The sequence below is a fragment of the Hyperolius riggenbachi genome, chromosome 12 (assembly GCF_040937935.1).
Source record: "Hyperolius riggenbachi isolate aHypRig1 chromosome 12, aHypRig1.pri, whole genome shotgun sequence".
In the NCBI taxonomy this organism is placed as follows: domain Eukaryota; kingdom Metazoa; phylum Chordata; class Amphibia; order Anura; family Hyperoliidae; genus Hyperolius; species Hyperolius riggenbachi.
In genome coordinates, this window is record NC_090657.1 from 76,929,007 (window position 1) to 77,032,435 (window position 103,429).

General features: G+C 45.8%; 1 protein-coding gene across 1 annotated transcript; it reads right to left on the bottom strand.

The window, feature by feature from the left end:
- Positions 1 to 16,404: 16,404 nt before the first annotated feature.
- Positions 16,405 to 93,979, bottom strand: TOP1 (DNA topoisomerase I). The gene is made up of 21 exons (XM_068263595.1): positions 93,764 to 93,979; positions 93,248 to 93,272; positions 62,150 to 62,237; positions 58,951 to 59,380; positions 50,853 to 50,899; positions 47,553 to 47,639; positions 41,033 to 41,099; positions 38,981 to 39,075; positions 38,772 to 38,887; positions 37,691 to 37,812; positions 37,485 to 37,607; positions 35,452 to 35,639; positions 34,538 to 34,682; positions 32,558 to 32,701; positions 30,337 to 30,522; positions 30,175 to 30,243; positions 28,099 to 28,213; positions 26,315 to 26,442; positions 22,400 to 22,494; positions 20,126 to 20,275; positions 16,405 to 16,970 (listed from the first exon to the last, which is right to left on the bottom strand). The coding sequence occupies exons 1-21, from the start codon at positions 93,794 to 93,796 to the stop codon at positions 16,868 to 16,870; spliced, it is 2,556 nt and encodes an 851-aa protein (XP_068119696.1). The 5' UTR covers positions 93,797 to 93,979; the 3' UTR covers positions 16,405 to 16,867.
- Between the last annotated feature and the right edge of the window lie 9,450 nt (positions 93,980 to 103,429).

A 103,429-nucleotide genomic window follows, 5' to 3' on the forward strand; every position in this document is an offset into this window, starting at 1 on the left:
AAGCGAAACATGTTGATTTAATGGGTGTTTGTTAGTCAGTGGGGGGTTAGTCCTATTTGTCATGATTTGGGTTATCAAGCAGTGCAGCAGTAATTAGGCTGTATTGCCTGCTTTCACTACTTGGTTTGCACTGACTTGGGGTCTTTTCCTACCCTGTATATGACAAGTTTCAGCTAGTGACATCTTCCTTCTATGACCTTGTGACTTTTCCACTACCACTGTGTATTTCTTGTATATGGGTGTGGCTAATAACGTACTGTCAGCTGTATTTGGGCTGAGCCTTTACCCTATCTTCTTCATGAGATAAATTGGTCATAGTATCGATTTATTACATATATATATTTATATGTGGAGTTCCCCCTAAATGTTATGTGTTATATGGTAATGGTTTAATGGCCCATTTTTAACATATGACTTATTAAAGGTTATGTTTTAGGTACTACAGTACCCATTATAAATGTAAGGGCTAATAGGGATTGTTTGATCTCAGTGTTTGATTGACCCCCTACAGGTAGCCAGAGTGTGTCCCCCATTATGGGTAGACAGAAAGTGCCCCCTTCCCCAGCAGAGATTGTCAGAGAAGCCCCCAAAATATAGGCAGGCAGAGAGTGCCACACCTTTTAAGAGGGGAGGCTAGTGTTACAGCGCCCCCATTTATAGGTAGCCAGGCAGCGTACCCAGAGGGAGGAAGTACATTATCAGCCGGTGGGGGTATGGTTTTGAGTAGCTTTATAGCCACTCTGCTGGGAGCAGTAGTGCACCAGAATCTGGCTCCACTGCAGCTAAAGTCCAGGCTTTATCTAGGTGGCGGTGGTGTGTGTGTGTATGGGGGGGGGGGGGTCGCGGGGGGTAGACACATATAGGGGAGGTTGATGTTAAAAGTAAAGCAGGGGGAGGTTAGTGTAAGCTGCATATAGGGGAGAGTTGGTGTGGGAATTGGGTTACAGTGGGTGAAAGTAGAATATCTGTATAATAACCGATATTCTCCTATCAGGAATCAGGGCTAGTAGGGATACCAGTAAAATTACCCATTCTACTATCTGTATTACCCGGCACTCATTGTTCCAGTCTCCCCTATTATATGTAGAAGTGGGTGCTTCAGAGGTTCCTCAGCTGTAAATCTTGGCCTTTGATGTGGACACATCTCAGGTACAAGTTATTTTCTGCCAGTCAGTTCAGCTCTGGCTTGGAGTTGTACCACACAACGCACTAGTCATGTAAACCAGTGAGAACATCTTAGTAGCTACTGCTAGAATTCCCATTGGTTTGTATGATGTCAGGGAGGTGGGAGAAATGGCATTATTCCAACTTAAGGCCCATACACACGTCGGATTTGCGCGAACGACGGGTCGTTTGAATGTTCCGTCGTTCGCACGTTTCCCCATGAAATCCGGCGTGTGTACAGACTATCGTTCGGGAGATAAGACTGGTTACCAGCGATCCGCCCGGCGGATCGTTGGTAACCAGTCTTATCTCCCGGACGATAGTCTGTACACACGCCGGATTTCATGCGGAAACGTGCGAACGACGGAACGTTCAAACGACCCGTCGTTCGCGCAAATCCGACGTGTGTATGGGCCTTACGACCTGAACTTGATGCCATACTTCAGGAAGAAACTATGTCTGGGAAGGACCCCTGTGTACATGTTGTATCTGCAGCTTTGATTTCAGCCCTGAACCTGGAACATCACCACACCCCCACTCATCACACAAACCAATAAGAGCATGTAAAGATCCCATTGGCTGCACTCTTACTGATTAGTGTGATACCGGGGAGGGTGAGGGTCATGGTGAGGATCCAACTAAGAGCTTAAATTGTTGCTACATTTACAACATGCACCTGGGCTTGTAGGGTTGGGTACCCACAGGGTCCATTACAGTACACCTGGGGTTTTGATCAAAGCTTTGCATCTGCTGTATTTGTGACTTTCACTTCAGCTCTGAGCACAGAGCTCTGCCAGGCCTCCCACCTGTCACACACACCCATGAGAGCACATCAGCAGCAATTGTCAGAGCTCTCATTGGTCTGTGTGACATGGGAGGGTATGGGTGGGCATGGGTGGCATGGCACAGCCCCACCTCAGAGACGAACCTGTTGTCACACTTACAGTATATGTGTAGGCTTGTTGGTAAAGCTGCCTCATAGATTCCCTAAGTGGGAACCCCGGGCTTTGATCAAAGCCTCATGTATGTTGGACCTGTGGCTCTGACTTCATCTGTGAGCTTAGATTTATATCATGCGCCCCACACATCACAGAAACCTGCAAGGACACACAGCAGCCAATTAGCTGCAGTCTTGCTGGTCTGTGTGATTCAGGGGGTGGGAGTCATGGTGTGGAGTCAACACAGAACTGACGTTTTTGCCACATTTACAACACACCCCGGCCTGCAGAAGTAGGTGCATCATAAGTTCCCCGATTGTTAAAAGGACCCTGAGCAGTGGGGGAAATTCACTTCAGCCAAAGTCCCCTCTGCTCAGGTCCCTTTAATGTTGGCCTTTGATGTGGACACATCTCAGGTACAAGTTAATATTCTGGCCTTCAGATCAGCTCTGGCTTGGAGTTGTACCACACAACCCACTTGCCAAAAAAAACAGTGAGATTATCTTAGTAGCTCCTCCTAGAATTCCCATTGGTTTGTATGATGTCAGGGGAGTGGGAGACATGGCAATACTCTAATTTAGACCTGAGGGTAATGTCACATTTAGGGAAGGCATTAGGTTAATAGAAGGAGGGTCAAGGGAAGGATAGGCCAGGGATCCCTGGGAGTTTAGTCATCCTTGTGTGCATGCTGTATCTGTAGCTTTGGTTTTACCTCTAAACCTGGAACATTACCACACCCCCACCCATCACACAAACCAATCAGAGGACACAGGCATCCCATTGCCTGCACTCTTACTGATTTGTGTGATACCGGGGAGGGTGGGGGTCTTGGTGTGGCTCCAACACAGAGCTGAAACTGCTGCTACACTTACAACATACACCTGGGCTTGTGGTTCAGGGGTGGGAGGCATGATGTGGCATCAACTCAGAACTGAAGTTTTGGCCACATTACAGCATGCGCCCAAACAAACACACTTGGGTGCAAAGTAGGTTCCCTTTTGATATGGACACATTCCAGGTGCATGAATGCCAGGCCTCTATACATCACAGGCCACACATCTCTCGCCACCTATCACAGGCCTCTATACATCACAGAGGCCTCCAGGACACATATCTCTCTCCAGCTATCACTTTATATCAAGCTAACCATTGCCTCAGTTATGTGTGTTTGCCTCCTTGTCTGAGACTTCCATCTATGTGCCTGAGATACCATTTATTTATATTAATGCATTACGCTGGCTACCTACTTGTGGTAGGACCTGGGTATCGGCAAGTAAGTGACTGCCTGTTGGGGTGAAGTATGGTGGGGACTTTGTGGGCCCCGAGCCGCTACGGTAGCCATGAAGGCCCGACAGGAACCACAATGGGTAAAGTCAAGTAATGCATTATGAATGATATTTCATGGCTATGGGAGGCATCTAGGTTCTACTTCTCTGCAGTTTTTGTCATCACGTTTGAGAATAATACTAACACCACGATTGTAATACTATTGTGATAGGTAACTTTTTCTGTATATGTTCGTATTGTCCAGCTTATTGATAAATATGTGATGTGTGAAATTGTTTTATGGCAATTCCAATTTCTATTGTTTGTATATATTAAATGTATAATAAACTTTCTTGAATTTATTTCTGCTTCCTTAGTCATGTATTTGTACTGGTATATTTTTTGTTAATTGCCTCACAATGGTTCAGATGTCTGGTGCACACTAGCAGTGGGGTCCCATTTTCAGTTATCTATGGGTTCCGGTATTGTTAATTGGGGCCTTTGAACAGAATAATGTGCCTGTAGCTGAGATAATCACTTATTATTTGAAATGAGGTCTCTGCCCAGTCCCCGCCCATCACACAATCCAGTGAGAGCACGCCAGCAGCCATTACTGGAGCTCTTATTGGTTTGTGTGACATGGGAGGGTAAGGTAAGTATGGGGGGCATGGCACAGCCCTATCATGGAGCTGAACCTGTTGTCACATTCCCTTATTGTGATCCCAGGACCCCAGTCAATGTAATGAGCATGATATATCTTTGGTTCTTTATTTATATTTTCTACCAAGCACTTCATCCATCATATAAACCAGTGAGGGCACATCAACAGCCACTTGGCAGCGCTCTTGCTTGATTGTGTGACATCAGGGGAGGGAGGGACTGCAGTAATCACAGGTTCTGCATACCTCCCAACTTTCTGAGATGAGAAAGAGGGACACTTTAAGACACGCCCCTGCCACACCTCTAACCACCACCCCCACCGCAAACCAATAGCCACGCATACCCGTAAAAATACGTAAGCAAAAGATGTAATATTACAATTCAAACCACACTGGCCTTTTCTATTATCACTAGCTTTTCTTCCTATTAACATTTGAAATTAAGAAATACAGTGGTTTGCAAAAGTATTCGGCCCTGTAACGATCGGTATCAACACAGAGAGAGAATCTGATGATTGGTGATCTGCAGTATCACCAAGAATACAGATATATACCTGATTATTGATGATCTGCAGAATCACCAATAATACAAGTATAACTAACCTCTGGACACCTGATGAAGTGTAAGTGTTTGGTGCAACAGTATATGAGCCTGGATCACCTGAGGAGCAGGTGATCCTAGACCGTAACGAGTATCTCCTAGTTAGGGTTGGAGATAACCAGAGAGCCAGTGATTCCCTGAACTGCTGGGAGTCAGACTCTACTGCAGTCAAAGGACTCCTATAGGATAGAGTCCCTAACTGGATTGCAGAGAGGTCCCTCTGAGGGACAGGGAGTCCCTGAAACTACTGGACACCCCACCGGGGGGGGGGGGGGGGGTGTCACAGGTAGCAGGGTCGGTCAGGCCGGGTCGGCAACACACGAGCAGATAAGGTACAGATACAGAAGGCTGATTCGGTAACCAGGGACAGGCAGGGTTGGCGACAGGTAATCAGATATGCGAAGGTACCGAATCAGAGAGCAAGAGAAGGGTCAAGAGAGCAATAGGTCATAACAGATATCAAGCAGAGGCCTAGTCCAGCGTGTGAGGTCCGTGGTCTTAAAACTCAGGAACTGATCTAAAGAATTGCACAGCAATGACACAGTATCCCTAATCTTGGGTGTGAGGTCCGTGGTCTCTACACCCTGGAACTGGTCTAAAGAATAACACAGCAATGACACAATATCCCTAATCTTGGGTGTGAGGTCCGTGGTCTCTACACCCTGGAACTTGTCTAAAGAATAACACAGCAATGACACAGTATCCCTAATCTTGGGTGTGAGGTCCGTGGTCTCTACACCCTGGAACTGGTCTAAAGTATAACACAGTAATTTGGCTAAGTGTGAATTCCCAGGTCCACCTGGTTCTAACACACTGAGGGATCTGCCTATGGTCTGAGTGCTAACACATAAGCATTCGCAACGGCAGACAACCAGCAACTGACGAGCAAGAAGTATATATAGCAGAGCGCTCCTCAGCGCCGCCCAGTCCCATTCAGCCAATCACCTACTGCGCTGGGATCAGCTGATCCTTCTCCTATTGGCATAAAGGGCATGTCTGTTAGCGCGCGCGCGCGCAGCTCTCCATCTGTGTGCGTTACTAGGCTCAGACAAACCAGACGCATGCTGCTGCGGAGAAACCGCCGGTCTGAACGCGGAACCAGCCGCCTCGCTGTCAGTCCGTGCGGCGGTGTCTCCGCACTCCATTACAGGCCCCCTTGAAGTTTTCCACATTTTGTCATATTACTGCCACAAACATGAATCAATTTTATTGGAATTCCATGTGAAAGACCAATACAAAGTGGTGTACACGTGAGAAGTGGAACAAAAATCATACAGGATTCCAAACATTTAAAAAAAAAACTGCATTCGGCCCCAATACTTTGTAGAACCACCTTTTGCTGCAATTACAGCTGCCAGTCTTTTAGGGTATGTCTCTACCAGCTTTGCACATCAAGAGAATGAAATCCTTGCCCATTCTTCTTTACAAACCAGCTCCAGCTCAGTCAGATTAGATGGACAGCATTTGTGAACAGCAGTTTTCAGATCTTGCCACAGATACTCGATTGGATTTAGATCTGGGCTTTGACTGGGAAATTCTAACACATGGATGTTTTGTTTTTAATCCATCCCATTGTTGCCCTGGCTTTATGTTTAGGGTCATTGTCCTGCTGGAAGGTGAACCTCCACCCCAGTCTCAAGTCTTTTGCAGACTCCAAGAGGTTTTCTTCCAAGATTGCCTTGTATTTAGCTCCATCCACCTTCCCATCAACTCTGACCAGCTTCCCTGTCCCTGCTGAAGAGAAGCACCCCCAGAACATGATGCTGCCACCTCCATATTTGACAAAAGTCCCCTGTGTTAATAAGACAAGACAAGACAAGACAAATAACATTTATATTGCGCTTTTCTCCTTGCGGACTCAAAGCGCCAGAGCAGAGCAGCAGCCACTAGGGCGCGCTCTATTGGCAGTAGCAGTGTAAGGGAGACTTGCCAAAGGTCTCCTACTGAATTAGTGCTGGCTTACTGAACAGGCGGAGCCGAGATTCGAACCCTGGTCTCCTGTGTCAGAGGCAGAGCCCTTAACCATTACACCATCAGCCTATAGAGCATGTCCGCTGAGAATAAACACAGTTTTTGTACAAAACAGTGTTTATTCTTAAATAGAGCTGCCGCGCTGCCTCCAGCCGACAAAATCCGCCACCTGATCGTTAGATTTATGTATGGGAACTTTGTTCCCATTCATTAATCTTCCTGCAGCCCACCCGTGATGCAGGCTTCCATTGAAACCTGCGTCACTTCCCTAGTAACAATGCAGGAACACATTGTTTCCTATGTATCGTAGTTGTACGCTACATAGTATTTTACTCAGTGGGGACATCTTGTGGCCAAATAGTTAAATTACATTTACAGACATTAGGGAATAAAAAAATGATGTATGTCAAGAGGGCAATATTATTATAAATTTATGGGCTAAAAATTAGCGATGGATGTAAAACTGAAAAAATTTACCTTTATTTCCAGATAAAATACTGTCACCATACATTATACTAGGGATATAATTTTAACGTTGCAATAACCAGGACAAATGGGCAAATAAAATGTGTGGATTTTAATTACGGTAGTATGTATTATTTAAAAACTATAATGGCTGAAAAACTGAGAAATAATGATTTTTTCCATTTTTTTTTTTGTATTATTCCCGGCAAAATGCATTTAGAATAAAAGAATTCTAACATAATGTACCACCCAAAGATAGCCTGGTGGCAGAAAAAACAAGGTATAGATCATTTCTTTGTGATAAGTAGTGATAAAGTTATTGGGGAATGAAAGGGAGGAGCGTTGAAAGGGGAAAATTCCTCTCGTCCATAAGGTGAAAAATATCTGTGGACTGAAATTGTTAATGGTACTTTCTCACCTATTTTTTGGTACTTTTTTTCAGTTGCAAAGTGCAGAAAAGTTATTCTAAATAAAGGATGAAACATCATCTCCCGGGAGAAAACTTAAATTGCATACGGGCCCTGAGCTTTCTCCTAAGTGATATTTTCAAACGTGGCAGTAAAATGCCTTTCTAAATCAACAGTAAGCAAAAAATAAATAATTGAATAAAATATCAAAATAGTTTTGAAAGTACTTTGCCACCTACTTTCTGGTACCTTTTTAATTGCACATTATTTACAAGTTATTCTAAATAGAAGATAAAAAAATATCACCTAGGAGAAAACACTGGAGAAAAAAACTATTGCATATGAATCCTTTTGTGTTTAAAGTATGGGAGGAATTTCTCACCCAATATCACAGCAGCTCACATGAAGTTGTTGCTAATAGCATCAATACTGACCAATCAGCAGCTTGCACTTGTGAGTAGAAAGACAACAATGAGAACGGGACAACTGCTGGGCAATCCAAGGACATCCACCTCAACGAATCGTCGGGGAAACTTTGTAAAGTCCTCACCATTGGCTCCAAGAAGATTGAACGTCAAAAGACTAGAGAGAAAAATGCTCTCAATGTGATCAGCTTAATCCGATTTTAATAAAACAAAAACAACAAACAAGACAAATAACATCACAATTTTCTCCTGGTGGACTCAAAGCGCAAGAGCTGCAGACACTAGGATGTGCTCTATAAGCAGTAGCAGTGTTGCGGAGTCTTGCCCAAGGTCTCCTACTGAATAGGTGCTGGCTTACTGAACAGGAAGAGCCAAGATTCGAACCAAGGACTCCTGTGTCAGAGGCAGAGCCCTTAAAGGACAACTGTAACTAAACGGATATGGAGGCTGATGTATTTATTTCCTTTTAAACAATACCAGTTGCCTGGCAGCCCTGCTGATCTATTTGGCTGCAGTAGTGTCTGAATAACACCAGAGACAAGCATGCAGATAATCTTGTCAGATCTATCTTCCTCAGAGGCAGTTAGATAGTAAATACAAAACTCCAACAGGTCAACTATAACATTGATTCATTCATTCGATTGGTCTATGGGACATCGATGGGCAGAACGGCTGTAGTCCTGCCTTAGGTTGAGTGATCGAACAGCTGTAAAACTAGTGTTTAAACAATATAGGTGGAAGGGGAGTGGCTTGTGTAATTTGGGTGGTGCTATGGACCCGTGCTTGGCAGGAACGCTCTAATATTGTAAGTGATGACATGGGCAGATGTCTGAGAAACCCACGATTGGTAACTAAATTATTACTTAAAAAACCTGGACGGTAGAAGTCTAATATTACTTGACTGCTGGAGGGATTATTATTAATAAATTATTTGGTAAAGTAAATGTATACTGTGTAATATCAACGAAGACATAACCAACCGCACAACAAGTTGATTACCTGATCAGTATTACACACATTGTTCTTTGCGCCTGCTGGAAGCCACTCGCCAGCGTCCCTCCGCCTCAGTATAGCAATAGAAGCATTGTTAGCCAAAGTCTGATGAAGCATGTGTACAGTGCCATTAGTGCCCTGACAGCCGGCAAGGATCACTGCAACCAAATACTCACCTTTAGAGGTCTTCTGGATCTGTCGCCGGAGTGCACCGACTGTGTACAGCACGGTGGCGTAGTGGTTAGCTCTCTCGCCTTGCAGCGCTGGGTCCCTGGTTCGAATCCCAGCCAGGGCAGTATCTGCAAAGAGTTTGTATGTTCTCTCCGTGTCTGCGTAGGTTTCCTCCCACATTCCAAAAAACATACGGATAAGTTAATTGGCTCCCGCCAAAAAATAAATTGGCCCTAGACTACAGTACTTACAATCTAATCCCTACCATTGCCATATGTCTATATTATGTATTGTGAGCTCCTTTGAGGGACAGTTAGTGACAAGATATATATATATATATATATATATATATACACTGTACAGCGCTGCGTAATATGTCGGCGCTATATAAATACTAAATAATAATAATAGTCATCAGCCTCTGCACACAATGCATCTATTGCTCTGCAGGGGTGGCAGAGGGACGATGAGCTTGTGCAACAGAGCAGATTCTGGTAGGCGGTGAGAACATTGGCATTGTGTGCCACGGCTGAGTTCAGTCCAGCGTCAGGCAGGCCTCTGAACCAGCCCCCCGTTGTCTCGTTTAAATGCTTTTTCGCAAGCGTGCAGAAAAGCATTTGGTGGCTTCCAGCAGGGCTTCCCGGCGATCGTCAGTTTTGTTACCCCATACAGCACAGAAGTATGGTGCGAAACAACCCCTTTTCTGCCATGGTTGCCTCAGACAATGGGAGAAATAGGGATCAAAATGCTGCGTTTGCGTAAATGATGTTCTAGCGTCTGTTTGTGATTACATTTAGAAATGTGAATTCAATTTCTTTTACATGTTTTTGTGGTTGTAACTTCTACTTAAAATGTATTCTAGACACCTGCGAGTCACATTTTGGTAAGTTGCAGCCAAAAATCGAATGAAAAATTAATTGAACTGCTTTATGCACAGAAATCCTGCAAAAACTGAACACCAGGGAGATTAAAAAGAACCTGAAGAGAGCGGAATACAGAGGCAGTCATCTGCATTCCCTTATTAACACTGCCAGTTGCCTGGCTGTCACACTTTAGTAGTTTAGAATCCCATACCTGCAACAAGCATACAGCCAGTGGAGTCAGGCCAGAGTCAATGCATATGATCTGCAGGCTCATTCTAGGCCAGCAAGTTTAAAGAGACTCTGAAGCGTTATCTACCCATTTTATTTCAGAATCCTCTAGCAGTATGAGCTAAGACGATTCGCTGCATCCCTGCGCCAGTACAAGGTCTTTATCCCCAGCCAAATCCCGGGGCAAAACTCTACGACTTTCAAAGTCTCAGAGCCTGTGCTGTAGCTCTGCCTCCAGTCCATTCAGTCACTGCTGATTGCCGCTTCTCAGTCTTCTTTCAAAGAGAGGGGAGGGGGGAGGCTATTGAATGGACTGGAGGCAGAGCTACAGCACAAAGCTTTGCCTCCTCCAGGAAGTATCAGAGGATTCTTTCCGGGTGGTCAATAAACTGGTACGGCTGCAGTGAATCATCTTAGCTCATACTACTGAAGAGGACACTGAAATAAAGGAGGTATTTAACACTTCAGACTCTTTAACCACTTTGGTACCAGCAGCCTCTGCCCCCTTTAAGGCCAGAGGCTGCCGGGACACAAAAACGCCGCATACCGACGAATCGCCGCAATAATCCGTTGCTCCCGCTGGTCTGTGCCCACCGCAGGCTGCTCTCTCTGCCGTCTCTATGACGGCAGAGCGCTGTGCACCGCTCAGGAGCCACTTTCATTGGCTCCTGACCCTGTCACTCAATGTAAGCCAATGGGATTGGGGGGGGGCGGCGCGGCGAATCGGTATATGCACGCAGCTAGCATGGCGACGGGGGAAGCCGAGCAGGAAATCCCGTTTTTCCTGCTTGCAAAGATCGCCCGCGGCGATCGAACTATGTAGGAGGATGCCCAAGGGCGTAGGGCCCGTGGTCGCAGCGGTCGCCTTGGCGACCGGGCCCGGCTCCTGCGGGGGAGGGGCCCGGGGGGCCCATCTCCGTTTGGAGGGCCATGCGCTGGTAGGAGGGAGCCGCGGGGAGGGCAGCCCGACTTCTTCCTCCCTTCCTCTCCCCGGGGCCCCCCCTCAGATGCAGAGTAAGCGGCTAACGGAAGCGCTATAGGCAGAACTCACCTCCCTGCGTTCCACTCGCCGCTGATCTCCTCTCTGGCTGGCTCTGCATAGATGATGTTACACACGCAGCTTCCGGCTAAACAGGAAGCTGCGTGTGTAAGCATCTATGCAGAGCCAGCCAGATAGGAGATCAGCGGCGATTGGAACCAGGGACGGAGGTGAGTTCTGCCTATAGCGCTTCCGTTAGCCGCTTACTCTGCATCTGAGGGGGGGCCCCGGGGAGAGGAAGGTTGGGCTGCCCTCCCCGTGGCTGCGGCCCCCCCCTCCATTATGGGGACGGGCAGCTACCTACCTGTCCTATCCTGGGGGGCAGCTACCTAATCTATCCTGGGGCGCACCTACCTAATCTAACCTATACTGGGGGGCAGCTACCTAATCTAACCTATCCTGGGGGGCAGCTACCTAATCTAACCTATACTGGGGGGCAGCTACCTAATCTAACCTATCCTGGGGGGCAGCTACCTAATCTATCCTGGGGGGCAGCTACCTAATCTATCCTGGGGGGCACCTACCTAATCTAACCTATACTGGGGGGCAGCTACCTAATCTAACCTATCCTGGGGGGCACCTACCTAATCTAACCTATCCTGGGGGGCACCTACCTAATCTATCCTGGGGGGCAGCTACCTAATCTATCCTGGGGGGCAGCTACCTAATCTAACCTAATCCTGGGGGGCAGCTACCTAATCTAACCTATACTGGGGGGCACCTACCTATTCTAACCTAATCCTGGGGGGCAGCTATCTAATCTATCCTGGGGGGCAGCTACCTCATCTAACCTATACTGGGGGGCACCTACCTAATCTATCCTGGGGGCAGCTACCTAATCTATCCTGGGGGGCAGCTACCTAATCTAACCTATACTGGGGGGCAGCTACCTAATCTAACCTATACTAGGGGGCACCGACCTAATCTAATTTATACTGGGGGCACCTACCTATCTAACCTATACTGGGGGCACTTACTTATCTAACCTGTATTGGGGGCACCTAGCTAGCCTATACAGGTGGCAACTAAACTGGCTACCTATATTGGAGGCACCTACCTAACTAACCTATACTGGGGGCACCTACCTATCTAACCTACGCTGGGGGCAACTATTCTGGCTACCTATATTAGAGGCACCCACCTAGCTAACCTGTACTGGGGGCACCTATCTATCTAACTTATACCGGCGGCGCCTGCCTATCTCACCTATACCGGGGGCAACTATACTGGCTTACCTATGCCTGACTACCTATACTGGGGGTACCTATAGCTGGCTATAGGGATTTTGATATGTGTGTGCATCCGTCGGGTGTTGTCGGGGGAGGGGGGGCTGTTGCCGGGGGGGGCACATCCAGATTCCGCATCGGGGCCCAGAGGTTTGTAGCTACGCCACTGAGGATGCCGCTTGTCAGCGGCTATCATCATGTAGCTAGCTACATGAATTTAAATTTATTTTTTTTTAAAAGTGCTGCGCCGCCCCCTTGCCGACAGAATTGGAACGGCAAGGGGGTTAAAGGGAACACGAGGTGAGAGGGATATGGAGGCTGCTATATTTCCTTTTAAAGAGTAACTGTTAGGCATAAAATCAATTCTCTATTAGTAGCTGTTATACAAGTAAAATGGGATGCTAACCAGGCAGTTTAAAAGTTAATTTAAATCAATCTCACTTTTTTTCCTAATTGATTTCCATTCCTGATGCCTCCTGGCTCATCTTGTACACAGCCACAAAAGGGAAGTTGTGTTACATGCTAATTCAGCCTTGATTGGCTGAAGTCTCTGTCCCACTCGTGTTTCCCCTCCCACACCTCTGTGATTGGCCACTTTTTCTCCTTTACAACGGTGGCCACTGCCAGCTGCTAGGGTGCAGAAAGGGGGGCCAGAAGCTGTCCCGTCACTGTCCTTGCCGCCCCCCCCCCCCCCCCCACTGTAGTGTGCCATGTCCGCACTCCTGCCGCATCCGTCTCCCACAACATGCCCCATTGGCATCCTCTCTCCTCCCCGCACTATTACAGAACACAGCGGGGAGGGATAAAAGCAGCAGACACAGACTCACCTACTAATGGTTCCAGGCGCTGGCGTTCCCATCTATACTCTGCACTACCAGTGGTGATTTGTAATGTTTTTACAAATGTAATGATTTGTGGGATTTAAAAAATAAATAAATGATTCACATCCCTCAAGTGAGATCACACACAGCATTACATGAGCAAGATCTTTTCAAATCACAAGTGCTTAGTAAATTACTGCTAGTGGATTCCATGCCTAATACCTTCACAGACCCTGAACAAGCATGCAGATCAGATGTTTGACTAAAGGCCCATACACACGTCGGATTTCCGTGGACGGGGCGTTTGCACGCCCCGTCGTTCCATCGTTCGCCAGCTAAATCGGGCGTGTGTACAGGCTGTCGTTCGCTTGATAAGGGTGAGTTTGAGCGATCCGCCCGGCGGATCACTCAAACTCACCCTTATCAAGCGAACGACAGCCTGTACACACGCCCGATTTAGCGGGCGAACGACGGGGCGTGCAAACGTCCCGTCGTTCGCGGAAATCCGACGTGTGTATGGGCCTTAAGTCTAACTGGATTTGCCACATGCTTTATTCAGACACTACTGAAGCACGTTTAGTAACAAACTGCTGGTGCACTCTCCACAAATACACTGGCTGTTTATAAATGTCCAGTTGTCATTAAAGCGGTATCATCACTATAAAAATCAAATTTCAACAGCAACTGGTCTGAGTGTATTAAGTGATAAAGATGCTAATCCTGCATTCAAAACTTTTTCTGCTGTTATGATTTGGAGTTATCACATACTTAAGGAACACTGGCCCTTTAGTAGTCGTTTCTTTAATGTCACAGCGCCAGGGACTCGGTTGATGGTCAACACTCTAATCCACCTCCAGGGATAGCTCCCACGTCTGCTCTCCTCCTATGTGAATCAGGAGGGTCCCATGCCAATATAGGACCCCCTCTGGCTGCTTCGCTTCCCACCCTTGTGGTACTAAGAGATGTTAGGAATACGGTCAGCAGTGTCCAGCCCACTCTCGTCCCGACTAGTTTCGGCCTTCCGCCGTCATCAGGCGGCTTTAGTAGTCGTGCCAAAGAATTGCATGCTGGGGGTTCTTGTTATCTATAATCTATTCCTCCTCTTCCCTTCATTTCCCTGCCAGCTGCTTATCTGAAACCTAATCCCCTACTTACTTATGTTTACAAGCAAGGCTGAGGTGACTCAGCGATTGGAGGAGACAAGAAAAAAGTAAAGGGCAGAAATGACATCACGAGTTAGCCTTAACTGTGGGCAAGACATGGCCCCCACCAGGAACAGAATTCTCGTAATTTACTATATAACATTCACTGAAATCAAAACGTGGACAGTATAATACATGTGTTATGTAAGTAGATCACGTATTTATCTACTTATATATGTGTTTTTTTCCCTGGCATAGTATGGCTGATCCTACTGCTTCAAGTGGTGAAACCAGTGAAGTGTACTCTGTGTATTTACTTTTCCATTTACATACAAAATGGGACCAATATACTGTATATAACGGCATGAAAAAAAGAAACAAACACAAATGCAAGTTGTAGGGCTTTATTTTTTTAAATAACCTACACTCAAGTTAATGGCAAATTATGATAAAAATAGATAATGTGAGGGGAGAGAGACAGACGGATCCAAAAAGAAAAGCCCATTGATGCTTTACAGACTTCTCCATTAAGACGCTAACAACATTTTCCTCGTGTCCAATTAAAATCGCCTTTACTAAAATATTAGCCAGTCCAATGTGGAGCAGGATTCAAGTATAATGTTTAAAATGCAATTCCTCCCTGGAGCCTCCCCAATGGCTTGAAAGAAACATCCAGGTCTTCAGTCTTCACTCCCCACTTTAAGTAGCCACAAGCTGAAGTTCTGCAACTTGAGCCACCCAAGGAACAATGCGGTGGCCCAATGTCCCACAGGGCGCCGGTGCAGTGCGTCGTGACAAGTAATGCTTTCATACAAAAAAAGTTTCAACAAGTTTGGTCTCCATTGCACTTCTACAAAAAGTACTCTTCACATTAAATACAATTCTGTGTTAAAAGCATTTCCTCAAATGAAGGTCAAATGTTCCTACAATGGTACAACTGTCTTGATACTTTTTTTGCTACTAAGATACAGGATTAAATACTTAAAATAGTGGACAATAGATATTGGGCAGAAAAAAAATTCACATTTCTATAAAAAAAAAAAAAAATCCCCTTTAGGAAATCTGACGAAAGGAAAAAAAAAAAAGTCACATTTTGTATTTAAGACGGAATTTGAATAATGAAATACATATACATGAATTATTGTTCCTACCAGAGAGTTAGTCATTTCCCTGGCATCATGCTTTTTAACTCGCACACCTCTGTCACACTACATGGCCAGACAGATTGTGTCATTTCCTGTTTCTAGCTTCCTGTGTCACCTGCCTGTAGAGGCAGCAAATCAGCATCACACTGCTCACTCACCATCCAATGAGCAGGCACGTGACACAATCAGGCTATAAACCAGAACACCATAGTGACTATTCTTATTTTCCCGGTACATAAAAGCAATCATGTATATTTACTTCAACAATTCATTTTAGCCATATTCCTAAAGTTCTAACAAATCTTCAAGCCATTCATAATTGGTTTGAACAGAGGACTCGAGCATATAAAAACTGGAGAAGAGACAACCCCCCCCCCCCCCCCATCTACAACAATCAAATATTTTTTTGCACTTTACAGAGGAAAACAATAGTTGGAATCTGATTGAAGAACACCGTTGTCTTTAATTACCACATTCTACTCAGTCTAATGCAAACCACATATATGGCATTATGTCATGAGCTGCACAAGAAGGGTACCATCAGCAGTAGTCTAAAGCAACCAATCAAAACAGCCGTTACTAAAACTCGGATCAGATTCAGCCTCTGGTTGCTACACTGTGCATTTTGTTTCAAAAATAAGCTCTGTGATTGGTTGGCCACTGGCAATGGACTGATGCAGTTTTATTCTCCAGTTTTAGGATGCACGGTCCAATTTCACTTTTAATGGGAAAACAGAGTCAATAAGACCCCACAGCTGCCAGACAAGACGCCCCCCTCTTTTCAGCAGAACAGTGTAACCAGGGTAAGGGGATATGTCCAGATGAAAGGGAAGGGTACAATTTATAGTTTTCTATTAAAATAGACGTCATTGCAAAAAAATCTTAACTGTAAAAACACACAGGATAGTTTATTTTTTTTTTAGTTCTATTATACAGACTTTTTTGAAAAGTGGATTTTTTTTAACGCCTGGTGAAAACCTCCCATCTTAAAACACACGTAAAAACAGCATTGTCACAATCTCAGCTCATCCGTTTTGTACATCATAGGTATATATACTTCTTGTCCATGGGACAATACTGAAGGCAGCACATGGGGAAGTCATGTAAGTACCCAAAGTTTTCGACCAGTGGGGGGTACTTTGCTTACAATTCATGTCTCTATATTTTTCTCCCCTTAATCTGCTGCATATCCCCTTCCCATCTTAAAATAAAATTAAGTTAATAAAAGGTAAGGCTCACAGCTCTCTAAAAGAAAAAATAAAATCCTTTCCGAGGTGACATCCAGGCTTAAAATAATTAAAACAAATTTAAAAACAAATAAAACATTGTCCCTCGCACACTCGTTAAAATTCATAGTCATCCTCAGTCATGTCAATAGCCCAGGCAAACTTTTCTCGCTGAGTTTTGTTGTAGATCTTCTCAATAGGAATACCAAATTTTTTACACCTAGGAGCAGAAAGAGAATGGTTAATATAATGCATTCTTTACAACTAGGAAATCAAAACAAACCAGACAAAGATCCTCATCTTAATATTTAAGAGAGATTAAAACAAAAAATTCTGCTAGGCGTAGTTAAAGTGGATCCGAGAAACTTTTAGGCTACTTGCGCACCAAGACGTTGCGTTAGGTGCTACGTTAAGGTCGCATAACGTGCACCTAACGCAAGGCCTGGTGCTCTTCGATGTGGACGTCAGAGTGAGCCGCGTTGTGCAGCTCACTCTGGCATCCGTGATGCGTACTCTTGGACGCATGCGGCATCACGTGGTCCCGCTGGCCAATCGCCGCACAGAGCGGCCGCACCAGGAAGTAAACACTGCACGTCACAACGTGCAGTGAATATTAATTAGCCATGTGCCTGGCCGCTCTCCACTCCTCCCCAACATGACTGAGCATGTGCAAACAGTCTAACGTGGCTTAAGCCGCTGTAACGCCGTAGCATGCTGCACTTTCGGGAGAACGTGCAGTGTTACTTGTAACGCAACGTGGGCAGTGTGAACAGCCCACTTGTGTTACATTGCTGTACGTTGGGGGAGCGTTACAGGCTGCACTAACGTGCGCCTGTAACGTCCGTGTGTGTTAGCAGCTTTTGGGCTGGTGCACACCAGAGCGGTTCTGGAGTGTTTTTTTTTTTTTTAAATGCTTGCAGGGGAAAACCTCTTGGCTAATGAAAGTGAATGGGATGGTGCACACCAGAGCAGGTCGTTTTTTCCACAAACACACTCGGGGGCTGCAGCATTTTTTAGATTTCTGAGGCGTTTCTGCCTCAATGTTAAAAGTATAGGAAAGTGGAAAACCGCTCTGAAAAACATCAGAGCAGTTTTCCAGGCGTTTGTTACAGAAGCTGCTCAGTAACAACTTTACTGTAACAATATTTGAAACCTGCTACACAAAAACGCTCCAAAAAACATGCCTAGAATCGCTCTGAAATCTGCTTCAAAAACCTCAAGCGTTTTGAGGATCTGCTAGAGGTTTTTGGTGTGCACCGGCCCTCACTCTTTGCCAAATTGTGTACCTTTCATATAGTTTATTGGGCTTGAGGAATGCCCTATACTTTAGTTTTAATACTCTTAATTCCCTATAAACTAAACAAGCCGCGCCCACAGCTTCTCCAGTGCCTTGGCACTCACACCCATGTAACAAGGGCTTATGGGAGCTCAGTCTAGGCAGGAAGAGGAGGAGGTGTTACTAGCCAGAGATTTCAGAGGCAGAGGGGAGGAGGAGAGGGGAGTGAAGTTTTCACAGGCTGAGGGCTGGAGATGCAGATCAGCTTGCCTGTGCGTAATGTGACAAACAGAACATGGCTGCTCTCATTGTATCACAGGAAGAAATAATCATACTATTGAAGCTGTTTGCAGATAGATTTTCTGTGTAAACTACCTAAACTTTAGAGAAGATATATAGAAAAGTTACTTGTTATAGTTAGTTTTTCATCTCGGATCCGCTTTTAACTGAAGGCCAGGCAGGCAACAGACTTGCAGTAACGGTCGGCATTTTGGAACTAGCGTTTTCCAAATCGCTAAAGTACCGCTTTTTCCTGCCATTGCGATTTTGCCCTTATTGGCTTGAATGCAATTGCTCTAGCTCAATTGCAAGCATTTTTGTGATTGCAACGCTGCTATGGCCTCACTCCCATAGCCTTTCAGTAGCGAAGCATTTTTACAAGTCACCAGATACCTAGAAAGCATAAATTACAACTGAAAGTGCTCAAGATGGCACTAGGCCTAAAGCTGGCCACTAACGGTCCAATTTCTAGCGAAAAATCATTCGAGCGATCAGAAATTCTGATCGGATTGGTTGTAAATAATCTCCATTGGTGGACACAATTGATTATGAACGAGTGAAAAAAATGTCGCCCGAATGAATTTTCGTCGAACGAAAATTTGGATTTTCTTGGTGGTCGTGATAGATAGGAAGATAAGATTGGTTAGTTGATGGTGTAATGAACGATTTTTCGTCCGATTAGAATTTCTGATCGCTCGAACGATTTTTCGCTAGAAATTGGACAGTTAGTGGCCACCTTTAGGCTAGCTACACACCAAGGCATTGCACATCCTGGAAATAACAAAAAAAGGACTGAAATGTGACAGAGGGGAAAAGTCCCATCATGCGCTATGGGTGCAGTGCATACAGTGAAGCACAGTATATCATGCGCTATGGGTGCAGTGCATACAGTGAAGCACAGTATATCATGCGCTATGGGTGCAGTGCATACAGTGAAGCACAGTATAGTACATGAAAACTATACTTCTCTGGTGAATGAGATGCAAATAGTGCAAAGCTGATGCATGAATATGCACATTTATGCAACTTGAAAATGGGCCAAATCGACTTCCAACTTAGTATGGCTCAATTGATAAATTTTTGAGCTGCATAAATTTGCATAATTATTCATCAACTTGCATCTCACTAACCATCCCTAGTAACTGCACCAGGGAAGCTAAACTGACCCTTCTTACCCGTGTTAGCTTTTCAACAGTTCTATGCTGACAATTGGCAAGAATACTTGCTGCATATCTTTTTTTTTTTTTGTATAGAGCACACGTGAGGGCTCAATGTAAAAACTCACACTGAAGCCAATAGCTATGTAGCTAGTCTACTGGCCACTTGCTTGTAGTGCTGCACCAACATTAGAGTACACTTGCACTTCCATCCTTCTAGTGGGCCAATCACTGAGGATGTGGACATCATTAGTGACTGGACAGTAGGATTATGAAAATCAAGGCCAAGGCTTGGAAAGGAGAAGGGTTGTGGGTACAGCATAAGATACATCATTGTGACGTGATGCTGTGCAGTGTGTTATGACTAGAAAAGGTTTGGAACCACAGCCAAGTGTTTATAGCAGGCCAAGTAATTCTAGCATATACGCTTTTGATTGGAGTTCATAAAGGCTACCAGTAAGTGTTTCTGCTTGCAAACTGATGTGCAACTGAGTAAACAGGGGACCTATCAGGATCCAGCCTTCACTGAATGTGGATTCAGGGGAGACCAGAGGGTATTGGATTTCAGTGCTGTGGGAAAAAGGTCTCTAGTTACCTTCATAACCAGGTGAACAAAGAAAATGATTAGAATAAAAACAGTGTGGGCAAATAAAGCTTACTCACCAGGCTACAGAGATTCTCGGGTCCAAGTAGTTTAGCTTGGAGGTTCCAAGTGCAATTTGCTTGTTTTCTTCTCTGTCTGTGGCTTGGACCTCCAGCTTCATTAGCTGCTCCTCTATCCTCTGTACAGCTTTCTTCTTGCTTTCCACCAACCTACAGGGTAATGCACAATACTGTTACAGCCCATTACAGCATTCAAGCAGCCCCACTAAAGGCAAATAACCCATTATGAATTCTAAGCGTTTTTGTAGATCCAGCATTTACCGTATTTTTTTGACTATTAGACACACTTTTTCTCCCCCTAAAATTGGGTGGGGGATTAAGTCAGTGCATCTTATAGTTTGAATGCTACATATTTGGACCTGCGGCCTGTGACTATCCCCATGTCTGCATTTCCCTGTGTTGCAGTGTCTGCATGTACTCTGTGCATTTGCGTGTCCCCGCATATTCAACAGGCTGTCCCTGGTTTCCCAAATGCATACCTGTCTTGCAGCTTTGATCATGGTGCTGTCCCCAGGTACCGCCGTAGCGTGTATCAATCAGGAAGTCCCGGACACCTTTGCAGAGAAATGCACCAATCCGGCGGGAGCGCTGGCCTCAATCGCCAATGCTCGAGCACTGCTCGAGCGATGGTGTCAAGGGCGGGACCACCTCTCCGTCATTGGGGCCATTCACAGCGCCCCCCCATCTAAATGGTACATCGCTCGAGCAGTGTGCAGCGTGATTGGCGGTCGAGGCCAGCACTCCCGCCGGATTGGTGCATTTTTCTGCCAAGACATCCAGGACTTCCTGATTGATCCAAGCTACGGCGGTACTGGGGGGACAGCGCGATGATCAAAGCTGCAAGACAGGTATGCATTTGGGAAACTGGGGACAGCCTGCTGATGAAGTAGTGCAGGTGTTTAAGACACCAGACACCGGGAAAATAGAGTACATGCACTCAGATACTGGGACACAGGGACACTGGGACATAATGGTAGAATACATTTCAGTTTCTTCTGCTTTTGTACATTAAAGGGAATCTGAAGTGAAAATAAGCCTATGATATGATCTGTATGTGTAGTACAGCTAATAAAACAGTAGCACAGATAGGAGTCGCATTTCGTTTCCAGTACAGTTCACGTTAAAGCGGACCTCAACTCGGACCTTCCTCTCTGCTTTAAAAAGATAATCAGCATAATAACCTTTAAAGAAACATTTCTTTGATACAGATCCTGAAATAAATCTGCACTGTTTCTACTTCCTGCTTTCATGGAAGCATGGAAGCAGACATATTCTTAACATCCTGTGCTTTCAAATGAGCTTATCTGCTGCGGCAGTCAGGGGATACAGGGGAGAGATCAAATTACAAGTTATGATTAATTACAGATGAGCGGGGGTTTAGACAGGCTTAACCTCTATAAATACATACAGGGTGCATTGCTCTACGTTTTGCTTCTGTCCTGTGCAAGAGTTCAGGTCCACTTTAAAGTGAACCTCCAGACAAAACATCTACTCAGCAGCACTGAAAAGGCTTGGTGTTTAACAGTTCCACAGCATCAGAACTTTGTTTTTCTTACCCAAGCCTCATTTTTACCGGCTATAATCATTCCGGGCAAAGCTAGACTGAATGCTCAGTCAGGGATTCTTATCAGAGCTGATAACAGGCAGACTAACCATTGAAGAATGAAATAAATAGCAGAGTAGGAGTTTGCTGTCATGTTCCCATTGATATACATAGTAAAATACATGAGGGTGCTTCGTCTCTGGTCCTCTTTAAATTTTTGTCTCTCTCTCTTGCTTCAGGTTCCTTTCCAAATTTTGAGATTTTTTTTCAATTTCAGTTACTTTATATATGCGTGGATAAGCCCTCTCTCATGCATGTGCCGACTCTATGAGCCACCCATCACAGATCGCCGATTTATAGCATCCACACAGGTGTACAGAGCGTGTATCGCTACCTGTCCTCTCTGCTGCTTACTTCCTCTAGTGAAAGCTGTACACTTAAGGAAGCAAGCAAGTCGGAGCGAGGACATGCTGATGCACGCTCACAGCGCACTCTGTGGGTCTCCCGTCCGTGTACTCCATGGTATATTCTTTGTGAATGGGCTAAACCACCAAAGTGGTGCTTTGTAGAAAATAGAAAGTGGTTATGTGTAAAGCCAACCAGGAATCAGATCAGTCAGGCAGCTGAGGCAAATGAAGTAATTCTCTCGACAGCAGTACAACTACTGTAAAGGAATAGGGTGCTCCATCAAATTTTGTAGAAGCATGAATAGCCAAGAACATCCAACATACTTCTTTGTTCTCTCATCCCGCCGAATTTTGGCGTCTGCTTTGGCGCTCTTCAGTTCTCGCCGTGCATCTGCCAACTGATCTTTCTTGGCATCGATCTAAAAACAAACAAAACATTGGAAAGTGTTATATTTCTGACATAGGCTTAAAGAAACACTGAAGTCTCAGAAAATACAGCTTTTTATTGCAAAAAGCTGTTCAACATTATTGCCCTAACTAAAACGCTGCATACAAGCAGCTGAAATCCAATTAAATCCCCCCAAACTCCCCTTGCAAAATCCCGACTTTCTTGGTCGTGGATTTTGCTGCCCCGTACAATTTGGCCTGGTGCACACCAGAGGAGTTTTTTTGAGCGTTTTGAGTTTTTAAATCTGCTGCTAATGTTATCCTATGTGTCTGCGCACACTAGAGCAATGAGGTTTTGTAAAAAAAACCCATAGCATTACATTGGGAAGAGCTTTTGAAACCTCTAAAAGCTCTTCCCAATGTAATGCTATGGGGTTTTTTACAAAACCTCATTGCTCCAGTGTGCACAGACACATAGGATAACATTAGCAACAGATTTAAAAACTCAAAACGCTTAGAAAAACTCCTCTGGTGTGCACCAGGCCTTTCAGCTGCAGCTCTGCCTCCATGCGCATCTATCAGCGCGTATCTCCGCCTCTCCCCCGCCCCTCCCAGTGAAGGAAGACAGAGGGGCGGGCGGAGATACACGCTGATAGACGCTGCAATATTTTCTGAGACTTCAGAGTCTCTTTAACAACTAGTGCTGCTTACCTGTAACAGAACTCATGGAAAAGTGGTACGTTTGATCAGGTGACACATTTGTAAAGTTCTTTTAGGCCTGAAACCCACTAGCAGGCTGTTACTAAGTAGTTGTGATTTGAAAAAGTCTTGCTAATGTAATGCTATGGGTGTGAACCCACTTGAGGGATGTGATTTTATAAATATCCCCCGTAGCATTACATCAGCAAGAGCTTTTTCAAATCACTAGCGATTTGAAAAGGCTGCTAGTGGATTTGAGCTGTTACAAAGATGGCAAAACAACACGGTAACCAAACGCCTTTTAGATACTCTATAATGCAACCAAATTGGAGAATTTGTAATCACATACAGTGAGATGCGAAAGTTTGGGCAACCTTGTTAATCGTTATGATTTTCCTGTATAAATTGTTGGATGTTACGATAAAAAATGTCAGTTAATCATATAGGAGACACACACAGTGATATTTGAGAAGTGAAATGAAGTTTATTGGATTAACAGAAAGTGTGCAATAATTGTTTAAAGTGTAGAGAAACCGAGAGCCCAATATAGTGTAGTATGTTAGCCTGAGGCGCTACACCTGCTAATGCCGAAATTCTGTTTTGTCCCCACGTTTATTGCCTGATGAAGCGGGCTGGGCCTGCGAAACGCGTTGCACTTTTTTGGGGTACTATTTAATAAATGTGATTGCTACTATTCAGACAGTCTTTCGTGTCGCAAATTTTAAAGTTTTTATCCGCTTTTATCCTGCTGGCGCCTCTGTTCTCCTACTGCAATAATTGTTTAAACACAATTAGGCAGGTGCATAAATTTTGGGCACCACAAAAGAAATGAAATCAATATTTAGGAGATCCTCCTTTTGCAGACATTACAGCCTCTAAACACTTCCTGTAGGTTCCAATGAGAGTCTGGATTCCGGTTGAAGGTATTTTGGACCATTCCTCTTTACAAAACAGCTCTAGTTCATTCAGGTTTGATGGCTTCAAAGCATGGACAGCTCTCTTTAACGCACACCAGATTTTCAATTATATTCAGGTCTGGGGACTGAGATGGCCATTCCAGAACGTTGTACTTGTTCCTCTGCATAAATGCCTTAGTGCGTGGGTCACCAACCTGTGGGCCGTGGCCCACTGGTGGTCTGTGGGCAGTTTTCTTTTGGGCCGCGGCGGGTCTGTCACCTCGCCCCCCTCCCGCCGCTCGTTACCTTAAGATGGCTTCTTCTCTTATATTCTCCCAGGCGCCGCACTCCTGTCTGCAGCATCTCGTATTACAGCAGCGCTTCTTGCGCGGCTACTGTAAGGAAGGGAAGGAGGCAGGGCAGCGGTTCCCATGGTAACAGCGATGCATATCACCGCTACAGGAAGCCGCTGCCCTGCTTCCTTCCCTTCCTTACAGCAGCCGCGCAGGGGGGGGGGGGGGACACACGACACTACGTACCCATACTAGGGCGCAATACTGGCCACTATACTAGCTATATACTGGGCACTAAGCTATATACTGAGCACTATATTGGCACTTTGAGTCCGCCAGGAGAAAAGCGTGATATAAATGTCATTTGTCTTGTCTATACTAGCTATACACTGGGCACTAGCCATACTCGGGTAACTAAACTCCCTATACTGGGGCAACTATGCTAGCTATGCCGCCGCCCCCCCCCCCCCCCTCCGTAACCCGCTGCGCACGACACTGTCCACTAGGTCACGACGACCCCCCCCCCCCCCCCCCCCCCGAGAAAAATTTGGCCAGAAAGTGGTTCCCGGCCCGGAAAAGGTCGAGGACCCCTGCCTTAGTGGATTTTGAGCAGTGTTTAGGGTCGTTGTCTTGTTGAAAGATCCAGCTGCGCCGCAGCTTCAGCTTTGTCACTGATCCCTGGACATTGGTCTCCAGAATCTGCTGAGACTGAGTGGAATTCATGCGTACCTCAACGTTGACAAGATTCCCAGTTTCTGCACTGGACACACAGCCCCACAGCATGATGGAAACACCACCATATTTTACTGTAGGTAGCAGGTGTTTTTCTTGGAGTGCTGTGTTCTTTTTTCCTCCATGCATAACTCCCCTCAATTTTAGTTTCATCAGTCCACAGCACCTTATTCTAAAATGAAGCTTGCTTGTCCAAATGTGCTTTAGCATATCTCAAGCCGCTCTGTTTGTGCTGTGGGTGGAGAAAAGGCTTCCTCCGCATTGCTCTAGCATACAGCACCTCTTTGTGTAAAGTGCGCCGAATGGTTGAACGATGCACAGTGACTCCATCTGCAGCAAGATCATGTTGTAGGTCTTTGGTGCTGGTCTGTGGGTTGACTGACTGTTCTGACCATTCGTTGCTTCTGTTTATCCGAGATTTTTCTTGGCCTACCACGTAAAACAGCTGAAATCTCAGACAGCTTTTGGTATCCTTCCCCTAAACCATGATGGTGAACAATCTTTGTCTTCAGGTCATTTGAGAGTTGTTTTGAGACCCCCATGTTGCTACTCTTCAGAGAAAATGAAAAAAAAAAAAAAGGGGGAAACTTACAATTGACCCCCTTGAATACGCTCTCATAATTGGATTCACCTGTGTATGTAGGTCAGGGGTCACTAAGCTTAGCAAACCAATTTGATTTCTAATAATTAGTTCTAAGGGTGTTGGAATCAAAATGACAACAGTGCCCAAATGTATGCACCTGCTTAATTTTATTGAAACAATTATTGCACACTTTTTGTAAATCCAATAAACTTTATTTTACTTCTTAAATAACACTGTCTCCTATATATTCAACTGACATTTTATAACAACCAACAATTTATGCAGAAAAATCATGGAGATCAACAAGGTTGCCCAAACTTTCACATCCCACTGTATTTCTTTGCAGCCCGTGGCAACAGCAGTTACTACCTGGTAGAACTCTCATCACATGCCACGCATAATGAGCAGTTACCACCCGCTCAGATATCAAATGCGTAGGGCGCTAAATGTACGGCTGTCAACTGTCTGAGTGAAAGAGCCCTCAATTTGCTGGTCAGGATCAGACAGTTAAGGTAGAAAGGGAACCTGGCAAAATCAGAACCTTCTGAATCCATCACCTGACCACATACTTCTCCATGAAAGCCGATAAAGATAAACACTACTGAGTAAGTCCGCTTAAGACTACTACTGGAGTCCAGAGTGACCTCACCTTGGTTTGCAGAGTCAACATCGATTTCTCAAAGGTTTTGGGAGGGGCACGCTGATGGTTACACAATATAGCTACGGCTCTATTGGCACGATTGTAAGACAAGATTTTGGCTGCCACATTGTCGTCCTCTGTGAGGAAACAAAAATACAACATTTAGTTTATATAGTCCAAGTCTCTTAAGTTTATCAGGAAAGGGGAGTGAAAGTTTGCCTTCTCTAAGGGCCCTTTCCCACTAGCTAACACATGCATGAACCTGATTTAATGTACACGTTACAATGCATGGCATGACCGAAGGAAGTTGCTTTTCAGCGAGAATCAGCAGCGCAGTACTAATTACCTCAATGGGAAAACACTTGTGTCATGCGAGTCAATGTTCCCAGTGACGTTACAGCGCAACAACGCATTTCTAGATGTGAAAGCTAAAATGAAAGTCTATGGATACACATACCCGACCTATAGCTTAATCAGAAGAAAATGTATGCGTGCTCAACATCCAGCTTAACCCTTTCAAGTCTGGCTGTGCAAATCTGGCTAAAATGGCTTACCATGAAACATGCTCACTCAGAAATGCATCTGCTTTCGCATGCCAAACTTTGCAGGGTCAAAAACCAATACCGCGAAGCGGCTGCCCTGCGGGAATTAGTTCATGCTTTATAGCACTATCCAGGAGCGCCACGGGGAGGCTTCCCAATGCCCCCATACAACCGGGGGGGCTGCGGGGCCCCAAGCTCTCTCACTGCCCAGGGACCACAGCGACACCCCGGAGGTGGAGGCTGGGCGAAGCAGACGACCCCCCCTGCTAAGCCAGATTTGTCAGGTTCACTTGGTTGATGCACACATTTTCGGGCGGCTCTTCCCGGCTCTGGCCACGCTGGGGAGATCGCCTGCACCCCACAGCCTCCACCTCCGGGGTGCCGCTGTGTGGGTTTCAGGCGGTGAGAGAGCCTGGGACCCCCGCGGCCCCCCGGTTGTATGGGGGCAATGGGAAGCCTCCTCGTGGCGCCCCTGGATAGTGCTATGTAGCATGAACTAATTCCCGCAGGGCGATTGTTTTGCGGTTTTTGACCCTGCATATTTAGGCATGCGAAAGCAAATGCATATTTGCATGAGCAATGTCTCGTGATTAGCCAATAGGCCAAATTTGCAAAGCCAGATTTGTCAGGTTCACTTGGTTGATGCACACATTTTCTCTCTGTTGTAATTAGCATTGCATTTTCTTTTTTTGGAGGCAAGTGGTGAATGGCTTGTTTTAGGAGGTGAGAGCCCTGGAGCAGGCTATTTGCGCCTGTCCTCCCCTTATGTGTCGCGCCCAGGTCATGTGCATATAGCAGAACGCAATGGACGTTAAGGTAAGTGCCTGTCTTTAATCTTGGGAGGTGTGTGCGGGCGGCTCTTCCCGGCGCTGGCCACGCTGGGTAGATCGCCTGCACCCCCCAGCCTCCACCTCCGGGGTGCCGCTGTGTGGGTTCCAGGCGGTGAGAGCCTGGGACCCCCGCGGCCCCCCGGTTGTATGGGGGCAATAGTAGGCCTCCTCGTGGCGCCCCTGGATAGTGCTATGTAGCATGAACTAATTCCCGCAGGGCGGCGGTTTTTGGTTTTTGACCCTGCATATTTAGGCATGCGAAAGCAAATGCATATTTGCATGAGCAATGTCTCGTGATTAGCCAATAGGCCAAATTTGCAAAGCCAGATTTGTCAGGTTCACTTGGTTGATGCACACATTTTCTCTCTGTTGTAATTAACATACCCGACCTATCCCCAACATAAGAATACCACAGACGTACCACAGGTGAGCTCCTTTAGTTGCTGTTGTAGAGTAATGGAGGCGTTGTATGTTCTGAAAACTTTGGCTGTCAACCCTTCCATCAGATCTTGAAGATGTTTGTTTAAAATGGTTGTCTGGTGAAGGAAAATAAATAAATAAAATAGCCCAAACTTCTCCTTTTATCAAGCAAATCTGAAAGCAAGAACTTTTTTTGGAAGGGGGCATTAGCTGTAGGGAGTGCATGAGTGTATACTGCAAACCAGGAGCTCACGAGGAGATGGACATCAGCTCAACTTATTTCAACTTGAGCCCCTTTCACACTGCACGAAACAGGCCTTCAGGGAATATTGCTCTACTAGGCGGTATTCCCCATCTATCCGGCCAAGCAAAAAGCGATGCTCACTTCCTGTTTGCCAATCGACGTCATGCACAGAAGTGTATTTCTAAAATACGCTTCAGCACATGTACAATACAGATAATTGCGGCCGGTTTTTAAAAGAGTGTGCTCATTACCATAGACTTACATGACTTCCGGCCCGACGCAGATTGCCGCAGGAGCCACGCTGTAATGTAGGTATGGAAGCACATTAGGATAGGGCACTTCCGGGGCAGCATACTGCAACATGGGGAGTATGAACACCCCCACAGATTTTCATTAGGCTGCGGTAGCAGTGTGGCGATTCGCCGCACCACCACCGTGTGAGAGGGCCCTTAAAGAGTAACTGTCAGGCTGCAGAAGCTAATTTAAACCTCTATTCTCCTGTGTTAAACAGTTTAGAAGGAAGCCCAAAAGCAATTAGTGAAGATAAAAATCTCAGTTACCTTTGATGTGTGCTTATCAGAAAGGCTGTTATAGAACCATAAGGACGCAAGCCGCATATCATACTGCAAAGCATTCTGGGGCTCTCCCCTCGGCTGCTAATGAGACTTTACAGCAGCTTGTAATCTCGTAGCACTGATAAATCTCTGGCAGAGTACACTGCAGGAGTCAGCTATTGTTCCTAGCCACATGGCTCATTAATATTCACTGCACACTGTGTTATTTAGTACAAGCTTATCTGTGATCAGGAAGCAGGCAGGACATGACGACACATTTGACAGAAAAACATGGAGCCTGCCATGAGCTGTCAGGAGCATCTATCTCTGCATATACTATATACAAATTCTGTGAAATCCAAACGTGGACAGTGAAATGCATATGTAATGTAAGTACAGCCAATCTTTAGCTACTGATATATGTGTTTATTTTCTCTGAGACCTTATACCTAACAGCTCCTCTTTAAAGAGAAACCGTGACCAAGAATAGAACTTCATCCCAATCAGTAGCTGATACCCCCTCTCCCATGAGAAATCTTTTCCTTTTCACAAACTGATCATCAGGGGGCTCTGTATGGCGGATATTGTGATGAAACCCCTCCCACAGTGTGATGTCAGAACCATGGTTCTGACATCACACTGTGGGAGCCTTGTTGTGAGAAATAAAAGCTGTTTCCAACTGCCAAAAAAGCTTCAATGAGCAAACACTGACTAAATCATTTATACATAACTATTGTAAAAATGAAGCTTTTTATTTATTACATTTTCACTGAGTTCTTTAAGGTCAGAATTTAGACTGATGGCGGCTCGTTTAGCATGAGCTACACGCTTTCCTACTACTGCGCAGAAAAGGAGGTTAACATCAGTATCTGTTGCGTTTTGAGCCTCTAGGGCAGCCTTTATCAACCTCTATACCCTGGAGGAACCCTACAAATAACTTTTGGATCCCAAGGAACCCCTGCAAACAAACTTTTTTATCTCGGGGAACCCATGCATTTATTTTGCAGGAGGCATGGTCTTTAAAAGTAGGTGAAGCTGTTTATTTCACTTATTCCCCCATATTACAGTGCCTCTCATTTAGTACTTCTTTTTACAGTATCCCCTAATATTGAAAGTACACACTACATTATAATGTGCTCTATTATACTTCCCCCACGATGGGGGAAAATGCCAAGGAACCCCTGCAGAGTCCTCAAGGAACCCTGGGGTTCCAGGGAACCCTGCTTGAGAAAGCCTGCTCTAGGGAGACCCAGAGCTGTGATAAGGGAATTTCACTTACATTGAGCCTATCAAAGAGGTCATCTTCTTTTTGTTTGTTTTCCATGAAGAGCTGTAAGTTCTTGAAAACCTAACAGGAGAAAATAAAAATATAGACCATTTATGTAAAATAATAATGTCAACAGATAGAAGAAAGCCAAGGATTCGGCCTGCCGGGACTCACCCTTTTCTCTACAGGCACCTTATTGTAGTATCGGATGGAATCTTTACCGGGGAAGTCAAACTCCACCACGTACTCCTGACCGTCCATCTCCGGGTAGAGTTTGATGTGCTCCACTCTCAGAGAGCAGCAGCCTACAGTGTCTGCTGTCTCCCCTTCCTCTTTCTCGTTACCCGCTCTCAAGGCAAGCTGGAAGGACAAAGTGCAAGGTGATGTAGGACATTAAGGGGATACAATGCAATACAATACGTCATGAACGTTTGCTTCAGAACTTCAGAATGTTCAAGCAATATTGAAGGAGAAAAAACAAACAAACAAAAAAAAACCCACACCTATGGAGAGGGAAAGCTCTGGGTCCTAGAAAGCCTTCCCGTTCCCATCACAGTCCCCTCGTTCCAGCGATGTAACGAGGGTACTGTAAGAGGAACGAGAAGGCTCTAGAGGACACGGAGTGTTCCCTCTCCATAGGTATCTTTTAATTACTGTATTTTTTGGACTATAAGACTCACTTTTCTCCCCCAAAAGTGGGGAAGAAAAAAAGTCACTGCATCTTATAGCCCAAATGCAGGGAGGTCCCGAGTTGTAACCACCTGCCAATACAAACCGCCAACCTGCCGCAATGTTGGGGACTCCCTGTACTGTGTCCAGGAACCTTTGTGGCTGAGAGAGCCAAGAACGCCACATATTTTAAAATGTAATTCTGTGAGAGCCATACAATATGTTTCAAACTAAATACAAGTAAATGTGTACATTTTATGTAAGACCAACACTTCTTGTTTCTTCCTATTGGTCTTTGTCTTTTTCTACCTACGGTGACTTTTCATTTTACTTCCGTCCTTTCTCTTATCTTTCCTCATTTCCACTTTCACCTTGTATTTGATTGAAGCTTTCTTGCTGTGGCTGCAGTAGTAGCGTGCATACTTAAAATTTTTCTCACACTAAGCTGCGCTGCTTGAGCAGTGAATCCAGCACTAATGATTTGTTGGGAGCCAAATGCAGCCATCAAAAGAGCCACATATGGCTCCTGAGCCATAGGTTTCCTACCCCTGGCATAAAAGATCCAGGAAGACACGAGGTACAAGGGGGCATAATCCACAAGATGCCCCTTCACCATGGATGCACCCGGTTTAGTATATACAGTGATGTGAAAAACACAAAGATGGCTGCCCTCATAAAATCACAAACATTTGCCTGTTCTTTGAAAACAGGGTGGGTAAGAGATTATATTACCCATCTATTTTAATTAACATAACCAATGTAACTTAATGACAGTATGTTTGTTTAGGCTGAAGTTCCTCTTTAAAAACAGACTGCTAGATTTGATGATGGAGTCGATAGTAGCAAATGGTTTATACATAGTCTCCACAGGTTTAATTCTCCACAGGTGTAATGCCACCCACTGCAAACAATATATTATTTAAAGGAACAGTATCAAACCAAGTGTACTAAAATGACTGTACAAATAATGTCTAAGTAGCTGTGTAAACATTTTCCTACTTTTCATGTTAAATATCAGAGGCAAAAGCTTGAATTCATTGTGTGTATGATTTAACTACATTGGGACAACATCATTCTCAAAAGGGGTGTATGCGTCAATGCACGGAGTATTTTTCTCTAAAAGGAAAAAAAAAAAATAAGGTATGAAAAGCTGTAGTGTCACAGACCATTACAAATGTTTATAACAAGTTACATTTCCTCTGCTCTCTTCAGACACTTCAGTCAGAGACACAGGACATAGGACTTTCTCACACACAAGATTAACAGATGCACTGTGAGGGAATTCCCCCTCCCCTCATGGCTCACTCCGCCATCAGAAGATTAGAGCAGACTGTTGTCAGTTTAGAGTGAAAGGAATTTGATACAGTCAACAGAGATAAGCAAGTGAATTGTATTCATCATTTGCCAGCACTCAAGGAACTCTCTCAAGCCCAGGTTACGAAAAAAAAAAAAAAAAATCATGTTAATAGATAGCGTTTCTTTAATAACTTGCATGAGTCTTCAAAAAGCTGTGTGATGTGCCACAACTTCTAATCTGCAAGAGACTTGGGTGGTGGGATGGTGGAGCACACTGCAGCTTTGACAGAGGAGGAAGAAATTCAAAAGTCAAAACCACCAAGCTCCAGACTCTGAAAAGGTGTGCAATAGGTCTTGTATGTTTAGCGGGTACCCTATAGAGGCGTCTGGGAAGAAAGTTTGTTTTTCGTGACTAGGAGAAAATTCTCACCTTGTCAATGAAGTACATGGCAACGGATCTCTGCCTGGTCTTCATTTCCTTGGATTTCCAGTCTTCCTTGTAATTGTTTCGGATCTTGTCAACACATTTCTTTAGCCGGCGGGCAGTCTCGTACTTTTGCCAATCTTTCTCACCCTAATAAAAAAACAAAACAAAAACAAATACATGTCAGTAAAAAGGAGACATCACACAAGCACCACGTGCTATACGTGCCTGCAGCACAAAGAAAATTAATGCGGAAGCACAGTAGATAGGAATGTTAATGCACGGGTAGATATAACATTTGGCGGTACAATGACAGAGGCAGCATCACGAGGCTGATTCACAAAAGATTTCATGCAGGAATCGGTTTGTGGTGTTTAGGAACAGATCTCTCTGATCAGATTCGATCAAAGACATCTATCTCTTTGTCAATCTGCCCAGCATCGCTAGATGTATACGTCAGAATTATTTGATCTTTATTATCAAGTTGCCATTTGTTATGTAATCTCAAATAGTTGAAAGATTAGAAATATATATGCATCTACTATGGTATATAACTTAATTGTTTGCATTATTATATAAATATTGTATCTGGTGTGCTGTGAATAATCATATGACTTTCTCAGTTAAACTGGTGTGTACCTTTGACGTCCTTAAAAATGAACTATGAGTGAACTGCGGAGTGAACTTAAAACTGAACTTTGAGGAATACAACTCAGTTACATGCAATGTGTATATTCCAAGTTGGCTCAGATTCAAGGTCAGGCTCATCACGTGGCGAGACAGGTCTTTCTAGTGACGACCCGAAACTCACAAGAGTATAAATATGGCCTTGAAAAGCTCAGTCGGACACAGATAGAGGCACCCTATATCGTATGGCTTAGAGAAATGGGGCTCAATCTCAGGATCGTGGATTCAGGCACCCAGGAATGAGAGTTTGGTAAAGTATCTTTTTAATTCATGTACTTCAGATAACCAAAGCTGTTAGATATTTATTATGTTACTTTAATATTTCTTATACCATTGTTCTATGTAATTTTGTATATTATTTGTATATGTTACGGCCAGAACCCGAAGTTTGGCCACTTCTAGTTCTGGCCGGCCACTTCGGGTTCTGGCCGGCCAATGTGCGAAGTTGCCGCTGCGCTGCGGCCAATGTGAGAAATGGATTGATTCCTGTGACATTAAGGTATCTTCTGGCCGCAGCGCAGCGGCCAAACTTATAACAACTTAGTTAATTTAATGCAATTAAGTCGTCGGCAATGTAACAATTCAAGCCGCCGGCTTTTGGTCTGCCTCACTCTCCTACCCCCCCCCCCCGCGTCTCTCTCTCCTCCTTCTCTTATGGGCAGCCGTTCGTCGCACCAGGAAAGCAGAGCGGGGAGGCTGCAGACATTGCTTCTGTCAGCACCCGCTCTGCAAGAACGGCAGGGAAGCCTGCCACGACGAACGACTCTGGAGGGGGCACGCGTGTCCCCGCCGGCTGCCCATAGGAGAGCGAGAGAGGCGGGGGGAGGAGAGAGGCAGAGAAAAAGCCGGCGACTTGAATTGTTACATTGCCGCCGGCTTAATTGCATTAAATTAACTAAGTTGTTATACGTTTGGCCGCTGCGCTGCGGCCAGAAGATACCTTAATGTCACAGGAATCAATCCATTTCTCACATTGGCCGCAGCGCAGCGGCCACTTGGCACATTAGCCGGCCAGAACCCGAAGTGGCCGGCCAGAACTAGAAGTGGCTTCGGGTTCTGGCCGTAACATATATAACTACAATAGTACATTAGACTTATTTCAATGGAGATATCTGTGATACTACAAATACATATTGGTGGTATGACAGTGGATATACAGCCTCCTCAAGAAGAACAGACACTTGAGTTTAGTACTCTCCATAGTATAGGCACCTTAGAAATGTACGCTCTCTTAACACCAGGCCAGAGATGTGGGCAAAGCTATGTAGGTTATATTGCAGATTAAGGTTTTTCTCTTACCTTAATACGGGAACTGGGGTTCAACATGATGTACTTGATGGACCCCTGGATGTTTTCTGTCCAGGATACAAGCCAGGTAACCTTATTGTCATACCTCACTTCTTTCCATTTGTGTCCAGCCGGAGCAGCAGGGATCTTTGAGTCTCTGAGTGAGAACACAAGTCTTCAATCAACGTAATATTTAGACAGGGAACATAAAACTTACGACAAGCCAGGGCAACATTCTGCAAGGATTGGGGGTGTTTACCAGTTGGTGGAACATTTGGCTAATAGCATTGTTCTCCCCACAGAACATGCCACTGGAAACTTGGTGGATTCCTAACACCCCCCCCCCCCCCCCATGACGTTGCTAGCTTGTACGCTAGTGATGCGCCTGTATAACCTCAGCCATGCACTGTAGTCCAAAAGATCAGTTGTGATGTCATGCCTCATACATGTGTATGAGGCTTTAGTGTCCTTCTCTATCTTTACAAATAGAGAAAAATTTTGGTCGGTGGCTTTATTCCATTGACTAGGAGTGTAAATCAATAGGCTTCAAAAGTTACTAGTTTTAAAGCAGACCTGAACTCAGAACGTCCCCTCTGCTGTAAAAGATAAGCAACAGCATAATAGCCTTTAAAGAAAAACATTCCTTTGTTAAAGAAAAAAATCTGCAGTGTATCTACTTCCTGCTTTCATGAGGGTTAACATCGTGTTTACAAATTAGCTGCTTTGCCAAGGCTGCCAGCTGACTAGCTAAGAGATCAATTTAAAGTTGTCAGTCACAGATGAGGGGGGAGGGGGGGAAGGGAATTAGCTAGGCTAAACACTAAATAAATATAGGCTGCATTTCTCTGTGTTTTCCTTCCGTCCGGAGTTCAGGTCCCGTTTAAAAACACTGGCCATTCCAGCACATACTTCAGGCTATGACCTACTTGCTGCAGTTGATGATGATGTCCTCAGGCATAATCCTCCTTTTAAGTTTGCCCATTTTGGGATGATCTCCTCGGCCTCTAAACAACCCTGGAGGTTCTATCCTGAAGTTGGCAATTCTTTCTTTGTGGTTGTCCATCATGCAGTAGCCATATTCCTCCACTAGCCTCTCATTCTCCGCTTTGATTTTCTGCAGAAAAAGAAAAATAGTTATGATCTGAGCCTTCGCTCATGAAACCAGAATGAGAATCACTGATAGAGATGCTAATAAGTAGTTGGGCACCAGATGACGTGGATGTGCAGGCACGAGTGCCCGTCTAGGTGCAGCAGAGCCGACCCTGCCGGTGGGTCGCCATTATTGCGGTCAGCCAGCAGGAACACCGAAGAGGACCAGGGTTGCGGCACGAGACAGACGGCTGCGAGGGCAGGTGTGTACAAAATAGATTATATATATTGCATCGGAAGTCCTTTAAAGTAAACCTGAGATGAACAAAGAATTGTACATACCCGGTGCTTCCTGAAGCCCCTTTCAGGCTGATTGGTCCATCGTCGTTTATTTTCTCCAGTAGATGCTTCGTCATCTTCGCCAGTCGGGGCGACTGCCCCACACCCGGGAACTTCCTGCGCCTGAGCAGTATGTTCCAAGCCGTGAAAGCACGAGTGGCCAGACTGCACCAACTGGGGAAGATCACAGGACATCTATGGAGGATCTAGGCGGCGCGAGGATGGCGAGGGACAGATTAACCTGAAGGGGCTGGAGGAAGCCTCATGTATATATCCTGTTTTTCTATTTCTTCATCTCAGGTACACTAATGTGTGTTGGGGCAGTAGATGACCATTAACCTTGGAAACTGGCTCTACGTGGCAAAGAAAGAAGTTAGCAATGGCAGGAAAACCCAATTAATTATGCCCACATCGTCTGTAGCGCTGTACATAGTACAAAAACCTACAATAGCGGGGAGGATAGATGAACAGTAAAATGAGAAGAACCAGCGGCAAGTACAAATACATCCAATTAATGTGCAGTATGAAATAATCACAGATACTGGTACATTTATGTTTATATGAAAAAAAAGCAAACAAAAACAAAATAAACCAGAAACATAAGGGGGAGGGTCCCTGCGAGTTTACAATCTAGAGCAGGGGTGTCAAACTCAAATACAAAGTCGAAAATTTAACACCAGGACCAAGTCACGGGCAAACCTGGTGGCCACCTCCCTCGACCCCCATACAGTCCCTGGTGTCTACTGATCCTCCTTCCCCTATACAGTTTTCTGGTGACTAGTGCTTTTCATCTTTTCTTCCCCTTATGGTTTCCCTAGTGATCTAAGGCTTTACCTCCAATATAGATTCCCTGGTGGTCTAGAGTGGGCCAAACAAAATGTAAAGTGGGGAAACCACTTGTGGGCCAAGTTTGATGGCTCTGCGGGCCATAGTTTGACAGGTATAATCTAAAGGGTAGTTGGGTGAAGACACTAGAGAAGTAGCCAGTGAGCCTCAAATTGTAGCCACCACAAATTATAATATTGTCTGAAAAGGTGTGTCTCAAAGGTACGTTTGAAAATATTCCAGGCTTGGATCATAAAAGACAGGCTGTGGGAGAGGATTCTAAAGGAGAAGTGACACTTGAAAAAAGTCCTGGATGCAAGTGAGAGGAGGTGACCAAGCTGGACAACAAGAAGGTCTGGTGGGAGGAGAGAAGGCATCTACAGATTGTGCATCATGCAGGGGAACAGTCAAGAAAAGCCAGACTGTACTGAAAGTTCCAGTCTCTTCTGCATAGAGAGACAGAGGAGCAATCCTGTTAGGGTGGGCCAGGCACAATTAAGATGCAAGCACAAATGGGAAACCGTTCTAGCCAAGGACAGCCAGCTCTACAGCATTGACAATTGGATGTGGCAAAGCCTAAATGAAAAATCTATTTGGCCAAGAATGTATACGTTTAGTATCAGAACATTGCTACGCCACCCCCCCCCCCCCCCCCGACTCACTATGGTGCCATACATGTGGTAACCACAATATAAAATAGTATTACCAGTTTCTCTTCCTTGGTCATCTGCTTCCTGGCCTCGGACTGAGCTTTGAAGTACTGGGCCATCTGAGTGAAGTCACACTTGTTTAGGTTGGTGAGGAGGTTTCGCTCATCTGCAGTCATTTCCTACAGCAGGACAGAACACTGGTGAGACAACAAGCCTACATGATACACACTCACCAGGTGGAACACAAGATCACCCAATTTACCTTCTTCCAGTCTTTAAAGAAGTTCTTCCTGAAGATTTCTTTTGTAGTGTATTCGTGTTCTAACATCTTTGCAAAGAAAGTGGCTACTTCTTCAGCTTTGGGACTGAGCTTGATGTGTTTACCTGTTGGAAACACAGAAGTCACAAAATTAACACACTTAGCCACTGTGCTGCACTGTACAGATGTATTTGTTTTGTGTAGAGTGGCAAAACACACCAAAGCTCTGGAATGAGGTCTGTAAAGTGAATGGAAAGCTCTTTAAACTGCTTCAACATACTAACTCCAGCTTATCAGATGTATTGTCAAAGGGAACAGGTGGTGAAATTCCATAAATCTGGTACATCAACTACTTTTGGGCACCAAACACCATGGAAATGTCATTAAACACAAAAAATACCATGAGGGAGGTCTCTAATTGAGCGTGCCTACAGGATGCTGCTCCTCTGGTCCCAAGCCTGTATGGGATGTGCCACCTTCTCCACTCCGGCCGCAGCAACCACAGTTTCTAACTTCCCTGTAGTGTTGTGCGCTTATGCCGGGAGATGTAGTCCATGGATGCAAGTACATCTTGTACTTGCCTTCACAGACATCTAGCATGCATTGTGACGTTCTCAATACTGCAGGGAAGGCAAGAAACCGCGGTTGATGTGGCTGGTTGGGACCAGTACTCTGCCAAACCCCCTTCCCCTCCGCCACAGGGATTTGGGCTTGATCAATCAGGCAACAGTTCAGAAAAGAGTGCTGTGCAAGATGCATTTCTAGGCTACAGACTGGTGACGCATTTTGTGGCTGGCAGAGGGATGGCAGAACAGAGCACAATGGAGTAAGTAGACAAGGTGGAGTAAGTAGACAAGCTTGGCTGAGATGATCCTGCACTCTTTCAAGCATGCATCAGGGCTGTTTGTACACACCCACTAGATTCTCAGCAGCCGAGAACATTCTAGCGTGTTTACTGGCCTGGTGTCATAAATGGTGCCAGACTTTCTCACTTACCAAGCTGCTCCCACCGGCACTACTAGAACAGTGCCACATTCAAATAGGTGAAATGTGCGGAATCAATCATACATGAAGCCAGACTTACCATCATAGAAAAATTTCACATTGTCAGGGAGAGGCTCATAAGGGGGAGCAAATACAGGCCCTTTGTGTTCCAGGAATTTCCACTTGATACCATCTTGATGTCGCTCCTCCTCCCACCTGTAAGCAATGACCAGCAAGCAATTGGTAAAGACAGCAGCTATAGTGTATAACTTTTCCCCTGATAAAAAAAAACCCCAAACCTAACCTTACCATTTCCACTTCTCCTCCTCCTTTTTCACCTTTTTCTTCTTAACCTCACCCTCCTGGCCTTTGACTGTGCCTTTTGTTTTTTTAGGCTTTACATCCTGAAAAACACCAGGTTACAACAACCCAAAACCATATTATTTTTAAAATGTACCTAAGGCAAGGGGGAAGGAGGGGGGAGGGGAAGAATGTATACATACTTGGGGCTTCCCCCAGGCTTACCACGGTCTTGCTGTCCTTCGTCTCTTGGGTCTTCTGAAACTGGCCCCCAGAAAAGTTCTCCAGTCGGCGCAATGCTGCTCTGCGCGGCCGCAGAAAGCTCCCAGGTGCAGGAGCGCAATGGAGCAGCGCATGTGCAGTACACTGCAGACTTTCCATGGGCAATTTCAGATGAACCAGGAGGCGAAGGACAATGGCGAGGTAGCGGTAAGCATGGAGGAAACCCCAGGTATGTATAAAATGTTCCCCACTTCACGTATCAGGTTTAAAGAGTTCCTGTAAAGACAATGGGGCTGATTCACTAAAGAACGCCAATCTTAACATGTAAAGAAAGCACACATTAAGATTACCACCCTTTACGGGACTCAAGCAACATAAGTGGTGCATGTCCATAGCAAGTTATGCAATTTGCATGAGCAACATAATTGTTTTAAGCCCATTACACAATTGGAAGTCGCTATGTAAATTGCATAAACTAAATGTGCACTATCTGTACATGTAAAGATTTGCGTTCAATAAATCAGCCCACCATATATTTTTGCTACTGAAATCCAAATCAACACGAATGCCAAATTCTAATACGGATACTAATAAGTGACATGCAGCAGGTAGAGTATAAAATGTTTGATTTGTCAGAGTGCGCACCTTATACCAAGAGTTGTCATTGAAATGACAATTATATCAAGTGGGTGCAAGTTTGCAAATAGACCAAATTTTTTTAAAACGGCATACATTTGTAGAACCTTAGCATCAACTTAAAGTTATTTGCATTGCACTGGCCATCCCTGTGTAAAAGCAGCTGCTGCTTCTGCTTTCCTCCAATGAAAAAAGTCAGAGTGCTACCATTTTTATCTTCAGTTCAGAAGGGACCCTGAGCAGTGGACAAAAAGCAAACAGTAGGAACAGAGGAAGAAAAATATGTACTAACAATTTATGTGGGGATCTACCACAGCATCAGACTGTTTGAGCTGCATAATATCAGGAATACATGATGGGTTAAAGCACCATTGCTAATGCACACATTCACTACAGGGCTGTTCTCTATTACTACTACATTAAAGAGAACCCGAGGTAGGTTTTACAAATCCTATTAGCACACAGAGGTTGGTTCTGCATATAATGCCCAGCCTCTGTTGCTATATTATCTCCTGCCAGGCCCCCTGCGCTCTGCTGTGCCCCCCAAAGTAAAGCGCCGTTCTAGTGACACGCAGCGTCACCAGCAGGCTGTTTACATGTACACTGTCACTCTCCGCCGCTCCCCCGCCTCCTCTATGTTGCTGCTCCCCGGCCACGTCCCTCCCCTCCCCGCTGATTGGAGGGAAGGGACGGGGGCGGGGAGCGGCAGAACCAACTTCTGTGTGCTAATAGGATTTGTAAAACCCACCTCGAGTTCTCTTTAAGGCTGGATCCACACTATAAGCGCTTTTGTGAGCACTTGTTAAAAAAACCCCCCAAAACCGCTCCCACTCCCTTTCATTAAAATCACGGTACAAATTGTGTACGTTTTTCGAATACGCGATCGTGGCAATTTTTCCCGCAATCTTAATGAAAGTGAATGGTTTTTTAACAAGCGCTCAGCAAGCGCTAATCAAACGCAAACGCTCACAAAAGCGCTTATAGTGTGGATCCGGCCTAAGGGTCAATCTGAACACTACAGAAGTTACATCCAATCTACTGGTTATAGATGTTAAAACTGTGCAAGTAACAACCTAGCTCTAAGAAAAAAAAAATGAAAAGACTGTACCAAGCAGATGTTTATTTCCTAGTGCCTAGATTCAATCAGTTGGCTCCATTTTGCCCTCCTTTTAATAAAATAAATATGCAACCAAGCAGTCTTACCTCTTGTTTTCGCTTTTTAGCCTTTTTGACATCTTCTGTTTTGATTTTTTTGGGCTTGTAGTCAGCACTTAAGAAAAAAGAGAAAATGTTGGAAGGATTAGTCTGCAGCTTAAATGCAGGATGAAACTATTTTCTGCTACAAGAAACACCTCAAAGGAATAATAAGAGACCATAAGACGGCCATGCTGTCTACACACTCCAACCCCTTTTAGAGCAAGGATGACCAATAAATAAGCATGAGCCATATTTAAAAAAAAAAACAAAAAAAAAAAACCCAGAACTCACTTGCGAAGGGAAATCTAGATTTATAAAAGGAGTTGCGAAGTGAAAATCATTCATTCAGATATACTTACCTGGAGGCTTCTTGCATCCCCTAAAAGTGTGCATGTCCCTCGATGCAGGTCTGCGCTTCTCCACGTTCTGGGCCTCGTAATGGGTCATGGCTTCTGCGCATGCGGCTGCCCCCTCGTGAATGCTCCCCCGCTGCTGGGAGTGTTCTCGCCAGAGACTCACACACCTTCGCAGAAGCTGAACCTCTACAGGGCCGAGAGCGTGGAGCAGAGCGAACGCGCGATGAACGACACACACACACACACACTTCTAGGGGCTGGAAGAAGCCCCAGGTAAGTAAATCTGAACGCATTATTCTCACGCTGCAACTCCTTTAAAAACACACCACCTTTATATGAATTTCATAGAACATTTTCAATACACACCATTGGCAAATTTTTTTTTGAATGTGCAAAAGCACTAAACAAAAAAAAAATAAAAAAAAATACTACTACGCTTGGGATCTTTGGAGACAGACAGCAGTCTGCTGCCACAGGCATAAGGAAGGGGGGTGGGAATGCACGGTCAGCTGACAGGCCTCCCTGCTGACCAACAGCCTATCAACGAAGGGTAGGAGTAAGCGGGCAATGGTCCCATGTCACAGAGGAACAAGCACGTAGCTAATGGATCAGCATACATGCTCTGAATCAGTCGTGTAAAACATGCTAGAGCCCATTCCAGAGTAGCCAGGTAAGGGCCCGTTTCCACAGGCGTTTATGATGCAAGGCGATCATCGCATCCCCAGCAGGTACTTCCGGTTGTCATCCGTATAACACGATACGGCAATTGGATGTGCGCTGCGGAAAACTGCAGCATGTTATACACGCATTTCCCCCGTGTCGCACCAAATCGCGCAGGTCAATTCGCGTCAATGGAAACTACTCAATTGACGTGAATTGGTTGCATTTTCCTTGCGGTGCAGGGATCGCCCCGCACTGTGTAGTGGAAACGGGCCCTAAATCATGAAGAAATTTCTTTTCCAAACACAATTTACCGTATTTTCCGCCGTATAAGACGCACTTTTTCTCCCCAAAAAATGGGGAGAAAAAGTCCCTGCGTCTTATACGGCAAAGGCAGGGAATCCCCAACTTGCGAACGCCCGCCGCTATAAACCGCCGCCCCGCCGCCATTGGGGATTCCCTGCCTGTGTGGGCAATCACTGTGCCTGGCTCCCCCGCGTGCCTTAGCGTTTCCCCTCTATTTACCTCCTGCCCCCCTCCATGTGCGCATCTCCCCGTTCCCCCCCGTGTCTCCGATGTAAATATTTCCCCCCTCCGGGTCTGCAGCTGCAGCGGCTTACCTAATACATGCCGCCGCGAAGTCTGCAGACAGCCGGCTACTCCATATGTTTCCTCTACTGCGCGGCCTGTACTGATTGCGTCATCAGTAGCCGCGCAGTAGAGGAAACATATGGAGTAGCCGGCTGTCTGCAGACTTCGCGGCGGCATGTATTAGGTAAGCCGCTGCAGCTGCAGACCCGGAGGGGGGAAATATTTACATCGGAGACACGGGGGGGGGAACGGGGAGATGCGCACATGGAGGGGGGCAGGAGGTAAATAGAGGGGAAACGCTAAGGCACGCGGGGGAGCCAGGCACAGTGATTGCCCACACAGGGGGGAAGGATTTACAGCGGGCATATCTGAGACGCGGGGGGTGGGTTGAGATGCGCACATGGAGGGAGGAAAATAGAGGGGAAAAGCTGAGGCATGCGGGGAGGCAGTCAAAGAATGACACGTGGGGGAGCCAGGACACAGGAGGACACATGGAGCCAGCCAGGACACATGGAGCCAGCCAGGACACATGGAGACAGGACACAGGAGGACACATGGAGCCAGGACACAGGAGGACACATGGAGCCAGCCAGGACACAGGAGGACACATGGAGCCAGCCAGGACACAGGAGGACACATGGAGCCAGCCAGGACACAGGAGGACACATGGAGCCAGGACACAGGAGGACACATGTGGAAGACAGGACACATGGGGAGAAGGGGCACACAGGACACATGGGGGAGAGGACACAGGAGGACACATGTGGGAGATGGCACACAGAAGGACAGATGGGGCACACAGGTGGAGAGATAAGGTACACGGGAGGACACAACATTTACAAAGACGCTCCTGGAATATAGACGCACCAGATTTAATATATATATTTTTTCCCAGGTTTTTGCCCTCTAAACTTGGGTGCGTCTTATATTCCGGAGCGTCTTATACGGCGCGAAATACGGTATATCCTAAAACAGAAAATATTGACTAATATTAAAGGGGCACTACAGCGAAAAACTAACATTTAATATATGTGCAAACATATACAAATAAGAAGTACATTTTTTCCAGAGTAAAATGAGCCATAAATTACGTTTCTACTATAATGCTGTCACTTACAGTAGGCAGTAGAAATCTGACAGAAGTGACAGGTTTTGGACTAGTCCATCTCTTCATAGGGGATTCTCAGCAAGGCTTTTATTCTTTATAAAGATATTCCCAAAAAAGGATTTAAAGAGGAACTCCAGTGAACATTTTAGTGTTGGCAGGTGATGTAGCTGCTGCATGGTTTTTGGCAGTTGGAAACTGCTGTAACAGCTATTTTCCACAATGCAACAATGTTCACAGACAGGAAACTGTAAAAAAAATTATGTACTTTTCTTGTGGGAGGGGTTTCACCACAATATCAGTCATACAGCGCCCCCGATGGTCTGTTTGTGAAAAGGAATAGATTTATCATGTAAAAGGGGGTATCAGCTACTGATTGGGATAAAGTTCAATTTTTGGTCGGAGTTTCTCTTTAAACAATGATGCTGGCCAGCATCCCTACAGTTGGCAGTTGGACAGAGCAACTGCCATTCACTAAGTGCTTTTGAAAATATATCCCTGAGAATCCCCTATAAAGAGATGGACTAGTCCAAAACCTGTCACTTGTCAGATTTCTACTACCTACTGTAAGTGACAGCAACATAGGAGAAAAGTAATTTCTGGCTCATTTTACAAATGTACTTATTCGTATATGTTTGCACATATTTTAAATTTTACAGTTTTTTGCTGTAGTGCCCCTTTAAGTTTCACATGAGTGAGCAGTACCCAAGTATCCCCCACAATGCATAGCTTCAGATCAGTAGCTGACTACACAAGTCATTACTTTAGGACTGTAAAAAGCCACAGTGCAAGGTTAACATATTTTGCTTGCGCAGTTTAAGTTGCACCCGGAGCAAGCAGTCAAAACACCCGATTACCATACTGGCCTTGGGTCAGTAATTTAGGAAGTAGTTGAGAAAATATATGAGTGGGAGTGTACTTGCTTTTAAATGATCTGAGTCTATGTGGGATGCTTATAAAAGATGAGTCCTTAACCTGAATATAAATGAAAGGATCACCCCACTAGTCTAGTCTTAGATGGCACTTCCTGACGCCTGCAAAGCAAGATCAACTTTCCAGCCAGCAGAGGGAGCAGCGAGCACAGAAACATCATCTCTGTTATAGGGAATGGGACATATACTCCTTCCACCCATTACTGGTATACAAAGTAGATAAACAATAGAAGCACTAGAAAAAAAAGTAAACATCCTTTACGTTTGAATTAGTTTAAATAAAATATTAGTTTAAAGACACTCACGCCAGGCTTCCCTTATAGGACACATCCGAGGAGAAAAAACAAGATCTACTTACCCGGCAGCCTATTTGCCCCTCGCCGCAGCTCAGTTGTCCCTTCCGCTGCAGATGCCAACCTCGCCATCTTCTGCTCCTGCATGAGGTTGCACTCCTGTGGCCAGGAGCGTTCTTTGCAGGCACAGTATTTCTTCACCTGTGCAGAATGCTCTAGGCCACGGGAGTGTAATCACAAGTGGCGTGGCCGCATGCTTGCGCAGAAGATGCCCACCTGGCAAGGTCAGCATCTAGAACGAAGGGGACACCGTAGCTGCAGCGAGGGACAGACAGGCTGCCAGGAGTTGGAGGAAGACCCAGGCAAGTCGTTTTTTTTTTCTCCTTGCAACTGTCCTTTACAGGACAACTGAAGTGAGAAGACTATAGAGGCTGTCATTTATTTCCTTTTAAACCATACCAGTTGCCTGGCTATCCTGCTTGTCTATTTGGCTGCAGTAGTGTCTGAATAACACCAGCAACAAGCATGCAGCTAATCTTGTCAGATCTGACAATAATGTCAGAAACACCTGATCTGCTGCATGCTTGTTCAGGGTCTATGGCTAAAAGTATTAAGACTCATCTACATGGTACAATTTTCCATCAGATTGGATCTATTAGATGATTTCCAACCGGTCCAATCGGATTGAGTTAGATTTTGTAATAGATTTTGGGCACTTAATAAAACAAAGTCTATCGCAAAATTGATCGTCTACTTACGATGCAATTTCTTATTAGATCTAATAGATCCGTCTATCTGATGGAAAAATGGTACAGTGTAGATGAGGCTTTAAGCCTAGTACACACAATGAGATTTTCTGGCTTACAATCTAATCCCTACTATAGTCCTATGTCTATGTATGTATTGTGTAGTGTATGTATCATAGTCTAGGGCCAATTTAGGGGGAAGCCAATTAACTTATCTGTATGTTTTTGGGATGTGGGAGGAAACCGGAGTGCCCAGAGGAAACCCACACAGACACAGGGAGAACATACAAACTCCTTGCAGATGTTGACCTGGCTGGGATTCGAACCGGGGACTCAGCGCTGCAAGGCGAGAGCGCTAACCACTACGCCACCATGCTGCCAATATAATATTTCCCGATTTCCGATCACTTCTATGAAAAACCGATTGCAAAATCAATCAGAAATAAGATTTGACATGTTGGAAATAATCTGGCAGTAAATCTGCCAGAAAATATAATTGTGTGTACCAGGCATTAGAGGCAGAGGATAAGCAGGACAGCTAAGCAACTGGTTATTATTGGCCTCCATATCCCTCTCAGTTGCCCTTTAAAGCCCAGAGTTATTAGCAAGTCTTTTGACGATCTCCAATATTATGGGCAACAAACCACATCAATGCTATCAATTGCTTCGGATTCAGATTCCCCCCTCCCCACATACACACACATTTCATCACAGGAACCATCCAATGCTGCCTGCGTAAACCCCAGAAGGAGCTGCTCACAGGAAAGGCATGCGATCCACAGTAAGCAAAGCGAGAGCAGAGGCCTTCCAATTGCTGCATTTTCTTTAAAGCGGGATTGTCACCATAAAAATCAAAATTTCAACAGCAACTGGTCTGAGTATATTAAAGTGGATCCGAGATGAACTTTTCCTCATTGCATAATTGTGTTCCTTTCCTATTGTTTATAGGGCATTCCTCAAGACAAATACTTTTTTGTTTTAATACTCTAATTCCCTATAAACTAAAGAAGCCACGCCCACAGGTTTTCAGAGAACCAAGGCACTTACAGACAGTAGCAACGGCTCATGGGAGCTCAGTCCGGGCAGGAGGAGGGGGAGGTATTACTAGCCAGAGATTTCAGAGGCAGAGGGGAGGAGGGGGGGGGGGGGGGATTAGTTTTTTTTGCTCAAGATGCAGATAAGCCTGCCTCTGAAATGTTTACAAACAACATGGCTGCTGTCATTGCATCACAGGAATATTCATATTCTATTGAAGCTGTTTAGATAGTTTACACAGCAAATCTAGCTACAAACTTTAGATAAGATATATAGACAAGTTACTTGTTATAGTTAGTTTTTCATCTCGGATCCGCTTTAAAAGTGATTAAGATGCTAATCCTGCATTCAAAACTTTTTCTGCTGTTATGGTTTGCAGTTATCACATACCAGGAGCACTGGCCCTTTAATTACCATCAGCCGGCAAAACAGTTGCATGCTGGGCGGTCTTTTTATATAGAAGATATTCATCCTCTTCCCTTTATTCCCCCCTCCTAATGAAATAAGACAGTGCACTTCCTAGTATAGACCTCAGTGGGAGTGTCTGAAGACTCTGGGAGGAGGGCGGGTAATACATAATAAGCAAGAGGAGGGTGGCAAGGGGGAAGGAGGGAGGAAATGCTTCAGAAATTCTGACAACGCATCCAAATCCATTTAGCCATGCATGGAACGGCTACAGGGATTCGGATGCGTAATAGGGCTGCACAAGTGCTGCTGTCTGTCTTGGAGATGCTCTGGTGTAAAGCTGACCTTAACCCAATGACAGCAGTTCTAGATAATAAGCATCCCCACAATGCCCGCCACATACTCATCATCATCTCTAGGCCTCTTCATTGCCTTTTTGGGAGAGAGCGTGAAGCCTTCGTCTTCTGGTTCATCTTTAATATGAGGAGGACTAAAAGAAGCAGGAAAAGAAAAAAAAATTATGGTTATACTCTTAACCACTTAAGGACTGCAGCCTTAAAAGGAACACTGTAAGGGGGTCGGGGGAAAATTAGTTGCACTTACCCGGGGCTTCTAATGGTCACCCGGAGACATCCTGTTCCCGCGCAGCCACTCACCAATGCTCTGGCCCCGCCTCCGATTCACTTCTGGAATTTCAGGCTTTAAAGTCTGAAAACCACTGCGCCTACATGGCCATGTCCTCGCTCCCGCTGACGTCAACAGGAGCATACTGAGCAGGCACAGACCATACTGGGCCTGCGCAGTACGCTCCTGGTGACGTCAGCGGGATTGAGAACACGGCAATGCAAGCGCAGTGGTTTTCAGACTTTAACCACTTGCCGACCAGGGGATTTTTCACTGATCGGTGCTGCGTGGGCTCTACAGCCCGCAGCACCGATCAGGAGTGCAGCAGGGCGATCAGACTACCCCCCTTTTTTCCCCACTAAGGGGATGTCCTGCTGGGGGGGTCTGATCGCCGCCGGCTGCAGTTGCTTAGCGGGGGGGGGGGGGGCTCTTCAAAGCCCCCCTCCGCAGCGTTCTCCGCCGTCTCTCCCGCTCCCTCTCCCTGTGAGCTGCGCAGGACGGATCTCCGTCCTGCGCATTGAAGGATAGGCTTCAGCCTATCATATGCCGGTGATCCCCGGCCAATCAGAGGCCGGGGATCGCCGATCTGCCTTACGGCGAAACAGCGGGGATTTCTTCCCCGCCTGTTTACATTTTAACGGCAAGCCGCGATCGGCGGCTCTCCGGCTGTTCACGGAGACACCCTCCGTGAACTGACATGGAAAGGCCGCTCGATCGAGCGGCCGTTTCCATGGTAACCCGCAGACGACCAGTTTATGCCAATCGGCGTTAGCTGGCCGTCAAGAGGTTAAAGCCTGAAATTCAAGAACTGAACTGGAGGCGGAGCCGGAGCATCAGCAAATGGCTACACGGGCACATGGTGTCTGCTTGTGGGGTCCATTAGAAGCCCCGGGTAAGTTCAACTCATTTTCCCCCCGACCCCCCTACAGTACTCCATTAAAACCCCTTAAGGACCAGACACTTTTTCCATTCAGACCACTGCAGCTTTAACGGTTTATTGCTCGGTCATACAACCTACTATCTAAATTAATTTTACCTCCTTTTGTCACTAATACAGCTTTCTTTTGGTGCCATTTGATTGCTGCTGTGATTTATTTTTTTGTCACAAGTTAGCAGAAAATGACACTTTGTGACACACAAAAAAAAAAATGAAATCTGCCACGGACTCACCATGCCCCTCTGAATACTTTGGGGTGTCTACTTTCCAAAATGGGGTCATTTGTGGGGTGTGTCTACTGTCCTGGCATTTTGGGGGTGCTAAATTGTAAGCACCCCTGTAAAGCCTAAAGGTGCTCATAGGACGTTGGGCCCCTTAGTGGAGAAATGTCGCTGTAAATGAGATTTTTTTTTTTTAAACTACACACAATTGTCCATTTACAGAGATATTTCTCCCACCCAGCATGGGTATGTGTAAAAATACACCCCAAAACACATACTACTCCTCCTGACTACGGCGCATGTAACTTTTTGCGGCCTAGGTGCGCTAAGAGGCACAACGTCCTATGAGTGCTTTTAGGATTTCACAGTTCATTTTGAGGAATTTGGTTTCTAGACTACTTACGGTTTAGGGCCCCTAAAATGCCAGGGCAGTATTGGAAACCCACAAGCGACCCCATTTTAGAAAGAAGACACCCCAAGGTATTCAGTTACGAGTATGGCGAGTTCATAGAAGATTTTATTTATATATGAAAATCAATTTCCGCTACCTTGTGACAAAAAAATAAAATCTTCTATGAACTCATCATACACCTAACGGAATACCTTGGGGTGTCTTCTTTCTAAAATGGGGTCACTTGTGGGGTTTCTATACTGCCCTGGCATTTTAGGGGCCCAAAACCGTAAGGAGTGGTCTGAAAAACAAATGCCTCAAAATGACTGTTCAGGAGTATAAGCATATGCAAATTTTGACGGCAGGTGGTCTATGAGGGGCCGAATTTTGTGGAACCGGTCATAAGCAGGGTGGCCTCTTAGATGACAGGTTGTATTGGCACTGAAGTGCAGGAACCGCAGGATGTTCTCAAATCGTGACCTGGACATGGCAGCAGAGAACATGGGCATGTGATGTATTGGGTGCGTAGACCAATAAGACCGCAATACATTCTTTTGGACTAGACCCATGTTAAGGAGAAGGCCCAAAAAAATGAGGGTGTGGGTGGGTGATCAGAAGGCATATTAGGGCCTGATTTGATGGGTAGGAGTGCTAGGGTGTGACAGGAGGTGATTGGTGGGTGATTACAGGGGAGAACTGTAAATAATGCACTTGGGAGGTGATCTGAGGGAAGGTCTGCGGGCGATCTGAGGGTGTGGGCGGCTGATCAGGTGCCCGCAAGGGGCAGGTTAGGGTCTGATCTGATGGGTTGCAGTGACAGGTGGTGATTGATGGGTGATTGACAGGTGATCAGTGGGTGATTACAGGGGAGAATAGATGTATACAGGGGGGGGTGATCAGGAACCCCCAGGTGGCAGTTCAGGACCTAATCTAAAATATAGCGTTGACAGATAGTGACAGGGGGTGATTGTTGGGTGATTAGGGGGGGGGGTGATTGGGTGCAAACAGTGGTCTGAGGGGTGCTGTGGGCGATCAGGGGGCAGGATATGTGTGTGTGTGTGTGTGTGTGTGTGTGTGTGTGTGTGTGTGTGTGTGTGTGTGTGTGTGTGTGTGTGTGTGTGTGTGTGTAATTACTACAAGGGCTGCCTCCTCCCCTGGTGGTCGCTCGATCACTGGGACCACCAGGGGAGGAGGCAGCATGTATAATACACTTTGTATACATAAAGTGTATTACACATTACTAACGGCGAGATCAGAGGGTTAACAACCCGCCGGCGCTGCCAATTGGCCGGCGGGTTGACGTCACCGGTGGATGGAGCCTAATGCCAGCGGATGCGCGCCCCGGCTAATCAGTCCCCCAGGTGCCGCCGATTGGCGTTACGCGGCCCTGGGGGAGCCACCTTGCCACCGCCCATAGGTAGTGGGCGGTCGGCAAGTGGTTAAGAAAAAAACAAACAAAACAAAAAACAAAAACACCCTACTAAATAAATCTCAATACATTTGTAAAGATTTATTTACGATCAGCCTTACCTAGAAAAACCATTTTCTTTTTTCACTTTAATGTCAGAGGATTTTAGCTGCAAGAGGAAAAAAAAAAGTTTTACTTCAACATGCAAACATAAGAGAGACAAACTTGTAAGACACTGGCAAGGAATAAGGCTACAATATGTACATTACGTTGAGGAAAGACTGAGGTACACTCATTTGAATCGCATGTATTTGTGAAAACTTGTAAAAAAACAAAAAAACAAAACCCCCGCAAAAAATGATGGGTAATGATGATGTCTATGGACTGCAAAAAATGCAGCGCTTTTTTTTTTTTTTTACAAACCAAATTAGGTAAAAAAGTAATTTGAATTTTTGCTTTTGTAAATTATGAATATTGATTAAAAAACTGCAAATGCGTGAAAAATGCACAGGAAAAACAGCTAACGCAGAAAAAAATGCACATGGCAGAGAACATGAACAGGTGTGTAGCTAGGGTTGCTGGTAACGCGTCCCACGAGGATTCCGCTGTGCCCCTCCGAATGTCGGCGATGTAAATATTTACCTTCCCAGCTCCAGCGCAGTAGCGGCGCTCTAAAGTAGGCGGAATTACCCGATCTCAGTCGGGTCTGTTCTACTGCGCAGGCGCAAGTCTCCGGCCCCTGCGCAGTAGAACGGACCCGACTGAGATCGGGTATTTCCGTATACTTCAGAGCAGAAACAGCGCCCCCGCTGAAGCCTGGAAAGGTAAATATTGAACAGGTTGTCTGATTTGTCGGGCCAGCTTTGAAGGGCTGCAGCGAGACCCCCGTAGGACAGAGGACGATGGGGGGAACCTCATTAGGATCCTGAGGCTTCACCCTCCCGAGGTGAGTACCCCCCAGGGGAAGTTTTCCTAGTTACAGTGCCTCTTTAAACCCAGAAGAAGGAAGCATGGGATGAGCGCATTGGCTGTAGGAGGTGACATAGGTAAGTTAACTCCACCTCTTGCAGGCAGGAAGTGCTACTTGTAATTTCAATTCAACCCTAGCCCAGGGATGTCAAACTCAAATACTAAGTGGGCCGAAATTGTACACCAACCCCAAGTCACGGGGAAACCTCAATGTCCAGTGGCCCCCTCCTCCCTTATAAAGTTCCCAGGTGTCTAATGGCCCCCATATTCCCCTAAACCAGCGTTTTTCAACCAGTGTTCCGCAGCACACTAGTGTGCTGCGGAACGTTGCCTGGTGTGCCGTCCTCTTATCCCCCCTCCCGCACGTCCCCGCGGCCGCCGCTGCTATTACCTTAGCAGCGGCCGCTCTCCCCTCTCCAGCGCATGTTTGTATTCTAGCAGCGCATCTCCCGGCTGCTCTGTGTGTGATGCGCAGGAGGCAGGGCTCGGTTTCCATAGTAACGGCGATACACATCGCCGTTACAGGAAGCGGCTGCCCTGCCTCCTTCCGCATCACACAGAGCAGCCGGAGATACGCTGCTTGAAATATACACGCGCAGGAGAGGGGAGGGGCGGCAGCTGCTAAGGTAATAACAGCGGCGGGGGGAACTATCCTGGGGCACTATACTAGCTATACTGGGGCACTATACTAGCTATACTGGGGCACTATACTAGGGCACTATACTGGCTATACTGGGGCACTATACTAGCTATACTGGGGGGCTATACTGGGGCACTATTCTGGCTATACTGGGGCACTATACTAGCTATACTGGGGGGTTATACTGGGGCACTATACTAGCTATACTGGGGGGTTATACTGGGGCACTATTCTGGCTATACTGGGGCACTATTCTGGCTATACTGGGGCACTATTCTGGCTATACTGGGGCACTATACTAGGGCACTATACTAGCTATACTGGGGGGCTATACTGGGGCACTATACTAGCTATACTGGGTGGCTATACTGGGGCACTATACTGTCTATACTGGGGCACTATACTGGCTATACTGGGGCACTATACTAGCTACACTGAGGCAACTAAACTCCCTACACTGGGGCAACTATGCTAGCTATGCAGCCCCCCCCCCATAGCCTGCTGCGCACGGCACTGTCCACTAGGTCGCGCAAACAACCGGGGGCCGCATCCCCCCCCCCCCCCACCCCGTTCCCCGGAGAAAAATTTGGTCAGACAGTGTTCCCCGGGCCGGAAAAGGTTGGGAACCACTGCCCTAAACAGTTCTCTGGTGTTTAGTGCTTTCCCCCTCCCTCCCCCATAGGGCTTCCCTGGTGTTCTAGGGCTTCACCCCCAATATAGCTTCCCTGGTGGTCTACAGACGGCCAAACATAATGTAAAGTGGAGAAACCACTTGAGGGACAAATTGAATGGCTCTGAGGGCCTGTTTCCACTACACGCAGATTGGATGCAGAAAAACTGACTCCAATGAATGTCTATGAACTTGTTTCCACTAAACACGATTTTTCTGATGCAGATTTTCCCATAGGCATTCATTGGAGTCCGTTTTTCTGCATCCAATCTGCGTGTAGTGGAAACAGGCCCTAAGGGTCAGATTTAGCCCACAGGTCAGAGTTTGACATGTATGCCCTGAGAGATTTTAAAAGTGTCAGTGATTTCAAAAGCACTTGTTAATGCAATGGTATGGGGGTTTAAAAAGGGGTGTGGGAATTAAAGAGAAAACAAACAAACAAAACCACATATGCTCTAGTGATATCACATACATAGCATTACATTGCGGGCAGGGCTGTGGAGTCGGTCCAAAAATCCACCGACTCCGACTCCTCGACTCCGACTCCTCTAATTTGCATATTACAATTTTGTTGATTAAAAGTATGTAACATGAAATTCGTCTCTTAACTGCCAACGCTTAGGAATTTTACAAGACAACTGAAGTGAGAAGGATATGTAGACTACTATATTTATTCCCTTTAGACTAAAACTAGTCCTTGGTAAGAGTACTTGTAAAAGGTACAAAGCGGAACAGAGAACATCTATCAGGCCCTAGGCAATGTAAGTGTGGGTACATGTAAGAATGATGTGCAGGTACTCTGCAGGGGAATGAGGAGATTGTAAACAGACAACACCTCTGTGTTCAATGTGCACAGCATTCTCAGTGGATTCCCTGCAGCTCTGTGGGGAGTGCATATGTAGAGTATAGTACTACTGTGTAACAAAGTAAACCTGAGACAGATGAAATTAAAGTTTTATACATACCTGGGGCTTCCTCCAGCCGCCTTCAGGATAATCAGTCCCTCGTTGTCCTCCTCCACCACCTGGATCTTCTGCTATGAGTCCAGGTACTTGAGTCAGTCAAGCGTAGTGCGCATGCACACACTCCGCCGCCAGGAGCATACTACACCTGTGCAGCACTATTGCGCAGGTGCAGAATGTTCCTGGCTGTGGGAGCGGCATGCGGCCGGACAGCGCTGACTGGCTGAATTACCAGGACTCATAGCAGAAGATCCAGGTGGTGGAGGACAGCGAGGGACTGATTAGCCTGAAGGGGGCTGGAGTAAGCCCCAGGTATGTATAAAACTTTACTTTTCAGCCGTCTCAGGTACCCTTTAATTTGTAGTCACCAAACCAAATTTTAACAACATATCAAATTATTGGATTTCATCAGCAAAGGGAGTACATACATTTGCATAAATCAGCATCAATGCAGAATTATTTCCATCTCGTTGACCATCTCTATTAGTGACACAGCTACACATCAGGCTTTATACTTACAGCATAGATGTTATTTAGTATATATAAGAGATTCCTGTGTACACATCATATATACAGTCACAATCAGATGTGTATATCTGACCTTAAAAATATGGGGACTGCTTTATTGAAGCAGCACAAGTAACTAATTTTGATTGGTTTATTTCATTTTTGTGGACTAAGCACAGCTATTACTGTATATATACACATTATCTTAATGACTATTATCTGAGAAATAGAACATTTTATCATATTTTCTATTTTAATTACAGTTACAAATTCATTAGGAGTCGGAATCGGTGCATTTTTTCCCGACTCCGACTCCAGGCACCCAAAATTGCCCGACTCCACGACTCCGACTCCACAGCCCTGACCCACTAGCAGCCTAAGCGCTAGTGAATTGAAAAAGCTCTTGCTAATGTAATGCTATGGGGGATTTTTATAAAATGGTATCCCTCTAGTGCAGGGGTAGGGAACCTATGGCTCGAGAGGCAGATGTGGCTCTTTAGATGGCTACATCTGGCTCACATACAAATCAGTAGGAGTTGAATCACTACGCTACACTGCTCAAGCAGCACAACTTAGTGTGGCAGCACAAGTAAAATTTTCAAAGTACTGCACGCTACTGCTGTAGCATGCGCTACTAACTTACTCACACTACCCCAAAATGAACAGCTGCTCTAGTTGTCCCACTCTGGACCCTGTCAGGTCCAGTGACTGTAGAGCGAGATCCCCGCACTTTGATTGGCTCAATGGGCTGCCTGTCACTTGACAGGCAGCCTATTGGGCCAAAGTGCAGAGATCTCGTCCTACATAGTGAATCAACCCACAAGTCAGCTAGCTAATTATACAAGCTGTTAGTCAGTATTTCTCCTGTCTGGCTATCGGGGAAATTGCTGATGTAGCTGAAACCCAAGAGAAGCTGAAGACGTGTCTGACACTTCCACTGCCCGGTGGATCAACTGTATACTCATCACCATGGCAACAGGGACGTGAGTCCTACTGTCCCAGTTTGGAACATAGTGTATGGCTCTCACAGAATTACATTTTAAAGGGGAACTGAAGAGAGAGGTATATGGAGGCTATCACGTTTATTTCCTTTTAGACAATACCAGTTGCCTGGCAGCCCTGCTGATCCTCTGCCTCTAATACTATTAGCCATAGCCCCTGAACAAGCATGCAGCAGATCAGGTGTTACAGTGGTTCAGACTTAGAAGTCTGATCTGACAAGACTAGCTGCATGCTTGTTTCTGGTTTTAATCAGATACTACTGCAGAGAAATAGACCAGCAGGGCCACCAGGTAACTGGTATTGATTAAAAGGAAATAAACATGACAGCCTCCATATACCTCTCTTCAGTTCCCCTTTAAAATATGTGGCGTTTATGGCTCTCTCAGCCAAAAAGGTTCCTGACCCCTGCTCTAGTGGGATCACACCCATAGCCTTACATTAGCGAGAGTTTTCAAATTCCAAAAGCGCTCAGAAAAGCACCCCTGGTGGATTCCAGGCCCAACAAGAGCCTTTGATATCACTGGTACTTAGTAAAGTGCTTGTAGCTTAATACCAGCCCTAACTGTATGAGACAGCTAAATTTGGAACAGTGATTTGGGCACCTCCATAGGTCGTAATGTGAATTACTGCTATATTGCCACTCAGCTGGTTATGCAGTACATGCCATGGTGATACGTCAGTATTAGAGATGGTCAATGAGATTCCCTCTTGCATAAAAAATAAAATAAAAAAGTCATGCAAACAGTACGCTAGTGAGCTTCTACCGTTATACTGTACAGGTGTTGTCAGATCCAACCACAACTGGCTACAGGTGATCAAATTCACACACAACTGGCTACAGGTGATCAAATTCACACCAAGAACAAATAGTGAGAAACTCTCTCCTCCATCACGTCACCAGAGCTGAACCAAAAGCAGTTTGCTGTGAGCCATACACAAGTGAACCTAAAGCCAAGTACCCACTGCAAGACTGAATCCCTGGAAACTGCTGCTGAACGAAGATTCCATGATCCACACACTAAAGATGTTTAGCGATGGGATGTGTGGAATAGCAATAGACCGCAAGAAGATTACTGATTGGATAGTCATACGGAGAAGATTGCAGGGAGAAGATTGCAGGGGGAAGTTCCATAGAATTTAGTGGAAAGATCATTTAAGATATCTGTACAAACTGGGGATACTGAACAAACTGACTTGATTTGTTCCGTCACGACGGTCTTTCAGAATGCCTGAACATTGTCATACATCGGCCGTCAGTAACTCATTTAAAAATCTTTCAAAGCGGACCTGAACCCAGAACTTCCTCTCTGCTCTAAAAGATAAACAGCAGCATAATAACCTTTAAAGAGAATCTGTATTGTTAAAAAAAAAAAAAAAAATCGCACAAAAGTAAACATACCAGTGCGTTAGGGGACATCTCCTTTTACCCTCTGACACAATTTCGCTGCTCCCCACCGCATTAAAAGTGGTTAAAAACAGTTTTAAAAAGTTTGTTTATAAACAAACAAAATGGCCACCAAAACCGGAAGTAGGTTGATGTACAGTATATCCACACATAGAAAATACATCCATACACAAGCAGGCTGTATACACCCTTCCTTTTTAATCTCAAGAGATCATTTGTGTGTTTCTTTCCCCCTGCAGCTATCTTCCACTGAAGTGTCAGGCTGTTTTGTTCCTGCAGAGTGCAGACAGCTCTGCCTGTATGTAATTCCTCAGTATGTGAAAGCCCAGCCAGCTCAGAGGAGGATTTATTCAGCTTGTAAAAGATAATAGAGCAGAGAGAAGCTGCACTAATCTAAATAACACACAGGCAGTGTGCAGAGAGGGGCCTGGAGGGGGGAGATGCATCACAGAACCACAACACTGAAGAACTTGGCAGCCTTCCAGACACAGGCTGACAAGTCTGACAAGAGAGAGATAAGTTGATTTATTACAGAGATGGTGATAGTAGAACGTGCTGCAGTAAGCCAGAGCACATTAGAATAGATTTTGGAACTTGTAGGATGGAAGAAAACCGGATGAAATTTTTGTTACGGAGTCTCTTTAAGGAAAACCATTTGTTACAGCCCCCAGAACTCCTGCAATAAAATTCCTGCGTTCATGGAAGCAGACAAAGAGTTAAAGTGGATCAGAGACAAATTTTTACTCATTGCATAATTGTGTTCCTTTCATATAGTTTATAGGGCATTCCTCAAGCCCAATATTTTGTATAATACTCCAATTCCCTATAAATTAAACAAGCCTTGTCCACAGCTTCTCCAGTGCCTTGGCACTCAGACTCATGTAGCAAGGGCTTATGGGAGATCAGTCTGGGCAGGAGGAGGAGGGGTTACTAGCTAGAGATTTCAGAGGCAGAGGGGAGTGAAGTTTTCACAGGCTGAGGGCTGGAGATGCAGATCAGCTTGCCTGTGTTTTATCACTTGCAGAATATGGCTGCTCTCATTGCATCACAGGAAGAACTAATCATATACTGTTGAAGCTGTTTGCAGCTAGATTTGCTGTGTAAACTATCTAAACTTTAGAGAAGATAGACAAGACAAGTTACTTGTTAGTTTTTCATCTCTGATCCGCTTTAACATCCTCTGTTTACAAACTAGTTAAGGCTGCCAAGATTCCTGTGCCGACACAGCTGAGATTGAATTACAGTTGTGATTACTTGCAGCTGAGGGGGAATTAGACAGGCTCTTCACTCTAAACACAAAACGTGGTGCATCAATCCGTGTTTTCCTTGTGTCCCGTGCAGGAGTTTAGGTCCACTTTAACCCGCTTGGAGATACGCAGTTTCTGAGGCTGTGTCCACGGGAGGGATTTTTTGAATTACATTTTCTATAGCCTTTGTAGCTAGCACTAGGCTAGCTTCCATTGTCCCCCAAGTCCCCTGCACCCTTCTGATCCCCCCGATCGCCACCGCTTTACGGTACCTAGCTGAGATCCTGCAAGAGCCGCAGCCTCCCTAATGAGCTTCAGTCGTCACTATGGCGACGACTGGACATGACGTCTGACGTCATGCGCAATCCTGATCCTCCCCATAGCGAAGCCTGGAGCTGATTGTAGAGGCTGCGACATCGCGGGATCCGGGGTGGGGCGGGATACGTATAACGGCGGCAATCGGGGGCAAGCAAAAGAGGAGCGGAGGGGACTTGGGGGACAATGGTAGCTAGCGAAGTGCTAGCTACAAAGGCTAAAGCAAATTTAACTCAAAATGTCCCTCCCGGGGCAGAGAAATCGTCTGCGGCGGCTACCCCGAGTGTAGGTCGAGTTAACGCCAGGAGGGTTAAGAAAAAGCGGTAGTTACACAATGTTGGTTTTGCAGTTGAGGTGGCATGAAGGTGACTGCATCAGACAGACTCGGGTTTACTACCCTTTTCATGAGACAGAGAGCTTACAGAAGACATGACAACAGCAGACTAGCAGAAAAGCAAGCGCAGGCTCATATTCTGTAAGCTAGCAGCGTTCTGATCACATACCTTTTCTTTTTCTTCTTTTCTTTTTTCCTTATCTTTATCCCTGTGTTTTTCTTTGTCTTTACGTTTCTCCTCCTTAACGCGATGTTTTTCTCCATCTTTATGCTTCTCAGTGTCTTTGTCCCTGTGTTTCTCCCCATCCTTTTCCCGATGTTTCTCGCCATCCTTGAGCTTCTCCCCATCCTTGTCCCGATGTTTCTCTCCATCTTTGTGCTTCTCACCGTCTTTCTCTCGATGTTTCTCTCCATCCTTTTCCCGATGTTTCTCTCCATCCTTGTGCTTCTCCCCATCCTTGTCCCGATGTTTCTCTCCATCCTTGTGCTTCTCCCCATCCTTGTCCCGATGTTTCTCTCCCTCCTTGTCTCTGTGTTTCTCGCCATCTTTGTGTTTGTCCTTCTCTTTGTGTTTCTTTTCAGAGGGGTCTTTGTGTTCACTGCATAAAACAAAAATGTAGGATTCTGTAGCTAGAGATTTCAGATGGGCACATGCAAAAGCCTAGCACAGCAATATGTAGCACCCGCACCAACTCTGGCATAAAACAACCCCTTCAAGTACAAAATAGGTTTTCCTATTCCTGTGTTAGGACCCATTCACACTAGAGCGTTTTGCCGGAGATTGCGCTCAAACGCTAGTGCTAGAAAACCCTATGGGCCCGTTCTTACTTGGGCAATTCACGCAAATCGCCAACGCGTAGCCTGCACCATTTTCAGACGATTTCCCAGCGATCGCGTTTCAGTGCTATACAAGCGCTAAGGGCTCTTTCACACTACAGGCAGCGGTAAAAAGACTAAAAACGCTGCGTTTTGGCTGCAGGTGTTTTAACGCCAACACATTACTATCAATTGTAATGAGAAACGCTGCGGTCAGCCCTAAAAAAGCTCATGGGAGCTTCAAAACGCAACGCTCCAAAAAAACTCACCGTTAAGTGTGAAATGTAAAATGAAAGTCTATGGACTTTCATTTTACCTTGGAATACGCCAACTATGGCCGTGGCGGTAAAACGCCGAAAAAGGCCTCTAGTGTGAAAGGCCCTAAACGTGATCGTGGAAAATTCGCTGCAGTATCCAGTGATTTTTCCACGTGTAATCGTGGAAAAAAAAAAAAATCACTCCGTTTTGCACTTTTATGCTTTATAAAGATATACTCTAAAAAGGATTTAAACAATGATGCTGGCCAGCTTTTCTGCTCGCTACACAGTGTTTTGGCAGTTGGACAGAGCAACTGCCATTCACTAAGTGCTTTTGAAAATAAATAAATCAATCCCTGAGAATCCCTTATGGAGAGATGGACTAGTCCAAACCCTGTCGCTTCTGTCAGATTTGTACTACCTACTGCAAGTGACAGCAACATAGGAAAAATGTAATCAATGGCTCATTTTACTCTTGAAAAAAAAAAAAAAAAATGTACTTATTGGTTTATGTTTGCACATTAACTTTTACAATTTATCAACAGTATCCGTTTAACATACCTGGGGCTACTTGCAGCCCCGAGCAGTCATCCTGTGCCACCCTTCCCTGCACCTGTAACCAGCAGAGGCGTCTCTGGCAAAGATGGCTGGCCATGCGCCTCATTGCGTCCTCATGCATGGCAGTGTTCTGCTCATAACAGAAAAAAAAAAACTAAAAAAAACCAAAAACGATTCTACTCATAGCACTCCCAGCAACAGGAGCGCTATCGGTGTGCGCGCACCTTGGGGCCGGGCATGCGCAGTAGCCTGCGACTGGCCACGCAGCTGGCTGCAGAGTCGCAGAAAGAGGCCGCGGGCACAGGATGACTGCAGGGGGCTTCACTTAACCCTTCAAAGTGAACTGTGCAAAATATTTTGAAAACTTCTCAAACCCGTTAATTGTGTGGGCAATATACAAAGGCCTCTATTTTCTGTGTACTTGTGGAAACTACATCTCCTGGCTGTGGGATGAAGGGCCAATTCTCACGGGCCTTTGGAAGGGGGGGGGGGGCACTTAAAGAGTAACTGTCAGGCTGCAGAAGCTAATTTAAACCTCTATTCTCCTGTGTTAAACAGTTTAGAAGGAAGCCCAAAAGCCATTAGTGAAGATAAAAATCTCAGTTACCTTTGATGTGTGCTTATCAGCAAGTCTGTTATAGACCCATAAGGACGCAAGCCGCATACTAAACTGCAAAGCATTCTGGGGCCCTCCCCTCGGCTGCTAATGAGACGTTACAGAAGCTTGTAATCAGTCCAGCGTGTAGCACAGATCAGCGTGTAGCACTGATAAATCTTGGGGCAGAGTACTCTGCAGGAGTCAGCTATTGTTCCTAGCCACATGGCTCATTAATATTCACTGCACACTGTGTTGTTCAAGTAGGAGCTTATCTGTGATCAGGAAGCAGGCAGGACATGACGACACATTTGACAGAAAAACATGGAGCCTGCCATGAGCTGTCAGGAGCATCTATCTCTGCATATACTATATACAAATTCTGTGAAATCCAAACGTGGACAGTGAAATGCATATGTAATGTAAGTACAGCCAATCTTTAGCTACTGATATATGTGTTTATTTTCTCTGAGACCTTATACCTAACAGCTCCTCTTTAACCAAGCTGAAAAGCGTTTGGGATTAGTTCCTGTCATACCGTGGCATTTTACACCCTATGGAAGGCACAGAACTGCTGAACTTAACTACCATAGAAAGCTTCATGCAGTGTTGCAGAAATTTCCCTCGACCATTACATTCGCCGGTAAATGCATAAAGATGAACATTCCTATTTATTTCAATGCGGGCATCAGTTGATCCCAGCGGTAAACAATAGACACCTGCAGAAAAGCATGTGTTGACCAAGCCGTAACCACATCAATCAATTTCATCTCTCGAAATGCATTGCGGCAGCCAGGGACAGAGGGCATCACTGCGGGAACTTCAAACTGCGGTACAGGGACACAGAAGAAAGGAGACTTCCAAATAGACGTCTGGGGAAGGGGTGTAGGGAGCAGAGCAGCCCCTCCATTAAAGTCTGTTGCACCCCAAAAGTCCACACAATTAAACCTTGGGGGAATTGGGGTGAAGTGGTTAGTTTGGGAAGATTTCTGAACTATGTAGCATTTGCCAATCGTCGGCGCTTGGCTATTCGTCACAAAGTGCTTCCAGTGGGTCCCAGGCCTAAAAGGTTATAGCCAGCGCACTGAGAACAACAACATCAGTAACAGCCTTCAAAAGCTACCATTTTAAAAATGACTTACCTGTTATTGTGTTTGGATTTTTCCCGGTCTTTGTCCTTCTTGTGTTCTTTATGACGATGCTCCTTGTCTTTCTTATGTTTATGAGAGTCTGATGGGCACAAGAAAATGGCTATTAGACTATGGAAACTGGCATAGACTGGCCAGCACCAAAACAGAAGACAACAATGCATAAAAAGCTATAAGAACACACACATAGGGCAAACACACAAAAGTTAAAGTGGACCAGAGATGAAAATAAACTAATGAGATAAGCAATTGGGTCTGTCCTACTCCTAAAAATGACTAATATATCTCAAGGTTTTGTTTTATATATAAACATTTACAAAGCAGTAGGCCTGAACGATTTCAGGAAAAGAAAAAAAAAGACTGAATTACACGATTTTTGTCAGAAATTGCGATTTCGATTCTGTACACGATTTTTGCTATACAACGATGGATCAGATCGCTCCGACCATCCAGTCGCTCTCTACCTTGCGGGGGACAGTCTGCGACAATTACTATTACTGCGTGCCCCTCTCTGCCTGTCCCATGTGTGCTGCTGGTTAGAGAATGATAGTGACCGACGCTGAAAATGTCACCTCGCTGCTGCTGGCTGGACAGCTTCTACTAATCACCCAACCACTGCTTCACACAACTATTACACTCACCTCTTCTGATAGGTTACATGGGGAGTCGCTGCTGTCATGCCACACAGTACTGAGCAGTATATAGATAGGAAGGCAGCTAGATATATTAAAGAGTAACTGTCAGGCTGCAGAAGCTAATTTAAACCTCTATTCTCCTGTGTTAAACAGTTTAGAAGGAAGCCAAAAAGGCATTAGTGAAGATAAAAATCTCAGTTACCTTTGATGTGTGCTTATCAGCAAAGCTGTTAGACCCAAGAGGACGCAAGCCGCATACTATACTGCAAAGCATTCTGGGGCCCTCCCCTCGGCTGCTAATGAGACGTTACAGCAGCTTGTAATCAGTCCAGCGCGTAGCACTGATAAATCTCCGGGCAGAGTACACTGCAGGAGTCAGCTATTGTTCCTAGCCACATGGCTCATTAATATTCACTGCACACTGTGTTATTCAGTACGAGCTTTTCTGTGATCAGGAAGCAGGCAGGACATGATGACACATTTGACAGAAAAACATGGAGCCTGCCATGAGCATCTATCTCTGCATATACTATATACAAATTCTGTGAAATCCAAACGTGGACAGTGAAATGCATATGTAATGTAAGTACAGCCAATCTTTAGCTACTGATATATGTGTTTATTTTCTCTGAGACCTTATACCTAACAGCTCCTCTTTAAGTAGAGGTAGGGGAATATATAAATTACTGTCACAAAGTGTGTAGCTGATGCTGGATTATACAGCTTGAAAAATTTGATTGGTCCATTTTTCAAGCTGCATAATTTTGCATACAGAATCTCTTATCCTGCATCAACACAGAACTATTTGCATCTTACTGACCACCCCATACTGCTGAGAGTTAACGCTGCACTCCCAATGTGAGAACTACCTCTACCTTTCTGATTTCACTGGGGCAAGAAAGCGCAAGTCCACTGCCGAGCAGCTGCTCCCATGTTTGGTCAAGCTAACGCTTGGCACTATACATTCACGTCTATTATCATGTCACCTCGGGTATCCTTTAAAGATAAACTGTAGTAAAAATGACGAATAAAATTGCTTATTTTTTCTTCAATAGTCATTTATAGATTTACTCAGTGTTTTCCCGTTGTCAAATCTTTCCTCTTCCTGGATTTACTTTCTGAAATGTATCACTGGTGGTGACATCTTAAGTCCTGCCAGGTGATCCATGCAGATTGTTTCATTACTAAGTTCTATGCACAAAGGGAGATATTGCTTGTTTGGCAGTTGGAATATATTTTTATTTCCCACAATGCAACAAGATTCACAGACAAACTTTTTAGGACCATGGTCATGACGTCACACTGTGGAAGGGGTTTCACCACAACATCAGCCATACAGACCCCATTGATCTATTCAAGAAGTAAGGATTTCCTGTGTGAAAGGGGGTATCAGCTACTGCTGGGATTAAGTTCAAACCTTCGGTCAAAGTACCCCTTTAAGGGGGCCAGAACTGTCCAGTCCAGAAGTGGTTAAAGTATACCTGAAGCGAAGAAATTCACTTCATGGTAAGATACATACAAGTACATAGGGAAGGCTCTGTATACCACAGAACAGTGATGGCTAACCTTGGCCCTCCAGCTGTGACAAAACTACAAATCCCAACATGTCGCTGCCTCCCTGAGTTATGCTTAGAGCTGTCAGAGTATTGCAATGCCTTATGAGACTTGTAGTTCCACCACAGCTGGAGCGCCAAGGTTATCCTTCACTGCCATAGAACGTTCCTGACCCTCTGTTCATCCAGTTGTTTCTGTGCCGTCCCCTGTTGAAGTTAAACGTTTGGCTGGGGTCTTTTACACTCCTTGGACAGATACCGGAACTACTCAGGCATATAAATACTTCTGAAGGCTGCCTGAGGAGTGCCTAAGAGCCAATAGATATAGCAGATCGGATAACTTCAATGAGGGGAAGTGCAGTCAGGATTGATGGATGGATGGATGGATGGATGGATGGATGGATGGAGGAACGGGAAGACTATGGTATCCAATGCCTTCGCTCTATATAGGTATGCATCTAACATGAAGTGAGTTTTCTCACTTTAACCTCCTTAGCGGTAACCACCATGGACCTAGCCGCCGGGAGGTCCATGCAGAGCATTGGGTCACTCACCTCCCGGGTGATCCAGACACTGGCGCCCATTCTTCGTCCTGTCCACAGAGGCTCTACATCCCCCTGGTGAGATTGCTGACTGTCGTCAGGACGACAGCTGGCAATATCACTATAGGATTACAGCGCCACCTGGAAGACGGAAGGGGAACTGTAATGCTGGATCCCAGGGAGGTGTGTAAGTGCAGGGGCTGCTCCAGGCTCTCTCGTGGTAGGATTTTTTTAGGGTATAAAAAGCACAAAAAAATAAGAACAAATTCTTTTAAAAAAATGGTACCGCTTTTAGACCTTAACACCAGGAAGGGATCACACTGCCAGGGAAGTAAAAGCCCAAATTTAGGCACACAACTAAAATATGAAATGTTTATCTTTTTTCAATTTAAAAATGTGTCTTTCTTGGTTAATAAAAGTTGTAACTAGTAATTTCAGCAAGACTTCAACAATATCAACTGTCACTGCCCAAACCTGCAGAACGACTAGAATGCACTACAGTGGTGTTTGAGTTGCTGTTACAGTGTGGGACACAATGAGACCTGAGCCTCTGGGAAGCAGTGGGCTATTTCTCATGAAAGCTCATCAGCTCCACCCAAAGACCCCTGTTGTAATGAGCAGTACAGACAAAATCCAGGCCCCATCTCATTCTCAGACTGAAGTAGATGCTGGACCAGACTGTTGGCTGCACACAGTGCACCTCCTTGATGGTAACATTTGAGCAGTATTACAGCTCTTTTGCAGTCCATCAGGCAGTACAAGGCTAGAGGCAGGACAGACGACAAGATTTTGGCTAAAATCCAAACATTTGTAAAACTAGTGTGACGTGGTAGATCAGGTAAATGATTGATAGATACATAGTAGATTTGGTAAACTATATCTATAATAACTAGTGCATGGCCACCTTTACACAAATCAACTACGTTCCTTTTCTTCACTTGAATACTTAGCTAAATCGCACTAAACAGCCTTTAAATGTAACCCTTCAGCTGGAAATAGAGAAGGTTACACTTGTGCCTTTTGGCATTTCTTAGTCTTAGGGTTACAAATCTATGTCTGTTGGCATTTGAAATTCTTTACCAGCTACAGAAATGTTACCATACAGCTGTGTGTATGAACAGGATGAAATGATGCAATTCTATTGTAATGGCACTGTTCACATCGGTGCGTTAGTGTGGTGTGACAGACCAATCGGGCATAGCGTGATGCCTGCAGCGAGTTACCGCATAACACGCGGATCAAGCAGTGATGCATAGCTTCTATGTACTGTATGTGTCACAGCTCAGGCATTACCGGCAATGTGTCATTATCCCTCCATCGCACTGCAACCCTGGTTTTCCAGAGAACGCAACTCAGCAGTGTAAAAGAAGCCTAAAGAGAAATAGGAGGGGTTTTCTTCCCCTTTTGCCTCATGATTTATATTTTGTATTCATATGTAATGGACCTGCATTTGGCCTGTGTATTCCGTCCATCTCTGTTAATTTGGATGTTTTTCATGTAAATTCATGTTTACTAAATACAGATCATGAAAGCAGTTCTCCCTTTGTTACTTGTGTCAAAAAGCATTGAGCTTTATCCAAAAAGGGATAGAAGGACCACAGAGGCCAGAACCGCCCCCCCCCCCCCCCCCTCGATTTACCTGGATATCATGTGCTCTTGTTTACATACAACCTTTGAGCACAGGGACAAGCCCAGTCTGACGATCACCTCCCAAATGGGTGGAGCAATTTTACAGCTGCTGAAAAAGCCTGTGGGGAGGTGATCTAGGTGCCTAATCCTGAAAATAGGCACTTGCTGTGTTCCTTAAAAATGAATCCCACCTCGACTTCGTTTGATAGGTTCATTTTCAGACAGAGTAACAATAGCAGACTTGGCTGATTCACACTCGGGTGTTCTTCAGCACTTGGGTGATCGCCCGCAAGCAGCAAAGCACTGTTACTAATGTATACCTAGTGAATCATTCTCACTGCAGCGTTTGGGATTTGCATAAATTCACAAATGTGCGGTATGCAGTATTGTGGGGGCAACTGCAATATGATACTTTCTATTAAATGGGAATCGCAAATACAAATTGCAGCAAAAATAAATAATTTTGCAACGCAAGATTATGAATTTTGCGTTCTGAGTGTGAATTGGCCTTATGCATCAACTAGGAATGAATTGCAGCTCATCGACCATTCCTTTTCTTTACCACAATTTCAGACTACACATCCTGTTGAACGTTAACGAGGAAAATTGTAACACTGGCCTCGGGCTTCCCTGTACACAAATTCGGAAGCACAGCCTACTGAAATCAATAGCCTGCTTCCAATCGTGGGAGCATCCCTCTAGCAAGAGCTAGTGTGATACAAGTCACCAGGAGTGGACGCTTGTGTGGAATTCAGGAGCCAGTCTAATCCAATCCAGGGACCAGCTGGATTTTTTTTGTTTCTCCATTTCACATTCTAGTGTAAGGGTGGCTATACACTTAGTCATCAGCAGGGAATAGATTCCTCAAATGTCAGATCGATCTTTGATCAATTTAATGGACTGCCGCTACAGGCGGCGATCATTAAAAGTTTATAAACTGGTATAAGCATTGCTGGGGGTTAGCAATGGATTAATAAGGCTAGGCTGAGGTTAAAACTTGGGGATTAAAAACAAATGCCTTTTATTTTATTGGGACCATGTCACTTTTTTAACTTTTAAAAACTTTTGCCTAACTTTGTTGCTAGCAAATGGCAACAATGATTCAATAATCATTCACAGGACCATGCACAATCACGTGAGGCGTGGATGTAGCTACAGTAGCACCAATTCCTAAAACGGAAAGTAGTTAAGCTATACCATTTGCCTGGCAGCCCTGCTGACATATTTGGCAGTAGTGCCTAAATGACCCCAGAAAAAAGCATGCAGCTAATCTTGTCTTAGGGCTCATTCACACTATGAGAGCTTTTCTGAGCGCTTATGATTTTAAAAGCTCTTGCTAATGTTTTCCTATGTGAGTGTTCACAATGGAGTGATGCGATTTTGTACAAATTCCTCAAAGCATTGCATTAGCAAGAGCTTGTAAAATCTCTTAGCATTTAAAAAGCTCGTGTGAATAGACCCCTAGGATCCCTGCACAAAATTTCGTTTTTTAATCTTTTTTTTACATGCGATACCAATTTTTAATCATTACAGCATACTGCGTTTTTCTGTTGATGGCATTCGGGGAAAAATCGGAATTGCAAATCGGACTTGCAGTGTGCAGGGAGCCTAAAGGCTCATACACACATCAGACCATAGTCTTTAGAAAATGAAAGATCACAGACCAATTTTACCCCCTTCCATGTAGTAGGAGAGCCATACTCTACACAGTCTATTCTATGGAGCTGAACTCCCCATCAGACAGAAATCTGTGCAAGATGCTGCACACAAAGATGCTGTAGACATTCAAAAGATCAGTATCTGCAAAAAATCTGTTTCTGCAAAAGATCCGTTCCTGCAAAATGCATTCATAGTCTATGATATCTGCAGATCCTCATACACACCTTGTTTAACAGACATTCATCTGCAGATCAGATCCACCAAGATGGATCTTCAGATCTGCAGATGAATGTCTGTTAAAGGTGTGTATGAGGATCTGCAGATATCATAGACTAAGAATGCATTTTGCAGGAACGGATCTTTTGCAATTACTGATCTGTTGCAGGTGTACAGCATCTTTGTGGGCAGCATCTTGCAAAGATTTGTATCTGATGGGGAGCTCAGCTCAATAGAATAGACTGTGTAGAGTATGGCTCTCATACTACACGGAAGAGGGTAAAATTGGTCAGTGATCTTTCATTTTCCAAAGACTGGTCTGATGTGTGTATGCACCTTTAGGCTGGTTTCACAGTGGGACGTTAAAAGTCCCACGTTACAGCAGCCAGTGACGCAGCCTAACTCACAGCACTGTAAAATCAATGTGCGGTTCACAGTGCACACGTTCCGTTAGGGTATAACGCTGCACGTTAAATGAAAGTGCAGCATGCTGTACATTATACCCCTATAGAGCTGCGTTAGATTGTTTGCACATGCTCAGTGACTAGCCACATGGCTGCACTGTGGTGACTCGTGGTGGGACTCGTAGTGTTGTCCGGATCATGAAAGAATCGTTCATTTGATAAGGATCTTTTTTGTGAGTCGAATCATCCGGATCACCACAATGAAAGATTCGGTTCACAGTGGATGTCTGTCTGGAAGAAACAGGAACATACAGAATGTACAGTGCAGGGAAAGTCCTGTCCTGCTAGTCATTTCACCCCCAGTCTGCTTCCCTAGTAAAATGATTCAAATAATTTGGTTCAAAGATCCGGATCTTTTCAATGATTCGATTCAAACCGCCCGAATCCTTAAAAAGATCCAGACTTCCCATCACTATCCTGGAGGGCTGCTTTGAGAGCCACATAATGCGGCTCAATCTGACATCCAACTTCAACACCACCACGTGTTGCGCTAGGAGCACGTTATGCGCCCTTAACGTCCCCTAAAACGTAACGTCTTGGTGTGAAAAAGGCCTCAGAGTTGAAATGTCTGAAACATCTGATCTGATGTATACTTGTTCAGGGTCTATGACAAAGTATGTAACCACTTTACGACAAGCTGACTTATAATAAAAAAGTCCTGCTAAAACCTCTTAACGGCCCCAGGACGTTTTTATGAGTCAAACAGTGGTGCTGCTGCTTTGCGCATGCACGCATCCCTGTGCACGTGGAAATAGTGAAGAGAAAAAAACAAAACAAAAACACACCTTTATTTCCAAATACTATATGGTCGCCATGCTTTGTACTAGGGACATAGTTAAAATCTTGTGATAACCAGAACAAATAGGCAGATAAAATGTGTGTTTTATGTACAGTAGCAGTGTTTATATTAAAAACTATAGGGGATGAAATTGGAGAAAGTATTTTAAGTTTTCCTTGTTTTTCCCCTTTAAAATGCATAGAAAAATTATTGAAAACAAAGATCAACCCCAAAAGCCCAATTGGTGGTGAAAAAAACAAGATATTGATCATTTCATTGTGATTAGTAGTGATTAAGCTATTGGCAAATGAAAGGGATGAGCACTGAACGGTGAAAAATAGCTCTTGTCCGTTAGGGTAAAAACGCCTTTGGGGTGAAGTGGTTAAAGAAAATCTTAACAAAAAAAACAAAACAAAAAACAACAACAAAAAAACGTCCCCTAGGGGGTACTCACCCCCGTGGGACAAAGGAGGACGGGGGAAGCCTCATTAGGATCCGGAGGCTTCCCCCTCCTGAGGTGAGTACCCCCCAGGGGACGTTTTTGGTTTTACAGTGTCTCTTTAAAGCAGAGGGTCAGCAGGACTGCCAGGCAACTGGTATTTCTTAAAAGGAAATAAATATGGCAGCCTCCATCTCTCTCTTCAGTTGTCCTTTAAATTGTCCACATAGAATAAGTAGATCATAAACTGTCCACATCCTTTTTTGCATTGCACCCATTCTAGTAAAATGTACCTGGTGCCCCGCGGTGGCCTTGTCATCGGCTGCACGCGACAGGTGGAAATGCCCCAGGGGGCTCTGCTGCATATTATTCTGACATTCAGAAACAGCAGTTTAACTCCAGCTGTCAGGTTCTGAAACCTTCCAGGCACACATTTTGCAGTTTCTATCATTGCAATGTGTGACAGCTCAGCAGAGGGTTACACAGAGCAGGCATTAGTCAAGTCACCGGGATATCACCCTGAACAGGTCATTAGCAGTCTATACTGTTCTCCCAACGCCCAACATTGCCAGCCACAGATGTTACAGGAAATGTGTAGAGTGGGATAGCAGCTACCTTCATTTCTTTTCATACAAGACCAGTAGCTGAAGTATATGCAGGTTACACACACACTCTGATCAGCCACAATATTAAAACCACTGACCAATGTTAACATAAATTAGGGCCAATCACATCCTTGTTTACTACCAGGATCTACTGCTTCCTGCATGGAGATGAATGGGAGCGTTCATCTCAATGTGCTCACCATCAATTGCGCAAGTGCTGCGGTCAAGTGACTTTTGAGACAATGCATGTAGCTTCAGGGCTCTTTCACATCGGGGCAGTGAAATTGACGCACTGCTACCACAGTCTAATTAAACCCTATGGGGAAGTGCATACTTACACTGTGCCGGAACTCCCTAATCTAACGCTAGCGCAGGACTACGTTAGGGCCCATTCACACTAGAAATCGCTAAATGCTAACGCAAAACGCTGAGCGTTTTTCTGGCGTTTTTTCACTGTATGGAAAACGTTTTTCCAGCGATTAGAGTTTTGCGTTTTACTAGTTCAATTCAAATACTTTTATTGAAACGCTAATCGCTCCAGAATCGCTCAGAAAACGCTGCATGCAACGCTTTTGCGTTTCAGCAAATCGCTAAACGCTTAGATGAGAACACTTCCATACACTTTCATTGTGCACACGTTCTTCAAATCGCTAGCGATTTTCAGCAAAGCTGAAATCGCTCTGAAAACGCACAAGTGTGAATGGGCCCTTACCGTGCGTGATCCACGGTGACCTGCGTCAGCCCGGAAGTCGTTAGTCCATGGCGACCTAGGTTGGGTTTTTTTTTTTAAAAACAAGTTTAAGTCATATGCGCGGAAGCTTATTATTACAATACGCTTCCGTGCACTTCCGCATAACCCCGAAGCAGGAAGTGACTGCAAGCGCGCCTCACTTCCTGCTTGCCTGGTGGTCAGACAGGCAGCACCGCAAACTGACGTGGTGTTCCCTGAAGCCCTGTTTCTGGCGATGTGATGTGGTGCTGTGGGCACGCCGCATCGCTGACGCCGGTTTGCAGTGTGAAACCGGCCTCAAGCATTCGGCTGTGTTCACAGAATCTCCCCAGGGGCTCAAAACATGACAACAATCGGTACTATTCCGTTAGCCGGGTGCAACCGAGTTAAGTAATGTACCGATTCATGTTTTTACTGGCCGTCTCGCTGAGGCCAAATGTATCAAAAGCGAGTGAATTTAATTAAGCCAGCAGCAATGTAACAGATGAAGCCGCCGGCTTCGGCTTTGCCTCCTCCCCCCCTTCCTCTCTCCTATAGAACGCTAGCAGCCGGGGGACGCGCATGTCCCCATGAGTCGTTCGTCACAAGAAACAAGCAGAGCGGGGAGGCTACAGACATTGCTTCTGCCAGCACACGCTCTGCAAGAACGAACGAACGACTCTGGGGGGACAGGCATGTCCCCGGCTGCCAGTATTGTATAGGAGAGAGACAGGGGGAGGAGAGGAGGTTGAGCCGAAGCCAGCGGCTTCATCTGTTACATTGCTGCTGGCTTCACTTAATTACCTCACTTTTGATACATTTGGCCTCAGCGAGACGGCCAGTAAAAACATGAATCGGTACATTACTTCGCTCAGTTGCACCCGGCTAACGGAATAGCACCCAACAATCCAACACCTTTCTGCTCAGTAGTAGAAAAATGTCTGACATCTGCAAAACGAGGCGCTGGCAGTTGTCTGCGTGAACCGGCCCTAATCCATTTCAAATGGCAGCGGCTAGGGAGTGGGATGATTTAAAGCGTACTTGAAGTGAGAGGTATAAGGAGGCTGACTTTTCTTATTTCCTTTTCAACAATGCAAGTTGCCTGGCTGTCCTGCTGATCTTCTGCCTCTAAGCCCCCAGTCTCAAATAGGGCCAAATTTGTCCAGAATCTCCAGTATTTCCCAGCAGGGGGATACGCTGCCTATGTGGCCACTGACTTGTGGACCAGATTGTATGCTGTTGTGCATCTGGACGGCATGCTGAAAATTTCTAAAGAACGCGCCCGAATGCCAAGCCATGTATGGTACGGCTAGCGATCTGAATGTGTGTTCGCATTGCTTTAAAAGACTCAGAGGAGTCATGTGGCAGGTTTATTTTTTTTTTTTTTTTTAACTTACCCGGGGCTTCCTCCAGCCCCATAAGCATGGATGAGGCTCTCGCCATCCTCCCAGAATCCTCCATTCAGCCGCATCAACCCCTGGTATGCTGCTCAGTCTGACTGAGTGATGTCAGCCAGGGTCTTCTGTGCTTGCACAGAATGTACACGCATGTGCAGAACCCCCCCCCCCCAATTGACGTCACTGAGCCGTATACCGGAGAAGATTAACGGAGGCACTAAGGAGGACGGCGAGGGACACATCCATACTTATAGGGCTGGTGGAAGCCCCGGGTAAGTGTGTGTGGTGTGTGGATATAGATATATATAAAAAAAGAAGAACAGCCACATGACATCTCTGAGTCTCTACGTGCCAGCATGCGTTGTGAAAGACGCACCTCAACTAGTGTAAAACGGCCCTACTACTTTTAGCCATAGACCTTGATTAAGCACGCAGATCAGGTGCTCTGACTAAAGTCTGACTGGATTAGCTGCATGCTTGTTTCTGGTGTGTGATTCAGATACTATTGATGACAGAATAATCAGCAGGGCTGCCAGGCAACTGGTATTGTTTTAAAGGAAATATGGTAGCCCCCATATACCCCTCAGGTTCCCTTTAAAGCTGCAGGCTAGTGACCTGTGTTACTATGGAGAAGGGCATAGGGACGAATATAGGGAAGTCATTCTCTGGACAGTCATGTAGCTGTTGAGGAACCCAACCTGACAAAAGCAGGAAAACTGGATTAACCTGGGAAGAAGCAGAGACCAGACAGCAAAGCGATTGGAGGTTTGTGTGCACCAATTTGGCACTTCTCTCCAAAGAGTAAATTAGTTGCCCAAAAGGCTGGCTGGTGATTCGCCTGAGCATACAAGAACTCACTACGAGCAGTCTCCACAGGTAAGCCAGCAATAAAAGGCATCAAAGTAAGGTTCAATGTGGGAGTTGCATTTCCTGTAACGCAAAACGTGCAAGAAAGGTGGCATTTGTTATACATGCTCTTGTGTCACATATGGTGAAGTACAGGGAAGCATAAAATCAAAAAGTATGCTTCACTGTCAATGTGCACGTTTTGAGGCAACACAATGCATGCTGTTTGTAACCTTGCTGTAAGCAATTATACCACAACGCATCTGCCACACAGGTGGTGCATCAAGCTGCGTTACAAAGCGGCTGTTCGGACGTAACACCACTGAATGTAGCCTACTACTTGGAACTTACATGGGTTCCGTTTGTGCATCACTCACTGGATCCGCTCAAAAACTGCCACCAAGTGATGAACTAAAAACTTCTATTAAAAACAAATTAACACTGAACAAGGATGGTAAGAAATTAAGCTCATCAGCAAGCTAGCTAAAAGGTTTGGTTGGGTAAATTAAGTTCTGAATGAATGTTCACACCATTCGGTTAATTTTCTGTTTATCATTTCTGGCAGAGTGACATATCAGCCACCATAGGCCATCTAACCTTCAAAAGACACCTGAAGTGAGCGGGATATGGAGGCTGCCATATTCATTTCCTTTTAAGCAATACCAGTTGCTTGGCAGTCCTGCCGATCATTCATGCATCAGAAGTGTCTGAATTACACACCTGAAACAAGCATGCAGCAAATCCATTCAAATTGCAGTTGAACATCTGATGTGCATGCTTGTGCAGGGTCTATGGGTCAAAGTATTGGAGACAGAGGAATTGGGACAGCCAGGCAACTGGTATTGTTTAAAGAGGAACTGTAACGACAAAACGGCCCCTGGGGGGTACTCACCTCGGGTGGGGGAAGCCTCAGGATCCTAATGAGGCTTCCCACGCCGTCCTGCGTCCCTCGGGGGTCTCGCTGCAGCCCTCCGTACAGCCGTGACGCAATATTTACCTTCCTGGCTCCTGCGCAGGCGCTCTGATGGCTGTCGGCGCCGAAGTAGGCGGAAATACCCGATCGCCGTCGGGTCTGCTCTACTGCGCAGGCGCAAGTTTCCGGCGCCTGCGCAGTAGAGCGGACCCGACGGAGATCGGGTATTTCCGTCTATTTCCGTGCCGAAAGTCGCCACAGCACCCCCGCTGGAGCCAGCAAAGGTAAATATTGAAGCTACAGTCGGCTCTGTCGCCGGCTGTTCAGAGGGCTGCAGCGAGACCCCCGTGGGACAGAGGACGGCGTGGGAAGCCTCATTAGGATCCTGAGGCTTCCCCCACCCGAGGTGAGTACCCCCCAGGGGATCTTTTTGTTACAGAGTCTCTTTAAAGTGGACTTGAAATCTTGCACAGGACAGAAGGAAAACCTAGAGAAATACACCCTGTGTGCATTTAGCCTGTCTAATTCCCCCTCATCTGTGTCAAATCTAACCCTATGTCTGCTTCTATGAAACTAAGAAGATAACACTGCAGATTTATTGCAGGATTTGTATCAACTGTAAAAAAAAATATATATATGTTTTTCTTTAAAGGTTATTATGCTGTTGCTCAGTCCTCAGTTCAGGTCCGCTTTAGGAGAAAATAAATATGGCAGCCTCCATATCCCTCTCAGTTCACATTTCCTTTCCGACCTGTTGGCTGTACTTTACAATACTGGAAAGCTGACTTCTGTTGTGATTTTTTATTTTCTCCCCATGGTTGTATCCCAGGAGGGACACAACCAACATCATAGTGCATTTATATAGCCAACTTGTTTACTGAAAAGCTTAAGACCCAATTTCTCTTTATGCAGGTTGAAAATTTGCATACAGTTCACCAAGAAAGCAAAGGAAGAGAAAGTTGTTACATGCTAGGCAAGAGTGCACAGGCTGAGTCATCTAGTGTGTGTACAGCACTTGGGCTAACCGCTGAACTGGAAGACTAGATTTGTGTTTCCATCATTGTTTGCATGTTTCCCCCAGGTAAAGGCTGGGAATTAGAGGCACTTGGGTTTCTTCCAAAAACATACAGGTAGGTTACTAAGCCTCTTCCCAAGTTAGCCCGAGAAGGAGATGAGGACATTGCGAGCCCCACTGAGAAAGCGGCAAACATGAATCTCCACTGCCTTACCTTATCCTCACTCTCTTGTGACTACATTATAAGCTCTGTGAGACTCCAATACAGTACTGATCACTGCAGCATGCATTTCCAAAAAGCTGTCTGTATTCCTTGTCAACATGGCCGGCCTTTGACCTGAGCAACCGCTCAGAGTGCCAGCTTCCAGGGGGCACACATGATGTGCATTCAACTGGCCCTGGCCACATTTCTACCTGCGGCTTAGTCTGTGGCTGCTGCGAGTGGCAGCTCCGCCCCCTGGTGCCGCTGGGGGTGATGGAGGCGAAGACTTCAGGAACCTGCTGCTGCCTCTGTGTGAGCCGTGCATGCCAGTAGTGCCGCCCCTCGCTCACAGGTGATGTCTGCTCTGCACACTAATTTAGAGATAGACCTGCTTGTCACTTCTGACTCCTGGCCATCTTCTGTCCCCAGCTACAAGCAGAAAAGTGAGATTCCCCAACTGCCGTGTGAGAATCTGCCTATATATACACTAAAGGGGTGTGTGTGCGTGCGTGTGGGGGGGGGGGGGGGGAGGGGGAGGGGGCTGGAGAATGTGCCTATATGTACTAAGGGGGAATCTGCTTATATGTACTAGGGGGGGGGGGGGGGGTAATCTGCCTACATACACTAAAGGGGGGGAATCCGCATATATATAGTAATTAAAGGGGGAAGTGTGTGTGTGTGTTGCAGGGGGGAGGCGGCACTAAGGCCGGTCCTGCTTGTCAAATTTACATTGTTTATCACCTCTGTATTACAGACCCACGTTTGTATCTTAATTTAAGTAATGTCACAGGAGACCATGGCGCTATGTAAAAATAAGTTTGCTAAATACAGGAAATGATTGTTATACCTTAGAAACACGGAGAGCGAAAGACATGCTAGCCCATAGAAACACAAAGGATATTCAAATATAAATTCAAGCAGTGTTTTATATGCCCCTAATGTTTTGGTTTTTTTTAGAAGTGGGTTGGAACTTTTTTTGGTCCTTTTTAGCCCCTTACACACTCCTAAGAGGTCTGGCTCACCATGAGCTCACTGGGCAATCTGTAACTCTGGGCGTTTCAATTCCTACCACACAGAGCCACATACATCCATGACATGCACTGATGAGGGCCCACTAGTCTGAAACAGTCTGTATGCATGCTGGATCAGGCCTGGAACCCACTAGAAGGGCTTTTCTAAGCGCTTTGTGAATTGAAAAGCTGTTGCTAATGTTATAGGTGTGATCCCACTAGAGGGATGTGCTTTTATAAAAATCCACCATAACGAACACAGCGAATCCAGCGCAGGAGATTTGGGCGCAGCCGGCACCACCATAGACCATAATAGCAATTACGGCTATAGCTGCGCACAGGGTGGAGCTGAAGTTACCTTTAAAACAATAAGTCGGCTTCCAACAATAGCTGGAAGCCGAATTATATCATTCCCCACCATCCATGGCGGCCTGGAGGGGGAATAGTATTTAACACGGCCGGGAACTTGTGCAGCAGCAGGATCAGCCATATACCAGATGTATCCTGCGCCCAAGTCTCCCGTGCTGATTCCTCTCGTACGCCACCATAGCATTGCATTAGCAAGAGCTTTTTCAAATTACTAGTGTTTAGAATAAGCTTCTAGTGGGTTTCAGCCCTGAGGGTGGCTCTGTAATATTAAGAGGCTGACACATTGCATTCCAGCGGTTCTGGAGGTGCGTTTTAGCTTTCAGGGACAATTTGCATATGCAGCAGTGATGCATTGTGGGAGACCTCACATGCTCACTCTAACCTGAATAATCGCCAATACCTTCTGTTTTAAGAAGGCACATTTCTATTTTGCAGTGTTTTAAGAGGGCTTTTTGGTCCTTTGTGGCCCCTTACACACTCCTAGGAGGTCTGAGACACTATGAGCTTGCTGGGTGCTCTGTAACTAAGGACAATTGCTGCCCTCTGCCTGCTTAGCATCTGAACACAGAAGGAAGGAATAAATAAACCAGTCTGAAGGGCCTTAAAAACAAAACCTGGATCCACCTAGTCAAGTCCCACAGTGATTGTAGCTCCCTACTCAGGTCACCATTTATCCATAAGGCAAGCTCTCTGACCTAAGCAGGGCATACACACCAATTTCTCCTGTCAATGTATGGCAATTCGATCGGTCTGATTGAAATCGGTAAGAAATTGCTGCAGCCGGCAATCAGCAAAACGCTGCTACAATGTATCCCCATGAATACATTCACACTGCAGCGATTTCGGGGGGAGGGGGGTTTACCATGACCAACCCGAGTAAAGAGGGCATGGCAAAAAAGTGATAAGGAGCCACAGCAATAATTTCTATATTAAAAAAAGAAAAAAAAAGTTAACAGCAGAAAAAGTCAAATAAAAAGAGTATCTTAGAATTGACCGATGACGGTTACTACAGACATCATCTCACATTTAAAGGATATCCTAGTCCTAAATTGAATTGATTCGGTAACGGAGGCCACGTGTGTGGGGGGTGCACAAAGGCTTACTGCACCTTCCGTGGCCCGGCCCCATTTCAAAGCCCGGTCAGTGCAGTACGTCCGCAGGAGTACGCGTGCACTCCCATGGGAAGGAGGGCTCTCTGACTGGACATACTATGCATGCATGGGCAGTTTATCAGACTGGGCACGCGGTGACAGCTCAACACTACGATTTCTCATGACATACTGCGCCGGTGTCAACCAGGGCTTTGGAACAGGGCTGGTTACAAATGAAGGGAGGCAGGCGCCGGGCCACGGGAGGTGCAGTAAGCTTATGCAAACCTCCTCACACATAGAGCATCAGCTACTTACTCAATTAAGGACTAAGGTATCCTTTAAAAACACTAATACATAACTAAACACCAAAATGCCTCTACCCCCTCAATAAGCCAACAGGTTAGCCCTTACTCTTTCCTGTACTCCCTGAGAGCCTGCAGGTCCAGGCCATACCCACTTCCCATAATACCTGGGTGGAGGGGACAATGCATAGCAGTATAGGCCATTGCCTAATGCTGGGAATACACGGTTCGTTTTTGCCTTCGTTTAAACCTTCGTTTCGATTGTGCCCTTTGTCCTTTTCGATCCCGAAATAATCGGTCATACGGTTAATATCACCACCCACGGTTTCGTTTTTTTTTCCGATTCTGATGGTTTCGTTTTTCCACTGATCGAAGGCTGCAAAGAAACGAAACGAAAATCCCTTTTTACAGGGACGGACTAGCATAAACGAATATATAATCGATCTGAACAGCCATCAAGCCTACCAATGGCTCGATTAGATGGATAAAGAGAGATAATATCAAACATGTTCGATCACTAGTCGTTCGTTTTTGGGGTCTATTAATCGAAACTATAATGAGATTATGACTATTTTCACATACGTTTTCAACACTCGATTCGTTTACCGAACGAATCGAAGGTTTAAACGAAGGCAAAAACGAACCGTGTATTCCCAGCATTAGACACAGCAGAAGACAAAAGGACTCTGCACCACACCTACATAAAAGTAGGGAAGGTAGTTAGCTAAGAGCCTAACTAAAAGACAAGGTTTTCTAGGTTGTATGAATTTATTTTGATCCATGCCTTTTTTTTTTGGCAATTCAGTGCTAAATGATCCCCATTTACAGCACAAAATGTGTGGCCTACAAATGAGGCTAATCCACTGCCAACTGTTCTCTGCATAAAACTTTAGTAGCTTCCACCTCCTAGAAAACTAAAGAGTTGTTCCATACAGGGCTGCTCAAGTCCGGATCCAGGAGACATCCGGATAGTTCTATCTGGATATCTCCCAGTTACCTGTGCGGCGGGGGGGGGGGGGGGGGGTGTCAATCTTACCAGTCTGACGTCTTCTTCGGTCTGTCCCTCGGCGCCTCCTACAATGCGGTCCAAGGGGCGGTCACGTGATCACGTGACACGCGTGGAGCGCATTGTGGGAGGCGCCGAGGGACGAAGAAGACGTCAGACAGGCAAGATTGACCCCACCGCCCACCCTGCACAGGTTTACTGGGAGATACCCGGATAGTTGCTATCTGGATATCTCCTGGATCTGGATTTGAGCAGCTCTAGTTCCATAGTTCTAAAGAAAATAAAATGTAAAGACCAAAAAAAAAAAAAAAAAGTGTTACTACTGCAACACTGCTATATGTGAAGCGGACTGCTTGACTTCTGTTCTTGAGTCCTCTCAAGGTCAACACTTAGGCCTTGTTTATGCTGGTATTCCTGTCAAATGCCTGTAAAAAAGGCACTATTGTTTTCATGGCATTCAAAATTAATTTTTTGGGCGTTTTCCTAGTGCTTGCTGCAGCTTGTCAAATGCAGACATTTAGTGGTATTTTATCCATTGGTGAAAACACCTATGTATTTTCGCATTTAGTAGACCTCTTGCATATGTCCCCATAACATTCCTTTATGGCCCACTGTAGGCAACAACAACAAAAAAAAAGTTTTTGCATTGTAAAGCACAGTCAAGGAAATCCTATTTTACTAGCCGTGAAGTAATGCTGGGTACACACATTGCAATTTCCCATCCGATCGATGGTAATCAGACAGGAAGTGGCATCGTGTGTACGTGTCCAAACTGCTCCCAATCAATAACGGGATGGATTTTCCCGTGATAACTTCAGAAAATGTATCCAGTTATTGAAGCAACTAACCAATGTACACCTTCATGCACTCATATGTGCGATTCTAGCATATGTGCGATTCTAGCAGCGCACTGCATGTTTTGTGTTGTAACAATGGAATCCCTCGCATCACAACAAATAAGGTGTGAACAGTATATAGACTTTGAACAGCACTCTGTTAAAGTGAGCAAAACTGTTCAGCTAAGTACCCACATGAAGACTGAATTTCTGGAAATTGCAGATGAACGAAGTTGTCACAATCCTTATACCAAAGAGGTTTAGCGATGGAACGTGGACAACAGCAATAGACTGCCAAAGATAAGGGGAAATTCCATAGACTTTAGCAGAAAGTTTTAATATCTTTAGACGGAAGGGGAGGGGGGGGGGGGGTTACACGAGGTTGGTTAGAACAAGCCATCTGTCATTTTGACAGACTAAATCTTGCCATGGATTAAAATACAACTCTTTAGTGTGAAAGTACCCTTAAAGGAAACCAAGTAAAACAAAAAGGTGCCCAGTTTAAGGCCAGAAACCAACTAGGAGCGATTTTCTGAGCGCTTTGCGATTTGAAAAGCTCTTGCTAATGTAATGCTATGGGTGTGATCCCACTTGAGCGATGTGATTTTATAAAAATCCCCCATAGCATTGCATTAGCGAGAGCTTTATCAAATCACTAGCGAATAGAAATTTCTCCTAGTGGGTTTCTGGCCTAACATACTTCCAGCGGATCAGCTAATTTTGGCGCAGCACTAATCACTTGGGCACCGCCATAGAGTATAACAGGAGTTACAGCTATAACAGTGCTCAGTGACAGGAACCAGGGCTGTGGAGTCGGTCCAAAAATCCACCGACTCCTCAGTTTAGGATTCCACCGACTCAGACTCCTCGACTCCTCTAATTTGCATATTACAATTTTGTTGATTAAAAGTATGTAACATGAAATTCGTCTCTTAACTTCCAACGCTTAGGAATTTTACAAGACAACTGAAGTGAGAAGGATATGTAGACTACTATATTTATTCCCTTTAGACTAAAACTAGTCCTTGGTAAGAGTACTTGTAAAAGGTACAAACCGGAACAAAGAACACCTATCAGGCCCTAGGCAATGTAAGTGTGGGTACATGTAAGAATGATGTGCAGGTACTCTGCAGGGGAATGAGGAGATTGTAAACAGACAACACCTCTGTGTTCAATGTGCACAGCATTCTCAGTGGATTCCCTGCAGCTCTGTGGGGAGTGCATATGTAGAGTATAGTAACAAAGTAAACCTGAGAGATGAAATTAACGTTTTATACATACCTGGGGCTTCCTCCAGCCGCCTTCAGGATAATCAGTCCTTCGTTGTCCTCCTCCACCACCTGGATCTTCTGCTATTAATCCAGGTACTTTAACCAGTCAGGTGTAGTGCGCATGCACACACTCCACCGCCAGGAGCATACTACACCTGTGCAGCACTATTGCGCAGGTGCAGAATGTTCCTGGCTGTGGGAGCGGCATGCAGCCGGACAGCGCTGACTGGCTGAATTACCAGGACTCATAGCAGAAGATCCGGGTGGTGGAGGACAGCGAGGGACTGATTAGCCTGAAGGGGGCTGGAGGAAGCCCCAGGTATGTATAAAACTTTACTTTTCATCCGTCTCAGTTACCCTTTAATTTGTAGTCACCAAACCAAATTTTAACAACATATCAAATTATTTGATTTCATCAGCAAAGGGAGTGCATACATTTGCATAAATCAGCACCAATGCAGAATTATTTCCATCTCATTGACCATCTCTATTAGTGACACAGCTACACATCAGGCTTTATTCTTACAGTATAGATGTTATTTAGTATATATAAGAGATTCCTGTGTACACATCATATATACAGTCACAATCAGATATGTATATCTGACCTTAAAAATACGGGGACTGCTTTATTGAAGCAGCACAAGTAACTCATTTTGATTCGTTTATTTCATTTTTGTGGACTAAGCACAGCTATTACTGTATATATACACATTATTTTTAATGACTATTATCTGAGAAATAGAACATTTTATCATATTTTCTATTTTAATTACAGTTACAAATTCATTAGGAGTCGGTGCATTTTTTCCCGACTCCGACTCCAGGCACCCAAAATTGCCCGACTCCATGACTCCACAGCCCTGACAGGAACTTAAATAAAAACAAAAATTTAATGTAGCCGCCTGCAACAGCTGATGCTCGAATTACATGTCTGCGACCCTCCCCCCCCCATTCTCAATCTACTGTCACATCCAATTGATTGAAATTACAATCAAACTGTACGTTAAATTTTTGCCACAAATCAATCAAAATCATAACCAGCAAATTCTATCAGCATAATCAAATCTGCTCGTAAGTCGATGTGTTTATGGCCAGCTTTGCCCTTCAGAATAAATGAATTTCTATAATACTTCACACGACATGGTGCGCCAGAAGTATCCAGACCGCTGCATACCTGGCGCAAAGTCTGCAGTGTTCCAGCATGATCCGTGCTTACTGCATGGATTGTGCAGCAATGCAAGTCAATGGACCACACAATATGAGAAAACGATGGGAGTGCAGTGTACTGCAACACGCTTGCACGGACCAATGGGTATCCGACCTACTTCCTGCCCAGTAGGGAGTAAGTCCATGAGAGGGGGGCGGTGCTATGCATATGATCCTGTCACCACATGGAGGTGCACCCAGGGTCAGGCTTGCACCACTACTAACCAGGGCTGTTGAGTCAGAGTTAAGGAGTCTGACTGATTTTGGGTATTCAAGGAATTTCCTTTCATTTGAAATTTTGATCCATGACATTCATGGATCTAAATTTCAAATAAAAGGAAATTTCTCGACCTGATTTTAAAAATTGTTTGGCGTGTACCCAATCTAATACACGTGCTATTGGATTTTAAAACCTGGTACACACATACAATTTGGATTGGCAAATGACAGGACATTTTACCACCTCAAAGAGGTTTGAAAGCTTTTATATACACCACAATCTATTCACGGTATTCAAAATCTGTTGGCTCTCATCCTACTTGGAAGTGGTCAAAATTGCAAGCCTGTATACACCCTAGAGCAGTATTGTTGTATATCTGTGACTGGAGTTACTCTAACAATGGCAGCTCTCATATTCCTGTCCTTGTAAGGTCTCTTTAATTGCACCGACCAGGTGCTCCAAAAAGAAAAAACCTAAGCTTAAAGTGTACCAGAGACGGTAATAAAGAAAGAATCAATACTTACCCGGGGCTTCCTCCAGCTCCATAAGCAGCGCAGAGTCCCCGCCGTCCTCCTCAGTGCCTCCGTTCAGCCACACCTCCCGCCCATGTGCAGAAGACCCCAACTGAGCCAGTTACCGGGGTTGACTATGGCTGAACGGAGGCACTGAGGAGGATGGCGGGGGACCCAGTGCTGCTTACGGGGCTGGAGGAAGCCCCAGGTAAGTATTGATTCTTACCGTCTCTGGTTTCCTTTAAAATTCAAATTTTGTGACTTTTTGCTCTAACTGTCGGAACCAGAATTAGCAGGGGCAAAACTAATAAGTGCCCATACATCTAGCGATGACTGGCAGATGCAACCAAGAGACAAATCTCTCTCTGAACAAATTTGATTAGAGAGATCTGTCGGCTGCCCATACACCGCAGGCGGATTCCCATTCTATTTCAACACAAAATCTCTCAGCAATCGGCCAAGTCCGCCTCTGTGCCCCCCAGTGTGCATTTACACACTGCTTGCCCTGTGTTGCCCACCACGTAGCGCCCATCTGTCTTCAACCGTTAGTGCAATACACACAACTGGTGTTTAGCATGTGTTTGTGGGACGTCACACGCGCCATGCCAGTGGCATGTATCTGGCTAACTGAAGAGCGGAGGATTCCATTCAAGACAGATGGGCACCGCACGGCGGGCAACACAGGACATCTATAAATGCATACACGGGGAGCCCCACATAAAGGACCTGCGCCCGGGGGTTTCATAGCTCGTCCCAATATCGCTTGCCATTATTGCTACAAACCTGATCGACCACGAAGGCCCAACATTTTGCAGCATGTCCAATCGATACATGCGACCAATTTTGGTTGAATCGATGATCAGGCATGCTCTTATTGGCACCGATTTCCATCCAATTCGATAATTATCAAAATCGGACGGTCGATCGGCCGCCAAGTCAAGAAACGTAAGGCTACCTTTAGTGTCTCTAATTAGATTTCTAAACGTAATTATTTAATCACCTGAAGCAGCGTGAGCAAAGTTTGTTCAGTGACACGCTGTGGTGCATTATGGACGAACAATATAAAATCACAATAAATTGTACTGGTAAGGTCACATCGACACACGTACAGTACAACAGAATTCGTTGGGAGTAATTGAATACCACATAAAGCGTGCTTTTAGGCTTCCTTTCCACAAGTAGCTAGTTAGCTGTTCCTGTTCACCGGCCAGGCGCTTGCTTGCGCTTGGCACAGGCAGTGGATTCTCCCCCCCCCCCCCCCCCCCTCAAAGTTACAACTGAGCTTAGTGGTTTCTGTCAGATGCAACGAGACAGCCTTTGACCACTAGGTAACACCACCTTGTATCAAAACATGGCACAAGGTATTACCAAATGCTGCCATATGGCTGGATGTAATTGCAGGCAAATGGTGTTTGCAGCCAGCAGCCTGAACTTGCCCAGCAAGCGCGCAGTTCAGCCTCTGGTGGAAAAGAGGCCTTACAGTTGCAAAGAAGCATACAGTGTAATGTACAATGTATTGAATGCTTCACAATGCATACATAGAGCACGATTGCAACTTTTGCACTCCGTTGCAATCCTATCTTTACAGGCTACACAACAACATGTCACTGTGAATGCAGCTGAAGTCTAAGGTCACACAGAAAGGTTTTCATGTGCCTGCAAGCTGGCTGTCAGTGGTTATGAGGTGGCCAACAGTGGTGCCGTTTGAGCTCTGCTTTGGCACCAACAACACTTATTGAATACCCGATCTCTGTAAATACTTAAGTCAACGTTTACCAAATCTGATGTCAATGCAGTCAGCATCACTTGCTGAATTTCCATAAGAATTCAGTCAGAGCCAACAATGGCTAATGGAAGATATTAATACCAGGGCTGTGGAGTCGGAGTCGTGCAATTTTGGGTGCCTGGAGTCGGGAAAAAATGCACCGACTCCTAATGAATTTGTAACTGTAATTAAAATAGAAAATATGATAAAATGTTCTATTTCTCAGATAATAGTCATTAAAGAGACTCTGTAACAAAATTTTCAGCCTTAGTACTTCTATCCTATAAGTTCCTATGCCTGTTCTAATCTGCTCTGGCTTACTGCAGCCTTTCTTAATTGCACTGTCTCTGTAATAAATCAATGTATCTTTCCCCTGTCGTGTCTGTCGGGCTAAGGCTTGATTGTGTGGAATGTGCAGGGCTGCTTGTGATTGGTAGAAGCGATACACACCCTCTGCAGGCCCCCTGCACACTCTGAATGACTCACACACTGTTTACGTGAACCTATTACAAGCTGGTTAGTTTGTTTGTAAACACTGCCTAAAACTGTTAATTACAAGCCAGGATTGCAGCAGAGAGTGGCAGAAACAGCACAGAGGGGCACAGGAGAAAATAATGAATAGAATGGTATGCTTTTTAGTGTAAGAATATTAGAGTACAGATTATCTTTAAAAATAATGTATATATACACAATAATAGCTGTGCTCAGTCCACAAAAATGAAATAAACCAATCAAAATTAGTTACTTGTGCTGCTTCAATAAAGCAGTCCCCGTATTTTTAAGGTCAGATATACACATCTGATTGTGACTGTATATATGATGTGTACACAGGAATCTCTTATATATACTAAATAACATCTATGCTGTAAGAATAAAGCCTGATGTGTAGCCGTGTCACTAATAGAGATGGTCAATGAGATGGAAATAATTCTGCACTGATGCTGATTTATGCAAATGTATGAACTCCCTTTGCTGATGAAATCAAATAATTTGATATGTTGTTAAAATTTGGTTTGGTGACTACAAATTAAAGGGTACCTGAGACGGATGAAAAGTAAAGTTTTATACATACCTGGGGCTTCCTCCAGCCCCCTTCAGGCTAATCAGTCCCTCGCTGTCCTCCACCACCCGGATCTTCTGCTATGAGTCCTGGTAATTCAGCCAGTCAGCGCTGTCTGGCCGCATGCCGCTCCCATAGCCAGGAACATTCTGCACCTGCGCAATAGTGCTGCACAGGTGTAGTATGCTCCTGGCGGCGGAGTGTGTGCATGCGCACTACGCCCGACTTGCTCAAGTACCTGGACTCATAGCAGAAGATCCAGGTGGTGGAGGAGGACAACGAGGGACTGATTATCCTGAAGGCGGCTGGAGGAAGCCCCAGGTATGTATAAAACTCCCCACAGAGCTGCAGGGAATCCACTGAGAATGCTGTGCACATTGAACACAGAGGTGTTGTCTGTTTACAATCTCCTCATTCCCCTGCAGAGTACCTGGACATCATTCTTACATGTACCCACAGTTACATTGCCTAGGGCCTGATAGATGTTCTTTGTTCCGGTTTGTACCTTTTACAAGTACTCTTACCAAGGACTAGTTTTAGTCTAAAGGGAATAAATACAGTAGTCTACATATCCTTCTCACTTCATTTGTCTTGTAAAATTCCTAAGCTTTGGCAGTTAAGAGACGAATTTCATGTTACATACTTTTAATCAACAAAATTGTAATATGCAAATTAGAGGAGTCGGAGGAATCCTAAACTGAGGAGTCGGTGGATTTTTGGACCGACTCCACAGCCCTGATTAATACAGGAACATGTCATTCAGGTTCCTCTATTGCAAAAGAAACTCCCTAAAAGCATAACAAGCTGTTAATAATCGCACACCATTGTTCACTGTGGTAAAGACAGCTGTGGCAGATAGCGGTTTCCACAACCTGATAGCTGCAGCTTTAAAATTGCCCCCCAACTGCATGCATGTGTATGGGGGCTTATAGTTAAAGTCATCAGCCTCCAATAAGAACACAAAAGTCACATGCTTAAAGGACCAGTGTCGCAAAAAAAAAAAAAAAAAAAAAAAAATTATGTAGACATACACAGAGATAACCAATGATCAGGCTCCAACCACTTGTATCACGATTAGTAAACGAAATTTAATCCAGAATCCTTCGAGCACCTGTTGCTGAAAACCTTTTGTGTTTTCACCCCAGTTAGCTATGGCATTACACAGCATTGCAGGGCAGTAACCGCCTGTGCTAGTCAGCAACCAAGTGGATAGTAGAAGTGGTTTGTGCTTCATAGAACCAGTGATCCAACAAAATGACTATCCGGACCTTGTGATGTCTGCATTCCAGGGACCTGCGAAGCTGCTGCTGTTCTGAAGTTCTGTGTCCCGAGGAGCAGCAGCTTCGCAGGGTTTTCTTTATTTTCAAAAGCATATAGTGAATGGCAGTTGCTCCGTCCAACTGCCCAAAAAAAGTGTACGGCAAGCAGGAAGGCTGGCCAGCATATTTTTATAAATATTTTTCAGGGCTCGTTCACACTGGAGGCGTTTTAATCCATTTTTTCACGTGCTAGTGAATTTTAAAAATCACCCCAAAAGCTTGTGCAGTGACTGTCTATGAGAAGGTTCATATCAGCGCAGGTCGTGCGCTGTACGTTCAGCAAAGCGGTGTCTGGACCATTTTGGAGGCAATTCCGCTTCAATGGAAGGTATAGGAGAAATGCAAAGCGCTCACAAAATCGCTTTGTGCAGCAATTTCATTTGCGGTTTTAAAAATTCATACATTGTATTTATTATTTTCCTGGTCAAAGAGTTCACTTCCTGACTTGCGTCAGGGAGTAAATAAAAAAAAAAAAAAAAACAAAAAAAAAAAACAACCCAACACTTGGAAAAAAACGGAACACCCACACAAGCGGCGGGAATCGGGAAAAAAAAATTGCTACAAAAAACTTCCAACGCGAATACTAATTGAACGAGCCCTCAGGGAGTGTCTTTATAAAGAATAAAGGCTTGCTTATCCCAATATCGCTGGCTGTTACCGCCATGCACCTGATCAACCACGATGGCCCAACATCTTGCAGCATGTCGTAATTATACATGCGACCAATTTCGGGCATGCTCTTGTTGGCACCAATTTTCATACAGGCAAAAGAAAGAAAGAAAAAAAAAAAACAAGTTAAAACTTATCCGAGGCTTCTACCGGCCCCCTGCAGACGTCCTGTGCCCGCGTCGTGACAAACTGATCCTTCAGTCCCCCGCAGTGAGCCAGTTTCGTTTCTGTCAGTCGACTGCGTCCTAGGCCGCGTGCGTTCGCTCTCGTCGCCATACTGCACATGTGCGAGTTGGCGTGAGTGAGGACACATGCGGCCAGGTCCTCACATCAGCGAAAATTAAGTTGGCTCGCTGCGTGGGACTGAAGGATCAGTTTATTCCTGGTGCGGGAACAGGACGTCAGCAGGAGGGTGGTAGAAACCCAAGGTAAGTTAAACTTTCTGTCAAGTAAAGGTTCCCTTTAAAAAGGTAATAAATATGGCAGCATCCATATACATCAGTTCAGTTATAACTTCAGTTATCAGTGGACCCAAATTAAAAATACAAGATTTCAGAAATAAAATCTATTTTCTAAATTATAATAATAGATAGCAGCCTTTTTTCAGCTGCAGGATGACCAATATAAAAGATTTTACATTTATTGGAGGAACCCCTCCCTTCCTTTCATATTGCCGGGACAGAATCCGGCAAACTGGTGGAGTAGGAGGTGTCCGGCAAAGAAAGATTTGCTAATGGATACCACCTGTATAACCCTAGTTATGAAAAGAGAAGGGTGAAAAGCATGCACTAAAATGCTCATAGGCTTGAAGGAGTGTTTATTTATCTTTGTATATGTCAGTGGTGCAACTAAATATTTTGAATTAAAAAAAATAAAAAAAAAAATGTTTGGTTTGGATCAGCTTTAAAGGGAACCAGCCTCATACGCACGGATCGCTCCCACGCCGCCGTCCTCCGCCGATACCGGGTCCCGTCATTACCGCCAGTCGGGCAGCGAACGCGGCCAATACTCCACATCACAGGGCGCTCTCTCCATACAGTTACGCATGTGGCTGCCTACTGCGCAGCCGCATGCGTACGGGTATGGAGGGAGCCCCTGTGATGCGGACAATTGGACGCGTCTGCCGGAAGTGACGGGCCCGGTACCGGCGGATCCAGGAAGCGGAGGATGGCGGCGTGGGAGCGATCCAGGCTTATGGGGCTGGAAGAAGCCCCAGGTATGTATAAAATCTTTTTCTATTTTAGCTGGCCATTCGTCTCTGGTTCCCTTTAAAGGAAACATCAAGCAAATTTTCCTGCCCATGATATACTTGCCTGGGGCTTTCTCCAGCCCATTGAAGCAGATATGTCCCACGCCGCATCGCCAATCACAGCCGTTGCCCCGAGGGACCCTGCCGGTGCAGTGGCTGACCTCGAGGTCGTCCTTACTGTGCCTGCGTGAAGCACCACTGTCAATCAAGTCCACATTGTTTGCAGCGTACCGCATTGGCGCAGAACTACAGTGCCTGCGCAGTACGCTGCAGACAATGTGGACTTGATTGACAGCGGCGCTTGCGCAGGCACAGTTGAGGATGTCGGCCTGGGCACACGGTGCAGTCTCCGGGCAGGTGGCTGCGAGCTGAGCTGCAGCGTGGGACATGCCAGCTTTAAGAGTCTGGAGGAAGTCCGCAGTAAGTATATCATAGGGCAGGAAAATTTGCTTGATGCTTCCTCTAAGTCCGAAGTTAAGTAAACCCCCCCCCCCCCCAAAAAACCAGATACTCACCTAAGGAGAGTGAAGGCTCTGGTGTCTGGATCCTACAGAGCCTTCTCCTGATGGCGTTGTTTCACCACAGGCTCCTCCGTTTGCATCTCCCACTGTGGGAGACTTGGTAAGTCTTTGGAAGCACCCGGGCTCCCGAAGACCGGCGGCTCTGTACTGCGGAAGCACGAGTTCTTTTGAAGACTCACAAGGCCAGCCCAACGCGTAAGAGAGCAGTCTACAACACATGGGTCATAGACTGCGAGCGGGGTAGCCAGCAGGAAAATGCAGGGACCCAGAGCCTTCCTTAAAGAGAACCCGAGGTGGGATTTAATTATGTTACTGGGGCACAGAGGCTGGTTGTGCACACTAAGACCAGCCTCCGTTGCCCCATGGTGTACCTCCATGTCCCCCCTGTGCGCCGCTATTCCCCCCCGCAGTGCTGGCGACAGGCAGCGCATCGCCAGCACAATGTTTACCTATGCGCTGTCAGTCAGCGCCGCTCCCCCGCATCGGGGCTACCCGCCCGTGTCACTTCCCTCCTATCAGCGGGAGGGAAAAGACACGGGCGGGTAGCGCCGATGCGGAGGAGCGGCGCTGACGGACAGCGCTTAAGTAAATATTGTGCTGGCGACACGTTGCGTGAGTATAGCGGCGAGCAGGGGGGACATGGAGGCACACCATGGGGCAACAGAGGCTGGTCTTAGTGTGCACAACCAGCCTCTGTGCCCCAGTAACAATTAAATCCCACCTCGGGTTCTCTTTAAGTTTTTTTTTTTTTTTTTTTTAAATTCTCACTTTAGACTACATTTAATTTGGTAGAGGGGATCCACCAGAGGCCTCCCATGTCCTGTTCAAGACCACAGCTGGACACCAAGACCCTCTAGAAGTTTGCAATCATGCTACTGTCCATTAACGAGCACATACGCAGAACACCTCACGCCAGCACAGTAGCACAGAGCTGCAGAGTAGCCCCATGCTACTGTGAAGGTGTCTTGTGCTTTCTCACGTATGGGAGCGCGATCGTGCACACTTTTTGTCAAGCCATTGTTAAAGCAGTTCAGGTCGGTCCCAGAACTGGTGCGGCGGAGGTGAGAGAGACGGAGGCACTGGCGTTGCTAAGGAGCTATGGGCCCTAGTGCATGTTTTACATTGGACCCCCCCAAGCATTCTATACATAATTCATATAAGGTGTAAGCAGAGAAGGGGAGAAGTATAGCAATGATTAGCTCTATTCAAAGCATTTGTAGAAGTTATTACAAGGAGAGCACCACTGAAGAGCGAATACTGTGGTTGAGGGAGCATCCCCAGTGGGCCCCGGTGCAGAGGATTATACAGAGACTTTCCTCTACTGAGGCAAGTATCTAAAAGGGGCTCTTTTTGACGCGAGTCTACTTTAGGGGTTGTATCAGGAAACCTAATAGGAAAAGGTTCTCCAATCACAGTACAGCACAAAGCGTTGTGATTGGCTGAATAGTGTAATGGTTGAGGGCTCTGCCTCTGACACAGGCGATCGGGGTTCAAATCTCAGCTCTGTCTGTTCAGTAAGCCAGCACCTATTCAGTAGGAGCGCGTCCTAGTGGCTGCAGCTCTGGCGCTTTGAGTCCGTCAGGAGAAAAGCGCAATATAAATGTTCTGTTTGTTTGTTACTACAACCTATTGCTTGGTGTAATTTGCCTTCTTAAAACAGAAGGAAACTTGCAATAATTCAGCTATAAGTGAACATTTGTAGTTACCCACAGTGCAAATTATATATTTTCACCCCTGTAAGCCAGGCTAACATCCAGAACCGCTGGTGTTTAGCAAGCCTATAGCTTTAGATTTTACACAGCCACATCAACCCCACATGTAGACAGCCTGTTTCGGACTTTTGGTCCTCATCAGTACATGGCAGGGATTGACATTGGAAATGTAGCAGTTCAAGAGGGTGCCGTCCACCCAATCACATTAGCTGAATTTCCCTATCTGGTTTCCTGCTGGGTCTCCTAAAGTAGACTAGTGCCCACTTTCTTTCCCTACAGGAACAGTTGAGTAGCCCGTATAAAAACTTTCAGTTCAACCCCTGCTAATTCCAATAATTGCAAAGCAAAAAAAGACCCTGCCCAGTCAAAATTTTACATCATATCTCTAGCAACTATAACCACGTAACCCCCCCCCCCCCCCCCCCCCCCCAAAGTATGAAGTTCCTACACCCAATTATGTACCATCTTCAAAGTTTCAAATCTTGTGCTCACACCTGTGACTAAAGCACTTATAATTTTACAGGTTACGTTTTCCTGAGTATAATCGCACCATATAATTAGTTTAAATAGGACTGAGTCATTGTCACAGTACCTTCACAAATAAAGCGTAGTTTTCACAACCTACTAAAAGTCAGGAAATAATAATGAAATCTTCCCCAGCCACAAGGAAGGTGCATTAGAATTTGCCTCATGGCACACTAAAATTCCCCAAGCACTGGCTACTATAGAAGATCTATAAAGATTAGTGAAGTCATTAACAAAACAGAAGTACTCAGTACAGAATTCATGCTTACTGGTAATGATATCTATAGAATTTATTAGTGATCCTAAAGCAAACAGCACACAGAAGGAGGTATTGTGAGGAATCCACAGTGAAAGGGCTGTGCTAGGCTGGAAGCTGAAGAGCAGGCCTCCACCAGCAGCCATGTCAGCCCCGCAGCCCAGGCCCGAGCCACACACAGACACAGGGAGAGAGAGGCAGAGAAAAAGAAAATGGCGCAGAGACTAAGTCCCCACCGACTGAAAGCTGACTTTCAGACGGGGAAAATCGCAGGAAACCGGGGTCTGGCTCCCCCAGGAGGGCGGGGAGGGGGACATCGGTTCGGCCTGAACCATAATATTGGGTTTCGGGGCGTTTATATGCCGGGATGGCTGAGATAGGAGGCTCTAGAGGTGAACAAAGGAGCCGGTAAGCAAGCAGACGGGACTTAGTCTCTGGACGCCATGTCTGCCCTTTCTAGAGGAGGAAGGAGAGCGAGAGGAGGGGGAGGGAGAGACTGAAGGAGGAAAACAGGGGGCCCACACCCCATCACCAAACACACTGCACCCCAACATTTACCCGATCAGCCGGGCTACCCCAAATACTCACCGTTTGCCCGGAAATTCGCGTCGATCTATGGAAAAAAAAAGGTAAAGAGAGAGGAATCAGGAAAAGAGGGGCTACATTAACAGAGGGGTTCTAAACATTGGACATCGATCGACCCCCCCCAGTTTAATCAGATCTAATGGACAGCTTGTCTATGGATTGGGATTTGATTGCCTAAGGGTGAACCCCCTAAAAAGTCACCCCAAATAGTGTTAGGCAGCTGACATTGCTGTCATGGGGGATCATTAGAGGGGAGAACTTTCAGTCTAAGGACTAGCCGGCAATTTGGGGTGGGCAGGAATAGAGGGGTCGTTTCATATACACGGAGATTGTTGGGCAATCAGAGGATCAGTGGATGGCTGTTGGGGAACGTAACTTGTTACAATGTAATAAGTGCTACAGCGCGAGGCTGATGAGAAGTCAGGGGGATCTGGAGTAATGACTTGTGGGGGGTGCTGCTCTGCCATGTGGCCGGGGTGCAGGTCGGAGGGGGGGCGCAGCAGGGGGTGATCGGCTTACCTGAGAGTCGTTTTGACTATGATCCCCACTCATCCTCGCGGAGGGAGCACAGCAGAGGGGCAGGGGGATGAATGAGATGTAGGCACAGTAAGGAGACTGGAGGCGGAAGACTGCTAGGCACTCTTGTATTGTGTGGCTGAGGGTAAGAAGCCGGCACAGCCGAGAAGCAGCAGCGAAATGAGACGTGAGGCAGATTGTGTAACTACTAAGTCCCGATTTAGCCTCACTGCGCAAGCGCATCTGATTTAAAAGGACGAGGAGGGGAGAAAGCAGAGTGCGAGCCGCCTCTTCCGATCCTTCAGCTGCTGCTCTATGGAGGGAGGTCACTCCCGGCTCCTACTGCCTGATATGTCACGGCAAGGCAGTTACTGTAGTGACCGCGTCCTTGTGGCTTTTGTAGCTTGCCATGCAAGACGCCCGCATCTGCTACTGTGTGATCTCCACTGGAAGAGGAAGGATACCACTGGAAACCTAACCATAAGCTGGACATACACCATACAAGATGCATTGTCTGAATAGATAGCTATTAGATTAGATTAGAAAGACGTCTAATTGGGGAAAAATTGTGTCTCCATCAGCACCAAGATCGACCCACAAATAAAATTACGGGATTGCATTTACTTATCGAAGCAAAATCTATCGCAAAATTGATCTGAAACAATTTGGACCTCTACACACGATAAGATATTTCTTATTAGATCCATCGAATAGATCCGTCTATCTATCTGATGGAAAAAATTGTACCGTGTAGATGAGACTTAAAGAGACTCCGAGACGAACATAAGTACAGCTCTGATACTTACTAAGTCCCATGCCGTCCTCCAGGGGAGGACTGGCCCAGGGGGACGGGGGGCAATTGCCCCCCGGGCCGCCCAAATCTTAAGTAATTAGGGCCAGCCGCTGCTATACGCAGCGGCCACAGACATACCGCAGTTGACCGGTTCGCAGTGGGGATCGCAACCTCGCGCGATATTTCCCGTCTCCAATCAGAGAAGGGGCTGAGGCGGCCGGCCATGGTGTGCCCTTGTGCGTGGCTGCGCCTGCGGTGGATGTGAGCGGCACAAGGACACAAATAGCTTAGGTCCTCTCCGGCCCGGTTGGTTGACCCTGCTTGACTCCGCCCCCCGCCTGGAGCCATTGCCGCCCGCAACGTGCTGCTGTGCCTGCGGTGTCATCGGAGTGAGCTGTCTCACTCTTCAGCTTTCTGTGCTGGGGGGGCTGGGGGCCTGGAGCTGTGGCTACGAGTGGCTGGCTGGAGGAGTCGGACACAGTCCTCCCCTGTGCTGCTGTGCCTGAGGTGTCATCGGAGTGAGCTGTCTCACTCTTCAGCTTTCTGTGCTGGGGGGGGCTGGGGGCCTGGAGCTGCAGCTACGAGTGGCTGGCTGGCTGTCCTGGCTGGAGGAGTCGGACACTCTGGGGGCTGGGAGTCGGAGATGCCACCTATAGCTGCTTGCTGCTGTGGAGGAGGAGGAGGAGGTGTAGGACTGAGGAGACAGGAGGATAGAGGAGGTTGGGTCCAGGTTGCCAGAGGAGAAGGTGGTTTTTATAAGTTTTGTTTCTGTACTTCTTCTCCCTTCTTGTCACTGAGTTACTCACACTTTGCTGCCTGCCTGCTACTACTGTCAAATTCAATTCTCTGCCCAGGCCAGTGCCCTCTGAGTTTTTTTTTTGTGTGATAATCATCCCCATTCTGACCCTGGCCTGAGGGGGAACGTTTTTTCTTCTTGTGGTGTGATTGGCGGCAGGGGAGGGGGGAGGTAGGCAGTTAGGCACTGTCAAACAGGTAGTTGGAGGGGGGGGGGGTTAGGTGTCAGACAAGTAGTTTGTATGGTGGGTGGGCAGGAGTGGGGTTAGGCATCACCAGGTAGGTAGGTTTGTGTGTGTGTGTGTGTGTGTGTGTGTGTGGGGGGGGGGGGGGGGGGGGGGGTTGTTAGGAGTTATCAGGCATTTTTAATGAAATAAGTGCTACTTACCCGGGGCTTCCGCCAGCCCCACGCTCCCAGCATGTCCCTCGCTGCAGCTATGCAGTCAGCCATTCGCTGCTGCTGCCTCCCAGTCCCCGGCGATGGCACCAGTCCGACCTGGATGTCGGCCTGTACTGCGCCTGTGCGAGCAGCACTGTCAATCACCGCCACGTGAACCGGAGTGTACTGCGCAGGTGCAGTAGTTCTGCGTCTGCACAGTACGCTCTGGTCCATGTGGCGGTGATTGACAGCGCCGCTCACACAGGCGCAGTCGGCCTGACATCATCGCCAGGAGCTGAGAGGCAGCGGCAGCGAACAGCTGACTGCAGAGCTGCGGCAAGGGACATGCTGGGAGCTTGGGGCTGGATGAGCCCTGGGTAAGTAGCACTTATTTTCATAAAAAAAGCCTGATAACTCCTTTAAGGTTAGGCATCAGACACAGACAGGTAGATTGTGCGGAGAAATGGGGTTAGGCATCAGGTACATAGTGTGTGTGTGTGTGTGTGTGTGGCTGGGGCTGTTAGTCATCACAATTTGAAGATTTGCACACAAGAAAGATATGGCTTTGGGCTGGGGGTGCCGTGAAACGGGCCTCTAGTTTGTGTTGTCCCCCCAGGCCAAAAGGTCCCAGTCCTCCCCTGCCGTCCTCCCACGGTCTGCTCCATTACCAGCCTCAGTGACGTCAGTCCGGGTCTACTGCGCATGTGCGGGAGCTCTGCCCGTGCGCAGTACATCCTGACTGGCATCGACTGAGGCTGGTAACGGAGCTCACTGCGGCTGAACGGCAGACCGGGGGAGGACGGCGTAGGACTTAGACATGTTTATTGGGCGCGAGGAAGCCCCGGGTAAGTTTGAAAGCTGTACTTATGTTTGTCTCTGAGTCTCTTTAATTAAGTATCTTCAAATCGGATGCGATTTTCTTGTATATTTTTACACTTCTCTATACTTACCTTATACTTGATTTGCTTTTCTGTTAAGAAAAAAAGCAATACATGTAGGCTTTCTGCATGTTTACATGTATTTTATTTCTGCAGAAAAATTGCATCTGAAAAATGGCACAACATAAGTCAGATGCAATGCTATTGACATGCATTGGGTGTGCAGCAAATGTGAATTAAAAAAAAAAAAATGGAAAACGCACATGAATCTGTTATTTGTGAAAGGTGCCAAACAGTTACTGATTACGGGCTCAAACCCACTAGCAGCCTTTTCTAAGCGCCAGCGATTTGAAAAAGTACTTGCTAATGCAATGCTATGGAGGATTTTTATAAAATCACATCGCTCAAGTGGGATCACACCCATAGCATTACATTAGCAAGAGCTTTTCAAATCACAAAGCGCTCAGAAAAGCGCAAGTGAATGGGAGCGTTTAGCATTGTGCGATTACCGTTGATTGCGCAAACATGGCGTTTCTATCCTGATTTTCCCCGTTGTTTCAGCCGACCCCAGAAGCCGTATGCGGCATCTAGGGTCGCCTAGTCGCCGTTTGCGGGGACCAAAAAACGCCAATTGCGATGGGAAGCCGACGATCGCTGTACCGCCGCCCCGAATGAGATGGCACAAGACGACGTGGCCTCCAGCCCCAGAGCCCCGCCTGCCGTCCGTGTGAACCAGCCCTTAGTGAATAACAGATTGCCCAGCAAGCTCACGGTGAACCAGAACTTCTGGGAGTGTGTAAGGGGCTACAAAGGACCAAAAAATACCTCTTACCTGTAAAATGCTATGCAAAACATAAATTTGCCTTCTTAATACAGAAGGTATTTGCTATTATTCTGCTTGGAGAGAGCTCTGAGGTGACCTACAGTGCACGTGGGCCAACTCAGGAGCCCACTTCAACCTGAATAATAGCAGATACCTTCTGTTTTTAAGGATACCAGAACTGAAAGGGTAATTAAAGCGAGGGGAGCAGGCATGTATTAGATGCAGCCCCCCGCTCCCCTCGTTCTACTCCGTCCCCCTCCTTGTTACCCTAAATCCTAGGTTCTCAACGTGTGGTACGTGTCCCCAGGGGGTACGTCTGATGGTTCCAGGGAGTACTCGGGCTTGATATACTTAACCAGGAATAACAAATTTAGAGTTTTAGAAAATTATAAATCTTATTTAAACAACATGAAACCTGTGTGTAATCTGATGTCAGTACAAATACAGCTTCTCTGTGAGGGCCTCAGAGGTTGTCTAAGAGAATATTGGGAGCAACAACACTGTGAAGTCCAAAGAACACACAAGACAGGTCAGGGATCAAGTTATTGAGACATTTAAAGCAGGCTTAGGCTACAAAAAGATTTCCAAAGCCTTGAACATCCCACGGAGCACTGTTCAAGCGATCATTCAGAAATGGAAGGCGTATGGCACAATTGTACACCTACCAAGACAAGGCCATCCACCTAAACTCACAGGCCGAACAAGGAAAGCGCTGATCAGAAATGCAGTCAAGAGGCCCATGGTGACTCTGGACGAGCTGCAGAGATATACAGCTCAGGTGGGAGACTCTGTCCATAGGACAACTATTAGTCATGCACTGTACAAAGTTGGCCTTTATGGAAGAGTGGCAAGAAGAAAGGCATTGTTAACAGAAAGCATAAGAAGTCCCGTTTGCAGTTTGCCACAAGCCATGTGGGGGACACAGCAACCATGTGGAAGAAGGTGCTCTGGTCAGATGAGACCAAAATGGAACTTTTTGGCCAAAATGCAAAACGCTATGTGTGGCAGAAAACTAACACTGCACATCACTCTGAACACACCATAGCCACTGTCAAATATGGTGGTGGCAGCATCATGCTCGGGGGGTGCTTCTCTTCAGCAGGGACAGGGAAGCTGGTCAGAGTTGATGGGAAGATGGATGGAGCCAAATACAGGGCAAACTTGGAAGAAAACCTCTTGGAGACTGCAAAAGACTTGAGACTGGGGCGGAGGTTCACCTTCCAGCAGGACAACGACCCTAAACATAAAGCCAGGGCAACAATGGAATGGTTTAAAACAAAACATATCTATGTGTTAGAATGGTCCAGTCAAAGTCCAGATCTAAATCTAATAGAGAATCTGTGGCAAGATCTGAAAACTGCTGTTCACAAACGCTGTCCATCTAATCTGACTGAGCTGGAGCGGTTTTGCAAAGAAGAATGGGCAAGATGTGAAAGATCGCGGAAAAGCCACCGCATGTGCTACTGAGCAGGCGGCTGACTCCGCGTCCAGTGCGGCGGTTTGCACGCGGAAGCGTGTGCTTGGTAGCAGGGCAGAACGCGGAAAAGCCGCCGCATGCAACAACAGTAAGGCGGCTGGTTTCGCGTCCAGCGCGGCGGTTTGCACGCGGCAGCGTGTGTCTGGTGTGGCTGAGTCTGTTAGTGCACATAGGATTAGGAATACGCGCGCGCGCTGAGAGGCAGAATTCTTATACTAAGCAGGAAGAGTCAGCTGACCACGCCGATCAGCTGACTCCAGAGCTGGATACTATTGGTTGAGCAATTAGGGGTGGTGCTGGAGAGCACTACTCCATATATAGTTCCTGCTGGTCACTTGCAAGTTGTCTGCCGTTGCGATCACTACGTGGAAGCACTCAGACCTAGTCAGATCCTTCAGTGTGTTTGAACCAGGTGGACCTGGGAATTCACACTTAGCCAGATTATTTGAATTGTATTCTGTTTATGCTTGAGCTAGTTCCAGGGTGTAGAGACCAAGGACCTCACACCCAGCTTAGGGAACTGTGTTATCATCTGTGTTATACTTCAAGCTAGTTCCAGGGTGTAGAGACCAAGGACCTCACACCCAGCTTAGGGAAATGTGTTATCATCTGTGTTATACCTTCAGACTAGTTCCAGGGTGTAGAGACCAAGGACCTCACACCCAGCTTAGGGAACTGTACTACCATCTGTGTTATCTTTCAGACTAGTTCCAGGGTGCTGAGACTACGGACCTCGCACCCAGTCTAGGGAACTGTATTATCATCTGTGTATACTTCAGACTAGTTCCGGGGTGCTGAGACCAAGGACCTCGCACCCAGAATAGGCATTGTTTGATATATGTTATGACTTAAGCTTTTCTGACTACTCCTCTGTCTTCTGATTCGGTACCTCGCATATCTGATATTCCGTTGCCAGACCCTGCTTGACTTGGATACCGAATCAGCCTTCTGTCTTTGTACTTTATCTGTCAGTGTGTTGCCGACCCGGCGTGCCCGACCTCGAGAGCTATCTCTCCCCTTAAGAGATAGTCTCCAGATCAGATAGTGACATCCACCTTTAGGTGTCACTCACTCTCTGGCCCTTCCTGTCTCCAGCCTGACTCCTCCCCTTGGAAAGCCTCAGGCTGCTGGAAGGTTCCTGTGCTCCCAGAGCAGTGTCTCTTTACTGTTATATCGCCTGCTCAGCAGGTGCATCACTCAAAGTATTACTGTTACACCAAACGCTAACATACCTATAGGTGTCCAGAGGTTAGCAATATATCTGTATTATCGGTGATTCTGCAGATCATCAATAATCGGGTATATATCTGCATTCTTGGTGATACTGCAGATCACCAATAATCAGATTCTCTCTGCGTGCTGACACCAATCATTACACAAGGATTTCAGTCTCTAGATGTGCAAAGCTGGTAGAGACATACCGTAAAAGACTGGCAGCTGTAATTGCAGCAAAAGGTGGTTCTACAAAGTATTGACACAGGGGGCCGAATAATTACGCACACCCCACTTTGCAGTTATTTATTTGTAAAAAATGTTTGAAATGATGTATGATTTTCGATCCACTTCTCACATGTACAGCACTTTGTATTGGTCTTTCACGTGGAATTCCAATAAAATTGATGCATGTTTGTGGCAGTAATGTGACAAAATGTGGAAAACTTCAAGGGGGCTGAATACTTTTGCAACCCACTGTAACTGACAGCAACTGGTATATTTCATTTTTGTCAAAATATTGTCAGAACTGGAAGAGATCACTGTAAGAAGAAAATGGTGAGCTTCTGAAAGGAACTGACGGTGAGGTTAGTATGTAATATTCATTTGCAGCTACATCATGTGTTTATTGTAAATAATTTTACTCGCTTCAGGTTCCCTTTAAAGTTTTGAAAGCTTGCAAAGAAATCTTGTACATTCAGTCATTAAAGGTATCACCTAAACAATTTTTGTTGTTATGTCTCTCCGTGACTAATACCGGACCTCACCCAACTAAGTCCAGTCTACCTTGCAGTATACAATCATTAAAACACATGTATTATGCAACTGACCACTGCGAACCTAGCATTTAGGTGGCCACTAATGATCCAATCTTTTTCATCCAATATTACCAAATCTATGTAATATAAGACAGGAAACACACTTGTCTTTCGGTTTTCTGCATACATTTTCTGCATACCATGTGTGTTTATATGCAGAAAAAGGTATGTGTTTTTTCACAGCAGCTAATGGAATTGATACAGAAAACTGACAAAATTAGCAGAATTATCATGCAGGATGTGAGTTTTTCTCTACCCCTTTGATTAACATGAGTTCTGTGCAGAAAATGTGCATGAAAATAGTGAAGTGTGTTCCCTGTCTAACATCATGACGCGCTGATCCCAATTATTACAGTGAATGGGTCAGTGCTGCGCTTACGGACAGAATGCATGCAGCAGTACGCAAGCGCATCATAGCACATGGTACTGCTGAGCAGCGCATATGATGTGAACGGCAGAAGGGCTGTTTATGCCCTTCTGCCGTTCTTGCGCGTCGCACATCATACCCGCTTCCAAATGCACACAGAAGCGCGTATGATGTGAACGAGCCTTAAAGAAAACCTGTAACTTCAAAAAGTTCCCCTGGGGGGTACTCACCTCGGGAGGGGGAAGCCTCAGGGTCCCAATGAGGCTTCCCACGCCGTCCTCTGTCCCTTGGGGGTCTCGCTGCAGCCCTCCGAACAGCAGCGATGTAAATATTTACCTTCCCGGCTCCTGCGCAGGCGCTGTGGCGGCTCTCGGCTCCGAAATAGGCTTAAATACCCGATCACTGTCGAGTTTGCTCTACTGCGCAGGCGCAAGTCTCCGGCGCCTGCGCAGTAGAGCGGACCCGACTGAGATCGGGTATTTCCGTCCACTTCGGAGCCGAAAGCCGCATCAGCGCCCCCGCTGGAGCCTGGAAAGGTAAATATTGAACAAGCTGTCGGATCTGTCGGGCCACTGTTCAAAGGGCTGCAGCGAGACCCCCGTGGGACAGAGGACGGCGTGGGTAGTCTCATTGGGACCCTGAGGCTTCCCCCTCCCGAGGTGAGTATCCCCCAGGGGAACTTTTTGATGTTACAGTGTCTCTTTAAGGGTAAATTGAGTGACCCTGAAAGTTTTTGCCCATGGTCCTGTACATGAACGAGTGCAGGACTGTGCAGGATGGCTCAAATCTGTATAGTAGCACAGAGCCACAAAGCTCAGTTGAAAAAACAGAGCCAGTTTGGCTCAGGCTAAGCTCTGTGCTGCTGCACAGGCCATCTTGCACATGTGCAGTACTGCAATGCTCCGTCGACAAGCCCTTTTTGAGGAAGGTGGCGGGTTGGGCGGTGCTGGATCGGTGGGGGTGAGAAGGATGTGGAGGCCTCTGGATTGTCCACAGGCTCCCCTCCACTGGGCTGAGTATCTATCTTTTTTCATTTTTAAACTCACAGTTATGCTTTAGCCAGGAGGGCAGGAATCTTCTACCAATCAAATAAAATTCTATACCCTCTCTCTAATAGTGCAATTAATGGTTGATGTGCTCAGGCCCGCAAATAATAAGAGATACCTCTGCTAATTTACAATACCAAACCTCCGAATACATGGCAGTGATTAAACCAGGTCTATGAGTGTATGAGTGGAATTCAGTTCCAATCAGTAAGGGATTAAAATCCAGGTTCTTCCTCAGGTGGTCTTAGATAAAATGTCATATTTGAAAATAATGAAAAATTCACAGGGTTGAAGGCCCTCCCTTGTGTGTTCCCAAGAGGGAAGAGACTCAGTGGCGTAGCTAAGGAGCTGTGGGCCCCGATGCAAGTTTTACAATGGGGCCCCCCATGCACTCTATACATAGCAATTGATAAGGCGCACTAAAAGCTGCCAATGGCAACTACAGTGTCAGAGGTGCAAGAAGGGGATGGGGAACAGTTTGTTAATGATTACCACTATTCAAAGTATATATAGAAGTGCTTATTATGAGCACAGGACCAATTAATGATTACTGAGACTGAGGCGCTACACCTGCTACTGCTGGAATTCTGTTTTGTCCCCACTTTATTGCCTGATGAAGCGGGCTCGGCCTGCGAAACGCGTTGCACTTTTGGGGTACCATATAATAAATGTGATTGCTACTTTTCAGACAGTCTTTCGTGTCTGCTTTATGGAGGTAAGTCCACCGCTTCCTCCAAGCAAATTTTAAAGGTTTTATCCACTTTTATTCTGCTGGCGCCTCTGTTCTCCTACTGCAAAATCGTGTCCACCCCTGGTGGAGGGGTGATCTACCCCTTTTTCTCATCTACAGAGAGCGACTTCTTAATCCTGAGTGAGGACAGGTCAAATCTCCTCACCTGCATATACAGTGGTTGCCTGTGTGGTAACCCACGTTTGTGAGTATATTCTTCTCACTGATTTGCCTTACTTCGTTTATGTTTTAACATACTACACTATATTGGGCTCTCGGTTTCTCTATATTTTAAGGTAAGGCAGAGTTATTAAATGTTTTATTTGCTTCTGTCTTCACAAAAGAAACAGC

What these genes read in the sequence shown, in the direction of transcription:
- TOP1 (XM_068263595.1), bottom strand. Translation starts at nt 93,796, where the DNA reads ATGAGTGGGGATCATAGTCAAAACGACTCTCAG. An exon ending in CGCGAATTTCCGGGCAAACG is followed by an intron (nt 62,238 to 93,247) that starts GTGAGTATTTGG and finishes TGTGCCCATCAG; the next exon opens with ACTCTCATAAACATAAGAAA. An exon ending in GAAAAGAAGAAAAAGAAAAG is followed by an intron (nt 50,900 to 58,950) that starts GTATGTGATCAG and finishes TTCCTCTTGCAG; the next exon opens with CTAAAATCCTCTGACATTAA.